Genomic DNA, 144179 nt, shown 5'->3' with positions numbered 1-144179 from the left:
ATTAAAGGTGTTTAGTAGACAAGAAGTAAATCCAAGCCTAAGTTTACAATTATTTTTTTCCCCTTCATAATAACAGCCCATTTAGCTGAAAGAGCTATAACTTCCACTTCGTGGAAGTGTACCCCTGTAATTAGTAGTAGGCAAATATGATACTTAAGGGCAATTGGCAAGATAAAGAGGTTCAGGTGATGGGAATCAACTGAGAAGACATAAGTAGGATGAAATCCTCAGATGGAAAAGCTAGTCCTACTGAGATAGACTGAAGTATCTGATGGTCTGTTTTTTTTTTTTTTTTCTCTTTCATTGCTATTAGTTGAATATAGTGGCCCATTCTGTTGTGTTGAGTGACAACAAAGTTATTTTGGAATTTTAGACTAGTGTAATAAGAAGTACATGGAAAACAAGACCAGAAATGTTCTCCTTCTCTATGAGAAGAACATACACATTAAATTGACCTGGAAAAATGCCAGCTCAAAAGTATTTACTAACTGCATAGTTTCCGAGACACAAACAATGTTGAAATTAGTAAAAATTATAGCCTTAAATCTCATGTACTCTACTGTCTTAAAAATGAAAAAAAAAAAAAAAAATTCTCTTTTTTTCTTTTTTTGCAAATGAAAGCTGGGGCTCTTAAACCATCCTGTGTTGAGCAATGGGAAGCCGAATATTTTTAAAAATCATGGAATTTTTGAAAAATTACGGGGAGAGAAACAAAATCTAGACATTTAACTAAATCATAGGAGACACACGCATGTATTATTTACCCTTTCTCAGGAATAAACCAATAAAATACAACATTAGTGTTTTGTTTGCAAGAACAAATACTTAGTGGAATGAGACTGGAAGAATACATAGATTTACTTACTGTGAAACTTCACTAATATGTTTTGCAACCAGGTTTTCAAACATTATTTGCTTATGTGAAATGGAACCAGAAACAAATGTCAACTACTGATAGCAAAATTCGGTGCCCAACTCTGTTCCCTATCTTGTAAAAGAGGGTTCTTTCATACTTTTGAAGTTCATGTTAGATATTGGATGGACCATCTCTTCCCAGACTACTTTATGCCCATATTCCTATAATAGCAGGACAAAGAGTCTTTTGAAGAATCAAGTAAAACTATGAAAATTTCTCCCAGAGAAAAATATGCAACTGATAAGCAAATTGCTTCCAGGAGTGCTGCTACATTCACTGCTCATTTTTTCATTTGAACTTATCCATAATCATAGAATAACTCATCCCCCCTTCCATACTTCTACATCAGTGATAAAAAGAAAGAAAGAAAAAAGCTAGAGTGCCAAAACTAGCAAAAAAAAGAAAGCAAGCTGATGTTGAATTTAGTCACAAAACAATCCTCAGGTATTACAGTGATAGTCACTATTAGAGGATTCTCTCTCAGATTTTTTTTTTACCTTGTGCTTCTTTAATTGAATTCTTATCTATGTTCCAATTCTGGAGACATACACACCTGACCCTCAAAAATATTGTGTCTAGATAGTAAAATAATTTGAATAAATAACTTTGGTGCAGTGACAGAAACATCAGCAATATACACTGATCACTCACTGGATTAACTTCTTAAGAAGCTATTTGTAAAGCATGTCGAAATTTTTGGAGGAACTACTGGAGAAATACAAAGTATTATTATTAAAAGATGTTACAACAGATGTCCCCCAACAATTTGCCACAAAAACAAACACTTAAATTATTTTATGAAGTTCCTTTGGTGTTTCAAGAGTCTTTGAAGTATAGAATAACATTTTCTAAGAGCTGTGATTTATAGGCATACTGTTCTATTTGGATTTTTTTGTAAATCACGTGGGGTTTTTTTCTGCTCTTGTAATGTGACAGCTTAACTCCTCTCATGTCAGAACAAACTGAAAAAAATCCATAAACAAAGGAAACTCTCTTAGGACTTGTAATTCACAAAGTATACATTGGCATAATGCATATCAGAAAAAAATGTAGGTAATTTCACACTTGCTTTCTGTTGCAAAGCCTGGTGACTGGAATTTTGTGACTTCATTGGAAGTAAGGCTCTTACACCTACTTTACACTAAGCTTACACTAAACAATGCAATGCAATTAGTCTAGATATCTCTAACTGAACACGATACATCTACAGTACACAAAGAATTGTCCTAGAAATCATCAGCCAGTCCTGCACTAGCCAGGGTATTTCCTGGACAATTAACTAAAATTTTCAGTGGGTTAGTAAGTGTGGGGAGCCAGTCCTCCTGACACTTCTGAGTCCAAAGTTTTCTAAAATGAACACAGGTATCTCTGTAACATGCTGCACCATTCACTCTGGACGTGGTTATAGCTCCTGAAACAAATTCATTTTTCTTGATTATTTCCCCTATTTGTGAACCCTAATAAGCAATAACAGTTAGCAATAGAACTAGATGAGTTTTTTAGCAGCATAGAGTTTCTGATGCCAACACGAAAAATCATTTGTCTCATACAGGAAATAAAGAAAAAGTGCTTCGAAAAGTTCATCTCTTCTTAATTTTTTTAAGTAAATGCTTTGATTTTTTTTTCAAGTTAAAATGGCTTTAACTGTTGAAAATCCCCATGATTTTTTTTTTTTTTCCCAAAAATGCTGACCAATTCTTAGATTTAAACTTCTGTGTCAACTTAGGTTTAGGCTTATTGTTTCTCAAAATGATCATATTTTGTCCTCAAATATGACATTTATTCACAGAGCTCTAGTTAACAAGGTCTGAGTTAAACAGATGCAGGGAATTATATAATAAATACACCATTTACTGTAATTACTAAGATCTGTGGTAAATCTAATGACTTTTTCATCCCCAGTTCCCCTAATTTGTAAAAGAGCAAAATACAGATAACTGAGCAAAAATTTGTTTTCATCAGTGAAGTAAAACAGCTTATTTATATCTTTAAAGACTTCCTTGAGCATATTCTTAACCTTTTTGTGGACACTCTTTACAGTATTTTTCCTAAAATGTCTGAATATGGTACCATTTCTTGTCTTGAACAGGTCCCTGTATTGCTCCTGGAAGTGTGGAGCAGCAATTTGCACTGCAAAATTACCAGAGTGTTTTGCATTTTCATTCTTTTTGTCAAGCAAAAGTCCTGGGGCCTGACAAGCAATGATAAATCAAAACTTTGGTCTGCTGCTCTGTAAACCCAAGAAAGAGCACAAAACATTTAATGACTTACTGGTAAGTCAGTTGAGGTCACAATATTAATAACTGTCAGTAGCTAATTAAATGAAGAGGAATACAGAAAAGCCTGAAGATCTATATTTGCAGAAAGGTTCACATAGCTGTACAAACCTAATCTTATTTAGGCAGGCACCTACAAAACCAGCTAATTATTCAAAAGTTGGGAGGTTGTGAGAGGGAAAAAGTCTCTAAGTGCATTTCATGCTCATGCAACTGTTCTGAATTCAGAATAGACTAATCTGGAAAAAATGTCTAGAAACCCAAATGGCTGGCTACTCACTCATGTGTGTCTGTCTCTGTGAAAGTTCATTGACATTATGGAGGAATATAAGACGACCAGAACGTGCTTAGATGCTATATTGTTCAGCATCTAGTGTAAGTTTTAAGGGTGCACCAATACAGGTTTAAGAAGAGTTGACTTAACTCTTTCAAGATGTATAAAGTACATTGGACAAAACTGTACACTGAGGGATCCTTCAAACCCTGGAAACTGAAACGCTGAAATGGTTTTGGTGATTTTTATGAGTCATGATAAAACCATTCTTGTGTATTATTTCTGTAATTCTACTTTTTTTTACAGATATTTAAAGAATATACATGGATGGAAAGCACCGCTAATAGAGATCATCCCCCATGTCAGTCTAAAATGTATTCTAAATTGTATTCTTTCCCTTTTGGGGGCTAGTTACCCTCTAAAATGCATTTTTCTAACAATTCTGTATGTGTTTTAAATAAGTCAAGTATATTTGCATGTTCCAATTTGATCTGTACATCTGGGATCTCTGCAATCAGTCATTTTCTTATTAGGCTGTGTGGAGAAATAGTAGTTTTGTTTATACAACTTTGCATTAAAAAGAATGCATAAGTTTGCTTCATGAAGGGAATAAAAAGAGTCTAGGGATGTTGGAGTTAACTGCATCGGCTGGTTACTTGAGGTTTAACAATTCTTGCTATTCATGGCTGTGAGTGTTGCATGTAAGTGTTATATTCCCCATTGTCTCCCAAGTCTTCGTACTTTTTGTAAGATTAATACTGCTCAAAGAATTATGTAAGACATGCAGCTGGTAATCAACAATCTATGATTAAAGCAGTTTTAAAATGTGCTGGATATTCTAATCCCTTTAATTCTTCATTTGCATAACAATTTGTCTTCATATTTTCCCTACGGAGCTTAAAACTGTAATCTAAGAAAAGAAGAGATAGAGTTTCATTTCCTCATTAAAAGTTTCCATTCACTTTAATAGTAAATCTGAGCCTGGAACAATTTGTCCGAGTATTAGCTGGTGCATAGGGAGTGAGGAAACTGCCCAAATAACTCTCCAACAACTGCTGCTTCAAAATATGGTCTGGGCTGGAAGAATTTTTGCTATTTCCTACCCCTGAACACCAGCATCATATGCTACCAGTCTATTTCCAAAGACCCAACAGGAAAAAGAAAGACAGAAGGACCTGCATGTGAAGGAGAGATCAGGGCATATCGCAGACTTGAGCACTTTTTCTCAGAATATCAGTTTGAGGACAAAAGGGAAACAACAGAAATTTCAGCCAGCCTTCATCAGCTGGCTTCCTCCTCCAAATTGTTAGACTTCATCCTGGGATGGATGGGTGGGTGGATGGATTTTTTAACAGCAATCTATAACAGAAAGATCAAAAAGCTAGCTAAGCTCTAACTCCACGGTAAGCCAAGATGAGAAGTGACAGCAGCTTGATTGAACTTACTCTGTTGTCTGACCTGAAATTCTGATAATGAGTTTGAATTGTAGGATAACAAGTTTTGGAACAATATACTCTTTTCCAGAGTCCCATATTATGTTCTAGAAGAACAATGGTTTTGCTTTAAAAAAAAAAAAAAATTTTTTACCCATGTAATGGGAAAGATCATTGCATGTTTTACATCAGATTCATGTTTTGAATGCTGTATCTGCCAATGTTTGCAGAGTCTGAAAAGACAGTCTGAAAAATGTGACTTTTCCCATTTGGGTATTAAGTCATTCACAGAACTCAGGAAAGAAACCCCTTGTAGCAAAATAATTGCATATTTTTATATTTTCTTCTAAAACTAACAAGAAGAAATAGGAGGAAAAATTGTGTAACTTTTCCTTTAACCACTGTGCAAAAATGTCAAATGCTTTTCATTTAGCATGTGACATTTCCAGCTTTTTCCACTGTTAAACAAATTACCTAAGAAAAAAAGATTTCCTATGAGTAACATCTCATTAAAGTGAGATGTCCTTGAGAAGTTCTGCTGACTTTTATAAATGAGCAAAAAAAAAAAGAAAGAAAAAAGAACAAGCAAATTACCAGAGCTGAACATGATCCCAAGCCGGCAGAGCCAGACCCTAGCAGACCAGCAAGAGATTTGAGCTCTGAAAGTCAACACGTCAACAAGGACTCACAAAAATGTTCATGCAGAGCAGTCAGAGCGCACCGTTGGAAATGGGTCTTACATCACTTGTGCAAGAGCCATATTAATTCGACAGCATTTGCACTGAGGCTGGAACATTAGGAATGTCACTTTATTCCTTTGTTCCTTCGGTCTCTGCTCTAACATCACTGATGCCCCAACTATATTAATAAGTACAATATTGTTTATGTAAGACAGTTTTTCTAAGAAGCATTCCAATGTAAGTAGAGTAGCACTTTATACCATGAAGGGCTGTTGAAGGGCGTATTTTGTGTTCATTTACTCCTATAAACACAAAAATTGGAGTCAGCTGTCAATTTAGTTGAAATTAAAAGGATGAATATCATTTAATGTTGCAATTGAAACCAGATTACCTTTAAAGAAAGAAAGAAGCAGCAAGTTATGCCTTGAAGAGTTTGTAGAAGATTTATTGCAAATGCACAAACCAAAATCATTTAATGCAACGACAGCTAAGATGCAGTATATATTGTTTTATTTTTTCATACAGCTAATTCTGGCAGATACTAATTATCCCACCCCAAACAAGCAAATGTATTTAATTATCGCTTTGTCTCTAAAGCTGATATTATATCCAGTAATATAACACAGTCTAAAAATATTTAAATATACTTCATTAGTGTTGGGAATTATACATTTTTCTTCATTTTGTGTTTAAAAAATAATTTTACTCTTCTTACTGATTATTCTGAGATTTCCTTGCTTGTCTTGATTTTTCGCCTCAAGAAAAGCCCAGCTTAGTAATGTTTTGTGACACCAGCTGCACTTTTAAAATGAAAACACAGTAGAAAGCAAAGCTCATTGAAGTCAATGAAAACAAAATTAGACATAACAAATGCAGTTTGTTTCAGCTGCCTTTGGCTAGGATGCTGCCTCCTTTGCACGTAGCTACATCATCAAGAAAATATTTGCGAGTAAAATCTGGTAATAATAGCAGAGTATGCACCAATACTAGCTGCATACTAGCAATGAGGTAATCTTTTCAAAACACTTATCTTCAGGCTGTCAGCGAGGCCATGCCTGCAGCAGCGTCTCGTTACTTGGCTTTGTAAAGGCTCTCTAGCCAGTTAAGCTGAAGAGTTTTCACACGTACCTACTGTAATGACCCCAAACAATCCTACTCTCACCATATAACTTGTCTTTCTCCCGGTAACTTCCAGCAGTGTAGCATTGCGTACTTAGCAGGTATGGTGTTTCTCTCGGTGGCAATATGAGAGCATGCCAGTGCCGTAGAAGAGCTCTGGCCAAGTAAGGCAGTGGGGCTGCTGCCTGCTGCAGGGACAGAGCTTCCCTTGCTCCGCGGTACCTGAATCCCTGCTGCTGACTCAGGGGTATGCGGTGCAGTGGTCCTGAGCCACCGGTCTGCAGTGCTCCCTGGAGGTGGTCTCTTCAGGGCTTCTGGGATATTTCAGAGAACCATCTGTGCAAGAGAGATGAAATAAACACAATACTCAGTGGTCTACAAAACTCTCAGTGATTTTATGGCCAGTTTGCAGGAGAGAGTCTGCTCACTTCCCAAATTGTAGGAGCATGCTATAATTCTGGTGAGTATCAGGAGCTGGGGATCTTTGTTTCCTCTCTCTGACGACCTAGGACAAGCTTTTAGCCTTTAGTACAAAGGGTCTGCTGGACACCTGCCTCCTCTCCTACTCCATCTTCACCAGTTACAGAGTCAGGTTGCGTTTCCCATTGCTATCCTATGAAATTTGTCCTCTGTATTTCCTACAGCATCACTGGGACAAAAACCCTCTCTGACTCTTCTAACGCATGTCTTCAGTGGTCTGAGACTCTCACCTGCCAGTAACTAATGGAAAGCTATTACTTCAGAGTCCAACCTGTCTCTCATTTGTCCCAGCCACCCTTCCAGCAGAGCTAGGAAGCATTTCCTTTGTCAGTCTATAATAATGAAAAGGGGGAAGGAATGGACATGGGTGTACTTTCTAATGGGGAGATGGGTTAAGGGCTCTGTTGTGACTTAGTCCAGTTCCTTGAGACAATGAAGCTAGCCAGTGTATCTACAGACATCTATTTGCTTGGTGTGAGACATGGACAAAAATGTGCGGGAAATACACCTTCCATCTTTCAAAATGTTTCCTCCTGTGCTGAAAAGAGGGATTAGCAACGTCCTTTGATTTTACATCTTGGTGCTATTCATCAGCTGATTGTTTCTGGAAACATCACTTCACATGAACTGTACGGCTGTAAGGATTTCCAAATTTGACCATTATCCTCTCACCTAGGTCATATCTAAGCTTGTCTCTGAAGTAGACAGTGTATTTGGAACATATGTTTTATCCTGACCTCTAAGAAATCCTGATTTTGATTCTGAATCTTAACATTGAAGTGTGCCCTCCTTCTCTTGATGGCTGCCAGAGCCTCTCACTTGCTAAGAACCAGGTTGTCTGCCTCTTCTCTCATGGTTACTGGCCTCCTGCTCCCCATCTCTTTGGCTTTCCCACATCACCATAGCAAATTTCCATAGCTCTGGAAAAGCTCTTGCTTTTAGTGACTTTGTTAAAAATCTTCTTGGCCAGCTGCTCTGAGACTCCTGATCTCCCTGGGTTCTGGCTTTTGACTGTTTCTCTCTCTGGCATGGGATGGGAGGAATGACATTCTCTCCTCAGCTTTATATAAAATTTTGAAAGGGAAAATATGAAAGAAGCATCCTTAAACAAAGGTTTTTTCATTGTCTGAAGCCAGACTTTTTTTTCCCCCTGTTGACTTTCTTATGTCCTTGACATTGAAAAAGAGAGAGGAAAGAAAGGGATTTTTTAACTTTCCTCTGGCTCTTTTTTATTTCCTTAAGTACATTTATACATACCTGTGCAAGCAAGAAGGAAACAAACGTGATCAGTGTGAAATAAAACTTCATCTTTCTTGTTATTTAGTGGTGCATCATTGCATACCATAATTATTGTCAGCTGCTTAGAGCAGCCAAATCCCCCTGCTCTGGCCTAAGTTGAGAGGACAGGTTTATCTATCTAGTATATATAATATGTGTCCTCTCTGGACTCACCCTGAGTTACTAGTATGAACAAACTGCAGGTTTTGGCAAAAGTCGAGAGGGCAGAAAGTGAGGAAAAAGCTCAGCTTCAGCTTTCTGTAGACAGCTCTCAGTGTCAGGCTGCCAAGAATAAACTCAGCACTTTAAAGAGAAAGGCAATCTTTTTCCTTTTACCTCTGTGTTGGGGTTTTGACTTTTGAAATGGAATTGAGATTAAGTAAATGAGGATGTAAAATTATATAAAAGCTGTTTCCTTCATCCATCATTTACCACGCATGTAATCTTTTTTTTTTTAATAAAAAAAAAAGAGTATAGTAGTCTCACTAGCTAGAACTAAGGTAGTTGGACTGTAGATGAATCAAAGATCTTAAGATTGACAGACCTGACCCAAAAAAGGAAATATTATTGGTTCGGTACCATATACTTATCCAGTAACCAGCATGAGCTCCATCTACCTTCTGTTCCAAGTTTGGTTTGTTTCCATAGAGGAGAGATCAAGGTACAATGCAGGACCACACAATGTAATATAGTAGGATCACAACCCTGGACTTCAGGAGAGCAGACTTTGGCCTCTTCAGGGCCTGCTTGGAGAAATCCCATGTGATACTGTCCTGGAGAGAAGAGCAGTCCAGGTGAGCTGGTTGATTTTCAAGGATCACCTCTTCCAAGCTCAAGAATGGATCATTCTCATGTGCAGGAAATCAAGTAAAGGCAGTTTGGAGGAGTCCTGCATGGACGAACAAGAAGGTCCTGACAAAACTCAAACATAAAAGGAAATCATACAGCAGGTGGAAGCAAGAACAGGTGACCCAGGAGGAATACAAAAACAGTCTGAGCATGCAGGGATGGGAAAGACAAATCCATCTGGAGTTAAATCTGGTGAGGTAGATGAAGAGAAATGAGAAAGGCTTCTATAGATTTATCAGTAGGAAAACAAAGATAGGACAAGGAGAAATGTAGGCCCACTTCTGAATGGAATAGGGGTCCTGGTGACAAAGGACCTGGGGAAGGGCAAGGTGCTCAATGCCTTCTTTGCCTGATCTTCACTGGTAAACCCACCCTTCAGGAATCCCAGGCTCCTGAGGCCTATGGGAAAGTCTGGAGCAAGGAAGACTTACCCATGGAAGAGGATTACGTTAGGCAACATTTAAACAAATGGGGCGTACGCAAGTCCATGGGATGTGATGGGATGTGCCAATGGATGAAACTGGGGGAGGTTCCTGAGGACCAGAAGAAAGTACATGTCACTCCAGCAAGAAAGAGTATCTGGGGAATTACAGGCTGTTCAGTCTCACCTCAATTACTGGGACCGTGATGGAGCAAACAATCCTGAAAACTGTTGCCAAATGTGTTAAGGACATAAACGTAATGGGGAGAATCATAGAATCGTTTAGGTTGGAAAAGACCTTTAAGATTATCGAGTCCAACCATCAACCCAACACCACCATGCCCACTAAACCATGTCCTGAAGTGCCACGTCTACAAGTTTTTTGAACACCTCCAGGGATGGTGACGCCACCACTTTCCTGGGCAGCCTGTTCCAATGCCTGATGACCCTTTCAGCAAAGAAATTTTTTCTAATATCCAATCTAAACCTCCACTGGCACAACTTCAGGCCATTTCCTCTCATCCTAAGAAGTCAACATGGATTTATGAAGTGGAAATCACGCTTGACCAAAATGATAGCTTTCTACAATGAGTGGTTTTATGAATGAGGGGAGAGCAGTCGATGTTGTTTATCTTGACTTCAGTAAGGGTGGCAAACCTGTTGAACATGAGTCAGTAACGTGCCTTTGCAGCCATGGAGGCCAAGAGCATCCTGATCTACCTCAGGAAAAGAATCAACAGCAGATTGAAGGAGGTGATCCTGTCCCTCTACCCAGCACTTGTGAGACACGTCCAGAGCACTGCTCTCCCCAGCAAAGGAACAAATGAACATACTGGTGTGAGTCCAGTGAAAGGCCATGAATATGTCTAAGGGACTGGAGCATCTATACTATATAAGATTAATCTTACCATGCCAGCTCTCATTTGGTTATAATATTAAGTGGAAGCCAAAGTTAGAACTGAGAATGGATCTTCTCCTTGAGTCTAATCTGAACGGAGATTTAAAAATATATTAAATATCCTATTGTTAACAGTAAAACAGGTTACCTTCCAAACAATATTCAGCTCAGTTCAGCCTTTCAGACAGGTTTTCTTTTCCTTATAGACTAGACTAGAATAGAATAGACTATTTCAGTTGGAAGGGACCTACAACAATCATCTAGTCCAATTGTCCATTTTTTTGAAACATAATCAAATCTATGTACTGTTCTGATCATTTTTTCAATTAAAGAATATACATCAGGGAACAATTCAGTCACAGTCTCCATGAAATAGGTATTATCAGTGTAGGATACATAGGAAAAAACCAACTCCCATCCAGAGAAGGATATACACCTGCATCCAGAGGTGGAAATAAAAAAATATTTCAGCTGTGCAATATTGCCCAATGAAAATTTCCTAGAGCTTTCTGTAGGACTCTAAAAAAATAAATCACAAAGAGTATTGAAAAAATATCCTCATGTGAAATAACACCTCCTTTCAGGATTGCATTCTTTCTTTAGAAAGAAAGGGACACAGTTTAGTGTAGATGTGGTGCTTAGGGACACAGTTTAACGGTGAACTTGGCAGTGTTAGGTTTACAGTTGGACTCTTACGATCTTAAAGGTCTTTTCCAGCCTAAATGATTCTATGATTCTACGACTTATGTTTTCTCATACCTGTGTATTGTCAGGTATTTATCATCACTGTTTTGTAGAAGTGTTTGCATACCCAATTTTACATTGTTCATCTAAGAAAGGCAATATCATTTAGAAACAAGGCTCGACATCTAACGTATTAAGACTTGATTCATTTAGGTAAGTGCAGAGATGCACTTGTAAATGTGGTTTGTGAGGAGTGGATGTTTTGTTTGTTAGTTTGATGCTTCGGCTGTGCTGGTAAGTTTGGAAATCAACAGTTTAGATATCAGGAAGCCACAGTTTATGAAAGATATTTTTTTCTTCTTCTTCCAGTGTGAAGTATTTCACATTTCATAAAGAATGACGTAGCTTCATCTGTCACCTGAAGTTGCAGTAAAGGGTCCTTCTCCCCACCCTGCAGCAATGCTGCTGCATGAACTGCGGCACTGTTTTTCTTCCATTGCCTGGCAAGTGGAGGTATGTGAAAAGCGTAAGAAGAGCCACGACCTTTTCACATCACCCGTACGAAGCAAACACCGGGACGGTAAGGGATGAAAAGGCCTCCGTGACTCCGTGATACCCGCCGACAGCGGGATAGCCCGGCGTACGGCGGCGAGGCTCCCGCGGCGGCAGCAGCGGCCGGGGCGGCCGGGAGAGCGGGGGCGGCAGGGGGGGCCGGGGCGGCCGGGAGAGCGGGGGCGGCAGGGGGGGCCGGGAGAGCGGGGGCGGCAGGGGAGGCCGGGGCGGCCGGGAGAGCGGGGGCGGCAGGGGGGGCCGGGAGAGCGGGGGGCGGCAGGGGAGGCCGGGGCGGCCGGGAGAGCGGGGGCGGCAGGGGCGGCCGGGAGAGCGGGGGCGGCAGGGGGGGCCGGGAGAGCGGGGGCGGCAGGGGAGGCCGGGGCGGCCGGGAGAGCGGGGGCGGCAGGGGCGGCCGGGAGAGCGGGGGCGGCAGGGGGGGCCGGGAGAGCGGGGGCGGCAGGGGAGGCCGGGGCGGCCGGGAGAGCGGGGGCGGCAGGGGAGGCCGGGACGGCCGGAGCCCCCCGCGGCAGCCGGGGCAGCGCCCTCCACCGCGGCCTCGGGGCGGCACTCGCGCTCCGCCGCCGGGCGCGCCGCGGGCAGCAAGAGCTCTCCCCAGCTGTGCAGCTCGTTTATTCACTGCCCCGCAGGGCCAGTTCCCACCAGAAGCGAATCCTGTCTTCAACACTGCACGTTGCTCAGAAGTATCCCTAGAAAACTAAAGGAAAACAGAAGATCTGCGCGGTGGCTGTGCAGTAACTCTTCGGCTTGGCTCTGGCCGAGGTGGAAGTGCCAAGAGAGCTGCTTCCCATAGTAACTCGGCATTTCTAATTCTGCGTGAGAATATTAAAACAAACATACGCATACGGACACACATCACTGTTCTGATTTTGTTCGGAGATAAACCTGAAAGGTCAGGCTCCCTTTTATTAAAAATGCTCTTACTCTAATCCCCAGCAAAAAAAATGTGTAACACATGAATATGCATTTTGGTTTCTTGGACAGTTCCTTGGATAAAATTCCTTAGGCAAGGTTTCTTGGATATTTTTTGTCAATTTTTTTTTTTTTTTTAATAAAAATGCTATTCAGGCAATAAATCAAAATCTGTTAAGATTTCTTTGAGAACTTTTCTAGGCTTAGTGGAACTGACTTTTCCTTCCTAGTTCTGTATCAGAGTGGTTTTGGAAATGAGACACTGTTTGGTTACTAAAAGCTATGAGAGCAAAATCTCTCATCTTTATTCAAGCTGCACACCATTTTTCTTCAATCACATAGTACCTGATTAGCCAGGTAACATTTAATATGAGGGAAGTAGAAACTGTCCTTTATTTTGTGCATAAACTCAATCCAAATTAGGAAAAGAATCTAAAGTCTAAGCCACATTTGGCATATGTAGCTGCTGTCTTTACAGTATCTTTTATGATGTGAAGAACAAGGAAAAAAGTGTTCTGTACTTGTTATCACTTGCATATGAAGGGCCCTTTCTGATCTGAATTTAGGCAGAATGAAGTACTTTAAATTCTTTATTAATAGATAAATTTTCATTAAAAAATCAAACAATCTTGCTGTCTCTAGAGGATGCCTTGTACCCACAAATCTTCATTTGATTACTTTCAAAGGAAGCAGTGGTCAATTTTGATCAACTGCCTTATTTTCAAAAAGTGTTTATTTTGGTTCTTGTTCCTTTGAGAAGATCTTTTGAAGATTTGTGTGATGTGGGTTCTTTGTGAAATCTAATCTGTTAATCTTCTTCTGATGCAAATCTGTTAAGCTGTTAGCAAGAAGTCATACATGAACATAACAGTTGTTAGATAATAATGTTCTATTAGACCCTGCAGAACAGTGACAGACTGTTTAGAGATTACAGACGGGATGAAGACAATAAAGTAATTGACTCCTCTTGACTAAGCCTGAAAGACTAGTAGGAGTCTTCCTCCACCGTGCTGATAGTCCTGATTTATTCCTGTGGAAGATAACAGCAAATCAGCACAGTGGGGCTGGAGGGCCGCTGATCCAGAAAAGTGTATGATGAAAGGGTATTTAGAAAAGCAGGTCAGTTAACTGGAAATGAACAGGACAGGACTATACCTAATAACACCGTGTTTCAAGAGCAACTCAGAGCTGGCATCAGAGCCCAAAGTCTGCGTGGCGTGGACACAAGCCACAGACCAGAAGCTTTAGGCAACCTTGGTGATATTCCAGGAAAAGGAAGGTTGGTAAGCTTTGTTCCTCAGCAAGCACCCACAAGCGCATGAATCACAATGTGCAGAAGACAGTTTATCGCTGCATCTTCCATCTATGCATGAATAAAATCATGTGGCAGGTAGATAAGAGGAGGGGCCCTGTCCAAAATGTCCCTCACTAGGAGGTAACAGCAACCAAGTTGACTAGTCATATATGCTAACATGCACAGTGTCTGAGATCCTGATGGTGTTCACAGTTAGGTGTGGGCCATAAAATTGCCTGGCATTATTTTGCCCCCTTGCCGAATGTACAGTGTTGGCAAAACCTAAGTTTACTGTTATGATGACCATAAATATCAGCACAGCATAGTACCTGCTCTGTAATACCCAGATTATGAAGCTTTCCACTGGAAATTTAGGCAAGGCAGTGGAACATTTTCTCCTTTTGTGCAATGGCTAGAAAAACAGCGGAGCTATTAATGGGTAGATGATAATATCTTATTAAAAGATAATATGTTTCTAATTAAGAGCCTTGTATGATAGATGGATACAGCAGTATTTTTCATAGGGCTTGAGATTAAGGAAGAAGAAATCCCAGGCAATCAGAAACACTGAGTGTTTTTTATTCCTACCTAAGCAGAGATGGCTGTGCATAAGGAACACACTGTATGGAAATCTGCTTGCTCAAAATGGAAAATAATAGTAAAATACTAAACTTTTCAAACAACTCTTTCAGCAATGGAATACTATTGCATTAATACAAAACTGGCAGGCAACATCCTACCCTTGAAATGAAAGACTGATAATTAAACAAAGTTATGGTAAAAATTAAGATCAGAGGAACTGAGGCATAGCCAGATGAAGGGGTGTTCAGAAAATCCTAGGAGGTGATGTGCTCAAAGCAGTCCCCTTCTCTATCTCTCTGAAGGCAATAGAGGAGAATGTTGCGGCAAGGACTGTTATTAAAAATGAATCATTTTCCACATTTCTTGGAGGTGGTATTTGACATTTGTAACAGAAGGGCCTCCAGCACAGCTCTTTGCTGTTGTACCATCTGCATCATGCCCCTCTCCAGTCACATGCTCCACTGAAGTCCCTGGACAGTCAGTGGCCTTCTGCAGGGATGGAGCTTCTGTTCCCTTTTCAGTTTTCTTTGAAGACTTGTCAGGCTCTCTCCGGGTGACAGTTCCCTTCTTCGTATGGGCTGTAGTTCTGCAATTGCTAAGGGAAAAGATAAAAAGCCCAAGAACGTGTTGGGCTGCTCTTAGTTTTCATGCTAACAAGGATAAAAATGTTTCTGCTCAGAGTTTTGGAATGCTGTTGCCCTCCTTCTCCTCTGGGGTGGCTTTTCTTTCAAGGGTCTTGTCCAGAAAGGCCTGGACAAACCAGAAAGAAATGAAGTGCTGCTATTCACTTGGCAACATTTAGTACAGGCATGGAGGGTAAACAACAGTCAGTCGAGCCCTCTAAGCGTTGCTTTGACTTCCAATTTACACAACAAAACAAAACATCTTCTTTGGCTTCTCTTCAGTTTTATGATACACAGAAATCTGCATAAAGTTTAATGCAAATTTTAGCATTTCCATTGCAGAACTCTGTTCAACAAAATACTCCATATGACCTCAAAGCTTTATACAATTTGAGCCATCTCTGTGGCTTGATTTAAATATTTACCTCTTGAAGGTTCAGCTTTATTTAACATTAAATTTATTAATGCATCTTTGAGCTAATACATCTTTCCTATTGTTTTAGTTACATTCTTGGTATCTTCCACTATTATAAACAGTTTTGTTGTGCAACGCCTGAGTATTTCCACTTGCTTTGTGCAGAGAGCTTCAATTAAAGGACAGCATGGGGTAGGAGGATTTTATGAGCAGACAGCAAGTCAGGGAAAATGCATCAAGGCAACAAACATGAGCTGTGACTGAGGATTTCATGCAGAACCTGAAGATTTTGAAAATTTTAAATTCTTCAGACTTGGCAGCTGCTTGGCTATGTGGCATTAATTCTAAGGCAGGATCTCAGCTTTACTAAGTATTATAGCAGGCAGCTGATATGCAAAAGACGGTAATCTTGGTGTCTCCTGTGCAGAAGTGAACAGAACAGAGGATTCCCTCCGCAGCACTTCCAGAGCAGCTGAACTCCTCCTTTACAGTGTGCACAGCGCTGGTGCCTGAGCAGCAGTCTGCTCAAATGTACCTGGTTGCTTTGGTAAGTCTCATCCTGTCCAGATCTCCAGATCTCATGGAGGAGAGAGGTGGAGATTCAGTGATGAAAAGTACTGTCTAGGACATTTTGATGACCATCCACTTCCTCTTCACAGACATGCAAGGATGCACTCCACTTTATCGTTGTGTGGGCAGAGAGCAGCGTGACCAGAGGTCTTGCTTTGGCTTTTTCTCCTGAAGGTATTTCTGCCAGTGATCCTTTCATTTGTTTTAGCACTGGGGAAAATTTTGTCTCTGCCCTCTCTCCTTGCAAGTGCATGACAAGAAAGTGTCATGCAGATATGGGCATTCTCTGACAGTTCTCCAGCTAGAGTTGAACATGAGTCTCTCCCTCAAAGGCACTAAGAACAGGATCTCTGAAGCGTTCCCAACAGAAGTAGCAGAAGCCAAGAGAATGGCTGCACCACTCATTGTGTGACGTTACTATTTCTTAACATCAAGAAGAGAAACTCCTGGCGTTTAACTAGTTTTTAATCAGAATGATGACATCTAGTCAAAGTGATCCACACACAGAGGTCAAGCGAGCATTTGGAAAAGTGCTAGAGAACAATGCTTGGGACGCAGCCACATGAATCTTTAGGCCCCAGTTTTTTGCAAAATCTCACCCACAGAGCTGAGGAAGAAAGCCAGTCATGAAAAACTTCTTGATGGGAGAACCACTTTCCCTCATGCAATTCCCTCTAATGACACACCTCTCTCTAACTGCTTTCTAATGTAGACTGTTAAATAAAATGCCAGCTCTGTGCAAACCGGTTTCCTTGCTGAATACTGTGGCCTCAGTGCTCACCCAAGTGACTTATCCTGGAGAAGAGGATTAACACTGCAGTACCCACAGCTGTGACAAGTTACGGTAATTCCTACTTGTTGAGCCAGCAAAACCTGCAGTGTCAGCTCGTCTGTTCAAGTGACTGCTCACGGACTGCAGAAGCACTGATTTGAACTGGCTCTGCTGTTGCGTATGCCTCAAGTACGGCATGTTCAGCCAAGGCCCCCTGAAAAACCCAGGCTTATAGGTTAAATGGATTTGAATTGACTCTTACCTAAGAGGCAGAAGGGTAACATCAGAGATCCTGTAACACAGGAGCATTTGAGAACACCAATTTTTGTGAAGTGAAGCATCTGTTTCTATTCTAGGTCTCCACTACTGTCTGCAAAAAATATTACTGGCTACCACTTGACACAAAGTATGAGAAAATGAAATGGAACCAGTAAATGAGTTCCTTATTAAAAGCACTTTAATTTTTTTTTTTTTTTAAAGTACTGCTGTTCCATTTCCAATCACAGATTGCAACTCATTGGTTTCTGCAGCACTCTTGCCAAATGCATCATTTTAGACAGTAAATTACCTGGAAATATTTGCACACAACCTCTGATACAATTTCAAGGAAGCAAAGAACCAAAATAAATGTTAAGCTGCCAACAAATCCAACACAGTTCATTTCTTTTACTGCTTTCTTATAAAGGTAGCTTTATGGGTTTTTTCAGATTGTCTTGTCTGAAGTTCTAATCTGTCCAGGATCTTTTTATTACTTCTCTAACCTGAATGTTGTTAGCAATTCCCTCAGCTTGGCACTATTTCTTATGCCAGACATCTGAGGTTATGGAGACTTTTTAAACTAAAACTGCAGTTCTGCTAAATTCCTTTGAAATATGTCTAAAACATTCTGCCATGATTCTCTCTGTAGCATCACAGCATTAGCTCAACCTGCTTTTTTTCTCCTGCTACCGCCTTTTTGATATATATTTCTGTTTCTTTGATCCTAAGCAAGAGACCACGCACCTTAGGACCAGTTCTGAAAGCTCTCCCAGGCTGGCACAACACCACAAGCCAGAGATTTATAAATCACTTTTCATCTGATGGGCACTAATTTTTCAAATACACTGCCTTCAGCATTTCCCACAAGCACTCAGCAAATTTGAAAAATAGTTTTTAGGAATATTGCAAACCAAAGACATACATAAAGAAGAATTTTGCATATGAAATTGGGACCTCAGCACTATCAGTTCTACCAGTCTACTTCAACCTGCACTGTTGTGAGCAATGCAGTCTAGATTCGGAGAATTTTGCTGGAGTGCCAACAAACACAAACCTCTGCTTACCAACTTTGGTATTGAGAAGAACACACATATTAAAAAAAAAACCAAAACCAACTTCACATAAACCCCTATCCTCCTCCATCTTCAGTCTCTATTTTCCTTCTTTCTGCCATGGATTACACTAAATCCATCAAAACCCATCCAGTGAGATGGTGAGCCACAGTCCTTCAGGCATGTCCCTGCCCTGGCATCAGTTACCCACAGCTGCAGTCCCTCAGAGGGGTACCTGCGCCAGCGTGCGTCACCCACAGGCCCATCAAGGTGTCTATACCCACTTCAACATGGACCGTCTCCTGCTCCAAGTGTGCATCTCCAGACCCCAGCAGTTGCCGTTGTCCTTCTAAATTATTTTTGAGCAGCAGCACTGGGCATGTCTGGGTTGAGCTGACATTTTGATCAGGCATGGGTTTTCCTGCTGTTGACAACACTTGTTTCAGAGCCAGCTGGAAGCAGCTGTGACCATCACAGAGTAGTTCATGGTCTCCCCACACTGGTCACCACTGCCTCCCCCTGTGACTTAAAATCATAACTTATGCACACTTATACCTATATGCCAAATATAAGTTTGGAAAAAATTAGTGTGTGCTGAAAAATAAAATGGCCGCATTTGACAAGGTATTGTGAAAATAGCACTGAATTTCTAATACCTCAGATATTTATGTTATACTCTTAGGTTTCACACTACCAAATATTTCTCATCAAAAGAATCCTCTGAACTTGTAATTTGTATATAAAGTAGATGTTTAAGTTTCATTCTTTTATTTAAAAAGTAGTTTTGCCAATGGACAGATAATAATCGTACCCCAATTCTGGTTAGCAATTTATAATCACCTTCCTTTGACTCATTTACTGAAATAAAAAACTTGTGGTAGAAATAATATTTTCTCCTTTTTTCTCAAAAAAAAGAGCAAAAATTAAAGGCCTGGCATTTTCTTTAAAAAGCTAAGTAAAAATTATTAAGCTTACAGTCTTCTAAATAGCAATTTGCATAACTGGCATTGAACTGGCATTGAAAATGCAAGACATTGGGTCCAAGCCAATGGCTTCCCATGCTGTTGAGAAGTTGGTATTTGCACACATGCTTTCTATCTCTCCCATGATCCAGAGATACCAGGATTGGTTAAAATAATACTCTTGGAAGAAATGAGGGCATTTTCAGAAGCTTGAGGGCTTATTAAGCTTATACTAGATTTTCAGTTGTTGCTGTCCCCCACTGATGAAAAACTGCCTTTGCAATTATACTTTTTCATGAAGACCAGAAAAAGGATTTATTCCCCCAGAAGGCAATAGGTTACCTACACACACTGAATGGGAAGAGGTAAAGAATATCTCATCTACAAGGCCAGCTTTTAAAAATTAAATAGGATTTTTGTGTTCCCATTTACAAGGAAAATATTGCCCAGATTCATCCATGTGTCAGATCTTCAACTACTTATCTAAATGTGTCATACGGTACCCCATATGGCACATAGTTTGAACAACTGTACAGATAACAGCTGGTCATAGCCTGTGAGATGGCGTCCCTTCCTCTTAAGATCTCAGTGTCCTGTGCAACTGCCATTTTTTTAGTTCAATATGTATACAATATCATGTCTGTCTTTATTACTGCTACTATTAAACAGTTATTAAAGATGTAAGTACAATACACATTTTAGACATACTTTGCTTTGAAGGTCTGAAGCTGAATAGTATCTGTCTATCCATGGATAGACTTCACTGACAAATAGCATTAGTGAGCCTGTGCTTCTGATCACATCTGATCTTAACTTCTGAAAAGTTTAAGGGTAGGATTCTTGCTAGCTTAAGATTATACTGTTCTTCATCTTGGGCAGAAAATTTTTCGAATGTGTTTGGTTTTGTCTTTATCTGCATCTGACTGAATACCGATATGAATTTTCTCAAAAAAATGGGATGACATTTTAGACACCAGCCAAGTCTGTATTTTTACAGATTTGTGCCTGCTTAAACTCATGGTGGTTCACTGAAGTCTCTATGGGCCTTCTGGGAGCTCACAAACAAGATGAACACAGTGGTGTCCGATAGCTTCACCTCAGCAAATTCTACAGATTCAGCTTCAAGATCTAACGAGGCTCCTGCACCTAGATGTCTGTCTCAGCTCCACTCTGAAGATTAATGCAACATAGCAGTATGTTACACAGTGGAATGCTTGTTTCTGGGCTGCCGTAATTTATAAACTCCTAAACACAGATACATTTCCATCTATTTCAATGTAGGTGAATATGCATGGCTCTCAACAGGCATAGCTGAGGAGAAAGGCTGGTGATGATGACCCCTGGCAGTCTGTGGAGAAGACGGGTGGGAACTCTAAAGTGTCTGGCTGCCAGCAGTTGAGTTAAGGAAGGCTTGTGAGTCAGTCCTCAGCAGTACCACCTCAACTGTACAGGCACATTTATACAAGAATTAAAAATTAGTTACTGGCTGTGCACTGCCCTTCTTTCTGGCCATATGCACATCTAGTCCTTCAGAACAATAAATACAAGCAGAGGTATCATGTATTCCTTTCAGGTAGCTATGCTCCCTTACAAATGGCTTAGCTCATACTTAGCTGGATTTCTATGTCCAACGGATGGAGAAAGTGTTGTTAATAGGCTAGGCCAGGCTAAGCCAAGCTCTAACAAGTTAAGATTGTATATGTACTGAGGTGGATTTTCTATTAAGACTCACTTGGACATGTATTCTTCATTTCCTACAGAAGCATCTGTATAATTTTGAGAGTTTTAAAACTACAATTTGCTGATCCAGGTGTATTTGCACAGCACATGCCTTGTGGAAAATGTGTGGGTGTCATGTTCGAAACAGTTTGGTCCTGTGTGAGATCTTTCATCAACAAAACTTTCAGTGCAACACTTTTCTTCAGTGAATATTTAGAAAAAGCATTTTTACAGACAATAGCAAAAATCAGCATAAGAGGACTTTAGGATTAGTGTGACAGAAGGGAACTAGAATAGCACATAGCCAACAGAGCAGGGGATACATGTGCTTAGCATTGACTATAACTTGTAAGTGAGAAAGAAATTCATTAAAACTAACACCACCACAGTCAAATTTAGAATGTCACTTATACAGGTTTCTCCAGACATTTCAATCTGCCTAATCAACCCACCCTTGCCGAGTTCCCAAGAAGGCACAAAGTACACACAGTACTGTGTACACAAAAGACCTCATTGCTGTTGATCAGCCTCAGGACTGCTGCACTCTGGATCATGATCTACTCTCAAAACCTTTAAATTATTTATAAAGGACAGGGGTGGCATAAAATTTTCTACAGGAAAGGAAAGTGACTTCTGTTTGGCAAGTGTAGCATTCAAAATGGGCTAAGCTGGTGGACAATTTTGCTGCTGGAATAATTAGGCAGGTGAAAACAGGCTGAAGGAAGGCACTCCCACCAGAAACTTGATGTGGAGAGAATGAATCGCTTGCTCTTTTTAAGACTAACTTAGATGGAAGAAAACACACATTTTAGGAATTATGTTCTATAACCTGCTATATTCCACAGAAGGAATTCTGCTTAGGAATCAAAATTGTGCTGCTCTAGGTTTCAAGTCTTACTCCAGATCTTAAGAAATATATGCTGGGTTTCAAGACTGGTCTTGAATAATGCCTTGGTGATACAATAGTCCATGCTGAAACGCACACCACATCTTCATTGTTAACAAAGGGTCCATCAGCCTTAAATGACCTGTATTTGCTCAAGAAGCGTTCATCTATATACCTGTTAATTAGCCATTTTAATAGGGAAAAGTTTTATGGGTTTATGATAAGGTTATTTGTGGCAGGAAGTTCTGTTGTACAGCCAAGTTCTCCATCCCCTCTGTGTATTCAGCACAGTAATGCTAGCATTCTGCTTAAAAACACACCAATGCTCTTCAGTGCCAGTATGGTGAAAGATCTCACTTTTCTAAGAAATGGATTTGGAGGCTTTCCATATAATACATCTGCCTTTTCTTCTTACATCACACCTCAAAAAATTAAGGTGACCAGAGAAATCATAAGAATTAATATATTTCTCCAGAACGCATGTGCTACCTACTTTCTCTCTCTGAATAGCATCTGGATTTTCTTCAGAGTGGCTGGTTGTGTAACTCGGAAATACATGCCAAAACATCTGCAAGTCAGCTACATACTGCAAAGCATCTGCAGCTTAAAGCTCATGGGAATTCCTTGAATTATGGTATAGGGAGCACCAGGGAGCAGGAGGGAAGGGGAAGAAAGACCAGGCAAAACCCCCAAATCCTTGTGCTGCACTGTTTGCATGAAGGAAAAATAATAACAAAATAAGAGTAAGGATGAAGAATGATTGCCTCATTCAACTAATCATCATTGCAGAACTGCAGCTCATTTATAATCAGAAGAAATACAATTTTGGTCATCTCAGTACAGATTTTTAAAATACTATTATTCAGCATTCATGCATCATTATCATAACTGCACACAAAATACAGACTGAAAATGTCTCTTCCACATTCATCCTTATTGTTGCAAATCGTCTATGAACTATCACCTTGTCATAAACTGGAAATTTCTTCATGGTTTTAGTTCAAAGTCAAATATACCTTTAGGTTTTAAGAACCTTGTACCTTCCCTGCCAAAGACACCCACTGTATTTATCAACTGTCCCAACAGAGTTGATCAAAGGCACTGATTTTGAACAATCCCATTGAACTGGCATTGAACTGATTTGAGTTTACAAATTCATGATGGATCCATGATGAAGGGGGGGGGGGAAGGCAGAAAAACTGTTATCTAAACTGTCTTAGTAGAGCAACAGACACTATATGTTCTCATATAAAAAGAGGCTGTAACAAGTCAAACCAATAGTTCAATATTCTGCCTCCAGCAGGGGCAATTGGCAATACTGTGTAAGGTGAGCACGTGAGCCATTATCTGCAGTCCATTCATGTCATACTTCCTCAGCATCTGCAATCATTGGATCAGGGATGGACATTATACTTACCTATTCCTGGTTTAGATTATGGATGTGAAAGGATACATACTTGCCTATTCCTCTCATCGTCTGTTTACAGACTTTTAGCCCATGAATTTCTCTTTAACTCTCTAGAGAGAAAATACCTGATCACAAAATTAATTACTAGGATCAGCCTTAGAGTTTGAATCCACATGCCCTAACCAAGAGAATAAGCAGACAAATAGAAGACATTTGTGGTAGAAGGGCTGTTCACTGCTCCTGCTGAAGACAGGCCACAGCATAACAAGAAACACGAGGCCAAAAGGAGAGTACCAAACTGACAGAGAAATCCTGTTGCTGCACTCCACATCCCTGAGATTTTTTTGTGTTATGTATCACTAGACAGCAACTAAATAAAAGACTAAAACAATTCCAGAGCAAAGATCAGGAGCTCCCCTGAAGTTGAGGGCCTTAGCTTCTGTACATGGCAACCCATACCTCCAAGTCCACCCAGAAAGAGAAAGCAAACATAACCTCTCACCAAAGTTTCTGATAAAAAGAGGACTTCAGGGGAAAAAAAAAACCCACAACTCTTGTCTTTCCCATAAAGCCCCCTTAAAGTCTGACAGGGAAGCTAAGGCATAGTTGCAAGCCATGATATATTCTCTATCTGCCACTGTTTGCTCTCTTGAGCTGAATTTCTGTTTTGAAAAGTGACTGGCGAAAAAAGAAACAGTCTCATTTTCAGTGTTTATTCATTTGTGGTCTATGAACTGTTAGTTTCATTGGTATTGCCCAATTAAAATTAACAAGATTACATGAGCGTTACTGAAGACACAATTTGAAAACAAGGAGGCTGGGTAGCTCTTTCACAGCGGGCTTGACCACAGACACACTACTGGCCAGTTTAAGTAAGAGTCCAGCTTCACTGAGCTTGAGGACATATGTTCATTAGACATAAACAGAGCTAGTATGCATTAAAAAATATCAGTTGAAGTCTAGAAGAGTTAGACAATGGGCTAAAGGCTGGGCTCACTTAGGATGCTCTTTCTAGTCATACTTTCCTTATAGCATTTTTCACTCCTGAGAGGAACTACACTTCAAACAGTGGCCTGCCCTTCTCTCAGGCATCCTGTACATCAGGCTGCTCTAATACTTCCTGAAGTTAATGCCCTTTCCTCACTCCTGGAGAGAGGCTTCTCATGAAAGAAATGATGCCAGGTTCAGTGCAGAGCTTTCGGTAAAGAACTAAACAAAAAGCTGACAGTGGTTTGTGAGTTACACTTTCAGAAGGGTACATTTTGTTCTTGCTGGTGTCAGTCCAAAATAACATCAGTCTAAAGTTTACTGGAATTTATGCTGGCTTATACCATCGGAAGTGAAAGTGAACTAGTGTCAGGAGACAAGTATATTTTGCTGGTGAAGGGAAAGAGATGTGCAGTTTGAATTCAAAAGTCTCTCATTCCCTCTGGTAGGTGGTAGCATCAGTCTTCAGTAGCATCACCCACTTAAAAAAGCATGGCATTTGTGCTGGTAGTATCCAGTTATTTTTATTCTATATTCTAGTTCATCAGCATAACACAGTTGAAGCACTAACTTTGATCTTAATCTGTCTGGAAAAGTCTTCTCAATTTATAAACTTTCAATCAAGATTTTACCAATATTTCTTTTTTTCATTAAAAAAAAAGAAAAAATAAAGTTAACATGGCATTTAATAGATTTTTGCTTTATTTTTAGCTAACTCAAATGAAAATCTGCTTCATATATTTTTCTGCTCTGCAATTTTCTGTAATAAAAACTCATACTGATAAAGGGAGACACATCATATAAGTTCTACAAGTGTTCACTTTTCTTTCATAGATATCTTTATGTTAGGCATATAGGCGTAAGAGGAGAACAATTTCCTAATACTGACATTTGTAATATGGAAGGTTTGCATTGCCATAATGTGGAATGCAACATTTCCCCCCCCCCCGCCCCAGGAATAAGAAGAGAGACATGTAACAATAATTGCTCACTAGCAAGAACAGCTGAGATGCAGTAAAGACCAGTCACCCACAAAATAATTGCTTTAAACTTTCACCTGGGTTTTTTAGGGTTTGGGTTTGCTTTTTTTTTTAATTTAAAGACAGATGCTAGGAGGTCAGGATAAGGTAAGGCACACTGGGGATAGAGAGATCCTAAATGCAGAGTGGGGCTATGCACTTGTCTCTTCTGGGACAGGTGAATAAGATATAAAGGAATGTATGCTTTCAAAAAAGAACTTTTTGCAGATCATAGCAATGTAACACTTCTTTTTACCGATGATTACAGCATGGAAAGTTCTTTATCGTACTATCTTGAATCTTTCCTAGTTTTAAACAAATTTCCAATAGCTAGTCATTAAACTTGGGGTATAAAAACCTTGTGAACACAGAAGCTCCACTGCTCTGAATTATTCCACTCTTTGAAGAGTCAAAAAGTAATGACAGCTCTGAAAGGGGAAAAAGGTGGCATTTGTACCTGGTCAGTTGCTTACCAGAAAAGAAGACCTTTACAAGCCTGCTTCTGATCAAATTTAATGGAAATCAGAGGCATAGTGGGCACAGGCTGTTTTCATGATATCCAGCTTTGACAACCTGATCTTCTTCACTTTACCAAGAAACAGTATCTGTTTGAACATCTTGATGCAGTAGCATAAACCAGTCCTCTCCCAGAGCTGTCCTCAGTTCTCAAAGCATCCCAGCAGAAGTATGAAAGCCACTGTTGTGAGGATCATCTCTGGAATCCCGAAACAGAGTAGTCCAGGAGAGGTTGGACGTCCTCTACTCAGCACTCAGGAGGCCACCACTGGGGTACTGTGCCTGGTTTGGGGTACTCTGTATGAGAGAGGAATGAAGTAAGTCCACTGGAGGGTCACTAAAATAGGGGGCTGGAGCACAAAACATCCAAAGAGAGGCCAAAGACACTGTGGGTGTTTCACCTGGAGAAGAGGAGGCTAAAGGGAAATCTAGCAGCAGCCTTCAGCTACCTGATCAGGGCTTACAGAGAAGACTGAGCTCAACTCTTCTCAGAGGTGCACAGCAAAAAGACAAGGGTCAGTGTACACAAATCACAGCAACAAAAATTCCCTGTGAAGGTCATCAAACATGGCAACACAGACTAGAGAGGCTGTGAAATCCTCCACCTCAGGCAGATTTGATATAACTTCAAGGTTACCCCTGTTTCAAGCAGAGAGTGGGACTAGATGATCTCTCAAGGTCGTAGAATCATAGAATGTCTCAAGCTGGAAGGGACCCATAAGGATCATCAAGTTCAACTCCCTGCTCCTCACAGGACTATATAAAACTAAGCCATATGACTAAGAGCATTATCCAGATGCTCCTTGAACTCTTGACAGGCTTGGTGCTGTGACGATTTCCCTGGGCAGCCTGTTCAGTGACTGACCACCCTCTCAGTGAAGAACCTTTTCCTAATGTCCAAGGAACGGTCCCTTCTAACCTCAGGAGAAGTATGATCCTACAAAAACCCCAGTGCTACGAATACATTGATAGGATCCACCATCCAAAGGCAAGATAAAAACAGATGTCTAGGACAAAGAAGAAACTACACGAGGCCACTTGCTACTTAGAGATTACTTTCTTGCATCTATGCTCTCAAGGAAACTCTGAATATGAAGGTGACTGGGACAAGAGAAATCAATGTATATCTAACGTACAAAGCCTTTTCAAACATGTTGTTAAGTGTCAACAAAATAGCTGTTTGGAAAACCCTCAAATTTTCCACTCCAATGGAAGAAAATCTGCATCCACACACTGGAAAACCCTCAAATTTTCCACTCCAATGGAAGAAAATCTGCATCCACACACCTTCTCCAATTCTTCTATGTGTATGCCATTCCAAAGGAATACACTCTTTGAATTAAAAGGACCAAAAATATTTTACTCAGAAGCTTGTGACATCATTTTATTGTATTTTGTAGCATTCTTTCCATGACATGCCTAATACAATATTTGTAACCACTACTAGAAGGATTGTATAAGGGCTTTCACTGCACTTACAGCCAAATTTGATAACCAGTAAGCAAACAGGCAGCTACAGTTTTTATTGTCTTTTATTTTTTTTAAGTGAGCATTTAATGTCCAAAATAGCAGCCCAGGATCAGAACAATCTTACTGTCCTTAACTTTATTATGTTCTAGGTAAATATGAACATATTCTAAATGAAAGATGGTGAAAACATCATGGTTAACTGGAAGTCCACAAGCGGTTTCATGGAACATTCATATGTGCCTAACTACCGCACATTTTTGTAGCAACACTTGTCCTAGCTAAATATGTATATATTTGTGCTTACAGATGTTTTTTTTCCCCTAGTTTATTTGTAAAGCATATAACCCATAAAGCTAAAACTGAGATTTGTGGGATTTTTCTAAAGTATATGTCAAAAAGAGTTCTGCATGGGTCTGGGGTCTGTTTTACCTTTTCCTTGCTTTGGGTAGGTCATATGCAATTTTTAGTCCTAGATCTGGAATAACTTCTCTAAGTGACAGCATAAATGACAGCCATTTTAGCATGGGCTTTTCCCAGCAGATATTAAAAAAATCTCCTTGAATGCAAGCCCAATAATGCTGGATTACCAAATTAAACATCCTGAGCCATTTTAACTTCCTACACAGAAAATTCTCTCCACCCCTCCCCAAAAAACACCCAAACCAAACACCAGATGCAGATTAAATTTGCTAAACTTCCACAAATAACTGGCAATACCGGGACACTGGTGTTTGCTATACTTTTGAATGACTGAACTCACATAGCTTTTTCTTTTATTTCTCCCCTATTCAGGTATTTGTTTGCTGTATCTGACTGGACCAGGACTAACAGAAATAAAACATTATGGATTATATTTGAAAAAAACTACACATACAATCTTAGATACCAAGAACTTCCCACGTCATTTCTCTCCTGACACTCAAAAAATCTATCATTGTGCCACTTCTTAAAAAAGTTACACTTCTTTTTTCTGAGACAAATACACTGGGGCTGAGATAGTAGTACAGAATAGCAGAAAAGATTTGTGGTTTACTACTCTGGCAAGTATACTTCAGAGCTGACACTCCATTGCGAGCGTCAGTACAAGGTAGTTTAGCCATGTGAATGTACTTTACAAATGAGAAAAAAAATCCAGTTTGTAACTATTGAGAAATATGAGAAGATACTTAAAACATAGTAAAAAGTAAACATTTACTGGATTACTTTAAAGTATATTACTAGAACCAACAGGACATAACTTTAAACATGTATAAAGTATTATACATAAAAATGCATAGATGTACAGTAAATATGTTCATTTATATGTAGACAGATTAATATGTACACATAGGGTCTGTTGTGCTTCTGTAAGTCTAAGCAGTAATTCCTGTGGTATATTATCTTTAAAGCAGTTTTATTACACAACTGTTTCAATGTAGCAGGTGCTGAGAACAATGTACATTAACGCTATGTAGGTAAGTCATATCCATTTACTCTTGAAATGTACAAATAAGGAAACAAAGGCCATAAATGCAATAGTACCTACACCTCCAAGACTTCCTTTTTTTTTATTTAAATATGCACAAGTCCGCCTAATGGTGATACATAGGTTTCTTTCCTGCTTCCCTTCCGTGTCAACATGGTGACCAGGCACTCAGGACGAATCTTTGACATACTTCAGCACCACTTTCACTGATTCAACTCAGTGCACTCCTGACCTTGAAGTCTTCAGGTCAAAAATGAGAGGAAAAAAATAAAATAAAAAATATATAAATAAAACAAACAAGCTTGTGGGCTTTTTTTTTTTCACAAGTTATTTGCCACCAATACTGTCAAAGCAGCTGAATCGTAGTGCATCCATGGGCAGGAGCATATAGCAGCTTTTGTGCACTTCGCAAAAAATATATTAAAGAAAATCAAGTCTTTACTGGCTTGTTTTATCTGTCGCTAAAAAGATGCTGTGCTGCTTCTGAGCCCTTTCCATCAAATTCTTCTTCTTCTTTTTCTTGTCCTTTGTTTTTGTTGGCCTTCTCCCTAAAAAAAAGGAAAAACAAATAATATCAATGAGTCACCTAAGTAAAGAATACAGAAGTGATATTAGACTGTAGCTGAAAAACTCAGTGGCACAGAAATTATCGATGGGGACTGCAAAGGTAATGCTGGTTAGTGAGCTTCGATCATCAGTGAGAACAGAAGTTCTCAATGCGATACAGGAGGAAGCAGGATCCCTGACTGTCATCACTTGTCCACAGGCACAATTTTGCTGGTGTGAGTAACCATGTTGATGTAGGTCTCACTTTCGGCAGGGTAACTCACACAAGCAACGTTATGCAAGTGCCTGGGGCCCTGAGCCAAACAAGTACGTAGACTCCTAACTCACTGAAAGCTGGATACATGCCTTGGACCCTTACGTAAATTTGCTTGAATGAGTAATCCTATTTATGTCAAGTCCAATACATCCGTGATTTCAATGAGAAATCAGGCATTACAGCCCAAGTATTTGGTTGGATGTCGTCCTACATGCTTTGGCAGAAACAGTGTCGCCTCTGCGAAGAACTGTTGTTATTGCTTATTAGCACACTGTGCTTAATTCTCACAGCATATTACTGTGCAGAAACAAAAATTTCATTACACGCTTCTTACTATTGGAAGTTCACTGAAAAATAACCAAAATTGGGAAATCAGGATCAATGCAGGAAAAAAAATTCTCAGGCTCCAGGGATGGGAAAGTTTTTTCCTGTTCAGCTCTAATAATAAATCAGTGCCCTCTGATTATCTCAGCAAAGATACCATGGCCTGAAAAAATTCTAGATACAAAGGCCCTCATTCAGTAATGTATTACCTTTTAAGTATATGCTTAAACCCTATCAAGTCTAGTAGGATTTAAGGAGATGACTGAATGCTGTCTGGAGTGAGAACAGTCTGGGTTTTCTTGGCAGTATCATATATTGAAATATGTGATCAATGGTCATAAATTAAGGTTATTAATCTCTAGAGGTGCCAACTTCGTAAACTTTCAGGAGAACTAAATGAACTTAAGAAGACAGTAAAAGGAAATTCAAGTAGCAGACAACATAAAAATGTGAAAATGCATTTCTCATCTACATTGTCAGTACATTATTAGTTGGGAGAAATGTTTGCCAGTCTGGCTGTGCCTTACTTCCATATTGTTTCTTAGTTAAAAAGGCCCAAACCAGTATGAAGCATTTTTCCCTATTTGATAATAACACTGAACAAATCTGATTCTAAAATTATAAAAATTTATGATTCATTAAAACTATAGGGTTATATACTTCAGATTACATATTTTTAATATGCTGTCTAGGCTACTATTCTCTAGGAATTACTGGAATACTTGTTTATAAAATAGGACAGGACATTAAGGTAATGAGCACATGAGTTTAGTCCATATTAAAATCAGAAGGGTCCTTGGAGTTTACTTCTGCTTCTCATTAACGTCTGGCATTAATGCAAAAATGGCATTTTGCCATTTTTAAATCTAGTTAATCCTACACAGTAAAACCTCAGTCCAACCAATCATTAATCAAAGCAGCTTTTAAGTTAAAACTCTTTAGTAACACTGTATCTAATGACTTGGCACACCTAATGAGGTCAGACAGAAGGAATACTTGACACAAAGTGACATTACAAGATGGTTTGAATTACAGAAATTTCCATATCAAAATTTTATTATGTGATTCTACTAGTTGGTATATAGTAAGGCATCAGAACCGGGATGAATGTATAGCTCAACACTGTGTTCTGACTTGCACCTTAAATATTCTAACTTTTTTAACCCAAATCTTCAAAATATTTTTTAAGGAAGGAGTAGATGAGGGGAAACAATTTGAAACGAGTGACCAATGCTGCTGGTCAACTGATTCTCAGAACACCAGCAGAATCAATTAGAGCTTTATTGGAGTTTTGCTATCCTGTTTGCTCAGTGATCTTACTTTCTGAGGTTTTTCACTGCACATACCAATTAGTAAAAGTAATATAAACTCTAGTCAGTGACTCATCTAGTTTTCTCTATGACCTCCTCCAGAGAACTAGAGTAAATGTTTACTGTAAGTTTAAGGTAGTGAAAGATCCTATTATTTTTCCTCTGAAAACTCTGAGATGCACAGGTAAAATGACACACAACCCACTTGGTATCTTAGTCTAAGCCTTACATAATAGCTCCTGTAACACAAGCATCAAATCAAATTGCCAGCACGCTCCCCATACAATATCCTTAAAATAGAAAGGAACTGGAGTAGATTTCAGTGATTTGACATGTCATTGTGCAACAAACACATTACAGTGCTTCTGCTGCTCTGCAGCAATCATCCCCGTACTTGCTTTTGCCCCAAGGCACACCAAAAGCAAATTACCTTCTTTTACATGTGCCATGGAATAGCAACTCATGTGGAGGCAGTACCACTGAGGTGTTGATACCTGATAATTTGTTCTCCTGTTAGTGAACTCTTTGGCTGCTCACTATATTTCCACGTGCCCTGTTGTACAGAATAAGTTTCATTATTTTCAGGACAATATTAAACCACACAGATTAAAACCAGATGGCTGGTGATGCTAAGAGTCCCAAATTCCAACTGTCATTTTAACCAGAAAACTGAATATAAAAGGTATTTCTTAGCTAACCATCGGTTCCCATATTGTTACTAGAATGCAACAGAGATTAGCAAGAAAAAAGTGACTATAAAGACTAGAGAGTTCAAACAAAGTATGCTGCTGAAGTCCCCACGCGTGAGAACTTTTATTAAATTCAGATTTAAATTACAGCGCTTATTTTGTCAGCAGAAGCACAGTGAACAGAAGTAACTTCTGAATATCTCGCTACAGATGTCTTTTGAAGAACATCATGTTTATGATACAGAAAGTAAATCCTCAAAGAGGATCTGGGAGCCAAACTCCCAGTTCCCCAACTGGAGGGCAGTGGGGCAAGGGCAGCCCACGGAGGATGCTCCCCCAGGGCTGGGACGGCAGCGGCTCCCTCCGCCCTGTGCCATGGGCCGGGTGTGGAGAACCTCGTCCGCGGGGAGCCTTGCATGGCCCCCCCCCCCCCGTGCCTTGCCATGCTCGCTGCTCCTGAGAGCAAGAGCCCGGACCCCCACCCACCTCTCCATAGGAAGCAGCAGGGCTCTGCCATGCTTGGCTTTGCTGGGGCAGTTGAAAAGGAATGGGTTTTTAGCCACGGTATATTATAGTCCAGAACTTGCTGTTGCACACAGAAGGCAATTCCTGGCTGAAGCAAATAAGGAGGGAAAGCAAAAGGACTCTGCCTCTCTAGAGGGGTTTTACCGCTATCAGTATCAGGTTATAGTATTACTGCACAGGGCAGAAAGTGACAATATCTGAGATATTAAGTCTGATCCACCTAGCCTATAAACACCTCCTGCTCAGAAACAGCACCCAAGTGAGCAAATCGTCCAGCGCAGCCACCTGGGATCCGCAGCCAGCACCACTCTTTAAGTGACCTTACATCCTTCCGAGTGACAACTCGCCTGCTTGTCATCTGGCAGATAGCCAGGCGCCTTGCTTCTCCTTTCCAAGCCACAGGCCTCCACCTCAGGTCTCATCTTCAGTCTTTATTTTAGGCCTGCAGACAATCTGTTTTTGAAAGCCTTTGGTGTTAACAGCAATGGGAGCAAATATAAATAGTCCATGCAAAGAGCAGGATATCTGAGCACTGTTCAGGTTACTGTATTCCTGTTTTTATTTTGATTGCATTTTCCCAAGCACACTAACTAACTAACTAACTTTTCTTTGAAACACACTTTTTATCTCTGACTGTCTAAAAAAGGGCTCCTCAATTTTTATTATCAGAGTCAGGTCTGAAGATAATTTACAGAATTTGTTTAATACTCTATAAAGTCGTATGTATACAGTGAAATGTATAGCACCTAAGAAAGATCTGAAACTTAGCTAGATCCAGTGTTCAATTATCTAGCAAATAAAAGCCTTAAAAGCTTATCTATCATTCTGTATCTCATATTTCTCCACAAGTTATTTTACAGAAGCAAGATTGCCAAAGCCATTCATTCAAACCCTTTATTGTAATGTTATAAAATTCAGTTTTGCTATTTGCTTTATAAATTAGCAATGAGTAAGTCCTAATTTTCTAAGTAACTTATCCCAACGGTTGGTATCTTTACAGTATTATTCATTAAACTTTTGTTTGGACCACTTGGTTCTGGTAGATAGATGGGCAACTAATATGCTATGCAATGAAACATTATTGTTGGCTAAGAATGTACCACAACTTCTAATGGTATGATAACATATAGGTAATGGTACAATAACTTATAGGTAATAATGCAATTCCAACATGAATTCCTGAAAAAAACCATTAATTATGCTAATATACACAGCAATTGTCTGTACACCAGCAAGTTACAGCTACAAAAAGAATTATTTAACTTAGCTCCTGCTGGATTATTTTTCTTCCTTTTTTGTATCATTTTACCAGTGTTGCTCCTACGGCTGCTGCATGCTCGTATATTAGAGACTTGTGCTCAGTACTCTGGTTTGTCTCATACCTTGAGCTGAAAGGTGTTTGGAAATACTGCATGTTCCTTCTGGATGGACCCACCTGGTCAATTCAGGATACACACTAGCTGGTTCAGAACGAGACTTCACCACCTTCTATCAGCTGCAAAGGCAGCTTTCTCCACACAGAGTTTGGGCAGCAGATTCCTAACAGTCAGGGCACTCCTGGTTCTCCAGAACTAAAATGCAGCAAATGTATTCAGAGAGACTCTGAGCCACATTGCTCAAGATCCTTGGCTCCGACAGACAGCATCAGTTCAGTATCTGAACTGTCCTTCATCTGCTGTATAAATACTGTTGTATGTACTGCTCTTCTAACAAAATCTGTCCATTGCTAGTTTCAACAGATGGAGGACACACAGTACATATCCACACGAGGGCAGCAAGGATTTAAATTTAAAACATTTAATAAAAGAAAAAAAAAGCAACAACTATCTGAAGCTTTATTTCATAGTGTAATTCCCTCACAAATTTTCAGCGTTCTCACATACAAATTATTATTTTAGAGATATCAGAATGTTTAATACTCCCTTCTTTATTTAAAACATTTTTCTCTTCTATTGATGATTACTGAGTAATGGGACTTAGAGGTGTCTGCCTGCTTCCCTGGATTTTCATACACAGAACTTTCACTGCTAGCAGCAAAGGCACAATGGTGTCCTGGGATACCAGCAGACCTTGCTAAATACACCTTTTAATCTTTTCTTCCCTTTCACTTGTCCTTTTAGGAGGTAAATGTTGCACACTTGTACATCATTCTACTGCTGCAGTTCCATCATAGACCCCACGTGTGGCAGCATCTCATCTGCGTGATAAGCTAGAAAAGTTATTACACTCAAGTCGTGTCACTGAAGGATGGCAGGCACCAGGGAACTAATGGCAGCAATGGAAAGCTGATAGAGGTACTCGATGATTAACCAGTCAGATCAACGCAAGAGAAAGATGACAGATGTAAGCTTCTGGAGGAGCCCTCTCTGGCAGGACAACTTCTGTCCTACACAGATCAGCAGATGCCTCATCATTTACTCCCCATTTGCACCACACATCAAACTACACATAAACAGTGACTGCAAAAATCCAACCACCAAGCAAACAAAGGATTCGGTCCAGAAATTATTCCCCAGAGGTAATTTATTTCCTGGGGCTTTCAGTCGGGTTAAAAATTTTGGATACTGAAACTGCCAGAGAAACGCACAAATTGTTAAGAAGTCTTATAAACACACACTCAATGAAAGAAAAAATTTCCCCACTGCTACAAAGTCAACCCCTTCCCAAAGCACGATTTACAAACCAATGCTGACAAGTGGCCCACAGTAAAAGGATGCAAAGAGCTTTAATAACTTAGCAAACCGCACATCGCGGGCATCTCTACCAATGTCACCTGCTACTGAATTCATGACAGGTTTCCTAAGCCAGTTTGCTGTTGGTTTTTTTCAACATCATCAAATTCAGGCTGAAATTGGCTGTGCTCAATATGTGCTACAGGAGAAATATGACTTGGGGGAAATCAGCCAAAGTAAAATAGCCTTTTTGGACAGAGAGTGAAAGACATTGGGACTTGGATGGTGACACTGGAAAAGAAGTAAGAAGGTTGAGGAGATGGGACAGAAAGGGTCAAGTGTCAGAAACCAGTTCCTTGTTTTCCTCGGTGAATTTCTAATATCATTTGAAGAAGTCCTGCAAACACATATTTGCCTCTGAAGACAACAGAAGGGATGGTATGATCACATAGAGTACATCAGCTGTCCACAACACCATTTCAAATCCAAAAATACCAGAATTTGTAAAGGTGGGTTAATTAGTGTTTCCAAAGCACTGAAACATAGTAACAAGGGACACCATAGAAACGTAATGAAGGATTTTATCATTCTTTCTTCATTTGAAAGGGTTGAATAATGTTGAGCAAATGAGGTCTTAGAACAATTACTGAATAGAAATAGAAAAAGACCATACCATAATCATAGACTTTATCACAACTGATACAAAGAAGGAGCAAATGAAGGCACTTCATCAGCTTTGAAGTGCTTGAGTTTGCAAGCTTACTGGTCTTCTTTTGTACTTTTTGGTGCAATACTAATAGCTAATGGTATAAATTATATGTATTCCTGGCCTACTGAAATTAATAATAGACTAAGAAAATTAGGTCCTTTATGTAAATGCACAGTTTGATGTTTTTCACACTTTCTTGTCTATTTGATGTCAGCTTTCCTGGTGAAAATCAGGTAAATTTCTGTCTTGAGTAAACCTTGTAATTTCTACACGAATCATTACAAAAGCACTGGTAGTCCAGAGCTAACTTGCATGATATCTTATTCAGTCCCTGAGAGACAGAATCCTGATATTTTATTTTCAACTTAATAATTTCACAACTTTGGGTAAATTATTACATCCTAACCAACACTTAACATTGCATATACTTGATGTTTGTATACACCAGGCATCAGCTACTAGATGAAAGCTAATTTAAAAGAATAAAAGAATAATTCCTCAACTAAAAGAAATCTTAGTTTATCTTATCCCAAGTTTCTGTATCTTAATCCCACTAGCTTTTTTTGTTTTGACACATCCACTAAGAAATGAGAAGTTTTACTATTTAGGGCAAGAATAAGCCAAGTGAAGTACTCTTTTTCTCCCAAAGTACGTATCTACTTTTCATCTGGCCTGAACACAAACTAACTAAGCAATACTAAAATCTGATGTTCTTTCCTTGTGGACAATAGTGAGTATCATCAGACATTGTAATCTGTTTAAGAAATACTAATTCCTCCACAAATAATGGAATTTACGTGTCACAGCCTATTGAGCGTTCAGTGGATTTTTTCCTCAACTTTAGGGCAAATTCACTGGGAAAAGAGTCATCTTACATTGCTGATACGCAATGCATTTCCCACAGTGCAGTTTTCCAATGTATACAGTAGATGGCAGTGAGATATTAACTGAAAACTGGCTTGCACATCCATCATTTCAAAGAATATTAATTTTTCTTTGTAGAAGTACCCATTACTCTGTCTAGAACATAAGCCATTCTATTCATTAATGTATATAAAAAGTGCAAAAAAAAATTCACACATACACACTCAGAGAAGAAAGCAAAGGAAAGCATACTAGAGGAAGAGGAAAACTAGCACATTCAAGGTGACATGGAAACTCTCAGAAAACTCTGATAGAAGACCTATGTTTAACTGAATAGTACAGATATTTAAATGTTTGGTCCTGTTGTCCTTTCAGTCACAGTTGTGTGAAAACAGGTGGGTCTCCATTGCAGCCAAAATGTTTATCTGATGTAGATTTAGCTCAGAATTCAAATGATATGAGTATCAGTTGCATGCAGGGTACTCACTATTCTTATCTTAGTCAACACCATGTCAGATCAGATGTTTTGCAACCAGAGCCAAGCAAAATATTTCCAATGAAAGGTTTGGGTTTGTTTCTTTTCCTTCCTTTCACAGTGCAATATAAAGCAAATTTCAAAATAATAAAAATAATATTTATACACAGTCAAGAGTATGCATACACATGTAAATATATTTTAACTCTAAAGGCAACGACACTAATCTGACTTAAAACTCCCTCTGTCCAGTATTTCAAAACAGATTCTTTATTTTTCTTCCATTTCTCCTTTTTCTAGCCAATTTAATTAATTTGATTTTTATCTCACCATATAGGAAATAGAAAATAAATTCTATTGAGACAACATTTATTTGTGGCACCTGTGAGGTTTAACTTCATACTGGAAATTGCATTTTGTTCAATTAAGGGTTTCTTAAAGATAGAGAGAGATTATACTGGGCAGTTGATATTTTTTTAGAGTTTTTTTTCTTCTGTGAAATCCTATTTACTTGTGAAGGGTTTGGGTTTTTTAATTCTTTTTAGGGATTCTGGTCAAGAACTGAGGAACAATTTTGTTTCAGGACCTTTTTCTTTTTGTTAACTGAAACAGCTCAAAAGACAGTTTTAATTATCACTTCTGCCTCTCTTAAGTAATGCACAGGTAATCCTATTGAAGTTCAGTAAGAAAAGAGAGTAAATTGAACACCTGACAACACAATAAAGTACGATCCAGCAGGAAGACTCCTACTGAATAACAACTGAAAGTGAAGATGAATGTATTATTTCTAATAATATGATGTAAAATTATTACCTCAGTCTGCTCATCAGGAATGGCGTACCAGATTAACTGCTGCACCTGCATTGCTTGCAGGTATTCATTTAGTTTGTACTTGAGAAGGTGCTGAAACAGAAGGTATTCATACTGCCTACCTAAATTTGGTCAGGTTAGTCTCTGTTTAGCTGTAACTACATTGGTGTATACTGTGTACACTTTTCCCTTCTCCTCAGACATTTTTCTGGTGCAGTGAGATGAAGCACACGCACTTGTTTTCTTCACCAAACCCACACTCAGAACTTTTACTATCTGTGCTATGGTCACGATGGAGTCACTTTCTTGCTTTTCCAGTTAGGATATTATCTTTTCTGATATTTGCCCTCTGCTGATAGAGTGTGACGTACTCTTTATTCCTAGTGATCTAAATGCAGCTTTCGGGACCTTCTTTTACCTGTACATCCCACACGCTATGGTCACGGGCTTCTCCACAGTAATGCTACACCTGCATTACTAAATCAAACAGTGTTAGAGAATACCCCCAAGTACTGTACCTCAATCGTCTGTCAGGTTTTGACCTGCCGCAGCCCCTGCCCTTCCCAGGGAGACAGCAGAGGCCAGGGCTGCCCCCTCGGGCATGTCCCTGCCTTGGGAGCTCTAAGCAGAGCAATACAGATGTGGACCAACCCGTGCCACTCAATGCAGTGCCAGATAACACCCCAGCACGTTTAGGTAACTACTATACAGTCACTATCTTTGAGCTGTAGCCAGTCAGGATTTAAAAGATGTCCTGAGTTACCTGGCTTTGTCCCTAAATGTATTACAGCAGCTTTCTTCCTGGCTTAAAGAGAAGCACTTTCCCAAGACTGCCTACGAGCACCTAATACTCATATGTATGCCAGGCTGACTTATGCTGTAACCAGTTAATTCCACATCATATAGCTACAGGAAGTTTATTCACTATCAGAAGCAGGAGAAAGGACACTTTTCACCTTAAATCTTACTTGTTTCCCAGTAGTCACACACCAGCTTTTCATGGATATTAAAATCAATACTGCACAGCCATTTATAAAAAATGGATACATATAGTATCTGATATGGCATTTTAGCTTGCTAAAGCTTTTGTTTGTGTACTAGTATCATCAAACCACTGTCAGAACTTTAGAAGCAGCTTTTATGGCCCATGGAACTTTTTTGGAAGTCTGCTGCTTATATAGAGTCTACTTTACAATGAAGTTAGGAACATAAAATCACCTGACTGGGTTCTGTTAACTATGATCTGGACCAGCTTTCAAAGTTCTGCTATTGTTTTTTGAAAAGAAGTGCATGAGGAGCTCTGCAAGGAAGCAAAAAGGCACCAGGGTGACGGTCCCTCCGTAACACAGTCATGCTGCACCTGAGCCCCTCCGCTGCCTCTGTGGGAAGTGGCAGCACAGCTCTCCTAGGATGTGGATCCTATTTTTTTCCCACTTCAAACACATTATGGAGAGAGCTGTGGAAAGGAACAGCTGGACTAAACAGTGAGTTTCAGCACTCCAGGGAAAAACATGGCTCCCTCCATACCCCAAAACTAGTATTCAGACAGGTACACAACTACCGTACATTCATCAGCGCATACACAGTGTGTAACTTCTTTGGTTTTAAAGGAGACTTATTCAGACTAAAATATCAGACACTGACTGTTTCATGCTGCCTGACAGACTTGGCCTGGAACATGAAAGAAAGAGAAGTTGTATGACCATCAGCTATTTGTGTTATTGTCTATTTTATTTTATAAAGTACCATTAACCCTACTTTCATTTTCACGCACCATGCACCTAGAGCTTTGCTGTACCCCTGGCTCCTAGCCTGGCCGTGTTTCTGGCACACAGACAGTGTCTGGAGGGGGGCATCTCAAACTCTGAACCATGAAACTGTAAAATCATTCATCGTTAATTTAAAACTACTGAACGAATTTTTTTCAAACTTCCTCCTGGACTTTTTTTCTGAGTGTTTGAGCAATGTTTGGTTCAACTCTCTGCATAATTCTTGCCACAGGAAAAATTTTGCACCCCAACCCCCACAAAAACCCCACGCAAGCGGCTCTTTAGATGTCCCCGCATTGCTGTGAAATGTTAACTAAACTTTTTTGACCAACTAGCACTTGAGGCTTGAACATGAGCTGGTTGAGGACAGGAGGAAATATCAGTAAATCAGGATCAAGGACCTAAGATAAACTGAGCTTAAAAGTATCTCTTTTTGGCTTTCCCAAAGTAATGCATAAACAGACCATGGGACCACCACCACTAAACTGGTGTATACCACTCATTAATTTCTTGTTCCCTGGAAAAATAATTTTGCTCAAGGTATCATGAGCCTTTAAAAAATATCATAGTTAGTGGGTTTCAGTGAATGGGTTGCAAAATATTTAAATTTTTTTGGATTGCTGATATTGAGTTATTGATAAGCATTTTTTTCCTTTTTTTTTAAAATGTTAATCAGAATACAGTGTAAAACAGCCAAAAGCAGAAAATTCAATCATCTGATATGCTTGGAGGTTTCCATACTGAAAGAGTCACATTTGAAGGAAATAAATGAGGTGGTTTCAAAGTTATGGTTATCTAAAATGAAAATTCACATAGAAACAAACAATTTACGCTGTACTTTCTTTAAATTTTCTTTAAATTATGCTCTACAACTTTTCCAAATAAATTCAAGTCTGCATGTAATAGCAGCATTAAATATAATGTGTCCTATATTTTACTGCAGATGCACATGGGAGCGTAGTAAGGACAAACCACAAGCCAAATAACCTGTGATTTCTCAAAGTTTGTTATTAGACTTAACAACTTAAAGTGTCTTGTTTGCCTTGAAGCCAGGTGAACCAGTTCTTATCTGAAGTTCACTGCATCAAGATTGTCTCAAACCTGCATACCTTTTCAAGGTCTGTAAATTAAATAATAAATACCTAGATAGGAAAACTAGATAATGCATGTCTCTCTAAGAATGCTTACACTTTATATTAATATAATTGAAAACATGTTTTATTCCTTAAAACTTAAGATGATGCAGTGATTGCAAGTGAGAAGTGCGGTCAAGAGAACTTCTAGCGAGATCTCTTGCATAAACATGAGAAATCAAACATTATTCTCATATGCTGTTGAGGTTAATAACTTGTTGGAGAAATGCATCCGATCTAGATCTGAAGACAAGAGGAGACAGAGGATCCACCACTTCCTCTGGTAATTGTCCCAGCAGTTAATCATTCCACTGCCAGAAATATTTGCCCAATTCCTAACTTAAATTTTAATATCCAGCTATTATTTCTCATTATGCCTTTCTGTCCTAGATCAGACTTTTCTCTTTATGCGTTATAGATAAATCTCTGCTCATCACCTTTCTGAGAAGTTAAACATATGGCAGTCTTTGTGCACCTTTCTTTAAAGCTTATTTTGTAGCCCTCACATAAAGTTTTTGACTCTGCACAGTTTCCAGCTGAACTAGCTGTTCAGCTTTCCAATACCTTCTATAAAATCCAGGTCTCAGACTGGATGTCAGAGTTCTGCTCGTACATAGGATAAAATTGACTTATTATGCTTTTTCCTTATTACGGAAGTTAAACAGCCAAGAATTATATTTGAAATTTTTCTCTCTACTTTGTAGTGGACTCAAGTGATTTCTTCTGAGAATCACTGTTTTTTAGATGCCATTTCTCATCCTGCAGGTATGCATTCCTTGTCTGTAACTCTTTGATCTGCCAAGATAACTTTACATTTAACTAAATGAAAATTAATTGTGTTTGAATGGGACCACTTTACAAAGCAACCTGGATTTTTCTTTAGGTTTACTCCAGAGTATTGTTTACCATTATCCTCAGATTATTGCTTTTTAAAAAAAATGTTTATATAATTGACTGAAACAAATAGCAATGTTTACAGAACCATATTAAGGCCATCATCACTTTTTCCTGGATATCCAGCCAGCACATGCTTTAACATTACTTTGTGGTAAAGATAAGAAAACTTTATAGATCTATAAAAGTCCCAAGTCTGAACATTTTTGAGTATGGTAGTTAGTCCTGCCCATGACTTCTGTGACGCTTCTGTTAGCTTCATTTTACAGCTGCAATTATTAATCCAAAAGGAACTGACTTTCCAGAAGCTTTCCACATATGAATGCACACGCTTAGTCCTCACACAAAGAAATTTCACTTTGAAAAGAATTCTGTTTGGATAAACTTATCTGCCGATGGTATGACAAAACCAAAAAAACCTCAAACCCCAACGTTGGCTGTACTTAACCGTATGCCTCTAATAAATTTTACATCAGATGCTGCAATAAGCAAATAACAAAACGTGATCTGTCAGGGGAGTGCCGTACAGCCTAGACTTGTTACTCACCTTCACCATAAAAACTTGTCTAGGAAGAGCCATGAGAAGCCTGAATAGAGTATATTTCCAGAACGAAATCAGTGTTACTGCAGTTATGGGGAATGCCCCTTTTCTGGATGCAGCTGGAGCGGCCGACATTTTTGCCCCAGCTATTCCTCGGTGCCCACCACCTGGCAATTACCAGCCACAGCTCTACAGGCAGAAGAGGCCGTATTAACGGCTGCTAATCCACCAAAGTACAAAATCGTGCCTGCAGGAAGGCTCAGAGTGCCTCCCTTGGTGCTGAAGGCCACCCTGCAGACTGGGTGAGGGCTGCAGGGCTGGGTGAGGAGCACGCGCGTGTTCCTTCCGCCGGCACACCTGCGGGAACACCTACAGTGGGCTTCACGTGTAGCAACCTTGCAGACTGAACAAAGGCTTACTTGAAAATTATTTCACTAAACTGAAGTAAGCCCTTGACAAAAATTTTATCCACATGAGCTGTTTCACATGCTTAAACAGACTAAATAATGAGTATGTATTTCAAACCGAAGTGCATCAGTGTTTAAACACGTATTTAAAACCATGTATTTTTTATATTTAGCACTGACCTGAAGAACAACAACAAAAATACTTTTTTCCCTTCCCAGAGGTAAGAGACATTGATTTGCTAGGGGAGTGAATGGTCTGCAGCATCTCTCTTCTGCCAGTCTATCGCTGCAGATGCTCTCAGCACCACAGGGGGATGTCTTCCCCCCTCATATATGCAGCAGCTGGATACAGCCTTGGCATCGCTTGATTATAAGAAGTGGTATAACACGGCGTCTAATAATACATGTGGAGTGGACACATTAGCTTCTCTTCTCATTCTGATACACATCTGCAAGAAAGACGGCACTCCAATCTCCACCATCAGTTTAAACAACCGGTCTAAACTAAATTGAAAATTGAAGTTTTTTCCTGCATAGAATGTTCTAAAGTATATATTCACTGATAAAGTTGAAGAAAAATGTGTGAATGCTTTCTTAAGAAGAAAAGGAAAAAGAATATATGAAATAAACACAGCATGTAGCTTAAAGACTACTTGCCATAAAAGGCTTTTCCTGACTGGAAGTTACAGATGTACTTAAAAAACAGATGTACATCAAAGACTGTTGATTAGAAGCACAGAGAGAAGTAATTATCAGTAATTTTTTTCAAAAAAGAAATTCTTTATTCTAATACCAATAAAACCTTAGTATGTACAGAATGATTCTATGGGTTTAATTAACCATATGAAAAATATAAATGTATATGCTATTCCTGTTCCACATCATCACATTCTTATGGCAACTTTGGGTGAGCTTCTGATGGATATGAGATCTTGGCTTCATTATTTTGTGACAGTATTAGCTTAAAGACTTTGCATAACTGAAATTGTTCAAGATCTATTGATTTTTTGCCTAGAAGTGCCTGAGGCTAATAATTCTTTGTGGGCCAGAGGGTATTTCCACCAGTAGATATTGAGACCGGCAGTCATAGAGAACCCATCCTGCAGTACGGTACAGTGGGTACAGTAGCACAAACCACAATCCTTGCTAAACTGGTGGCCAGCTGCAAGACCTACATCTTATGAATAAAATAAAAAGAGACAGAGCACAGGTTTGAACATTGCTCTAAAACACGAGCAGGTTTCTGGCATGTTTCTGACCAGTGCCAACTAGTACTTCTCCCAAGAATGGTACATTCCTACCTGTACATTCTTTGCAGAAGATCAAGAGATGATGAAAGAAACATTTACCTGAACCCTTTAGACTTCATTAATTTCAAATTAGCAGCTGTTTTTCAAGCTGAACATTTTTTACAGTTCTGATTTTAGATGCGTACGTGATAAGCCCCCAGACCGGAATACATGAACCTAAAAAGCAGACATGCAAGTGCGTAACTTTGGCTACGTACTTGGGCTGGCTGATACTGCTTTGAATGCTGAAAGGAAGTATTTATTTGAACCAAGCTCAGCTAAGTGATTATCAGCTTCTCACATTGAAGTACAGCTGATCTCTACTGAATGTTAATTATTTCATCATGTTAGCAAATACTCATTTCTTGGTCAGTGCCTTCATCACAATCTCTTCCATGTGTTGAATTAACTGTCCTGTAAGATTAATAGTCAGTGACAACTGGATCACTTAGAGTGTGACATACTTATCAAATTAGTTACAAGTATCCACTCAACTGTTTATTTCCTCTACTGAGACAATTAATCCACTAGTATAGCCACCTTCCTTCTCTCTAATTCAGACTGGGAGGTAGTATTTTCTTCCTCTCATTTGCTGACTTCAGGGGATTCCTTTCAAAATCCTGTTTGAATTTATTCTCCTTCCAGGTATGCTTAACATCTTTCAGTTTCCTTCTGTGTAGCTGAATAATTACTTACCTCCCTAATGTTACCCAGTTATTCTTTAAACTTCTTTTCACACATACAGGCTTCGAACATGCGATTTCTGTCATTGTTAATGTCTCTGTAAATAAACTTTAGATAATAGCTCTTTCCCCAGACCTGATTTCAACAGGAAACATAAAGTACTAATATGCAGTCAAAAAGAAATGTTTGTAATACAGAATAAGTATTTCTCCCTGGTTTGGCTGTCTATGCAGACAATTAAAATCTGCACAATTATATGGATTATTAGTTAGAAATTGCCAGTGTTATAGTTTGTTTCTATCAGAACTATGGAAACATCCTAGTTAAGAGTCACAAAGCAGACTGACTCTCGTATGTCCATGATGAACTTTCATAACGTGCATTAATAGTTATTTACATGTAATTAACTAAATGGAATAATCCTGCCACCTATAAAATAAGCGTGACATATAGAAAAATAAGTTTTAAAATGCACATTAGGATGTAATATCAATATCATACTGTAAGTTAAAGAGTTATTTATACAGTTAAATTTTCATTCATACACAGTTAGCTTTTCAAAGAAAAATACCTTAGCCATTTGAGTATTTCTAGAATACTGAAAATAATTTGACCATTTTAAACTACTTACCAGTTTCTGCATGGATCTACTCAACAGTCAAAACACACAGAAACATTTAAGAGTGATTTGTGAGGTAAGAGCAAGAAAGTAATCATTCATTGTCAGGAAATGTGTCTATTTAGATTAAGTGATCAGAATTGTATTTGTTTCCAACAAATACAATTCTATGATCCTCAAACAATACATTATTTTGAAATCCTTCTGACTTAATAAATTAGATGACTGATTTATTTTTGAAAATCTGGATAAATATACAAGCGAAATCTTTGTGAATCAAGACTTTCCATGCCAAGTCTCAACTGTGAGGGATTTTTTTATAAGTAGGAATTCCTGGAAAACATGGTTTATCATAGAAAAACTGGCAAAACTTTCACAGTATTCGCTCTAACAGGCGCCACTGTAATGGGCTGCAGATCTATGAATAGGCCAAGAACAGAAGCTAACACTGAACAATACAATATGTTACAAAGTGGGACGATAGTTTTTTTTTCTTTTGTATATTACAATAGCTGGGATTGATTTCAATCCATAATTTACATAATGAAGAACTTAACTGGCCTGATCTCATAATTTCTCAAAAACATTGTTTTGATAAGTGATTCTGTTCTGAAATTTCATCTGGCAATGAAAATACAGTCATCGTGGAAGAACTGATTTATTCTCTTCTTACATGCAAGAATTACTGCTTGGGAATATAACTGAGCTTTCAAACAACAGATGAGATATAACTTACTATTGCTAGCAAAATTTTGTTCATTCCATGCTGCCGATAAGTCTTGAACAATGCACTGACCCTCAAATTTCACAAATCCTTAAAAGCTTATGTGCGTAATGTTACACGCTGAGATAGTCAGCTGGTAGCATCAGAATACAAAAAAATGAAAGTGCCTGCTCTGGGTCAACCAAGGATCCACCCAAACCACTATTGTAACAGTAGCCCAAAACTAACATGGTGGTAACAGTATAAGAGTAAGACAAAAATACATACTCTCTTTCACAGGAAACTTCACTACCATGCATGGCCATACAGAGGCACTTACTATGGTAGGGCTTGCAAACAGGTTTTTACTGGGGAATGTATTTTCTGGTAGAACCCTTGCAAGTGAAAGCCCCACTGTCTGCCCTTCTGCCACTCAGTAACTTCTTTGCCACTTCATGATCCTAATCCTGCAAAGCTAGTTAGGATCATGCTACTATGACATTTTGGCTCATAATTTCTCAACTGAAAATAGATCAGGCCAAGCTTCTTTTGCACAGAAGGGACAGCAGAATCTGCATGACACTGAAAATGCACGAAATCTAGGCTTATCGAGGGAAAAAGCATGAGACATGCATTGAACCTGCAAGTCTCACATGTACTGCCTGAGACATGAGAAACCAGAAATGATAAAGGAAAATCTGAACTGCTGTATGAGATTAAACTAACAGAGAGTAGAAAAAAGAGTGGAGTTACAGCTGACCATGACAGTGCTTTCATGCTAAAATCAGGATATCTGTTTATCTTATGGCCCTGCACATCAGGTCCATTCCTGACATGATAGGACACAAATCTACTTCTTTTGCAATGCCAACCTACAGCATCATGGAGTTGCTACATCATCAGAGGTTGCCACTGAAAAACTTGTAGCTCCACAGTAAATCATCCAAAAACGTGTGCATCGCTCCACCCCTAATTTAAAAGCCTTACAAATCAGGCACCATAATGCCTGCATTTCAGTTATCCTATATTTATTACTATAGAAAGTGATTACATATATTTACATATGGCTTCCAATTACTCACAGTTTTGAAAGACTGGCCCAGAATGGTAGTTGCAGAAGATGAAAGCATGTGGAGACACTAATTTCTCATAAAATGACTGGTTAAGATTCCCTCTCTTATAAGCTGACTACATCAGACAATACTCTGAAGTAAGAGCTCTATCATCTCTGGGAAAGGAAACAGAAAATTATTTTCCCTGTACTTAAATGGGGTCAGAAGAGAGAAAGGCATCTGTTAATATTCTGTGTTGAGACAAGCTTATTCAGCCAACTATTGTGCTAATGCAAATGATAACAGTTTGTTGCAGATGTGCAGCTGAATATAATGTAGCCAAATCATCTGGGCTTTTTGCAGTAAGAAACTACACGCAGAAGATGATGGTGGGTTCAATAAGCATTTTAAAAGAGAATTGTAAGCACAGTGCCTTCCTGTCGATGCCCCTCTCCTCAACCACCAAAACTGCAAACTTTCAGTTGTAAATGTTATTTTGAGAAGATTAAGAAGGAGGGTGGCTCAGAAATCAAAGTACAAGTGGCTAATGGATTTCAGACTTTAATATTGACATTTCAAGGCAGAAGGAATCTTTTTAGGTTCTACAGTCACTTATCATATTGATTATTATTATTGTTGTAGCAGAGAGACATAGATTGATAAGAATGACTATAAAATAGACAAAGTATTTTAGATAGTAAAAAAGAGACAAAAATGGTCCTAGTGTCTCAGTTGTAAGAAAAGAGCATCCACAGTGTAACAAAGAATGATATTCTACCTTCAGATAGATCAAATAAGCTGCAGATATTTTGCTGGCATTGCTATATCTTAGGTCAGTTCTCACTAGAAGTTTTTTTTCCATAGTGCTCCACAGGTTTCAGAAATTTTATCCACAATCACCCTCAATGTTTCAGTGAGGTGTACAGCTTCCCATCACTCATCTAGTCATATAAATTGCCCCTGCCCAGTACGGCAATGCCCACACCTGGACTAAAACATCAGGTGCTCTAAACTACATAGCACCAAGGCACATATTGCATCACTTGTTTTTCTCTTATTAATGGAGAACCATTTAATTAATAAAAAACAATGAACTTTCTGCCTCTGGCAACATTCTTGCTTTTAAAGATAGTATAACAACTTATGGTTAGGTTACCATCACTTCAACTTGTATTTTGAAATCAAACTATGCCTATCAGAGAATGGTTGAAGTTGGAAGGAAGCTCCGAAGGTCGTCTGGTCTAACCCCTCCTCCTCAAGCAGGACCACACGTAGCTGTTTGTCCATGGCTATGTCCAGGTGGCTTTTGACTATCTCCAAGGTGGGAGACTCCACAACCAACCTGGGCAACCTGTGCCAGTGCTCCGTCACCCTCACTGTAAAAAAATGTTTCCTGATGTTCAGAGGGAACCTCCTGTGTTGCAGTTTGTGCCCATTGCCTCTTGTCCTGCCACCGGCACCACTGAAAAGAGCCTGGCTTGATCCTCTTTACACCCCCCCTTCAGGTATTTACACACATTAGTAAGATCCCCCTGAGCCTTCTCTTCTCTAGGCTGAACGGTCCCAGCTGCCTCAACTTTTCTTCATAGGAGAGACGCTCCAGTCCCTTTAACCATCTTTGTGGCCCTCTGCTGAACTCTCTACAGTATGGCCGTGTCTCCCTTGTACAGAGGAGCCCAGAGATGGACGCAGTGCTCCAGGTGTGGCCTCACCAGTGCTGAGCAGAGGGGCAGGATCACCTCCCTCAACCTGCTGGCAACACTCCTCCTAATGCATCCTAGGACACCGTCGGCCACCTTTGCTGTAATGGCATATTGCTGGCTCAAGTACGTAAATATATTGAGATTTCTTATTTAAAGGTTGTACAAATATATCCCATTTACTTAGATTACCTATTAAATACAAAATGGTATAATTACTAAACACCAAAATTATCCGGTAGGCTGACAAAAAGGATATTATCAGTCTAAATTATTTACATCAATGAATTTATTTCACACTGAATGAAAGATAGCTTGCAAAATTGAAAGAGTGAATTACAGTGTTAATGAGTAAATAGAAGAGGCATACAGACTGGAAACCCCTGCTTATTAAAAAAAAAAATATCAAATACAAGCACAGGAAGCAGAAAGAAACCAGGGAAGGGGGGAGGAATACAGTTAAACAGGGAAAACTATGTCAAAGACAGAAGGAAGAAGAAAGCATGCAGGGGAACTGGAGATGTCCGGAAATAGTTTTGAAATGTGCTAGGAGCCTGGTAGTCATTAGGCATAAACAAAGGCAGAGGGAATGACATGTAGATATTCTGGTGAATTTACGTTAAGTGATGCTTTTTGTAATCACCCTCAAAATGAATTACTTATTTAATAAATTAGTTTTAAAATAAAGTATTGTAATTCTTTTATGGGAGGGCAGAAAACCGATAGCGTTATACATTTCAGCTAAGCTCAGCAACTTCAAAAATTCAGTTTTTGGTAAAGCTACTACAGTCTGATGTATACCTGGAGTTGTGATTTTCAATATGCGCTACGCAAACACCTGAACAAGAGCAGATCTGTCTGTGTATGAGCACCCTGAGTGCAGAGTTGCTCCATCAAACAAGAATATCAAATCTTGTCACAATACAGGACTGACGAACTATGAATAAGATTTGAACAGAATATTATGAAATACTATCAGACATTTTTTTTCCCCTCAAGTGACTTAAAAAAACATATCAAATTTTTTGTGGCTATGTTAGAGAGCTAAGTAAAAGAAAGAAAAAAAAAAAAGTAAAAGAAATGTCCCAACAAAAATGCACAGCGTGCACATCAGCTATGTCTCCTCTCCAAACTGCATTATTCCATTGAAACTCCTTTATTATAGTAACCATGAAATGGAGTTTTAAGGTTATTTACTAGCCACATCTTGACATTTAGAAAAATAGCTGTATATCAAGTAACACAATTATACACAGTACAATAACAATATAATCATACAAAACAAAACACAATCCGTTAATCACAATTTGAATATTTTCATATGCTTCTACAATTCCTACTTTTAGCCAGTACTGGAAGCTCCAAAAGACTGGAAGAAAGATTGTTCTTATGGCATGATTTCAAGGAGAGATTTTACATCCCTTTTTAAGGGTAAGATAAATTCAATGATGGTCAAGAATTTTTGCAATGATATAGAAAGCTAAATACTCTTGAGGTCATAGTTAGGATTCTAGGGATGTGGGTTAATATCCAGAGAGTATTCAAAGACATACTGCGCTATCATTATTCCAAACTAATAAGTAATTCACAGGTACCTACAATAAAGAAATCTCTGTCCCTTACTCTTCCTTTCATTATTCCACCCCTTGATTTAGCTCTTGTAAAAATAAGGTTTTAAATACTTGAAAATAAATTAAGTATATTTTCACTGATGTCAAGCAATTCCAAGAATAGTGCAAGAATTTCATTGCCAAATTGTTTCAAACTCCATTTCTAAATCAAAGTCATGGAGGGCTCCTTGAGGAGTGTTCAAGCACATGTGAATGCTAGATTATTTTGTCCCATTTGGGCTAATAAGTGTAACTGCAACATCATCAGGAATATTACATAAATTACGTCACTGCTTCTGAATAAAAAAGGAAACATGATTCTATGGGACTATTTGTAATCTAGCATTTTACAATCTTGAATTTTAGTATGGAGAAATATAAGACTGCAAATATCTCACAGCATGCTCTACAACACCATTACTTTGGGCAGAAAAAGACTAACTTTATGATGGACATTTTCACAAACCCCCAGGGATTCAAAACAGCAAGTCCAACTAGAAGTCAGTAAGGCATTTTGAAAAAAGCCAGAGAAATCTCTTAAAACACACTCATCCTTCTGAAAGAATACTCTTCAGTAGCAAATGTTCAAAAGTGCTCAGCACTCAGTAGGGCCTACTAATAACAAAATTGTTATTGAACAAATTTTTGAAAGCCTGAACAACAACAGCTGTGTATTAAAAGAAGTACCAATAGCTAAAGATTCAAATTATTCTAGCTGCAAGTGCCTTCTGGATTTAGGAAATACTAGCAAGCCTGGAAGCATACAAACACTTCTATTTCTACGCATATACACATACATGTTAGTATTCATATTATATATAAACAAACTATTGTCCCAGCCTCTCTAATGTGGAGCATTAGTTTTTGGGGGTAACATGGTGAGTTTTAGGTATAAGTGAAAAACATAAGAGATGTCAAACCTATTTAGAAATAAATTAAGCACACACAAAATCTAAGTTTCCATATCTTAGGCAAATGTATTGAGAGTTATAAAAATCAAAGCAGAATAATAAATGTTGGCTCTTGAGCTATAGTAACTACCTATAGTAACTCAAACAAAAATGTTTCCAAATTTTAACATTATATACACAATTAAATACTCAATTTCCTGTTACTTTTCCATCAAAATAAAGCTAGACTGTAATAAACACTGTATGAAGGTTCAAGCAAGGAAGATCTAGATCTGATTATTTTTTTTTTAAATTTGCCAGAAAAACACTCCAAAACTTCCAAACTAGACAAAGTACCTCTTGCACTTATCTTCAGAAGTATAAGATCACCATAAGTACATTTTAGCTCCTTTTAAATGGGAAAATATATTTGCTAGCAAAAATGAGATTATGGAGCTTGTTTAGTATTAACTTCTGCCATGCATAAACAATATTTCTCCAAGTTACTACTAAGTCACATGGCTAACGGCAGTAACTATTATCACTTCATTTTCTGTAAAATGGCTTAGGCTTGAAACCTCCCAGACTTCCCCCTTGTGACTACTCTGGACTGTTAAACAATCAGAAAGCGCTTGCTTTCAAAATCTAATACGTGTGGTAGCATGGTGGCATCACTACCATTCAATGGCCTTTTAAAATGTGCTTTCTTGATTTTAAATTTGGCTCAGCTGAACACCATATTCACACGAACACCAATGTAATAGGATAACTTCAATCAACTCAACTTTGAAGACCACAAGTAACACATTTTTAAAAGAAAGCTACTTTTTACTAGCAGAATGTAAATATAACTAAAGACTGAATTATTTTTATCTGTAGCAGGAAATTGCTGTGCTTAATAAAGGATTTGGAAAGTCTGACTATATCATAAGCAGGTTTAGTGCAATCTCTTTGAGGACACACAATTATACCTATTCAACACAAATGAAACTGCTGACAGGAACCAAGGAAGTAAATTACCAGCTATTATTTTGCTCAGTCACAATGCATTGCATTAGCTCATTTTTCAGAGCCTAAACTAGAAAATGAATTTATAATCTCCTCAAATTAGCATGCTAGATCATTGCATTGAATTGTTCCTTCACTAATAACACTTGATTTTTTTGCTGCTGACTAGGTTTTACGCAAATACCATGAAAGCAAGCTCTTTGGAACTATGCCAAATCTATAGTCCTACAGGACAACATTCTCTTCTTCACAAATTATATGCCAATATTTTCATATGGAAATACGTCAGTTTTCACATGAATACCTAAATGAGACACAGCATTTTAGCAAACATTGAAAACTCTAAACCAGCACCTTTAATTATGTTCCTTTTGGGGCTGGATGTCAGGTACAAGCTTCACATCCACATTGAGTCAAAAATCATGAGCCAGTCATAAGTAAAATTTAAAACCACTAGATTTTAAAGAAATAATTAAATTTCAGTGCTTTTAATTTAATTTCTGGTGTTGAAACATTCAGGGTGTCTGTGTTTTCAGACTTTTGCCTGCAGCTACAAAGATTGGAAAAACAGCTAAAACACGAAAACTGTTATTATGCGGTGGTTCCCGCAGCTGAGCTTTAAGAAATCAGGAAACTGGTCACAAAAATAACACAAGAAGGCATACGGGGAACTCCCATTAATGTCCTCATTACTACTTTATTCCCTTCACTTAATCATCTTAGGATGTAATAAGGTAAAGCCTTTTTATAACAATTCCTGCAAGCGATGCATGGTAATTTCCACAGTTCAAAGAGTTCTGCTGAAGGAAGTACCTGAGCCTTCTCCAAGCGTCCATGGGGGACAAATACTCTGACAGATTTCAGGGCATTTGTACCTTTCCTTTGGTAGCTGAAGCATTGCCATGCTGATAGTATGAGAGTTTCACTTCCTGAAAAAGTGTCTTTCCAAAAATCAGTCATTTTTGACTAAGGGAAAAGCCCCAAGTTTCAACATCACACTGTTCTCAGTAAAAAGGCCTTCTCCTGTTCTCTTGTTTATTATCGTCTTAGAACAAAACCATTAGAAAAATTAGTATAAGTGGTATAAAAGGTAGACAAAACAATTCAATTGCTGGTGAGCTGATATGATGTATTTACCACATACTGAACAGTTCTAGAGAGTTTACACAGTTAATTGTACAATTAGATGAAATTTTGGTTCACATAGAAAAATAAAACACACCCCTATCAATAGATCCACACCCTGTTCTAATAGCCCTGAAAGATGATGCGGAGATGCTGACTTGGATGACTGTCTAAAAATAAAAATAAATTTTAAGTGGTTCTTTTGCAACATGCTGCTCCCAGCTTTGAAGTGCATATGCTGATCCAGCCAGTTATAACTCCAAGTCCAGCAATGCTATTTAAATTCTTATACTATACTCAATTGGTTGGGGAAAGTGTATCTTTTTTTTTTTTTTTTTTTTTTTTTTTTTTAAATAATTTTTTCTAGGACAACCTTCCCTGATTTGAAGAGAGGTTCCAAAATTGCTCAATGAAGTGAGAAGGACTGTAGTTATATTCTGGCTCCTATTTTAAGTTCACTTTTAAGTTCTGAGATCCTGTTACTTTGTGGAACAGGTACTGATCACAAAACTGCCAGATTTGCTTCTCATTTAAACCAATCAAGCAATGAAACTTTGCTGGCTTTGATGGAACTTCTAACTTTTGGCAATAACCATCAAGAAGCTCATGCTCATCAGTGCTATGAGAGATCAATAGGACATCTATAGAACAACACTGACCTGTTCCAGACAAGCATCTCACCCAAAGAACTAGGATGTGAACGCTTTATAAGCTTGAGTCAGTTTGAAATCCTGTAAACCTATGACACTGTAATAAAAGGCGGGGGATGTTCCCCTCCAAAGAAATGGAATTTCTTTTATCTCCCTGAAAAAATAATTCAGAGGGTTGGAAGAAAAGTAAGAGAAAAGTAATATATTGTTCTTTCACAACATACTCCACCCGAAAAACATTATTCTAGAAAAGACATATGAATCAACTTTTTTTAGTGCTTGAAATTTTAAGGACAATTACTTATTTAATAAAAAACTTCAGTTGAAAGAAATATTCAGCATGTTATAAAACTTCTTACGAAACACTTTGCTGGTTTTTGGGCCATCTCTATTATTGAGTTCTGCAGAAATGGTAAAACCCTCTTCTCCTTTCCCTTGCCACAGCTGCAAGAAAAAATGAACCTTGTCTCCCAGGATTTTTCCATTTGTATGTCTAGGACTCATGATCCACCGGCTTCTCCTGCTCTCAAAAGCGGTATTACTGCAACCTATGCTCAAGCTGGCATTGGATTGCAGAGCTGCTTATGAAAGTCTGGTGGCAGAATAATCATGTACTGAGTGCTACGAATTACAGCTGATAGCATCTAAGTCCTGCAGAGAACATATATTTTAAAACCTTCAATGCTTATGAAAAATTGATTCTGATAATTACATCAGAATGTCAGTATTTTGTATTATCAAACTGACACAGTCTGTAATGATCTTGAAACCAGCTTCCTCTTGCTTCAAGACTTATCTCCCTGTATTCTGCCATGGTACTTTCTTTTAGCTAGAAACCTTCTACCAGCTATATCTAACTATCTAACCAGAGCAATGATTTGAAGCCTGACACAGGACTTGCTCAGTAGATATTTTTTATTTGTAGAGTTTTTATGGCCCAGAAGTTTCTTCAGCCATCAGTTATCAAATACAATCTCTTTCCTTCTGTTGTAAATACACTCAAATAGTCCTACTCGTCTATCACTCCTAGTGCTATATGGCAGAGTTGTGAACTGATTTGTAGTGCGCCTCTCCTGCACAATCTTTTGCAATGCTTAAAATTTATTCTCTATATTGGCCAAATTATGGGTTTTCTTTGCTAGGCCTCAAAAAAGTTGTTTCTTCTAGTTTAGATGTTATAAGGAACAGATGGTAAATCAGGAGTTAACAAAGTAATCTGGTACATAAATTTACAGCAAAAATACAAAGCTGGAATTTAACCATCTTTGTGGTAGTTTTTAACTAGCTTTGTTTTAGAAACCCTATAGGCATTCATCATTTCAAGTAGCAGATAAATGTAGCACTTTTGTCAGTATTGAAGATAACTATAGTATTAAAGCTAAATGCAATCTAGCTTTGAGAAAGTTATGCTCAATCTTATCAAAGCTGCTTGGCAGTTGCATCTAGTCAACAGCTAAGGTTTCTTTGTGCAACTTTAAAAGCGGTGAATTAAGCAAAAAAGTTTGACAGTTTTTACAGTACTCTCCCTACTGTGCTGAACTATTTGTATCAGTATGGTTGGCAACCCATTCAAGATGTTCACATTTGTATCTGACAGAAAAGCAGAATAATTTAAGAGCTGGCTGTCATTTTCATCAGGAGTTCACTACAATGTGTGCCATAGTGTTATCATGGGATATTAATGTCATTGGAAATACCTGTGATCTTTATGCTACATGATAGTGCTTGAAAGTCATGCCGCTTGTTTGAACTTCTTAAACAAAGTTCTTAATAAATCTGATGTGTTGTAAAGCACCTACTCTTATTGGCGTCCTACTGCTGCTGCTCTTTGCAGCTAGATACCTGCACACTTCCCTGCTCTCCAGCAGAGTCTCCAGCATTGGTACGAGGTTCGCATAAGTCATCAGACTTAACATGTCTGATCAGCTAAGAATGCCAAGGAATGCTCATAGGAAACCAATAAATTATAATTTGAGTAAAAAGGCTTAAAATGGACAAATATATGAACACCCAGGCTAATCAGGTTCTACAAGAAGAAAGGTCTCAAAGGAATAGTCTTAAAAGATGAGCTAACAGTTTGCTACTGTCTGCAATATTTATATGCAGTAAAGATTAAAGTGTTAAACTTGGAGATGATATGTAAGGCTGTATAAACTCAGCCTTCATTTGAATTCCAATAGTCTTCTTCCTGATTCACACTGTATAAAGAAACAAACTGATAAACACATTAAATGGCAAAGATGAGGTAAGATTGTAATTTGGTGGAGGACAGTTTACATTAGACTTTTGGGGCCTCTTCAGAATCTAAGCTGTGTCAGTTAGACACTGTGCTCATTTTGGGTGGGATAGAGTTAATTTTCCTCACAGTACCTAGTATGGGACTGTGTTTTGGATTTGTGCTGAAAACAGTGTTGATAACACAGGGATGTTTTAGCTATTGCTGAGCAGTGCTTGCACAGAACCAAGGCCTTTTCTGCTCCTCACCCCACCCCACCAGCGAGTAGGCTGGGGGGGCACAAGGAGTTGGGAGGGGGGACAGCTGGGACAGCTGACCCCAACTGACCAAAGGGATATTCCAGACCATAGGACGTCATGCTCAGCATATAAAGCTGGGGAAAGAAGGAGGAAAGGGGGATGTTTGGAGTGATGGCGTTTGTCTTCCCAAGTAACTGTTATGCATGATGGAGCCCTGCTTTCCTGGAGCTGGCTGAACACCTGCCTGCCCATGGGAAGTGGTGAATGAATTCCTTGTTTTGCCTTGCTTGCTTGTGCAGCTTTTGCTTTACCTGTTAAACTGTCTTTGTCTTGGCCATCCCTGAGTTTTCTCACCTTTACCCTTCTGATTCTCTCCCCCATTCCACTGTGAGGGAGGTGAGCGAGCAGCTGCGTGGTGCTTAGTTGCCAGCTGGGGTTCAAAATAAATATGTTTAAGAAAGAGGACTTACTGCACAAAGGCATAAAGAAGCCCCTTTGGGAACCAAACATATTGGTGCAGTATTGTGTCCATCATAATTAATACTGCTTCTATGCTTGTTCATTTGGTGCAGAATGTTATACTGACACAGGTACAATACTGAGTTACCTCTGTGGTATTGCATTGCTATTTTATATGTTACTACTCATTTTAGGCCAATTCATTCTTAAGACTGTGCCCAGAAAGTTATTTAAATCTACCCATTTTTAATGTGAGGCTATAATGCCATGTAAAATAATGGAGAGTAGGGATGCCCTGTTCATCATGAGCAGTTCTTGCTTTCTATTGCTCTTTTTCTCTGCTCATGTTCCCATTCCTTTTCCAAACATTATCTGCAGTCATGTTTGTAGTTCTTCAGAATGAACCTAGAATTCAAACTGTTCAAGAGTAAGTTCTTTTCATTCACCTCTGAGGTGCAAAGCAAAAAGCACTACAGGAATCAGCGGTGTCCAAGCTTTCCAGTCGGAGGTAAAAGTATCTCAAATTATCTGAGAATGCTACAAAAAAACCTCAAAACAACAAAACCAAAAAAACACCCAAGCAAAACCAAGCAACAATAAAAAAAGCAGCAGATTTTTTCCTCCATTCCCCTCCTTCTGTGATGCTCATGAGAGGTAAAGATGCAGACATATGTAGAAGCTCTCTATAAGGGATTTCCACAGCACATCCTCAAAAACCAGTGCAGTTGACTCCAGCCTAGTTCTAACACTGGCAGAGACTTGATCAAGTGAGAGCAGCTGGGGAGATTGCTCTTCCACCTATTCCCTGTTGGCATTTCCCCTTGACTCCTGTAGACAGCTGATACAAGTTAATTTAATTAAATCTGGCCTACAGCAGAGTGCTGGAAGCTGTTGCATTTACAAATTGAGCAGTGTCCCTTTCCAGAATTTTTGTGAGCCCTTCTGTGATAATTGTTTGACAGGAATAAACTCCACAAAAGAATGGGTCCCCCAAGTTAGCACATGCAAGCTATGCACCCATACAGCAAATCACAGTTCCTTATCACAAACATAGTACGTCATGGCCTTAAAACATTATATCTGCACAGCTTTGGAAACCAGCCTGTGAAGCAGCATGCATGGATAGGCGTTACCTTTTGCACTCAGCTAGCAAAGCCATTAATTAGGACTCAAATGTCCCTACATGATTTTTTTCTGTCTAAAGAGCCAAAGAACAGGAAGAAGCCATAACTGTCTATTTCTCTGATTCTTTCCTCCTCTTTGCTGGATTCTTTATTCTCCAGATTTACCCTGTCTGGTTATGGGATAGGAGCAAACAATTTCTGCTGAATTCGGCCTGAATCCATGAGGCTACCCTCCTAGGCTACCTTAGGTTGCCACTAGCTATCAAGCAAGCAGGCTGCAGAGCATTCAAAATGATTGTCCAGAAGAAGAAAGTTATTGTAAAGGGTACAGGCAGGCCATCACAATCAAGCAAGTTACAGCAGTGTAATGACTCCCTAGCTTAACAGCCGAGCAGCTGTAATTAGCTGCATGTACACTGCTAACCTACTGCAATCAGAGGGTGATGTATACTTAGGTAATTTACTTTGCATTGGTACTGTGCAAGGAGTATGCACCCAGTTATGTCTCAGCTGAAAAGGTTTGACTACTTAAACTGATAATTTAACTGTTGGTAGTCACCTGTGCATCCAAAGAATCTCATTTCTGTCACAGTCAGTTAGAGAGCACCAAGCAAGTCCTGCAGAGTAAGGCCCAACATTCAAAGTCATACATGTGTTTTCTTATAGCATCCTTAAGGATGATGAGGCAGATAGAATCTAAATATTGCATACAAATACTGCATATTTTCTAAATATTATAGTATGGTGAAGTCTTTCTACTTCAGTCACAGTTGCCATTATTTATGTAATAACTTCCAATATCCAAACGCTGCCATCGTTAGTACATGTTCTGCTGGAGAGATGAACTGTACAAAAGATGAGGCGTATCAGAAACACCCAACCAGAAATCCTGCCAGGATTGTGTTAGGATGTGGCCCTTGTATCCAAGTTGTGAAAACAAAAAATATCTGTGTAGCCTAATAGGTTTATTACTTAAGAAGAGACTTCTGTGCAAGGAAAGCCTTAGTGAATCCTTAAAAATGAGCGAGGCTGATTGCTCTCTAGTCATGCCACGCTGAAGCAGCTGGCTCTCCAGACCTGTCATACCCAGGCCTGTGGTTTGGGAGAGGGTACGCATAAAACTGTGCCTTACTGTTTGATCCTCAGAGAGGAAAATATAATCTCAGGTAGGTGAGCATTTGCTGGTTTCTCTGCTGTGACTGAAATGGCTGACACTAAAATGTACTAAAATAGCTCTCTGGTTGAGAATCAGAAATAAGTAAGTGTATGGCTTTTCCTCCTACAGGTGGACTGTAGTTTCAGAATGAGCAAAAGACAAAAAACAACAGGAGTTACTTCATAAAGGCATGCACAATAAAATTTGTCAAGTACCTTTTATGGACAAATTCAATCTGTTTGCTTGGACCAACTACAGCTCTTTTCAGTATTTGTATTTCCATGTGGATTAGCAGCTGGCTCTCCTTCAGCATTTTTAAACAACCCTGAACTGTATAATTGCCATGGGACAGTTCTACCTCACACTCTGGTCATTTACGAGGATTTTCACTCTGGTACACTCAGTTATTCATTAAAAACAGATAACTCCCATAGGAGATACTGCATCACATGATATTCGTGCTACTTCTGAAATACAATATAGTTAAGGAAACACACATGTTGAAAGTACTTATCTGGCCTAAGCTATGCAAAAGTCTTCCCAAGAAAATACTTCCTATTACTTTAACTAAAAAGTAGGATTGAAGGATAATTTATATTCAGAAGGGAAAAATGCGCTTGAGTTGGCTCTTCTGCACTGCCAGTAATTCCCTGACAGTCCTTTGAAAAAAGTTGAAAATGTATCATGCTGCAATATGATACAACAATACATAAAATTCCACAGGCTGAATTATCCTGATAAGGTACGCAGAGCTAAAACGTTGCACTCGGGTACGTATAGTCCATTACAAGATATGCTTTGGACAGTGGTACTGAAGAAGGAAAACTAAACCTGAAATCAGATAACAACACTTTTCCACAAAAAGTGTTTTGCTAATGTTGTGAAAGGTACCATCTAAAGGTCACTTCAGACAGATTTTATTTCTAGTCTGAAGAACAATGCATTTTTAAATTCTGCTTAAGTCAAAGAGAACTAAGCATCTTAAAACCTTTAAAAACCTGACCCATCAGTTAAATAAGCAAACAAACCAACACCACACTTCACTACAATAGCACTCCAAGGAAATTTAGGCTACTTATGTCTATCTAAGCTAAGTTACAGGTTTCAGTATAAGTAATGTATTATTTCACCATATTCACACAAACGCACAGATTTTGATAATTGCAATTGTAACCCAATAGTAATATTTATCTGGACTAAAGCAGCAAAAAAGTTTTGTAGGAGCAATGTGACTTAATATCAAGCTGCCTCAACCCCCATGCAAGATCCACCATACCAGTTTCAAGGAAACTACCAACCCAAATACTGAACAGTTACTTAAATTACCTAAATCTTGGAAGGGTTATTTTCAGTAAGTGTTGATATTTTTCAGAGCACTTAATTGCTTAGCCGCTTAATTTAACTGATCTTATTTCAAACACCTGGAAAATGGAGGAGGATGAGTCAACAGCCGTATCTTGTTCACAGAGCTTTGAGAGCCATCTAGACCATCAAGCACCGTGATGTAATATAACAACAGTGAAGAGGAGTCATTCCTATAAAATCCGCAAAGGAAACCTGGATGCTGGTCCTTGCCAGATAGTACTTGGGTTTAGAATTTAACAGAACTGCTACTCAAACTGATGTTCAAGTTTATGTGGCTTATAAAAACTATTTCTAACTACTTCTCAGATACAAGTCTAATCGGATTGCATTTTCCCTTTAGAAAATAACTAAAAAATGGATTGCTTCCAACAACGTAATAGAAAAATAACAGCAATTTTTTAAAAGTCACACTAAGTTTATACTTGAACTTGTTTTAATGAATATGAATCAAATGCATGCATAATACAGTTATTTAATCTCTTAGCTCACACATGTTTAGGCATTTTCTTTTCTGCATGTATTCAGGGGTTTTGTTTTAAAAAAACAACCCTCCACCTGAGCAACAAGTGCTGCAACACAAGTTCAGCTGAAACATTTTGAGTGAAATAGATTCATTCAATCACATATTTCCTCATTCATATGACCCAAATAACACACAAATTATACTGTAAAAATAACACTTATATTAATCTTTCTGTATCTCTGTCCTATAGCTGTGATCATTAACATGTCATACTGGGTTGTCAGGAGCCGACAGATTTGTTATTCATCAGCCTTAAGGAAAGATTTTATCTGTTCAAGTTTCATCATTAGCACACCTTAATTTTCTTTACTGCTTTGATATGAAAGTATGGAGAAGAACACTCCTCCATCAACAGATTCCTAATTTCCCTATCCCTGCTGCAGAAGGGAAAAAGAAGACAAACACAAAAGAAATAGCAGTATAGGTTTTTTGTTTCTAAGAAAAAAATAATATAAAATACTATATTTTAATGCAGAAAAGAAAAATCAGTTTCTTGCTATATCTCAGTTACTTTATAGTATCGTGTTGGCTGAGAGGTACACTGCCTAACATTTATCTGCAAATCTAAGCGGCATCAGGCATAGCAGTGTTCCAATACAGGTACATACATGCACGCACAGCTAAGTCTTGAAAATGTAATTACAAATTTGCTGTGCATTTCTGCATTTTTCACTTTGAAACAAATAAAAACAACACCATTTTTCCTATAATTTATAAATCATCATCTCACAAATAAGCATATGAAGAGGAACAGAGTTATGACCAAAAAAGGGAAAATATTTAATCTCTGAGGATTGTCAGAGCAATAGCTTATCCTGGTTTTCTCACAGTTGACCTGATTTAAGCAGGAGGCTGGACCAGATGACCTTCTGCGGTCCTTTCCAACCTGAACTACTTATGATTCAATTTTGATTTTTTTTTATTATTACCAAACAGAGATGACAACCTTTGTGCTCTTTTTAGAAGCTGGCACAAACTTATTGACTATTGATTATATAACTATACCTCTTGCCTATGTACCTTAATTCAAAATACTTAAAGTCTAGTTGCAGGCATTCTCACTGAAATGAGCAGTATTATGGGTTTCATTTTCCTTAGTGTTTAGATATCCTTTACTATTAGTTTTTACTTGCAGCAGTCGCTTCTCAATGTGGTCAGCTAAAGGGTAGGAAAAAAAAATAATTTTAATACTCTCAGCACAACATTCGCTGTATGAACCAGATGTTGACAATCCAGACGAGCAGATTCTGCAGCTGACAAAAGCTTGTTTCCTCAACAAACATACTAACAAGCATGCCAGGCTCCGAGGGTTAAGCCACACTATAAAACAGTTATTGTTTTCTGGAAAGCCTCCAAACTATGTTCATCTTGTCCCTTCTTGCTCCCACTTGCTAGCTCCTTCACAAAATGTGCAGAATGGCCATCAACTAAAATACTCACAAAAATATTTGCTCATTAGTACTATTTTCCCAACCCGCACCATGCAAATAAGTGTCTTTGGTGGAGTTTACTTCTTGTAAGCTCTCTGCTGATGCTGAAATGGTTTTTCCTTTTTTCCTTCAGAAGCTTTGAGTCACGCTTTGTAACTGAAAATTATGGGTTGTATTTTCAGACAAGCTAAGACCAAGCCTTCTTGGTCAGAGTGTAATAGGTGCTCAAAAAATACATCAAGGAGGCAAGCCTGCTTGGTGATACCAATATTCTAGCAGAGCCAGTACTCAGTGGAGCTACACTTAATGCAGTTTCTACCTTTTTGCTGAGGGCAAAAAAGGGCAGATTTGATCCAATGCTACCTTAAAATTAACAGAGCTGCAGTAGGCAATGACAGTATATTGTTGTAAATTCTATATACTACAGTCTCATTTAAAATGCTGATGAGACTTGTAAACCCTAGTTTTTAGTATTATGGTAATAATATTCTAATGTCTTCAAGATTCATGCAATACTAACCAAAGCAGTAAGATCTTACTGTTTGTAAATCTTGTCATCTTTCCCAAACCCACAATGCTTTCTGTTTGTTACCATCCCTCTTCAGATCATGCCTCAACTTATAAGACAATGTTTTCTAAGTAGGATCATTTTCTTTTATCTATAACTTGCCACATCATACATTTATGTCATGACTTAACTAACAATGGAATTAAATTCTCAAACTACTAAAAATGTCAACAAGTTAGACTGGACTTTTCTTTAAGATTTGAAAAGTCAAAGGAACTCTAAAACTCAAATACAGTTCTGTATCTGCATCTCTATAGTTCCTCTGCTGGTCTTTCAATATTTTCTTAGACTGCTATAGTCCATTAACTTAAAATAAAGTTACATTATGCTATATATCTTTTAGATCCGACGTAAGATTTTGAAATTACAAGTGAGCAGCATTCAAAGACGATTAAGTGAACAGGTCAAATAATAATAAAGTAAATTAAGAAATCAGCACTTCCAACTAAGCTTTCATCCTGATTAAAGCTAAACTTGGAAATGCATGAAACAACAGCTAGCATTATATTCAAAACATTAGACATACTCTGCATATTATTTCAACATCAATAAAATAGGCCAAATGAAGAGATCTCAGCACTATAACAAACATGGTAAATACTTGTTTTTTTCTTTTTCCCTATGACCCAGTTTCTCTCTAATTGGGAGTAGAAGATACCAGAAATTTTGCAAAGCCCAAACAGGAAGAACAGTGTTCTTTCAGCCTAAACGCACAGCACATTCTGTCATTCACAGCCACAGAATCATCCAGGTTGGTCCCCAGAGCGACTTCCTGCTCTCAGTAGGATCAGGACCATTCAAGACCAGATTGTCCAGGGCTTTGTTGAGTCAGGTCTTAGACACTTTCAAGGATGGTGATTGCACAGTCTACTGGACCAATCTAGCCAAGTGCTTGACTGTCCTCATGGAGGAGGCAACAGTTTTTGCTGTTCCTGGACCAGTCTTTGCCCCTCAGGCTGTTCTTGTGGCAACATAACATGACCAACAGGAGACAGAAAATATGGTGGTACGTTTACTGAGAACCACTTAGAGAAAGACCTAGCATTGACTCTCAAAGGGCAGATGGTGTTTGTAGGTATTGTGCACTGAGACTAACTACAAGTGCATTGTATAAATGAAGGTCTCAAAAGCATCGTGGCTTACAAACTTTTCAACAGATGTAGATGTAGTCAAAAAGCTCAAAAGACCATAATCATCTATCGGATCAAAAAGATCACTCACTGAGTTCTGGTGCTACATTTATTTTGAGGTTTGGGTTTTTGGGGTGGTTTTTTTTTCCACACTTATTAAGAGATTCATTGTAGCTGAAAGGAACATTATGAAATTCAAGAAAGGCAAGTGCAAAGTCCTGCATCTGGGAAGGAAGTACTCCCTGAAAACATATGGGCTGGGCACTGACTGGCTGGGGAGCAGCTCTGCTGGGAAGGACCTGAGGGGTCCTGATGAAACTTGAGCTAAATGTGACCCTGCTGTGTGCCCTGGCAGCAATGATCACTTCCCTCAATCTTCTGACCTGTTAATACAGCCTGACAGCAGATTAAGGGAAGCGATCATCTCCCTTTATTTGACATTCATCAGACCACATCTGGAACACCATATGCAGCTTTGGGTCCCCCAGCTCAAGAAAGATACTGATAGACTTTAGCACAGAGCCACCAACACGGTTGGGAGCTGGAGCGCTTGCCCTGTGAAGAGAGACTGAAGGAACTGGGTTTGTTGAGCCTGGAGAACAGAAGGCTTTGGTGAGCTTTCCAGTACTTATGAGGAGGTCATCAAGAACACAGAGTCGGGCTCTGCATGATGGTGCATGGGAGGAGGATGAGAAACATCAGACAAATTGAAACAAGAGTAGTTCAGATTGGATATAAAGAAAAACTTTCTCACCATGAGGACCGTAAAGCACTGCAACACATTGGTGTAGAAAGATTGTGCAGGCTCCACACTTGGGGATTTTCAACACCGCCTTGCCTGACCCTGCTTTGAGCAGGAGGTTGGATAATGTAACCTCCTTAAGTCCCTTCCAACCTGTATTATTCAATAGTTCTATGATTTTGGTTTTCGCACAACTAAAAAATTCCTCAGCCTCTTCTAAATAAATCTTTGTTTATATTTAGAGAGAAATCCAGATTTCCTTTGACAGGCTTCAAAAGAAAATAAAAGAAAACTTTTGGGAGGAGTCGGGGGATGACATAAGAACATTTTTGACCCTTTTTACTGGAGGTCATCAAGTTAAAGCCAGAAATTTTAAAACATTCACTCTCAGACAAAATATGTCATTTTAAAGAAGGGAAAAATACTTACCTACTAGAGATATCTATACCTGTAATGTGGCTTCTATTGGAAATTATGCTAATTTAGTATACTCTAAGTGTATAGGTAGTATCTTCACCAAAGTTTATGTACAGTTTTACTCTAAATATTGTCTATCCTACCTTAAATATTTTTTGCAAAGCAGGATCATTAACTCCCTGTTTGCCATATACCTAGTAGCTTATCAGACTAAAAAAAAAAAAAAAAAAACAACACACTACTTAGTTAACATGCATTTTGCAGCTTTGCATATTTATTAGCTTTCTGTATTTAAGTATATATTCTTTTATTTTTTAGTCTTTTCAGTCATAATTTCTGAGTATTAATAATGAAACGTAACTGCAGTATAACGACAGAAAGTCTGATTGGGTCATTCTACTGTTGCTCTTCCAGAAGTCTTAAATTCTATTGCAGCAATAGAAAGAAGAAAGCTTACTGCATAAAAAGCCCCTCAAATCCAGTCAACCAGCACGAAGTCCATCCAAGCACATGCCCATGTCAAGGCAAGAACTCCCTCCCACTGTAGCCTCATGACCTGTCCTGCTGCCTTCCCCCTTTTGAGCTCAGGAAATTAATGCAGACATACGTCCCATCTTCATCTCTCTTTCTTCATGTCTGAAATAAGCATTCATAAATGGCATCGTGATTTGTACTAGAAATAACAGACTTTGGCATAGAGTAATATTCATGTATCAGACAGCTTAAAGAACTCAGTCTGATGGAAGACTAAAAGAAGCAGAGAGCTGCTTTCCAAGCCTGTGTAATACTTAATATGAAACATGACAGCAATCTTCAAATTCCTCAAGGGTACAAACAAAAGAGGAGTAATTACTGAGATGAACATGGGGAACATGTAAAAATAAGAGGTAAAAAGAAAATATTTATTATAAGTATATGGGAAAACTTCAAGACAGCAAGATTTATCAGTCCATGGAACATTTCTGCCTGCTAATTTCCCCATTGGTTGTAATGCAATCACTCTTTTTAAAAATTCCTTTTTTTATTTTTGAACTAAAAAGAGACTAACACGGGTAGGAGGTGTCCTGAATGATCCAAGTCATCTTTTTCTAAGTCTAACCTCTCATAGTATGAGTCATGTTACACCCAAGCCACAGGGTAACATACATAACATGAACAGATACACAAATGTGACATTCCTATCTGGTAATCACAGTTCAATCAAGTAGTACTGACAATAAGAAAATATCACTGAGTAACATATTTGAAATCAAGTAGAGTATCCTCTCATGCTACTGGCTTCAGTTGGAAAGAGGTGAAATCATCTTTCACTTGCATTCCAGCTTGTATCTCTACAACTCTGCAAATACTGGGAAAGTGATGAAGAATTCTTCATCAACTAGATTTGTACCACAGCCATATGGCCAGATGGGTAACATCTCAACCCCTGATAAATATGAAACTGAAGTACTTAGCAGGAAAACTGAATCTAAATCCACTTCTCCAAACACGTAAAAATCTGTTTTGGAAGCTTTTCTGTAGTGTGGACCATAAATAGTAACTGTAAAATGTACAGAAGTAGAAAGCGTGTGTCAAAAGCACTATATTTGACCCCGTTCTACCAAAAATATCCTTACTTCCTCTGCTCAGTTTAATCCATCACAATCTACAACCATCTTAGCTATATAATCCAATACTTATCCTACACATTTGCTTGAGTTTATGTACTGAGAACATTAAGAAGAAAGGATTTATTAACAGCCTCTCAACTGACATTTACAGTGATTACGGTTCTTCAGTCCCCCACTAGTGCTAACCTTAAATTTTTCTCTTATTTCCTCAGTTTAAAAGTTCAGTTACAAAATTTCTAATAGGAAAACACCATATTTTTAAAAACACAGACTCTCTTCCTTAGCAGCCAGGACCTGCTTGATTTGAGCTTCCCTGTAACCAGAGTCTCTGCCTCCCACTACTTCACAGTGAATAAATAAGCAACAGAACATTATGAGTGTCTAATGGGGCAACCTGCTAACTAAATTAAATATGATAAAAGATATGGGATCTTAGACCAGCCATTTATATAAACATAATTAAAACAAACTACGAAGCAGGAGTTTCGAACAGGACAATCTCAGTGGCTTCCTTGCCTGTAGAGATAACCAGGCCTGGGGAAGGCTTACCCAGGCACTTAAACATCACTAACACATCACTAACACACTCCCTCCCAGGAGTTTCTTAGGAGAGAAAAAGGAGTTTATACACTGGCTGGTGTTTTATATGATGGCACAGAAACAGTATTAAGCCTCAGCATTCAGTGTGAAGAGTTCAAACCTGCAGTTTTGTACATATTTATTTTTGTCTCTGAAAACACAAGCAGGGAATTCCACACCATGGGACGACAGGAGAGGATTGTCATCTTTAGGATTTACTGGAGCCCATGGTTATGAAAGAGTACTACAAGCCTTTCACACTGAATTTGTATTTGCAGCAAGAACTTTCCTGATATGTAGTGAAAAAAATGCAGAGATTTGATCAAAGATCTTGATGTAGACTAGGCAATAAACTTCCTAACTCTTAGGAAAGCCCATCACTGTGCCTTTGAAAAGATAAAATTTGCGAGGTAATTCTTTAATCAGTGATCTGAATTACTGGACAAGAAAATTTGAAACAACCTAAGACAATCTGCTACAAAAAGGTATGAACGTTCAACAGCTCCAGATTACCACAGTTACATAAGCATCCTACAGCTTTCAAAAATATTGTGGTCCACTCAAGCACACTTCCCAAACTATTTACAACAATTTGAATAATTTATATCCTAACTAAATTATCAAGACTAAACCCACACCTGTAAATTTCTACTTGCCAGGAGTTTATATAGAAGCTGGACATTTCATCCACAACATACCTCCCCCTCTATGCACATTGGGTACATAAATGACTAAATCTCTACCACATGGAGTTGAATTGAAAATATTCTGCAGTTTTCTCAAATTTTCTACTACAAGCTAAACTTCATGCATCTCAACAGCAAAAAAAGAAAATATTGATTGGAGATTTTGTAGGACTTCACACAAGCTCTTTTTTCTTCCTTCCATTTTAGCAGTAAAACATTTCCGCAGTTGATCTAATCACTAACCCCATGTAGGCTTCAGAGTTTGTTAGAAGTAACTGGAACAACTCACCCACCAGCAGGCTGCAAGCACTAGTAAGTCTAGCTATTCTGAGGTAGATGCAGCTGACTCGCATTCAAAGATACCATGAGACATACACCATGGCAGCCCAAATCAGCCTTGATTTTTACCTTTTCATCTTCCTTCCTATAGAGATGTTCATTTTGTAGGTTCCACTCTTCAGTGACTTTGAGAAGGTTATTTAGGTTGCAGATTAGCTGTCCTGTACAATGCACCCTAGTTCCACTATGACTATGCACTGTGTGTGCATGCACATGTGTATGAGTATAGGGAGTGGGACAGGGAGGAAGAGTGCATAACAGCTTCAGTTAACCTGGATAACAGAGAATCAACTTTATATTCTCTTCCAGATTGTGTCAGGGTGCTAGAGACAAAAATGAAGCTTGCACAGATTTAATCCGTAAGCTAAAACTTTATGTATAATTGTCACACATACTGCTGGGCAGTATGTTCAAGCCAAGAGAGTCATATTCAACAATCCCAGAACACAAAGCAAACTTATTTATGTACCTATTCTAAGATTATTTCAGTTTTAGCTTATTCATCAGGTTATGGCTTTTCTCAGGACTCTGCAACCCTTTATTCCTTTTTGTTTGTCTGATCTCATGGTTGACCCAGCTTGCAGTAGAAGGTTGGACGAGAGAACTCCTGAAGTCCCTTAAAGCCTGAATCTTTCTTTAATCCTATGATTCCAAAAGGAGTGGCATCTTTATCACCTGTTGATCACCCACCTCTCCTACAAATTCTGAAAACTCAGTAAGTGTTCAGTCTGCACAAGTGAAAGATTAATCACTTCAATTTAAAAGATAACAAAATCTCCTCTCTACCAGTGACATGTCTCCACTTCGGGGTCTACAAAACTGAACACAAATTTGAAACTCCATTTGCTTTTTCAAATCAGCATCACTACTTAAGTCTTAGAACACTATGATAAAGACATTTAATCATTTATTTTATCTACTTGTGGTAATTGCCATAAACTGGTCTCATGCTGAAAAGCTTGATATCTATCACTATTCTGCTTGTATCACATCTATCATAGTCTGGCCTTGATCTGCAATATTCAGAACAAGTAACACATTCCAGCTAATAGTTCCAGCTAACAATGCCATGTGTAACCAACTTCATTTAATTTAAACACCCATCACACCAGCACTGGGTGTGCCGCCTGCAGCAAGGTTTAGAATCATAATCTTTCCTGCCATGCACAGAGCAATTAGTTATTCCACCATCACTATCATTTTCATGCTGAAGCTCAAATGCAACCTGTTATGGTTCTTTCACGAGGCACCTCTTTGAAAAAGCCTCAGCACCACACCAGGAAAAACACAGTTTCACAGTCTACTGAGAGACTGATCACTCCCACACTGAGCCTTTCCCTGGAGTCTTGCTGCACAAATTAGGACTGAAAATGCTTTTCAGCCATGGCTGGCAGAGCAGAGACAGGACTTCCCCTTCAGCTAGGATGAAATAGCTCTTTTTTCAAGTTAGAAACAGGATTTCAGTTAAGGAAAGCTCATAAAGATTCTTGTGTCATGGACTACGCTTACCTCCTGGACAATGCCTCATGGCCATTTTACAGCGTCTGGATTCTGCAATGGTTGGGCATGGTATTGTGTCTTTTGCTGGCTTCTTCACAATTTGTCTTGTCCTCGTTTCCAGGCCCCACTTAAATCCACAGGTTTTGTTATTTCTGCTGCAAGTTCCCCACTCACTCCACTGACCCACTTCACAGCCTTCTGATAAAGCAAAAGAAAACATGAGTAAGCAATTCTTCTGGGTTTTGCTTTTCCTTGTTTTCATTTTTTTAAAAATTAGAATACACTATTAGAAAGCACCACTTGAAAGTTTTACTGTTAACAGGCAAAAATTTAGAAACAAAATTAAAATCTCTTACAGAACCTGAAAGAATCCTTTTAGCCAACTTCAACCTGAGCACAAAACCATCAGACTATCAATCTGTATGTATAGACATCTTGTCAGTCCCAAATATTCAAAAACCCTCCTAAAATCATGCGACTGATTTAAATTGTTCTCTTTTTAATAAATAAATTCTATTTGGTTGTCACCTGGATTTGCAAAGCTCAAGAGTTCACATTTCCAGGTCCTATCCACCAGGAAATGCAAGGAATACTCTTGAAAGAAAGAGTCTGTTCTGACACAATTCCCAGGCTTCAGGATAAAACACCAAACTGTGAGACTCGACAAATATTGTGAGAACAGCCAACACTGGCTCAGAGGTAGAAAGTAAATTCCTATGAAAAACACTTACTTGGTGGTTTATATCTGTTACTTGCTAATGGAAAAGTGGGGAGCTGCAGGGAAACTAAAAGTGAATTTGAAGCCCAGATGTTACAGGAATTCAGTCTGTCCTGCCTCTGGGTTATGGCCTTGGTAAAAGGCAAAATGAGCAGGTAGTTTTACAAGGGCAAGAATCCGACAAGTACATCACTGACTTAAAGTTCTAATGCAAAAACTGGCCTTCCTGAAATCTTACAAATTCTGAGTTATAAATCCTCATACAAGGTGATTTACAGTTAAGAGGACAGAACCTTCTGACGCAGAACAGAGTGGCATTCCCAATAATGCAATATTTCAAAGTTTGGAAAAAACTAGTAGTAGTAGTAGTAGTAGTAGTAGTAGTAGTAGTAGTAGTAGTAAAGAAATCCAGAGACAATTCATTAGTGAATATTTCTTGATAGGAAATGCTAAGCATCAGCTTAAAAATAGCGCCATATTTGAACCTTGCCACCTCATAAAAGAGCTGCTTCAGCAGCATTGCTGTGCTAGAAGACTCACCCACACATTCCATAAGCTCTTCCAAGGCTGCAAATCCAGGGGGGCATCCTCGGAAGCAGCGGCCTCTGTGCGAGTAAAAGCCAGTTTTGCATTTGGTACAAAAGTCTCTGCTAAAGCAGGAGTCGCAGTTTTCTATTCTGCATCCTGAATCAAAAGGATCGTAAGAAACAATGAGACAACTAAGTTAGGGTAAGACTAAAAATGAAAGGAAAGCAATAAAATAGCAAACCCCGAAGTGCTATGATGAGGAATACTGTCATCCTTAAATCTATCTGCTCTATAAGAGAAATTACAGTTAAATGTAATTATTATTTACCACATTTACTCCTACATCCTTTAAATCCTACTTTTTTAATCAAAACTGTAGATAAAACCTCTAGTTGAGTGATGTGTGAGTTAATTACATCTTTTGGGAGGAAAAACATTCAATGTAAACTATTATCGTGTTTAATTAATTTTGAGGAAACTAAGATGCAACAAATTATTTTGGGAAGTATGCATGTATTATATGTACTGTCTTCAGTTTTTTATTTGTCATTAAAAGCAGGATATGTTTTTTTTTTTCCATGAGTTGACCCTATAAATAGCTGAATGAATGCTTTCATCTATTATATCTGATGTCCGTATCCACACATATGCATGTGCTACCATGCAAAAGGCCCCAATTTTTCTGGATATAACTCCTCTCTATTATTAAGGTAGTTAATCCATAAAAAATAACCATTATTAAATGACTAAAAGACATAAAGCTATAATCAATAGCAAAAAAAGCCCAAACAAACTATTGCCTTTTGAAATACTGGATTTCTCTGAAAATTTAAGAGAAATGTTGTCCACAATAGATTACAGACTCAGAAGCAGACTGTTCAGATACATCCTATTCCATACTAAAACACTGCAACTCGGAAAGGAACTAGATACCAACAATCACACGCACACCTGAAAAGCAGAAATACTTACATGGGGGCTTACAAAAGTCAGTCATACATACCTACAAAAAAATGCCAGGGAAAAATGTTCCAAAGATTAAAAAGTAAAAGCCTTTATATTTGGAACAGTAATGAACACCTTAAAATTAATTTTAAAAAATCTAATCCTTCAGCTAACATACTTAATTTATATAAACTACATTAACTGTATCCTTTCTTCAGCTATCTGAAGTCACAGCAGGAAGCATTTGTTATTCATGTCATACAACAATATACTAATCTTTTTGGTCACTTATGTCATTCATTTATTCTTTATTCTTTTCTAAAAAAAATTAAAAAAAATTATAAACCATAAGGACTTCTGAAAGAGATATTGGTAAATATCCCCTAACAACACTTCAAATTTAGCTAATCTTTATAAAACAGATTTTAGTATTTAGTCTTGAAGTTCAACAGGCAGTTTATTTTCAATTTCCTCCTATGAGGTTAAATTACTCCAAACATGAAATGCCTATTATTTAATCTGTATCATATGCAATTTAGGGGAAAATACTGAAAGAATATTAGGAATACTTTAAGAATTCTGAAATTAAAATATTAATTCACCGGAGTGATATTCAGCACAATGGTTGGGGTTACTGGGTGCTAATTGTAATGCTAATTTAACTCGGTAATAGACCACACTATAGCTGAAGATCAACTGGGAGTGACAACAACTCCTTTTTGATGTCCTCCATATGCTCACTCTCAAATCATGAAGCTAAGCCTTGCATGGATTTTTTTATAAAATTTAAAATAAACTAAACTAAAAAGCTAAAGAAGAGCAGTACTCCAAAAGTTAGAAAAGCTAACTTTCTCGAAGTCTATTTTCAACCACAAACTGTCACAGCAGTGGTTAGAAAATAAAGAAAATTTTACAGAGTTTATTACTTTTGGTGCCCAGCTTCATCTTATTACACAGTTTAAATGCTTTCAGGGCAAATTTTCTTTTCTTTTCTTTTTTAAATAAAAGTGCTATTAATTAATTCTTTTAATGGTGACTGAGGTTAGTAAATTAGAATAAATGAATTCTTTAAATTCTTTTGCTTTTAAAGATAAATATACCAATGTGGAGAGATAATGAAAGCGTACACATCTTTAGTCAGACTCCTAAAGAAAGTTCATACTCCATTATTACTCCATTAAGATACCTTGGTTTGGAAATAAATATAACTGTGTCGAATTTTGTATTTCTTTTTGTTAATCAGCATCATTATCTATGTAAACTTTATTAACTGTAGGTCTTAATGGAAGTATATTGCAGATTCCTAAAATGTTTTGCATTCTATTATTTAAATAATAAATTTGATAATAAAGGAATAATCTAGTATGAAATCTACAGAAGAGCTGTTTGATGTAATATTCAATAATTAAGAAAACCAGCATTTTAAAAAATTGTTTTATCCTTTACACAAAATAATATAATAAAAACCAAGGAAAAAATATTTAAAGTTAATGACCTGAACTGCTTTCTTCTGATTGCCATGGTTTTCAAACCCTTTGAATTTTCTGATCTCAGCATCTTATGCCTAACTCTGGAGAAGGAAAGCAAAATCTTTCCTACTTTTAAAAATTCCTATCTAAATCCTTTTAAATTCCCTTTAAATTAACTAGTTAGCTTACTGATATAATTATAATAAACTGGAACAAGACAGAGATTCTTTTTTCATCTGGAGAAGGTTCTTGTCAAAAGCAATTTTATTACTTCAGTTTATTGGCCATGCATCCAATTGCTTTTCTCACCAGTTCAGTGATTTCATTTTCTGTACAATTTCAGTAGCTAAACCATGCGACCAGTGTATTCCTTTTACTCCACTTAAAAGACTACCTAGAAGTTTACACCAAAAAAAACCCCAAAGGAAACAAGACCAAAAAACTTGAGCTAAACATAGCTAAGATTTTAGACCCATGGAGCTCTTTAGAGGAAAGAAGTAGAAATGCATAACCAACAGTATTCTTCAGAAATGCTTTTTTTTTTTTTTCCTTTAGAAATAAACAGAAAATAGTGCCCACTGGAGGTTTCCAGATAGACAAGGGTAACTACCTGGAAAATTTTAGAAGCAGTAAGGAGGAGGAGCCTGGAAGTGGAAGCTCTGGGGGCACAGGAAAAGATAAGACTGGTGTTGAGGGGAGAAAGAGTTGATAAATTCAGTCCTGCAGAAGAACCCCAAAGAGCAGTCACCTACCTTTGGCAGGCCTACCATACTTGCAGGGTGACAATGACAGAGTTGGAAACCTAATCTTCAGAACCTGAGAGTGAAGCAGTAAAGGGTGCCTCATTGCTGCTGTTCCCATTTAGCTGGCAACAAGAGGTCTGTAGGTCAGGGGCAGACACTTGAGTCCCTACCTCTTCCTTCCCTTGTATTCAATTTGCAGTGTCTCATCAAGGGCATGCTTCCTACCAGACCTCAAATCCTTTTTATTCCTGCTCAGCACCACGTCTCCTTATATCCCCCTGGCCCTACTACCCTCTACTCATAGCCAGGACCTCTCAGACTTCATAACACTCTTACTGCAACTCTTCTAGCACAGTATCATATCTTCTTTCCAGTGATTCTATCTTGGGAAAGTCAGAAAGTCAAATATTTGCTTCCAGCCTTCCCCTTGAAAGGTATAAAACACCCCAGAAAGCCACACCCATATGAAGACCACACATCTTCCTCTGGTACCATCCTCACATAAGTGGACTTCAAAAAGCACTCAGGGAGGCCCAGAGAAATCTGCTGGTATGCCCGATTAGCACAGCCCATTTCTAAACAGTTGACACTTTTTAAAATGTTACACCATACTTCCCACAAGAGTTGTATGTAAATGGTAAAAGAACACCATTCTGACCTCACTGAAATCCATGGCAGAGGTCCTAATTGCTTCAGCAAGGGCAGTCTTAAACTAGTAACTTTCTTACCCCATCAGATTGACCACAGCCCACTGCAATGACTTTAATGGGCAAAATTAATATTAAAAACCCTAAAGAGAGACAATCTTTCATGATAAATACATATTTATGAAGTGAAAAGTGAGAACTGAAGAAGAGCGTACTCCAAAAGTTAGAAAAGCTAACTTTCTAGAAGTCTATTTTCAATCACAAGCTGTCACAGGAGTGGTTATAAATTCAGAGCTCCATGACTTCACCTCCCAAGGGAATGGGTGGAAGAGAAATCACTACTTTGTCTGGTGAAGCTAAGCTGGACTGAAATTAGACAGAAGTGCTTTTGCTCAAGTATCTTCAGCGTTCAAACAAAAAAGAGAAACAAAAACTCATCCCTTTGACAGAGCTCTGAAATGTTGATTTATGGGACAAGATATATAACTTCTCCAATGGGAAGTCTATTGATAATGTGCAATCTCTTAATTTAGGCTGACAAGAGAGTAAGAACTTGAATGACTGACATTTCAGTAGAGCATGAGGGTAGATTATAGTATGTAAAAGTGCATCCGTGCTTGAGAGCAGTTACAGAATATGCTCAAGAAAGAAACATAACTCCATTAACTAATACTGTGCCACTCCTCAGTCAATGGCCAGGAAACCTACCCAACTGAAGGACCAAATTCTTTGGTTCTTCAGTGGAGAAAAAGAAAAAGGATCATAATATCTCCCTTTAAAAAGGCCATTGTCAGAAAAGAATCCAGAGACAGAAATTTAAAACATCTTCGACTTTGCTTACTGAAACAGAGTGGCAAAAGATAAGTTATATATAGGACTTTGCAGCCAAAGTCCCTTTTCCCTTAATTTTCAGTGAGCTCTAGCACCCTGTGGCACTTCAGAAATAATTTTCTTCTGAAGCGTTTTTGCACATACACCAGATTTTCAAAAAAAGTAATAGCTATGAGCCACGTTTCAGTCAAGGTCAGGGCAACCAATCTGATCTCTAAGTATTGCATTTAGCTAGCCAGCAATAAAACATTTGCATTTAGGCTTTATAATCTCATTTATATTGACCCAAACATTCCTCTGCTATTTACATGACTATCACAAAAAACCGAATCTGATTGACATGGATGAAATTTACAATATTTATAGAAAACTACATAAACGGTGCATTAAAGAACTCTGGAAGGAGAAAGCCCGGATTACAAATCATGCCCAAATTAGAGATACACTTTAAGCAGATGAACCACAGTGATATTAAAAGATTTTTGTGACCTGCTTTGGCTTCCTGACAGTCATGATAAGCCACTCCTACTCATTCTCCTTTTAAAGTAAGTATTAAAGAATTGACAGACTTACATTTTAGAGAAGGAATCAAAAACCCAGGAGTTCAAACAAATTCAGATATTGAATTAAATGTAAATAAACATTGAAATAATGTTTATTGCATAAACATGCACTCAGGTGCATGTGCCTGTTATTGTAAATAAAGAGTATGTGCTCCTTTAAACAGCTTCTTTCTGTACTATAATTACAGAGAGCATAACATTACCAAAACAAATACTACCCTTCCATAGTAAATTTATCACCAGCTTATAAGGTGATGCTGAATAAGCTAAACTGTAGGGAAATATAATGCCTTTGAAGCTCAAAATAAAGCATAAAATGCTCCATATTGAGATGCATGTGCTTCATACCTTAACAAAAAGAAGGTTTACTATATTAGTTTCTCATACTAAGTGCAATATGATGAATTTTAAGGTCAAAAGATGTCTACCTCAACTGTAAAAAGTAGTTACTCATTTGTAAAGTATTTTTACTGATATGCATAATCTTGAAAATTTTACACGAGCCTTATTTTGCCTTTGTGAAAGATTCATATTCTGTAGCATTTCCATTGTCACATTGTCCTTTTCTAAACATAATCAATGTGATTGACTATCCATCCATAACTCCCTTCATAACAAAGCTATCTTGTAGTGCACGTAGTGGAAGAGACAGCTGGTCAATTCCTAGTAATGTTAATAACAATGACGATTCACAGTTAAGTTCTGCTCCACATGAAACACAGACACCAGTGAAGAGCAGTTGAGCATGAGGAAGGAAAGTGAGAACACGTGAGGGGATCTGCGTGAGTGGAAACCAGCAACCACCAGCGTAAGAAAGAGAACTGTACTGAACACCTTCGAGACGGAGAGCTAATGATCATATTTTGCAAAGGGATGCTGCAGACTCAAGCTGGGGAAGGAAACGTGGCATTCCTAAATTGAAGGGCTTGGTAATATTTGCACTGAAATCAGGTCCTTGCTTGAGGCATCCCCTTGTGTTTAAGAAGTCAGAGATGAGATGATTCACTACAGTTAGTGTTTTCCTTTTGAAGGTCAAAACCAGTCTTTCCATTGAGGCATCATTCCAGAGGAGCCTCTGGGCCTGTAACTTGTGAGGTTAGTTATCCTGGGGAGTGACAATGGTTGCTTGGTCCAAAGCACCTAATACTTTGGTCTTTCACACTGAGCTCTGACTCATAGCACCCTACTCTTCTTGCCTCAGATCTCTCTGCCTCTTCTACCCCAGAACCTCCTAACTTCACCTATGCCCAGACTGTCCCCATGCCCATCACACTCACTCCTTCCACCTCGCGCTCCCATCCCTCTGCTGCTCAGTAAAACAGCATTGGTGCTACAGACTTAACTTCACGTTGCCATCCTGATGTGTCTGCTGGCATTGTGCACCAATCTGTCATCAACCAGCACCACCTCCTGTGCTAATCCTCTCCAGAATTTCCCAGGATGGGAGAGACCTCAGAAATCCAGGCAGCTTACACCTTGAGGACACAAGGGCACATAAGGGACAAAGACTGTGCTAGTGCCAAGAAGAGCACGAGACAGAGGCAAGATGCTGGAGAAAGCTATGATGTAAGCAGTTCTTACAGTGGATGGAGTATCAGTTGAAAAACCAATGGAAAGAGAAGAGAGGTCAAAACTTTCAGGAAAGTCACTGAGGAGACAGTAAGGAGAGGAGGAAAATCATAAGCAAAAGAGCTTTAGCCTACAAGGGAATATCTATAATAGCTAGCTATTTAATCTCCTAAACAGATGTGGCTTTGGTAGTTGCAGGTTATTATTATTATTATTATTATTATTACAAATAAAGATTTTTAAGCTACAACTTTGGCAGGGGCTGAACATGAGCACGAGAGAATGATACACACAGTCATTTGACCGTAACAGGTCCTGAAGTTTACCACAGGTCTACCATTTCATGGCAAGCAATGTTTGAAATACAACATCCTAATTATAAAATACCATAGTTAGGATATTTTTTTAAAATAAATTCACTTAATAAACACTTAGCAATACATTTCCAGTATGTTCTAATCTTGATTCATTATTAGTTGAGATCTTTTAAATAAATGCCAAACCACAGTGTTTTCAATTAGTACTTTACAAATATACAATTGCCCTATTAAATCTAAATTGACTACAGATTTAATAAATCTTAATTCAAAGTACTAAGATTATTTTTGTTGCCAGACAGATGGAACAAAACTCTTCCGTCAAAATACAAAGTAAGGCCAAAAATAAAAAAATTCCAAATTAAAAAAAATCCAAATCCATTTGAAGGAGGAAAAGAGAGTGGAAGAGATAAGGAAAAAAAAAAAATGCATATAAAATAATGATAGGCAGATCTCAATTTCTGGCCATCCAACTTCATTTTCAAAATCCCGAATGCAATATTAAGCTTGTTTTTAAAAGATAAAGCCATATTTGAAGGAAAAAACACAAAAGTAATGAAAACTATTTCTAAAAAGTCAGAAAAATTATTTTATTTAAAGCAAATAGTGCTGTCCCTGTGGTAATTGAATCCCCTGACAGACTGTTACAATCGTACTGACTACAACAGTTTCAGAAGGTCATATGCTCTGCTATACTATGTAAGAAAGAGTCAAGCCATGATATATTAATGATGTATTGCTATTTTGAAAAAAGTTTAAAAAAAAATTACCTTTCTTAATACAGTGAATTAACTACACGTGTTTAATAAATGCTCAATTTGTTTAAAAGATTCTCTTTATCTTGTCTTTACTGAAGGTGCATGGAAGGGGAAATTACAATTTTAGCAATGTCGGGCCCTCTTGTCAGAAAGAAGGTGAACCTAAACAACTGGAGTAGCCAACCAAAGCTGAAGGGAGCTGTAATTTCTAAACTCTGAGTGCTTCCTCCCCCTAATATTGTAGAGGTTACTATGGATACAGACTAAGTTGAAAGGTTCAAGATAGGCTTGATCCATTAATCAGAACAATGTTAAACCAACCACCCACGTGACAGATTACATCTTATTCTTTAATTCAGTTTTGGGTTTTTTCTCATGAGATTATTTCTTGTTGGAGCTGTTCAGTTCAAACTCATTATTAAAATTTCTTGGAAAATTAACAAAGTGTAACTCTTCTCTTGGGCATTCTTCTACAGAAGAGACTCAGCACTTTCCAATTTCGTGTCCAAATGTACTGCACTCTCATACTGCAGTGTTCAAGATGAAAATCATCTCCAGCAGGAAACTCTACATCGATTTCTAGAGACAAGCAGTCTCAAAATTACATTATTCACTGTTACTAGAAAAACAGCCTAGAACCACTTAGCAAATTCAAGACACACATACTGCTTACATGTAGAAAAGAAAATTAGTCTTGAAATTCAAAATTTCCATCATTTTAGAGCTGCTGCACTTGGCTGTGGTATTTATTGTGTTACATTTGGCACTAACTATGTTTGGCTTTTAAAATCATGTCAACATTTTCCATAAAAATATGTTCTATAGCTTCTCTAACAAAAATGGGCAAGTGTTCCAGTAATAAAATGTTAAACAGCTTTTGTGCCTATAAAGACATTAATAGGGCAGAAATCATTTCAACTTATGTAATTCAAGCACTTTAACTCCCAGAAGGATTTTAACACAGCCAGAATTTTTATTATTTTTAGCTGAGATAATACTATCTATCTGAGCAATGGAGTCTGTCACTAAGCATACCTAAAAGTATCTAACATCAAGTAGGAAGAAACCTATTCTATTTTTTAAGAATATTTATTTTAACTCAACTTCAATCCACAAAACGTCTGTGTGTCCACAATGCGACATACATGCCATGCAAGACCACCAAACCAAGAAAAAAAAAATGAAGATGTGATTTATAAATACACCAGTTGGCAGTTACACTAAAATAAAAATATACAATACAAAAATCATTGGAGGAGAACCAGGACTGGTCGGTAAATGCAACTGCATCATTATTCTCACAGGGGGAGACTGTCAAATGCATGAGGGTGAGTTAAATATCCAGCTCTCAACACATGCCAATACAGGTTGGACACAACTCAGATTTATGCTTTTCAAAACCAATCCTGTAATTCAGGGGAAAAGGCCACTTTCTGTAAGTGGTAAAGATGAAAAAAAGTCATACTGAATTCACCATCCACCTTCTGCAAATAGCTTTTTTTTTCTTTTTAAGAAAGTAAACCAACACTGCCAGTACGGACTACTTTTCCTATCTCACAAGCACAGTACAGGCTAATATAGATAAATTCATCTATTTCCCAAAGCTGTAACTATATTAAAAAACATTTTTACGTGGGCAAGTTTTTACAGCCCAGTTTTGAAAGGTTTAAAGTGGACAAGTTGCTGAATTCACAAACATGTTACAAAAATTAAGGCCAAAATCCTAAATTACTTTACAAAAGGGATACATAAACCATATACTGGTCTTGTTTAATTTTTCATCAAAACCTAGCCACCTGGTATAGATTAGGCAGCACTCAGCAATATTACACAGCAGTTGGAAACACAACGTGGAGAACACCATATCCACAGAGCCCGCGCAGGGAACGGGGGACAGAGGTGGGACGTCACTGCGTGGGCTGGGACGGGTCCAAGCACAGCCGTGAGTGCTCCTCCTCCAGCCTGGACTGCCACAGAGTGACCTCACGTGGGTCTCAAGATTTTAGGTGATGTGAAAGCCAGCACCCGCCTTCTCACAACGCGCCGCGTCCCAGTGACATGCCACAGTACTGCGGGGAGAGTGCTGTACATTTAACAGACACCTGATTATTCCAGGAAGCAAAGAAAAGCTATTTCTCACTTCAGGTTCTTAGGTTCAGTGACCTAATTCTGGTTAGACTATGACACACACACAACCCCCCACGTAAATATGAATTAGAGGTAATAGCAATGATTAATAATCCATATGGGCAATACTCCACATATGAGCTTATGGAAAAATCAATACTAAGCGACACAACTGCCAGACAGTGGTGAAATAATGTGTAGAGATACCAGAGCACTCGTTGATTTTAACAGTTGTGCTTCTAGGCACAAACATGCAAACAGGGAATCTTGTTGAACATTAGCAGGTTGTAAATTTCCAAATAAAATGCAGTACTAAAAGTGAAAGGTTGTTTGTTTGTTTTTAATAGTACATCTGTTTTATTAAAATAGCAACACTGACATATTAAAGCATGTCTGGTGTGAGGTGTCTGGTCAGCTGAAATTTGTGTGGGAACAACAAGCATGACAAGAAGCCCACCCATATATTAGTGCATATACTGACTAGTACCTACATGAGGCACTGTTAAATTAATACTTAATCCTTTTTGTTTTCATATACTGGGAATTTGTTTGTTAAAACTATGAGGATCTGCTTAAAGCATCATTCTTTCCTACATTTCCCTTCTAACTAAAGCAATAATAACAATAAAAATTACAACAACAACAAAAACTAGGTTAATGCATCAACTATTTAATCTGCTGAATGTTACATATCTTGGAATGAGTTAGGATGTTCTTTAGCAAAGAAGTTTTATGATGATCTTGAGACATCTGTGAAAATATCACCATGTTCCACAACATACCATCTTAAGAACTGAGCATGAATTATGGCCTTCCTACAAAACTGAATGTAAAGGTTCAAAAAAAACTCACTTGAACATCTGTTCATATCTGGCGTTCGGAGTCCATAGTACCCCGATGGGCAGGAATGCAAGCATTCACCATATTGTCTCATTCCTTCTCTTCGTAGGAAGAAGAATAACTTGTGTTGGCATCTGATGCACCCATTATCCTTTGAACAAGATAAACAGCCTTTGCAAATTGGATTTGGTCCATAGCTAGCTGCAAAATAAGAAGATAAATTACACTTTAAGATAATTTGGAAATTATTTAGGCTGGAGGTCCTCTTCCCTCTAAAGTGTTACTTATCTACTGCATTATTACAAGTAGTTTTGAAAGGAAGGTTCTGAAAGTACACTCGCTCTCATACATCTGCACCGGCAAGTGAAAGAAACGCAATCTCTATAACTGTATGTAGGGCAATTTAATGAATTGACACACATTTAAAATAAAGGTACAGGCAAGCAGAGACCAAGCTATATAAAGTTTACCAGTACAACATAAGTAAAACCCAGGTGCTGAATTCTAGTTTGAAGCTGGGGACATAACCACACAACAGCAACAAATATAAGAACATCAGCACCCTGATATATGCAGCTGGAATATGTCCATGGAACTCCAGCAACCACACTAATGCAATTTCTGACTTCTGAAGAGAGCAATATTAAGAGTAGAGAGCTCTCTGCAGAACAGGTACAGCACTAGCAACACATGCTGTCCCATAGCTCTCAGGGTTCTAGAACAGCTGTCTTCTTGCAGTCTTTTCTTGGTCTTTCTAATGAGAATGTCAAGACAACTATTTGGAAAAGAAGAGTAGCAGTTCTTATAAGAGCCTTTTTCTGCAAGTTTCTACCCAAAATAGGCTGAAAATCATATGCACAGACATTACAAAAGGAGGGCATTTAGTGCAGATTACCATTTTAGGCTACCAGCTGCTGTGCCTTCAATTCTATTCTCTGGTTTTGTTTTGTGTTTTCTTTTTTTCTTTTAAATTACTTGGCTGATAACTGCAACGCAAACTTTAGCGGCATCACTTTTTGCCCCTGTGAGTTTTTATTATCCTGCATTTCTGCAGAGTTGCAGAACACTCCCTTGTCCCCATGGGCTGTCAACTCCTTCTCAGGCGCTGAGTCAGCACAGCAGGTTAGCAGAGGGAGGATGTCTCAAGACATTCCTGAAACCAGCATAATTTAACAGGTCTGCTTTAAATATTAACTTGGCTGCAGGACTTCACAGAAATTTGCCAGTTCAAACCTGGTTTACTGGAAACAAAAGAAAAATATTATGCAATAGAAGAAAAGTGTCTTTGGGGTCTCAAGCTTTTAATAGAGGCCACCCTGTGAGCAGCTGGCCAAAAGGACAAGGACTATGTTTAATTGTTCTATTTTAAAGCATTTAAAGTATTCACACCCTAACATAGTACTCTGGTACTTTTATCTTGTATGGATGGATAATTGAGGTTGTTCAATGGATGACTTCACCAGCGGAGCCAGGAAAAGAAAAAAGGAAAAGCCCACCACCCGCCGGAACCAGTAGCTGATAAGCTTTACTCTCACCTTCACACATCTGCACACCACATTCCCACTCCCTCTCTGCTCCCGTTCCCCACACATGCCTCATCAAGTTCAGCACGACAGCATTCAACTCCGATCTTGTACAAAATAATCCTAGTGGGTGGCAGGCAGGATGAGAAGCCAAGTGATCCGGTGTGAAACAGCTCAGCCAGTGGGAGACTTTCTGAGTGTTGGAGTCCTCTGGCACCAGGCTCACCTGCTGAGACCCTCTTAATGGGAATAGCATCCTTACCCTCTACAGTATATGTACAATTCTTTGGCTCTCTGTTAACCCTTTTGTAATGACACACCCTACCAGACCAACTGCCTTATACTCCTACACAAGTTCCCATCTCCTGTTGCCCACAAGACCTCAGATATAACTTTTCCTATGGTTCATCTTGCAACTCTTCTCATTGACAATCCACATCTTCAAAGACATACAAGAAGAGAAACAAACAGATGATGAGCTAGGCTTGGATGCATCCCTCATCTCACTGTCGGCAGGGATTGCCTATCTGTAACCACATCAAATAATACGTGACCACGTACTCCAAAACAATTGTTGCTTAACACATGGTGGGCAATCCTGTAGACTTCTGAATCCCTTTTTAGTCTCCCCACATCTCACTCTCAGTAAATCTGTACCTCCAGCTTGTTCAAGGTTCCTCACAGAAGCCTGTACTATAAGAAAAGAATTAAAAGGAGCAAAGCAAAAGTAAAGATGTGAGATGCCTGTATTTATTCACCACTCAAAATGTTTTTTGGAGTTTGAATCAGCTGAAGTCAGGGTCTCATAGGCAGTATGTATATGATTGTTACATAGGGCCAGGCCAATTGCTGAACAGCATGGATATAGCTAAAGGCGACTATTCTCAATAGCGTGGCTTGGGGAGGAGGGATTAGGCTCTGGAGCAGATACATTTGTAGTATCCAGGTAAGTCTCATGTCCGCCTTCCCTCACTGACCTCCATTAAAATTCAGACTTCTTGGCTGCAAAATGTGTCTCAGTTTGACTCTACTGTCCAACTTTCCTTTATCTATGACTGCCCACATGTTACTCTCCTCAGGTACCTCTTTTTTCTTTTTCTGGCAAGATATCTTTGTTGATAACCCTTTGTTCTGCAGGCAAATTTAATTATGCTGACCATAGCTCTGTCCCAACATACTCTCACATGAAAAGGAGCTAACAGCATAAAATGATCCTCCATTACCCTGTCTATCCTTTGTTTAGGAGGTAGACAGCACATCTTTCACAGCTTAAGGTCAACAAAAGATATATGAAAGAGTTCAATAATATAGCAATTTTGTAAGTTGTGTATATTTATCCCAAAATTTTAACTTGTGTGTAGGTTACCCAAACCATGACACCTAGACTCTCCTTCATTATCTCCTGAGCAGCCTTAACAAATAATTCGTAATTTCTGTGACCATATTTTTTCCCCTCTTATAAGAATGCTGTGAGATTCAGCTCATCAGAACTTGTAAACTGCTCTGAAATCCTCAGATATGAGGTATTATAGATGTGACACATGTATTGTTACTTAAATGAATTGTTATTAAACTCACACATTGAATTTGGATAACAGAGTTCAAGATGGTCACATAGTTAATGGTCACATAGTGATGACTTTCCCTGTTGCCCTCCTAGTTACTAACAAAAACCTAAAAATGCATCAGATATTTTTCTTTTCTTTCTTTACCACACTAAGCAAAAAAAATAAAAGAAAAATCACTAAAGAATTATACAATGGTAAGGTGAGATAATATGTTCTGTATGCTGTAATACAGAGAGTAAACTTTATTAAAGAATCTGAAAACTTCCCATTGTGCTGCTTAGTCACCAAGCTGAATAATTTCCAGGTATTTTGCACACGGTAAGTTATTCTGAAGTGTGTTTCACAGAATTGGTGTTCTTCCACATTGTTGTTGCTTATATTCTTTTCAGAGCTTCATGGGAAACATACTGACTTCTGTGACCTTTCTGTCAGTTCAACTTGTCCCAAAGCAGGGAAAATTGTGATATGCTCTACTGTTAAATTACTTGGACACTGAACATATACTTTCACAAATCAAATACTGTAGCACTGTTTTTGGTGTCACATAGGCATGTCATCTTGAAGATACCAACTTAACTTTCTCTTTTTGTCCCTACGTACACAGGCTATAATTAAATTCTACAAAATCCTCCCTGCCCCAAAGTCTTCCCTTTCCATCTCGGTTTCTTAACATAGAAAATACAATGTATTCTTATCACATACAGCTTTTTCAATTCTCATATAATTGCTCTTTGAAAGAGGAAGTGAACGCCTCTGCATTCAACAGAAATATCTATACATTTCCTTTTGAATTTCTTCATAACCTCTTCTTTTTCCTTCTGTATTAGACTGCAAGAAAAAATAACAGGCTTACAAAACATGGTCAATCACATTCCAAGTTACCAGTTGCATCATACGCAATGTAAAACATCACGCTACTCATCTCTATTTCAACCCTGCCTGGAACACCCTCCTCAACAATGTGTGCCAGGCAAGGCAGGTTTCCTCCAGCCAAATCCCTCATGGAAACTCGCTCCTTCCACAAGGCCCACAAATGTTAACCAGTGTCAGAGCGCTGCTGTCGTCACATCATAAAACCGAAAATGCACACATGCTCTAAGTTAGCACCATCCTCTGGGTCTCAAAGCGCATGACTGCGCTGGCTGTCTGTTAAGATTGTAAGGTCCTTGCAGCACAAGTAATGTTTTGTACAGCCACAGAAGTATGTACGCGGGTGTGAACACCGCACATAAACACAAACACACACCTTTATACAGATAATGCATTTTTTTATTCCTTCTGGTTGCTGCTTCTACAGCTATACTCTAGGGCATCTCTATATTTAAAGAAAAAGCTTTTACAGACTTGATTCCCTACGTTGAGCTTTTATTTTAAATCTGGGATTAAATTTGCCAAGTTTGAAAATGTTACTTGAGAACACAGACTAGTACCCAAACACTGAACGAAACATGTCTGAACTCTAAGGGTGTTCAAAGTTTCATGGTTTGGGTTCATATCAAGTAAAATCAAATGTCAGCTAATTACTTTAACTCTTGTCTGGATCAAATGTATTTAAGCCATATTGCTGAAGCAGTTTTAAGTGAATTGTTATGACTATTTGAAATCACAAGAGAATCAACAGTACAAAATGAGTCCAGCCTGTTCCCCACAAGAATACAAGTTGTTCTGTAAGCAACAGAACTAAGAGCATTTGATTTTCAGTGATCTTACTGTTTTGCAGCCCATACCACAACAACTACTACTACTTTGTGTCTTTCTTGGTACACCCACTTGTTAGGTGTCAGAAAGCTCTTTTGAACCTGGTGCTTCAGCTCACCACAAGAACCTGGAATTTTTACACTTCTGTAAAAACCAGGCTGAAATGGACAAATGAATCCAAAACCAATTGGAGGAAGAGGAGGGCTGGCAGAGAAACAAGCAGTAGAAAAAGTCATTACCTAAATATAATTTCTTTAGAGGGCCAGGCTAACATGCTCATTATGTTCTTAGTATCACTTGCTGCCTGGTCATTGTATCTCTATTTGGCAGTCTTTGGTCTTTTGAACTCTCTGAAGTCAGAAACTGGGCTTAACAGTACAATGGCCAGCTTAATGGCACTCTTGCCCTAACTGGGATTGTGGCCACATAAGTGCTGGTAATTGGATTTTAGTTCAGATTTAGCAGGAATGTCTCCAAGACACTTATCACTATAAACATGAGGTGTGCAGATGGGGCTCAGAGGAGGGGAGCAACTAGAAGACCACTACAAGCTGTACTTATTGCAGAAAGAGCAGATTTCATAATCCTGAATTCAACTAATGCTATAAAGATATCCCACACATATCTCAAGAAAACCAACTAAAATACACTCATGTTTGGCATATGTCTTCAGGGTACCAAAGAATGGAACAAAGAATACAGCCTTACAGATACACCAATATTACATAGTATACCAATGTACTAACACTGTAAGACTGCAAGGTTATTATAGTTAAAAACCATCTGATGGGCTATGAACAGAAGTTGGCCAAGAAAAATACCTATTTTTCATTAGAGCTTTGTGAAAGCAAAAGTAAGTTTTGGACAGAAAACTTCAATAACAAAAAAAAAAGGGTGGGGGGGAATGACTAGCTTGATTCTAGTCATTGTCTTTAAGAGAGTTAAAAGATTCAAGGTCAAAGGGGATTTTTATGAACAATTAACCCAGTGCCCTGTACAAAAAAGCCACAGAACTTGTGCTTTACTAAAACATATGATTTAAGAAACCATTCGATCTTGATTTTTAAATTGTCAGCGGTAAGGAAACCACCACAACCTTTGTTAAGATATCATAGGGGCTAATCATTCTCACTGTTGAAAATCTGCAGTGGAATTTTGAACTTCAAATAGCAACCACTGAACCTTTTTATATTTTTGCCTGCCAGACTGTTAACAGTTTTTCAATGTTTTTTTCCCCAATGCAGACACTCTGATCAGGTCAAGCCTTAGCCTTCTCATGGGTAAGATAAACAGAGCAAGATTCCAGAATGTCTCACCGCAAGGCAAAGTATCCAGTCCTTTGATCAATCCCTTACCATTTTATCAACATGCTTAGGGACACCAAAAAAAGAGCTCAGCAATGGGAAAGCAATTGTACCAGTGCCAAACACGGAAGTGATATAACCTCTCTACTTTTCCTAGATATTACTCTCCCAAAACATTCATGTGTTATGTAAGGTTTTTTGACCACAAAGACATTGTTTCCCAAGTACCACGCTGCTCTGGGCAGGAAGTAGCCCTTTTTTGGAGTTACGCAGGAGATCCCCCCAGTGCTATCTTTCTCAGGACACTGGGTCTTAACCACTTGGGATCATTTTCTCTGAAGTTGTCCACAACTCAGAAAACCCACATGTTCCCCACACTTCCTCTGAAGACAGACTAACTGCAGGGTGACATTTCACTTCAGTGAGTTTGGTATAAATCTCACCAAATTTATGCTCGTAAGTGAACAATTTTGCCTGCTTATTATGAAACCATTTCTTCACTTCCTTTGGAGGTCTTAATTATATTTTCAATATCACAGTTTTATGCTTAAGCTACTCTCATTTGTCAGCTCATTTCATTCTCTCATTGTTATAATGTCCTTCTGATTATTCTAGTCTAGGCCTCAGAAGACTTGTCTTCATTCCATCTATATTCAAAAGACAGTGGACTTTTAGTCCACTTCGAAATCAAAACATTTTACTTTTGCTACATGGCTATCCAGCTGAATACTTTCAGAATTTTCTGTACTCTTTTCCCCACCACAATGGTAGGGAGAATCACTGTGAGTATCAGCAGGGTCTCCTTCAGCACCCTGGCAAGTCTCAAGAAATCACCCACATATTGAGATATTTTGCAATATTTATTGACTATAGGCATTATCAGCATTGCATACTGACTACCAAATTCAGAAGCCTGCTTTATCAATAAAATGACATGTATGTTTCAGGATGCCTTGGTTGCTTGGATATTTTGAGAACACTACTGACTTTCTTACCTCTGTGACTGGCAGTTCAGCCCACCTCGAATCTCAGCCATCTTTCTTCAATCAACCATCTAGAGCTTTTAAAGGCATCTCTCATAGTTTACTTTCTGGATACCTGCTATCGACTGGAAACATTTAACTCCCCTTGTCTTCTTCTGTCTGCTGTTCACAGCCTACCAGTCCTCACTTGCATTCAACAATACTGAATGCTGCTTCCTCCTCCTACTTCTGATGTGAATCCTCCTCCACAATTTCTCTGTTCAGTTTCATGGGGGACATTTCCTCTCTCCCTGAAAATCGAGCATTAATGCTTCCTCAGTCTGGTTGCTCAGACCTCTTCCATTTCCCCAGTGTTTCCTAGTGATGGTACTTGTCCTTCCAATCGAGAAATCCAGCACTGTCAACAATTTACATTTTATGCACAGGAAGTCCCTTCTGGCTACTGGATGGGGGAAAAAAAAAAAAAAAAAAAAAAGAAAGAACATCTGTTGCAGGTCACAAACACCATTCCATCACCTGCCATCCTAAAAATCAAGTACAGAAATAGACAGAGAGAGGAAAATGTCCCAATCCTGTTCAAATGTCCTAGGAAATACTAGCTTTTATTGATTTGCTGTTCACAGATTCACCAGTTTTATCCTAGGTCTTCCTGCTGAGTAATTCAACACTCACACCTGAAACCCAGGGGATAAAAGGTCCAAGCATCACAGCCACAAAGTGCATGCGGAGACAAAAAAAAGGTAAAATAAAATAAAATAAAAAAAGCCCTCTTCCCTTATGTTCATGCATACAGGCCAGCTACATAGCCTGTTCAGAAAAAAAAAACAACAACCCAAGCCTTACCATTGAACTGGTTCACAAATACCCCTCACAGGTCATCTGTTTTGAAGCCTAACCCCCCCCAAATACTTACATTTGGTGTTCAAAAGTCCTACATGATGCACATTCATGTGCATGTTTCCAGTCCCACTTCTGAGTTTTAATTTATAGGCCAATCCATTTCAGCTATAGTAAGAAATTACATTACACCAACAAATGGACCAGCCATTTCCTTTAAACCACTCAAGTTGGTGATTTGTAAAGTGGCTCCTTCAGTTGTTATCATGCTGAAAAGAATACCTCCAAGATGACCTCTGTTTCATCTGCTTACGAGTTGCTAGAATGATGCTTTTTTAGGAACCCTGTAGTCTAGCAGTACCGAAACATGGCCAATACATGCCCATCGCTATACTGTTTGCACAGCTGTGGGCAGTTTTATCTACTCGAAATCTCAAAATACTTTATCTTACTTGGCATCTTCAGTCTCTGTAAAAATATCCATGATATAAACTTTAAACAAACTTCCATCAGGCAGTTTTATGATTTAGGATACTTTATAAGCCCCAGATAATTTGGTTAAATGCTGGTAGCTTCATGTGTACTAACCTCAAGAAATTCCAACCATAAAACCCAAGAGGATATTTAACATGCAATGCTTTTGAAGGATAATTTGTCTTCCAATTTCTCTTATTTAGATTTTACATTAATTACACTTTCAGCTTTTTACAAGTCTATAGAGTAAAATATAGAAATCCCCCAAAGCCACTACTTCAAAAGAAGAAAATCGCATCTGAAATTCTGGGTTGTTCCCCAAACCCCAGCAATGCAGACACAGAGGCAAAGCTCCACAAGTCATTACCTTTGGCAACAGCACAGATTAATTACGTCTGATGAAAACTGCGTAAATCAATTGATGGGACGGAGACCAGACCCCCACTCTGCTCTACCCCTAGGATCTACCCCAATGTCTGGCTCCCTCCAGCATGCCCGTCATGCAGTGGCAGGGCTCTTTTGTCTTAGTGGCACAGCAGGCTGGTTTCAACAAAGGGACATCTACAGCTCCCTCCCACCAGGTCACCACTCTATCCCTCACCAGCCACAGCTCTCCTGCAGCCAGTGAAGTACAAAAGAGCGTGAGTACTGAGCAGCCTAGCTCTGCGGGGAGCTCTGCGCCTGCACAGAGCCGACCTTAAACCATCTACAGCAGGAATCGGGAATTTTCAAAACCAGTTGCTGTATTCTCCCAAACAGGATTTTGAAAATCACATTCCTCAGCTAAGGCTTTATCTCTTTTTCACTTATATCTCCTATATCTCACCTACGTATGAGGCGCAGGAGCTCCTTCGAGGCTTTATATGTAGGAAGAGGGAAGCAGGGAAGACAGTACGTGACAACCCCCATGTCCCCCAGCTTATTTCAAGTGGGAAGTTTATTTGCCTTCCATTGAAAATAAATCGCACTAAGATGCATGAGCAGACACTCAAACAGAGGCTGGTAGTTCCACTTCTAATACAGAAGAAATAGTTGTGCTCCTTCCAGAGACTTACTATACCTTGGACCAACTCTTTATATATGGTGTTAATTGGGAAGCTGTGAAGAGAAACAAAAATAAAAAACAAACACTCCTTTACTTTCCTCATAACTCCACACTGGTGGGGAGGCCTGGTCAGTGGAGTCCACACGGCAGTGTATTTCTACACCTCAGGTGATTAGAAGTCACTTGGACACCAGTCTCAGACCTTTCCATTTCAGGTTCCCATGCTATAGTCATCCAGAAATGCACAAGTTGTCACAGCCAATTACAAAATTGCACAGAAATGCACAGGAATGCATTTTCTCCATGTACATATTCTGCGTGCCACTATCTGATGGCACATTCAACAGCAAACTTCATCCAGCACATTGCTGCTGCAAATCAACATCTGGGACACAAATCCTATTGGAACAAAGTCCCAGGCATTTAAACAAATTCATTTTTTTCCAAGCCTTTTAATATCTAGAATATTTCAGCTAGCTGCTGTGAATAAGATTCATCTCTAGCATGCAGGTGAATAAACAGAGATTTAATTTTTTTGCCTTTGATGGCATGTTTGCTTTGTCTTCTATTGTAAGTTATAACTTTTCCAAGCACCAAAAACTGCAGGGATCCAACGTAGAAGCATTCCAACAAAAACACAGTTCCAAACCCAGATCCACCCAAACTGCTGAAGACAAAACATTATTGGAAGCACTAAAGCTAAAGAGGTGAAGATCCAGAACACTCTGATTAAGACACAAAGTACAACAAGATACAAGAAGACCTTATATACGATGCATATTTCACTTTGCCTTTTCATACTTTTACTGAACAATTCCTAAAAAGGTAGAAAAGATTGAGGAACAGAAAAAAAGTAGTTAGAGAAGGAGCTCAAGTCTTTCTTTTCACTTCCTGGAAGATTAAATTCAACATATTTTAAAAGTGATAGATATCAACTCTGGACTCTGAAGCTAGATAATCCATACAGCAATTCCAACAGAAATAAACAGAGACAAATACTTTATAGTTATTTTCATTGTTATATTAGGCACCACTAAACTAATGACTACATGCTTAACTATTGTTTACTATCACATTTTATTGCACAACAGGAACTGGCATGTAAAGGAAATGCCAAACAAATAAATATTTGACTGTGATTGTAAATCTGTAACAGTGAAGAGAACATGCCTTATTTCTCCAATTTACAAAGCAGTGAACTCACTGGTTAGTGTTTCAAAAATACCAAACTTCTGAAATGTTGAACAGCATGTAAATGGAGCTTTTTTCCTTTTTTTTTTTTTTTTAAAGAATATTATTAAACTGAAAGGTACAGAAAGTGATACCCTCTAAGAAAGAAAAAATGTAAGGTTTAGATAGCTGGGAATAGTCTGGAAGATTTAATGGCCTCAGACATAAGGAGCTGAGTAGGAAACTTTAAAATGCATGTAAGGTTATATACACTGTAACGTAAGCTTTGCAGGAGAAACGTTGTACAGGTCCTTACATTGAGCAAAAGCCAGTTCTGAGCAAAGCTTCAGTTGGGGTCTTTACAAGCAGATTTGCCAGATGTCCAAGCCTGATGGAAGCAACCTGGGTTTCAGGTTAGGCATTAGGTTGAGAATGAAGCTTGGACCACACAGAAGTAAAATTGCTCCCCACGGTACTGCAGAGGACCAGGCTGGTAGTCTCCAGGTAGATATGACAAGAAACTCATTAGTGTATTGTGTAGACACAGCACTGCATTTCCATAGCTACAGCAGCTGACAGAGTAGTTACTGATTATGTTTGCACTAGAAAACCCATAGCACTTACAAGGTCCCAGGTGGGGTACTTGGGCTGAATCCATTTCAACTCTATTGAAGCACTAGGCAGAGAGGAGATACTGTTTCCTCCTGGCCCAGGAAAGAAATTCAAAGCTAGATGGATGCTGTGGTTACTCCAACAGCTACCCAGTTTCAGTAAGTCCAGGACTCCAAGTGGCATCACAGCTCTTCTAAACAGGTCAAGGAAGGCACAGCCATTTCAAGCCCCAACGGAATAAAGCCCCAGCTAACCTGATCTGGCCTCACAGCTGACCCTGCTTTGAGCAGGAGATCAGTAAGGGAGGTCTAACCGCCTGCTTGGGAGGTCTCTTACAGACCAACTTTTCCTGTGGTCCTATGACCTGCATCTGAAGTATCAGATTGCATTTCTTGCTTGAAGAAGGAGGCAGCTTGAGCTACATGACGTGCAACACACTTCTGATGGAGGAGGAACAGGTAACAAAGCACACGGGGATATGGAAAGTTTTCTGGATGTCCAGATATACTCCTTTTCACAGGAGATCCCATAGAGAGAGGCAACAAGTATCAATGAATGAAATGGAGACAAAGCATTTTGGAGATGTGCTGTAATTGCAAATAAGGGAACCTAAAGGATATCTTCACAGCTGGAAGTATCCTTTCCCTCACAAAGTCAGCCATCTTAAGAGAAAAAAAGCTCACCAGAGGAAAAGACCTATAGGTAGCTATGCAGCTCAGCTCAAATTAGAGTAAATGCAGGAAAGCACAAGACAATATCCACCATTGGCCAAAAAACCCCAAAAGTTCTCCCCAGAGATACCTTTCTTTTGAAAAGCACAGATGTTCCAGAAGGACAGGTGGCATCTTCCTGCGTCCTGCGAGCAGAGGACCTCCCCACAAGGAGAAGCCACCCTGCCCTACTCTGACACTAGAACAGAGGTTTCATTATGGCACTGCTAAACCAAGAATTTGGATACAGATACCCACTTTGTATTACCAAGACTGAGGAGAAAAGGCTGTATGTTCAAATGCTGAAAATCCCACCCACGCCCCCTCATTTCAGGAGGTGAGACTCTGATAAGCAGTGATGGGGACAGTATTCTCCATCAGACAATTACCCTTTAGTGTCATACACACAGAAGTACAGCAACTCCGTGCACTATAAAGCTTACTCACAAGACTAAAACTGGTGGACTTCCAGCCCTCCCAAGACACCAGGATAAATTATTCCTTAGCCGTCAGCTATCAGAAGAGAAAAATGGCATCCCAGGAAACTTTGGCGTTGGAGAAATCTGATATGAGGTATGTCTGATATGAGCATTAAAGAACATTATCTAGAGTTTCTTTAAGAAGCTGGGGTCTTTTTGTATTTATAAAAAGCATGATGCTAGTGTGCTTATTATGGGGCAATTCAAAGTTAGATTAACTATTAAAACAAAAAACAGGTAAGTGCTGGTCAAAAATTAGCAGTTGACATTGTACCTGTGAGGTTTGGACTGGCTACGTTTCTACTGTACAAGCAGTACATAGCATAAGCCAGAAATGCGATTATTGGAAACCTTGCAAGGGCCAGATTTACCAAGCTTAAATTACTTGTTGGCATAATTGACTGGAAACAAAAAATAGAAGTTGGAAAGAGTTAAAATTGGTTATTGTTTAAGGATATTCTACTGGATGAATAACAAGCCATAGTACCACAAATACCAAAACAAAAAAAATGTATGGCAAAAAAGACCATTCTGACTAAAAAAAAAAAAAAAAAAACCAAAAAAAACCCCCAAAATAAAATATGGAAGTGGTATTAAGGCACAGCTTCAAAGGATGGAAAAACAAGGTGTAAACAGCAAACAATCTGTTAGAAAATAGAGATAACTGACAAATAACCTAAAGGGATCAAATAAAACCCAACCAAAAAAACCAACCCCACCCCTCTAAACCCTCACATCCCAAAACTCAACAGTGAATGGAGACCAGAATAACAAACCATATTTCTAACACTTAAAATAACAGACAGAGAAAGCAAAAGAGCCTAACAGTTACATCTCATGTTTAGAATAAAGCAGGATGTATCCACCCAATGTGATAACACAGCTGTAATCAAAAGTTTACCATCCATACAAAAGGAAGCTATGCAAGACCATTTGCCAAAGAGAAACAAAATGTAAGCAACTATCACTGCCAGTCAATTGCTAAATGCATTACCTTAATGCTTCCCTCTAATTTTTTTTTTTTTTGGTAATAAATGCTTGAAGACTGAGGAAAGCCCACCAGCTCGGAGGACAGCCTACGTACCAAACAGGGAGCTACAAACTGATTCACCTGACATCAATTTCAGGGAAAAAAAAATGGAGTCTTTAAGAAGTGTCGCATCACTGAGAAGTAGAGACTAAATATACATACATACATATGTAATAGGTAGATAGAATAAGCAAGGGTTTGGACCAAAATAAACTGTTACCCTCTATGAGCATGGGAGAAAAGAAAACTGTTGGTGAGTTATACTTTGATTTCTACAAGTCATCTGACTTAGTACAACACGGCATTTTGATTTTAAAACCCAGCTCACCAACTAATCTCTAAAGGTCCACTGTATTAAGAAAGAATTAATGCTTACCAAAGAAGCTCCAAACAATATACAAAATCTTTGCTAACACAGTCTCCAGATGACAAAAGTTGATGGGGTAACAAGTCACCAGAAGGAACCATTACTGGCATAGAGTCACCTCAAGTCTTGACTAAACATTTACAACCTAAAAAATGCAGTTGAACAAAGTACCAACCACCCAGGGGAAGGGAGGGAGGGGGTCCATCTTGCTGATGCTGACTGGAACCTGAAGTTAGGCTTGAACTAAAACAGGGTGTGTCCTCCACGTAACTAAACACTGGAACATGCTACCTGTAAGACGGAGGCAGGGGAAGAAGGGAATGGGAAGAGGTCTGGACTGGCTTGAGGCCCTTGTTAGGGAGACCACCTCTTTCTTCAGAAGTCATATGCTTTCATGGCACTTCTGGGATAAAGTACGTAGTTTTTGCCCCTGGAAATATCATGCAAGCACTCCATAATACATGAATTGTGAGTGTCTGTCACAGTTTGGATCGTCAGTGTGCTTTTATATCAGGAATCCATGTCATCACCTATAGACTGAGCTTTGCTCTACATGCCAGAGCAGCCCTGGAGCTGCATTTCCTCCAAATTAACCTGAACTGGAAAATATGCTCCAAGTGTACACCTGACATTCTTCAACAAGTAGCATGCAGCCAGTTCACAGGACCAGATTAGAGCTAGCCTGAAGTAAAACCCTGAAACCTGTAAAGCATGGACACAAGGTCCCCAGAACCAGTTGTTTAGTTCTACAAATGTACCCCACTGGACCTCATTTCTTGCTATTGTAGACATGGCCAGTGAGTCTCTCCTGATCCCAGGTAGGGATGCCCAGATTGCCCTCAGTACTCTCATGCCTGTTAAGACATTAGTTATAAATCACATATAGTCTCACACTCCAGGGCCCAGCCACTAACCTGAAAAGGCTACCAATTTTAATATGCAACTGGCAGATGTAGTCACCCAAGAATGAGGGAAAACTATTTTTCTTCCTCTGAATGATCAGAGACTGGCCATAACTTGGGGCAAGTAACTTGCTCGATCAAAACTCATGTCTAGTTTGTATATATCACCCATACTTAGAGTCAAGCTAGTTAAGAGATTACATTCAGAAAGGAATTTTCTTCCATCACATCAGCATAGACTTGCAGCATGTGGCACCGTTTACCTGCTGGGACTGCCTGGGCAATTTTTGTTTAGTTAATGCCTCACCCTTCCACGGACCTGAAGTGTTTTGCAGCTGCTTGGTCACTGCCGCGGTCTGTGACACATAGTTTAGTAACCTGTGAATTGAAGTGCTTTGTGCCAGTTTGAGTGAGTCTTTAGACTACACACATCTGAGTAAAAGGTAATAATACTTGGCAATATATTATAATAACAGTCCTTCCTGATCTTAAAAAACAAATGAGGATATGCTAAATAAATCAGTTTATTTTTTATTCCCTTTTATTATAAAGGCTGTACCTCTGAGAGGAGGAATAAACTACTCAAGTGAGCCCTCAGCTTAGGATAAGACACACCTAGGTTCAGAGAGTAATTCAGCCACAGTTGTTTTCATGACTTGGGCAAGTAACTTAGCTTTTCTTACCCTGAATTCCTCATTCTTACAATTGAGATAATAGCACTTCACTATCTCAGAATAAAAGGAGTGTCAATGCCTTAAAGTAAGAAGTTACGTGGGCCTATATCTCACTGAGAGAAGAAAAAAAAAAAAAGGGATCAGTTCCATTAAAAAAAATGGAAAAACTTCATTTCTGGAGTATTTCATAGAAGAGAAATCATTTCTCCAAAGTTCTCCCCTCAGCTCTCTAAACACTTCATCTTAGAGACCACCAGAGGTAAAAACTGCATAAGCCACTGAAAAAACAGGTAGTGAAAAATGCAGACCAGTATTTTCAAATGAGGCACTTGAAACCCGGCAGCTAAATCATCCTAGAATTGTCATAGAATGGTTTGGGTTGGAAAGAACCTTTTAAGATCATCTAGTTCCAACCCCCCTGCCATGGGCAGGGACACCTTCCACTAGACCAGGTTGCTCAAAGCCCCATCCAGCCTGGCCTTGGGCACTTCCCAGGATGGGGCATCCACAGCCTCTCTGGGCAACCTGTTCCAGCGCCTCACCACCCTCACAATGGAAGGACTTCTTCCTTATATCTAATCAAAATCTACCCTCTTTCAGTTTAAAGCCACTACCCCTCATCGTATCGCTACACTCCCTGATAAAGAGTCCCTCCCCATCTTCCCCGTAGGCCCCCTTTAGGTACGGGAAGGCTGCTATAAGGTCTCCCTGGAGCCTTCTCTTCTCCAGGCTGAACAACCCCAACTCTCTCAGCCCTTCTTCATAGGAGAGGTGCTGGTTGTGACATGGGGAGCAGATTGGGCTGCCTTACTCAGCTCCAGCATCTCTTCTGGTGTGACAGGTCCTTCCCCTTCAGTCTGCAGAGCGGTGAAGTGGTTCTGAAAGGGCACCTCAGGCTTCAGGGTGTATTGGGAAGTCTCCTCCTCCTGCTGGTCCTTGCCCTTGCAAGCTTCCATTCTTGTGCATTATTGTTGCCTCTTTTGCATGTGCCGGTGGGGGAGGTTTTGGCTGTTTGACCTTGGGTCCACTGCAGACTGCGCTTGGAACCAGCTATCTAACTCCTCCTCATCCTCCCTGATGTTACGCAGCCTTCTCACCACCTTCTGCAGCTCAGCCACCTGCTGCGGGGGTCCTCCGCCTGGGCACAGCTTTTACAGGCAGGTCTGATATGCAAACAGGTTTTTATTTTCAACATTGCTGTGCATTAACAGACTCCAATCTTTTCAAATAAGTCAGCAGGAGACAGGACTGCTCCAGTTATGGGTCTCCTGGTACAGTTTTCTGAATGGTAAATATTTGTTGATAGCTTCCAGAAAGGAAGGACTGTGTAGTACAGCCTTGGTGCAACTATGGTCTTTAACTCACCCTGCCAATTCATATCATGATTACAACTCCCATTACTAGTTTTTTTGACTCGAAGTAATTAACTGGAAGAAAACATATCTTCCCATTGGAAGGAGATGATACAAATTCTCTGTAAAGACAGGCAAAAGCTCTTTAAGAATTGGACTATTGGGAAAGCCCACGGAGAGCCCAAAAAACATCATATGAGTAAAGAAAATCCTAGCCATACTGTCATTTAACAAGAGTTGCCTAAAAATTAGCAGTACTAAACATGGTCTCATAGTTACTTGTCCAAAGTCACATACTAGGACCTAAAAAAAAAAAAAATTTAAAAAAAAAATCTTCATTCACATAACTATCTGTAAAAAGAAGCATTGGTGTGGACAGGTCTGGGCTCTAAAATGAGAATTGAAAATGACAGAACAAATTCACTTTATTGCATATACTAATGCAAGCTCATGCACTGAGAAGGAGAGTGCACTCAAATGATCCCCTAATACACCTGTTTTCTTCACACAGTTATTTCACTGGAAGAAAGCAAAATATTTAAATGCATCTCTCACTTTGTATCTCAGATTTACTTGAGTTTGTAATTCCTTAAGATTTTTAGGAGGCATTTGTGATACACAGAGCTGCAGCTGAAAATCATAAGCACATTTTCATCTCTACCACCAGTGACAAATTTTTAGGAAGTTATGACACTTACTCTTGCCTCTGAAAAAAACATCATTAAACACATTGATATCTAAATTTATAATTAAACACTTAACTACTTAAACTGAAACCTCAAGTTACATAATCTCTATCATGTTGGGGTTTTGTTTGTTTGTTTTTATTATTTTCTGACATTGTGAAGCATGCAGAAAACAGGCTATCCTAACTTGAAGTACATTTTTTTAAAAAGGAATAAATGATGCAGTTAGAATATTATTCAAAGTACAGCTCCTCTCCAAAACATGACTGCAAAACAAACATTGTGGTGTTCCACACTTGTGCCTCAAGGAATTCCAGAACAAAGTTTGCTCAAGTTGAGTTGCACACATGTAAATGTCTACATGCACACACACACACGCGCGTACATATTCCCTGCCAAAACCAGCCCTAGAAAACAACTAATTAAATCATGTCATGAAAGGTGCTTGTATCTCCCTGAAAGGTTTTGTACTCACTATGCTTTCTATTAAACCACTTAAAAAGCATGGCCTTCATAATTAAAAGGAGTTGTAAATAAAGGCAGAATTTAGGTTGCCAGTGCAATTTTATTTCATTACTCTTTAAATAAGCAAGCTGGAATCTAAAGCATGTTTTGTCACAATGCTGGCTTTGCAAAGCCAACAGGACAAACAAGCACCTTTTAACTCTATGAAGCAAGAATGATAGAGAATGCATGGAAGACAATCCCAGAAAAAAGACTTTCTCTTATGAAATATTTTTTATATTTTCAAGATCTTTTTTTTTTAATTCAAAATATAATCACCGTGTTTCAATGTAGTACTATTAACTGTTGCCTAAACAGTCATTTTCAGCAGCTAATACTACAATCATCCAGATATAGCATGATCCTGAACATGAGGCAGATCCTAATTTTAGTGTCCTCACATGCTTAGTAAGTAACATCACGGTCTCCTTACATTCGGGGTCATGGGACAAGACACAATGGTCCAATTCACTAAGACCAAGGACCTGACATCCCCTCCACGGAGGGAGAAGGATGGAGTACCATGCCCTGTACATACAGCGACTGTCAGTGCTTCCATGTGGAGCTGTAAACTCCTGGCTTACCACGACTGCCTCCACGGTGGTCATCACAGGCAGACAGCGACGGTAAGCTTGTGGTTGCAGTCAACCCTTTACAGTAGACCTGCCTCCAGCTACTCCCTCTTTCCACCTGAGCAGGAGCACTGGCCCATGTGACTCTGATCCTGAACTCGGGACACACCAAAATACAAGGTGATATTAACTTTGTGGCTGTTCTCCTTTAAAAAAAAAACTTGTCTTGTGTCTGCCTGAACATAAAATGAAACAGATAAGTATCTGATCAAGATAAAAGATAAAGCTGATGATTTAGAATCACCACGGAAAATGCAGGAGAGATAATCACACATGATTATCAGACTTACATATTTCATTGCAGCCAGAGGAGAAGACTGGATCTTGGAAACAGCTTCCCCTCTCTGCAAGCTTTCTGTAGGGATTGTTTGATGATGCAGTGCCATCAGGTCAGACTAGGATTCTGGCAAAAAGATATAAAATATCCTGCAAAGAGGGAATGAAAGGGGAGGGGGAAGTGGGAGAGAGAGAGAGATATACGTAACGGCACCTTCCTATGCCCATTCTCTCCTCCTACACTCCTCATATATCACCATTCCCCGTGGAGCTATTAAACTCAGCGTATAGCCCCTTACAATTACTATAACCATCTGATTTTTATAACTTCCCACTCCAGGCTTTCATTAACCCCAGACTCACTTGATGCCAAGTCTTCCTTCCTGGAGCACCAAGGCTATGTGTGGAGTCCAGCTGGCGAGTCAGGGAGACGTCGTAAATTGGAAGAGTGTGCTGGAGCTACTTAAAATTGTGGTGAACCAGAGGAAAAGGACCAATTGCACAAAAGATTTAGGAAACGGATGATAGGTGTTCAAATATCCATTGAGAGCATAATTTGTGAAATAACATCCAGAGCACAACAAAACCTTACACGAAAGACACCTACACAAACCAAAATCATCCATCCAGACCTGATTCTGTACAGAACGGCCCATAAAAGCAGACCCCAAACAGCCACCATTCACCTATCATCGTATATTTCCTGACTTCTAGGAGTGCAGCACAGTCAGAAAGCAGCAGATTTCCCAGTCTTGTTGATGTGCCTCTAATTTCAAAGCTGCCAGACTTTAATTGCTTTTCAGCAACGACCTTACATGGCATGCTTTGGCTGGGAACATATTTTTATAGACAGTTATAGCTCCTTCTCTCCAAATGGAAACAGTGACAGGTTTCTAACTCCAGAAATATTAGCAGGAACCATAACAACACAAGTCTGGTATAAAACATAACCTGTGACCTGGAAAGTAATTTTTAACACTTCATGTTTTAACATTTTGTATGCCTTTTTAGGATTGGTTAAATGTAAAAATTAGAAACCGAAAAAGAATCCCAGGTGCCAAAAATGCACATATTTACCTCACTCTCCATTATGGTCCTTGTTGAACAGCTGCCGCCTTCGTCTCCAAAGATGGAGAGAAAAACATAGTTGTGCCATATACCTGCACAAAAACATTGTGCTATGCTTAGCTCTGCTTTGTTGCAAGCACTGTAAAACACACTCATCTTAATTTAACTTTAAAAAATGACTCAATTCGTATCTGGAGAAACAGACAGAAGGATGCATGAACACATTCATAGAATCATCGAATTGTTTGGGTTGGAAGGGACCTTTAAAGGTCATCTAGTCCAACCCCCCTTGCAATGAGCAGGGACATGTTCAACTAGATCAGGTTGCTCAGAGCCCCGTCCAACCTGACCTTGAATGTTTCCAGGGACGGGGCGTCTACCACCTCTCTGGGCAACCAGTTCCAGTGTTTCACCACCCTCATTGTAAAAAACTTCCTTGTATCTAGTCTGATTCCCACTTCTTTTAGTTTAAAACCATTACCCCTTGTCCTATCACAACAGGCCCTACTAAAAAGTCTGTCCCCATCTTATAAGCCCCCTTTAAGTATTAAAGGGCGGCAATAAGGTCTCCCCAGAGCCTTCTCTTCTCCAGGCTGAACAATCCCAACTTTCTCAGCCTTTTTTCATAAGAGAGGTGTTCCATCCCTCTGATCATTTTTGTGGCCCTCCTCTGGACCCGCTCCAACAGGTCCATGTCTTTCCTGTGCTGAGGACCCCAGAGCTGGACGCAGTACTACAGGTGGGGTCTCACCAGAGCGGAGCAGAGGGGCAGAATCACCTCCCTCGTCCTGCTGGTCACGCTCCTTTTGATGCAGCCCGGGATACAGTTGGCCTTCTGGGCTGTGAGTGCACATTGTCAGCTCATGTCCAGCTTTTCATCCACCAGTACCCCCAAGTCCTTCTCCGCGGGGCTGCTCTCAATTCCTTCATTTCCCAGCCAGTATTGATACTGGGGGCTACCCTGACCCAGGTGCAGGACCTTGCACCTGGCCTTGTTGAACCTCATGAGGTTCCCATGGGCCCACTTTTCAAGCTTGTTCAAGTCCCTCTGGATAGCATCCCATCCCTCAGGCATGTCAATGGCACCACTCAGCTTGGTGTGGTCTGCAAACTTGCTGAGGGTGCACTCAATCCCACTGTCTGTGTCACTGATGAAGATATTAAAGAGTACTGGTCCCAATATGGACCCCTGAGGGACACCACTTGTCACTGATCTCCATCTGGACACTAAGAAGTTGACCACAGGTCCTCTTCACAGCACTGCAGCAACCAATTTATCTGCAGACAGTTCTAAGAGGGGACAACCAGTTTCTGATGAAGATGACTCAAAGACAAACTCACTCACATGCAAAATGATCTGGTTACACAAACTCACTCAAAATGATCTGGTTATATGCTAGAGCCATGAACTCTGCCTCATCAACAGTCAAATAAAATCACCACAAATGCTTGACTCTTCAAACAACTAATCTGTCAATTTGGTAACAATTCTGAAAAAGGGAGTTGATTAGAAGAGTGATATAAAGTAGAAGGGAATTTTATATGTCATGCTATTCTTCCACACTACTAGTTGTGTGACGACTTTCTAAATACAGGTTTTTAAAGTATTCTGTTCCGTAACTACATAACTCTTTATCTGAATCTACTGAATAATTCAAAATCCCGTGGTACAAAAATGGTCCTTCTCATTTGCAAAGATGTACAGAAAATACAATCCCACTTCACAGAAGATCTTCCTGTTTCAAAATCAGTCTTCATTCCAGTGCAGAATAAAGTAGGAATAACTATGTCAAAGATAAGCCAAGTTCTGGTTCTGCCCACCTGACAAGAGTATTTCATTGCACCAGGAGCAGAAACACAGGCACTTGGGAACCGGTATCCCCAGGGCTTCCCAGGCACTCATGCCCTTTCATAGTACTTAGTGGGCTAAAGGGAAGCCCCCAGTGACGAGCACCGAGACCCACCAGTCTGCTCTCCCCACAGTGCCTGGAAGCTACCGGGGCAGCCAAAGTCCTGACAGCACTGGAACATCGCAGTAAAGCGAAAGCCCCAGAACTCAGGAGCTGCAGCAAACACCACTCCCAGCTTCAGCCTCCACAGCATCTTTCCTGGCTACAAAATACTGCCCCAGGGAAACCCACCAGACTAAGAGGGATTTATATGCCAGTGGTTTCTGCAGTGATTCCAAGATGGTCTAGACTAGGTTGCATGTAATGACCTGCTGACTGGCAATACTTACGTGCACCCACATTTATTTTATGACTAACAATCTTCCCGCTATTGTATTCAGTAGTAACAGAGTCTCCCTGGCTCACTGGCAGCAGACAGGCTACAAGAGAGTGCATGCAAATACCTACACAGTGCAGTATTTTAGAACCAGCTTACTTTTTAACCATAGCCATTAAATTTACTTTGTTCTACACCTCTCTTTCTCAGCAAAAGATATAAGATACAGAGTTGAAGAATCCTGATTTACAGTCAGAAGAAACAATAACTATTACTAGATAAATCGTCTTAGAGCTGAAACAGCACAGTGGGAAACACGAATTAAGAAGTTACTTAGGATATACTTTACTGCTTAACTTACTGGTTGAAGATTGGCGAACATGCATTTATCAATACACAGAAGTTCAATGGGAAAAATAACTACCATCTCCTTTTAAAAGCTGTCTGAACTCTTTGTTTCCTCAAGGAAGCACAGTCTTGCCAGCCTTAATTATAGTTTCCTCCAACTGCAACATTCATAGCTCTTAAATCCTTAGTTTTATTGCCAGTAATTAGAGAGTGTATGGTTTCTGTCCAAAATATGGAAATGTTTCAAAATATTAAGAACTTTGTCAAGAAAATTATGTACTTTGGTATTGCCAAACGACCATTTCACTCTCCCTCATCTATCCCCCCCTCCCCACTCTATTTTGCTAAATTAATTTTGGAACATAATACATATCGTGCTTGGATTTGCCCCAGACAAATGAACTTGAAATCATTATTTATCATTTACGATGCCTTTTCTAAACACATTTGGCAACTGAATCCCAGCCAGATCCCTTTTTACTAAAAGGTTTGTTTGAGCAAGCATGGCTTTAGACACCAGGAAAACAATTTGTACCAAGAGTCAGAGCTCTAAACCTGAACTTTCAGTCTTAAATATATTCTGCAAAAGTAAGTGCACTTTCAGTATGTAAGTGATAAAATATATGACTAAAACATGTGGGCAGTATTTTAATCATTGCAGGCTAGAAACAACATATAGATTAAACAGCCTTGTTAAGTAGTGGAGTGGGCACACATACCACAAAACATATGCCTTAGCAATCTTCTGTTATATTAGCCATCTAATGACACATGCTTTGCATCCAAGTATCATTAAGGGAACATGAACAAACAGCACACAGCAAAGCAATGCTGTAAAACTGGACGCAGACGCTGCAATGTTATATCACTTATAAAACAAAATCTTTGAACTAGAAACTGCGCTACAGCCACTGCTGCCTCGGGAAGCTGCGGTTTGCTGCTTGGAACACTTCATTCATGTACTATATTTAGTAACATGGACATCTAAATAAAATTTTGTAGGCACACAAGGTTATCTAAGGGTAAAAGTTTATCATATTCAAAAACACAAGAGAAAAGGAATACAGAACAATACACGTTTACTGGGGCAGCCTTTTTGGAGAATGTGGTGGAGAGAAAGACAGGCTTGTCATAACTCTTTCAGTCCAAGTTGTGCTCTTAGAAATCTGCATCACCCTGAGGCCCAGAAGGGATCTCGGATAAAGAGATGGTAGTTTTGACACCCCTTCTTTTCAAGAATGGATTTCTTCCCCATAAACAGCTGGCGGAGAAGCAAGAAGTGCCTTGATTGGTAATGAGTAAGCTGAAGTGTTTTTCTGGGTTCATCCAGCTGATTGTGATTAAGCTGGTGTCTCCCTTTCCCTTTCTATTTAAACATGAACATGGTCTTTCTCACAGCTTTGTTCCTACTGATGGCGCAGGTACCACTAGAGTTTGCTGCAGGGACAGAGACCTCTAAGGCCTTCAACTGGTCCATCAGAAAACTCTGTTGTACAATCATCAGCTTATACTTTTCCTTTCCTCATCAAGGAAAGTTCCAGCCAAATGCTGTCTTACTAGGTCCTCCTGCAGCCCCTGTACAACGCCCTAGCATGGCATGGACCCCTGTGGAAAGGCCTACATCCTCTAATTAGGTGCAGAGAGGATTAGGAACACCTCAGTTAGGAACTAAGATGCTCAAATATTTACATGTCCAGGTATCTAATTAAATGTGTTCTGTAGCAGAGAAGCAGGTCACATCAACTTTTTACCCCAGAGGGCCACAAGCTAGGCTGGTCTGAGGGCATATAGGAACATTAAGGGGATACAGGGGGAATTTCAACAAGTTTACAAGGAGATTAGTGTGCAACACAGTTTTACAGGGTGAGAATACATATGGGGGAAGTATAGACAAGAAAATGTTCAAAAAGGAAAATTAGTCCACCACATTCACACCATTTTTATGCTATTCCACCTCTTTTATCAGAGCAAAAAGTACTGCAAGCAACCTTACTCCAGGCCAGGATGCATTTGACTTGAGCTCTTTACTTCAATTCTTTACTGTACAAGACACATATTAACAACAAGAAGCAGAGATACTGTAACAAGGAAGCCCAGGTAACATTTCAACAGAGAAATTCCATATGCTGCAGCTAGGTTCCCCATCTTTATTTCTAGGTGACAGTAAAATGACAATTAATTTTAAGTCGTAAGATGCTTAAAACCATTCCTACTATCTTCTTTCACTACCCATCCCCCTGTTCTTTTTGCTTGCCTCCACAGTCCAAGCTCGGTTGTCAGAAAGGCTGTAGGTTATGCATTTAGACTCTGTACTGAAGCAGTGGAACATTTCCCAGCATTCACCCGATTTAATCATTTAAATTATAGGAATTTTATATACTTTGGGAATTGCCTTTCTGCTGTTTGCATTTTAGCAACTGTGCTGTTCCCACCCCCATCAATCCCGCTGTGTACAGGAAGTCACACTCCTTTTCTAACGATGGGATGTTACGCTTGTGTGTGTCTGTGTGCGTGCGTCTGTATCCAATGTTAAACCACTTCCTCAGGCTTCAAGGAAAGGTTCTTGGAGAAGGTGGTGTGCAGGGGAATGGATGTAGAACAAAGCTCTCGTGGGAAAGGGAAGAGAAAATAAACACCAAGGTAAAGCCCAGCAAAGGAGTTTGTTAATACTCTGTTTCACAGTGCTTGCTGATTTCAAGTCCTTCCTATCCCAGTTGCAGATGCAGAATTGACAACTGATTATTGGATGAGTTCTGCATACTATGAAAGTCCACCGTCAATACCTTAAGAGATGCTTCAAATTTCTTCTGTTCTCTAACAGTTTGCAGTTCCAGGCTTACCTCCTAGATGTCAGCTGCCAGTTCTGCATGCTGCTTGGACAGACTAGCTAGTAAGATCCAGCTGGAACTTAACAAGCTGAATCTGGCCCAGTGCCTCTTCCCTGGAAGAGGCAAACCAGCCAGCACAGCCCAGCCAGCTGCCTCTCGCACAGCTGGCCTGGGAGCATCTGCCACCCCGCAACGTCACAGCCTTGAAGAAACCTGAGAACTGCAGTTTTCTTCAAGTGTGGAAGAAAGAAGAGTCAGCAGAACTGCAAGCTGCTGTTTATCAGAGAGGGAAAGGAGACAGGAGCGGAAGAGGTCAGCCTCCAACACAGCTCAAGGTTGCCCTGAGCTGCTGCTGCTGTCTCCCAAGAAGAGACCCAAAACTGACATCTAGTTCACATGCCCAGTGTTTAAGACCGGACCACCTTAGGCTAAATAAAAACTTAACCATCAGATCACCTGTGGTATGTAACCTGTAAAGTCCTCAAAATAGAAGACCAAAAAAAAAAAGCTTTTTGCAAGATTGCAGATCAGAAAGGCTGATACTATTAACTGCAAATGTGCTAATCCCAAACCTTTCCTCTTGCTTAACAGTATGAATTGTCAGTTTGATGTACACGCAGGGACAGATCACACTTAGCAGGGCTCGGAGAAGTCTCGGACATTTTTTGTTCCTCTGGAAAAGATTCACACGGTGGCACTTAGCTGGAAAGGCAGGGAGTTTCCAGGCTCTTCCAGGCACAGAAAGTGTTACTGGAGTCTTACTGGGCAGCTGTAACATCTCTGCCCATTCATCAGATTTTCCTCAAAGGTTCCTGCGGCTCAGGAAATCTCCCTCCAAATGCCCTTTTCTGCATACGCTGTCCAGCCAACAGAAATTAACGGGATATGCTGAAGTGGGATTTAGAACAGGAAAAACAAAGTTAGATATTCTGAAAACCTCTGAAAAGGTCACCTTTCATAAAGAGGAGTGATCATCCAGTCAATTTGCCTTTTTTAATCATTCTCCACCTGCTGGTAGGAACATTTCGACACTGCAATACAAGAGAGTGTAAGGAAAAGCACCTGTCCTTAGAAAAAAAAAAAATTAATATAAATTTCAGAAAACAGTGCCCAGAAAGGAAAGCTATACACACACAGACTCAATCTCTGTAGCTGAACAGCTCCACCATTTGCTATCAGAGAAGTACTCTTCTAGGAAGAGACCATGACTCAGTATGACTAAAGAAAAAAAAAAAAAAGCCAGACATCAGCCCAGACTGACATCAACTCCTACTGCAATCCACCAAATCACTTCTTTCTCAGATTTCCCCTCTCTCAAACAGGGATGATGATTAAATAAAAATGCATTTATTAAAATAGGGAGAGAGTTAAATATATGATTTTAGTAACAAAGCAGTTTGGACATTCTAAAAGCAGTTACTAGATCACTTCAGTCTTTGAACTGTTTAAACTAAGGATTAGTCTCATCTCCTTCTGGCTGCTACTTTTGCAGACACATGCAATCTCAAAATATCACATGTCAAAACAAACAAATAAAAATGCATCCGAAAGTAAAAAAGCTCATCCAAATGCATCTAAGTCTCTTTGGCAACACTAGGCACAAATACATGAGAGAACAGACCAGTTTTTACTAAATTGGTACATCAACTTCTGACCGTATCCAGAAAGTGCGCAAATGTAAGATTCTGGCATACAGCTGGAGGAAAAAATATAAGTTAATCTTTATAAACCACAGAATAACATCTGCTTACAAATGTGGTGCAGTTTCAAGTATGTTCTTGTGAGATCTCCCATCTTTACATACTTATTGTGCAGAGCATTTTCACAGACTAAGAACAGAACCTTTCTGAAGAAGACACCATCATGGAGAGATGAGCCTGAATTCTGCTCAGCTCCACTCGTAGTGATAGGAGTCTATTACCAGCTTAATCCACCTCGCTAAGCAATTGTATGAAAACAGTTCCACCATAATAAAAATGGAAAGTATATTGACACTCTTTACTTCCAGCAGTCTTGAAACCAGCCTCATTTGACTAGATACTTAAATTTAAATTTGTACAGATGTAACTGATTTTGTTTGGAAATGTGAGTATGGAAAGTAACTTTCAAAGGGAATTAATAAGGAAGTCTAGACAATATATGGTACCAAACAAGCACACGTGGGACAATAAATCAATCAATCAAGCTGTGTCCCAGAGATCAAGTACTATTCTTTCACTTGACATCAAATAGCAAGTACCTGTTCTCTCCTTGCCAACTGAAGTAGCACACCAAAATACACTAACCCTTCCCTAGCTGCACTGAGTCTGGTCTAACAGTAATAATAGGTGTTTGTGGAACTGGAATAAAAAGACTTGGAAGGGAAAAAAAAAAAAAAAAAAAAAAAAAAAAAAGAAAAAAAGGAAAAGCACAAATGAAATAATTAATCTAATGAGATGTTAGAAGTAAAAATCTTACCTTAACGTACAGGTTCATACAAGTATTTTCACCTGCACATGGCCAGTAACTTTACCATGAGAAAAATTACACATTCAGCTATAAGGAATCAGAGAATAAAATGGGAATTCTCTATTTGCTATTTAAATAAGACATAAGTACCTTAGGAAAACCCTATTTTTTGTAGTAGGTAGGGAAAAAAAAAATCTAACCACTCAAGAAACTGAATTCAAATTCCGCATAGAAAAAAAATTAATTTGCTGAATATATTTTCAATAAATCCTTCGAACACATGAAACATGAGTCAGACCAACTCTTAAAGCACTTTTTAAAAGCACTTTACAAACTCCCTTTGATCGACACCGGAGACATAAAACCTACCTACAAGGTCAGCTGTAGAGAACATCAAGAAAAGCAGGGGCCACACAGAAGCACTTGCCAACACAGACAAAACAAATACAATACATATAAGATTTCAACACATTTTCAAGTCCTTTTTGAGTTGGCAGAAAGTGCATGTTCCCTTGAGTCCCATTGAAACTATAAACTTTACCCAGGTCTCAGCTTTGAGAGTCTGTTGAAACAACTGTGTTTTCCACAATGTATTTTGTGTTGACTACAAATGTTGGAAAAAAATACATACACTTTTCCTTTTTATTTTTTTTTCTTTTTCCTCTTTGCTCTCCAAGTCAGTAAGTGAACATATGCAACAATACAAAGAACAAGTTATAGCACACTGTGGAAACTCTAAAACAAACATATCACCACAAATATAAGTATTAGAGATAAGGATCAGTACCACAATGCAAAGAAAAAAAAGTATTTAGGAATTAAACAGAAGGCACAAGCCACTCAAGCACCAGTGCCAAAAAGCAAAACAATTACAGAGCCAAACCACCGCTCCACTCCCCCCACCAAAAAGAAGCCCAGGATGGTAGCTATGCAAAGCCAGACAGGAACCAGAGAAAAACAATACTCTATTTATGCATACAGAATACTATGGAGAGGTTAATATTGCTGTGCAAGTGAACATACCAAGATTAGGAGCTTCGCAGAACATTTTAACATGCTTTCTAGGTAATCCTGGAATTCAACCTACCACGGCAAGACTCTCCACGAACACTACTGCTGAAAAAGTTTCGACTTTTAAGCTGCTTTAACAGAAATGGAGACAAGCAGATTTCTTTATTTGGTAAGTATTTCCATCAACTCATTGACAGGTGTGACAACAGGGGTGTCATCCACAGGAACTGTGTTAGCTTTGTGCACACGAAGGATATATTGACTCGAACCTACTTTTGTGAAGCCAAGGTTTTGAAGTACAGGAATAAAGAAAGGGAAGAGACCTGTGCAGGTTGTACAATGTAAAATACTTACCATAATCCTTTTAAGTTCCATCTTAAAAGTGCTTGTCTACCATAATCCCTTCTGTTAATGGAACAAAGTTTCAAAAAAAAAAAAAAAATTCACTGACATTTCAGTCTTCAGAGTCTACCAGAACTTCCCAGACCAGAGCCCACCTGGGTGGATTCTGAGTCTTGACAAAGGTATTTCTTTTCACAAATTCACCACTTAAAATGCTGTTTTGCTCAACTACATTAAAACAAATGCTCTGCTTTACTAAAGTTCGTAACAAACATGATCTAATTTCCACCACAGACATCCCGGATCATTCTCAAGTCATAAACAAGTACACCCTAGTAACAAGCTACAATATTTAGCAAGCTAGGGATAGCATTCACCTCACCTAACTTCACCAGCTAAAACCTTAAGGATTCACTCTTAGGTCAGCCCCTTGGCATAAGATAAATTGCCCTCTGGAGGTGCTCGTCCTCTTCCACTGACTACAGAAGAACTTAAAAGCTAAGTGGGCTGAGCATCCCTGCTGAGATGCCAATTTCATTTCACTGACTAACGGGTAGGTCAGACTGAATCTAACCTTCAGATGGCTAAAACTAAGTGAAATGGGTCGCTCTCTAAACTTTAATCTATGACATTCTTGTACTCTGTTTTCTGTAACAACCTCTGTAATGCAAGGGTGCTACGCTTCTGGTGTAGGCAGACAGATACTTGCCAGTAGTATCTGTTCACTAGGCAGCAGCTCCAAAAATATATCATTTACACAAATATCTAACAAAGAATTAAGAAGCTGCAGTAAAAAGAGGGTTACTTTGCCTATTATTTCACAAGGGGGTTGAAAATATCTTTTTGCTGTACATTTGGCTGGAAATGATCATTCAATGCACATGAATTCATACCAACTCCTTGAGGTTGCCTCTAAAGATCGCTTTTATCACAGTTTATTTATTACATTTAAAACTCCTTAACCACATAAGAAAATTACTTTGGGCTTAAATTTCAGTACAATTACCTTTCAGTGGTTGAATTTCCAGCTTTAAGATTTAAGGGGATTTTCTGGGGTTTAATGCTTTTTTGTACATATGTGCATTTAGCATTAATGTACTGTTATGCTATAGGAAATGAGGCACTCATACTTGGAGAACACCAGCTTCTTGTTAAATTCAATCAGCAGACAAACAACTGTGTCTTTGTCACAGAAGCCCAAGTTCAAATGCATAAGGATCAGATAATGAAGAAAAAAAAAATCTTGTATGACACAATATGCTTTCACTTTATTTAAGAAGTGAATGCACAAGTATCTAAATCAGATGCTCTGGAACCGAAGCAGTTTAAATGAGTGCACTTTAAAGCCTAAAATATGTTTAAGCAGTTGGATGTTATAACAGCATACACCACATTAAAATTAAGTTAAAATCAGACTTTATTCTGGCAGCTTTAAAAGTAAAAAAGAAAAAAAAAAAACCACACTACACACAAATAAATGGCCCTAAGGTCCAGAAATATTTTTAAAATTTGACGAAAGAGGGGTTAAATGAAAAAGAATCAGAATTCATTTTCAGAAACAAATTACCATCTCAACATCCTCGTCTTTTATGTTCTGAATATGTAACAGGAAGTGGGAATTGTCAGAGGTATGTAGAACTATGCCTAAATTATAGCTATAAAGCCAGCTAGCCTAATTCTTAGAGAACTTCTAGTTAGAACCTACTCAGATTACATGCAGATAATAAAAAGAATTAAGCTAGGAAGCTGAAGGGGTTTTTTGCCCACACGTTATTTAAACATGAATCCAATTACTGAAGTTTCATGGAGCAGCTGTCTCACTCCATTCAGTTTCCCCTAAAACAAAGATGATATAGCTGTATTGCGGTGTTGAACAATCCTCAATTAATGTGGGCAAATGAAATCCCTTCTACAACGTTATTCTGCTGTGGGAGGGGGTGTGGAGGAATCCCTTTTAGCATAATAAAAATGATGGTGATATAATGAGTAATTATTATGGGATTTTATAGCTGGAAGGCATGGTAGTTATTTCAAAGCTATTTGTAACCAACAGCCTTATAAAAAGCTAGAATGTATTACATATGTGCAGAAGGTAACTGCGAGCATGTATTAAATCCCAACATCTGAAATAACGAACGGATGTTTGTTTCCACAGTAACTACCTCTTTATCAAATGTGGGCTGACAAGCAACTAAATTAATTAATTATCAGCCTTTTAAGAAAACAGAAGTGAGGACTTAAAAATAAGCTGCCATGAGATGAGAGCTCTCCTCTCCTTCTCTGACAGCTGTATCATTCCCTTTCTTCCAGCAGCAATCTGGTTTTCTGGTGAAATGCATGGGTGGACAAGCCCTGGTAGATTAATTAGTCCCAGTTGCCATTTAAAAAAGGGCTGATGCCAAAGAGCAGAGCCCCCAAAATGTGGTATTGCCAACACCTAAGATGTGGGAGAATGGGATCACAAATACCCAGGTCCTGGATTCCTGTGATAAATAAAAGAGCAAACAATGGGATTTCTTTCTTTTCTTCTTAAGAAAAAAAAAAAAATCTGAAAAGGAAAAATAGAACCAGTAGCATCTCTCTAAGTTTACAGTCAGTCTGTACAACAGCCTTGAAATATATGAACTACTTTACAGACCACTGAGAACTTTTAATTTTTGGCTTTATCTCCCTTGTTTTATAGAAATATCAGAGATGAAGCGTGAATATCCATGTGGACTATGGAAGTGGGAGATGCACCTGAACATGGGTCTGTTGCTTCGAACAGAAGAACTAACTGCTCTGAATACCACTTTGAGGGGGTGACCTCAAAGGGGATTGTAAAACAGCTCCTTTCAAAGTCAGTCTACTTTTTTAAGCAAATCTAAACAGTTCAAGGAATTAATAATTCAATATGAAAAAAATTAAATGAAAGTAATAGAAAGGTTGAAATTTACTAGTTTTTCCAAAAAAGTCTTAGAAAAGACCATTTTTATATGCTTTTTTAAAAAATTTTGATTTGTGACACCTAGACAAAACTTAGTAAGAACTCCAGTGGCATGGGTTAATTCCCCTATATGCTCTCACACACTTAAACACACATTTACACACACTGTTCTAAACCACACAAGTCATTTTAAGACATATAATGAAAATCTAGAAGATTAGATTCCTGCCTATGCCCTTTTAATAGATCCATGGCCTTTGTTTTCTACAAAAACATGCTTGTCCCTTTAGGGTACACTTATGCAAACATCCAGAATTCCCATCTCAAGGTCCGTGAATAGTTTCTGTCCCTCCTCTTGCAGATGTCTCAGTGCCGCTCTGTGGTTTTGATCCATGCAGCGGCAGACCTGGCTAGGTCTGAACGGGGAAGCAGCACATCCTCTGACATGATGTGGGTACCCACATTCCTCACCAGCCTATGCATAAGGGGTGGAAGCCAAGGAGGGATTGCTACAGATTCTTTAACATGCTCCCCCCCCAGGAATGTTGATACAGAATCCAGTGATCTAACTACAAAAGGATTGGCTAGGCCAGACAGCACACATGTAGAGTCAGTGGGTTCAGAAATACCCCCAAGTGTAAGTGCTGTTTTGGGAGGGGGCGGGGGGGGGGAAGAGGAGCAGGCAATCAGACCACTTACATCATGTGGCCCCGGGCTAGCTACCCATTAGTACCTAAGAACTTGGCAATAAAACAACTTTTAAGAACTGGTTATTAACATTTCAGTATAAAAAATTGTCACTGATGCAGGAAGACTGCATCCTATATCCACATTTTCCTATATACATCTACTTTTTGTAATCTCTATTCTGGAAGAGGATAAACTTAAGATACACGTTGAAACAACTGTTTTAAAAATGCAAGTGATATACTTGAAAAGCTGCTTGTTGTTCAAAATGAGTTTTTCCTCAAGAGCAGGGATATTACATTTCAGTTTTCAGGAATTTAAAGGGACAATGCAACCAACACTGATGCCTGCTTATTGTAACAATATAAACCATAATACTGTTGGCTTGAATCCATTAATGAATTAATCTTTGTCAGAAGAGTGTCTATAAAGAAGGTTCTTAAAAGACCCCAAAGACATTATAGCACTGACGGTTTACCATTATGTGGTATAGCAAAGTTTTACTCAACCAGTTCTAAAAGCAGACATATGGAGTCCATTAAACCCCTCTCTTTTTTGTGGTGTAATTCTGAATGGCTGTATTATGCTACTTATTTAAAATATGGATTGTAACTTCCACCACCAATTAATAAGAGTTCTACACACTGCATGCAATTTATAAGATGCACAAACTTTGTCATCAGCACCTAAAACTGAGACAATGTCAAGAACTGTATTTCAGCTAACTGTAACAAATAGAAGATTAATATGATGAGAGCTGAATAACTTTGACACTAATTAAGTCAGGAACACACAATTTAGCTGCTGTTAAAGGCAATGAAGAGGTGCTTCTCCTGTAAATCTCCTGATATTTTGAATGGTTTGTCTTTTTTTTTTTTTTAATGTATACATTGCTATCCTCTGTCACACATGCATAACCAGACTCAACCACAATATTCACAAGGTATTTACATTTAATTCTATAAACAAATATTTTTAAAAATAATCCCACACATGAAACTAATCAATTCAGCTGATCTCCCTTCCATAATAAAAACTGCCTTCTTCACTACTCCTTCCTCTTGGTGCCACTTTCTGCCCTCTTCCACTAGCTTCCTTTCTTTATTTATGCTCTTTTGGACTTCCTGAAAAGCAGTTCAGCCTCAGTCTTACACGTGGTTCCTGAATTCAGTGGAGTTCATTATGAGCCTACAAAATCCCTTGCATATACCTTACTTCAAGATCAGGGCTATGATAAAAAATCCCAAGAGGCAAGGACCAGGGTGCATGCTCAAGGTTCAAGTGACTATCTTCTTGCAAAGCATCCTACCCAAATAACAAACAGCAAGGAAGTAAAACTTGAGAGATTTAGAAAAATATAGCTGCTTTGCACTTGCACATGTACTTATGCATATATGGACTGTCAGTCAAAAACTTTACAGCAGAGACTAACTAAAAGCAAGCAACCTAGGAAAGCTCATTTACCTTTACTCACCCCTCTGTCTCTGGGAAATGCAATTAAAATGCAAAAAACACCAGGTTTAGTAAACTTCTCAAGTAGTTAAGAAGAAAGATTTTCAAAAACACAAATGGGAGTAAAGGAACTAACTTCCTTCTCTTACTGAAAACTTCAAATTTCCAAGTCCATGTGACCACCACATCCAATTTAACATAATAAAAACTAGTACCAAGAAGTGTAAGCTTTTGCCATGAGTTCTAAGGGAATCTGAGAGTCCACAAATACAATCTCTCACACACATGCTGGCCGTTAGAAGTAGAAACATTGAAGAAAATGGGAGGGAAGAAAGGACCATCCATTTAAGACTGTTTGTTCTCCTCACATGCCAGCCTTCAGCCTGTGAAGTGTTACAAGACCACAAAGATGAGAATGTGCAAGGTTCTTTGTGAGTGGACCTGTGTCTCACTGAGCCCATCACCAGCTTGGTTCAGCTCAGGAGGAGACCAAGAGGAGGTGATCACATCCTAGAAGATATTGGCAGTTCATATTTACCAGCACCTGTTAAATATTACAAACAAAGCTGAAGGTGAATGTAAGGTTCCCAGGTGAATGCTTAATCAAGCGGATACCATCACCCGCAACTTTACAGCAACACTATCACAGCTTTTTCCTTCCTATTTTGGCCTCATTGGCTTTATTCTGAATGGGAAAGAGAAAGAGCATCTCCACGTGAATCCAAGAAAAGACCTTCCTTTGAAAACCAGCTCTTACATTTTATCTCCCTTTTGTAGTTATAAAAACTTGAGTACTTCATACAGCAATCATATAACCAAGAACTTACAATCAAATATAACACACAGCAAATGTTCTCAGATGAGTCACCGTACTCTTCATATTCTTGATTTGTTGGCTTCTTTGCAGAGCAATCATCAGCTAATTACTGGGCTAACTATAGAACATCACAATCGTTACATCTGCTCAGACATGGCCATTGAGGAAAAAAAGATTTTTCATTTCATATTTGAGTTAAAATTAAAGTGTACATAATGATAGTTTTCAAGGGATCTCATTACAAGTGTGTTTCAGCTATTCACAATTTTTCACATAAATATGTCCTTTATGTTTTTAAGAGAACTGCACAGCTATATGATCTACTACCACAACCCTACTTTCAGGGTGCTCTCCTAGGTCTTGTAATACATTTGAGCAGATTTGGGTTTCTCAGTTCAATATCTGGAAAATTCCAATAGATCGGGTAACATTACAAAAACAGAAACAATCTTTCTGCAGAACATAGGGTGCAATTTTTTTTATTGCTTTTGCATCCCACACACAGAAAGTGAGCAAGGAGTAATATCAAATGCTACTGCAAAAGGGTTTCCTGGTCTTTTAACCAATATGAAAGCCAACACAGTGGACAAGACAGTTGCCCACTGTACAACGCCTTGGGATTCACAAAGCACAGTTCATAGCAAGGACCTCTGTATACAGGAATGTTTCTGGAGCATCCTCCACTGCATCAGCGACCTGTTAAAATCATCATTGTATCAACACAGAAATGCATGTCTCCCTACTGACAGTTGTTCAAATGGCAAAGTACTTGCCAAAAAAGGGACTGGCTTTTGTTCAAAGAAAACAATGCAACATGGACAACAGGCAGCCAAACTGTAACAGCAGCTTTTAAAAGTAGCAGTAAAATATTAAAAAAAAAAAAAAGAAAAATTAAAGAAAACTAAACAACTTTTTCTGAAGGATCTAGTCTTTTTAAGGAACTGTAAGAGGAATGTCTACTACTGTTACAGATACAGGTACCACTGCTGGTAGATATTAAGTTTCCAATTATTTGTTATAACACAGCTGAGAGTGATTAGACAGTTTACATATGACTGCTAGGAGCCCGGTGCACATTATGTGGACCATCAGGTCCTGCAGCCTAAACACAATTCTTGATTTAATGGATAAATGAATTTTGCTAAACCACTTCAAATACAGGAATGTTTTCTGAATCTGTGCACAGGCTGTTAGTGTATTTCCATGAAGTCTCATTCCAAAGAGATCACAACACACTTTGTCAGACCCAATAAAAACTGCACCCCAAAATCCCACACCAATGAATTCGGTACTATTTTCTGTGGCTGCTTGTAAGCTCCTACACTGACTGATGTCTTGTTTGGCAATTATTTTTCATTTTACTAAATAATACTTTCTATGAAAGTTGTCTGCTTTTCATGAAAAAGGTTTTTTCCTATTTCTCTGCCTAACCTTCCCCACCAATGGAAAACACTTCTTTGTTTTTCTCCACCAAATACACTGGTTCCTTTGCTCTTTTTTCCACATTAGCATCTCTGTGCTGTGGAAGCATAGTGATCTCAGTCCTAAAGGAAAGGTCTGAGGCATAAGAAAGGAGGAGCACAGGAAGGCTACAAGTTCTCTTTCACTCTATCTTTTACTGCTCTGTTGCCAGTGCCATGCAACTTGTTCTTACAAATGCCATTACTGAATATCTGAAATTTCTGCTGTGCTGTCTTGTAAGAAGAGGAAGTAAATATGGCAGCGCACTAATGCAATACCAGAATTTTGCAGCATTATTAAATAAGTAATTAATTAAGCATTAATTAGGTGGTCTCAAAAGAATGTGTCCTCCTTCATTTATAAAGGGACTGTCCTTTCACTTACGCAAATGTATTGAAAGTCTGTCTAACTTGGAAGCCAATGCACTGAAATATCTTCAGGACAAATTCCATGGGGAAGAAAGGGAAACTTTTTAAAAAAAACATTATGGCTTTCAATATAAACAATACGAAACTCTGCAGTACACAATGGGTCCATTTCTGGAATTACAGACTTCAAAAACTTTTGAAACATCCCATATAATGAAGACCCTTGATCAATGTTCTGCCCTGCACAAATTTCAAGCAGAAGTCTAGCACGTTGACAATCAAAGAGAAAAACGTTGCATGGAAAAATTAAAATTGTATTCAAAGGCCTTCAGGCTTCCTTTCCACACACATGCTCCCCACGGATGAGCTACAAGTAAGATACACAGGCTATTCACTAGAGTGTACTTTCCAGTTTGAAGCCCAGTGTTTGGAGGTCCATTTTGCCCACTGAGTAACACCAACTAAATTACTGAACGTATGGCCACTGAGACCATTATGATCATTGCTTCTAAGATTATTGTAGCACGTGCTATGGTAACAATAGAAATTCATTCTTTCCTACTTCTTAAGTGATCCGAGTAATGCTCAGATTAAGTTTGGGAAGGAAAACCAGTCCCAAATTAAAAGATCATGGTAAAATAGAAGAGCTTGGATTTATTGCTTCACTAACTAGAATTATTTTATTATTAACCCCAATGTAAAAATTTAACCTTTCTCATAACTGAGGAGTCTTTTTCTTCTGTAAGACTTACTGAAGAACTCTTCACATTCTTTAAGTTGCCTTGTTTCTGGATTCAATGAAGAATACTGAGCTGAAAATAATAAAGCCACTGGCCCTATCTATTTAAGCTATGTCCAGCAAGATGTGATAGGCATCAACATATAATGTCAAACAGTTGAAATTTCTTAAGGCTTTTTGCTCTTAACCCCAAAATAAACCAAGAGCAGATGAGCCTTGTCAACAATTTGCTAGTTGTTTCGTACAATCCGACTACCATGTTCTAGAATACACATTATATATCTGGTTGGTATTAAAGTGCATAATGAAGAACATATTTACATCCTGTATTTTTCCAATCTTATTCACTATATTACAGGATTAATGGGCCTACACTTAATGTCAGAAGCCAAATTGTTCTAATAAAATATGAAGCATTTATCTACTGAGAGGCTGGAAAGGGCACAGTTTGTTTATTGCCAAGTCTGAAACAATGCTAACAAGAGCGTATGTTACTTAATCTCATTCATGCCCACAGGATTTTACATGCTAAGACTATGCCAAGTAAATAAAACTCAGAAACCTAAAGGAAATCCTATTCTCTTATTTTTATTAAGCATTAGTAACAAGCTTGGCTCTGTACTGGAAACAGCCTGTTTTCCAGCTCACCTCAGCTACTTCTAAGGTACCTCAGGCCTCATTATAAGCTACATAAGACACAGAAAGTACTGGGCAAATAAACAAAGGAACACAGTCCTACCAGAACCCAGGAAAATCACTGGATAAGCAGTTTGTTCACAGACATATCCAACTGTCACAGCATTTCACCCAACACTTGTGAACCAATGATGATATTCTCATTACACTCAAGTCAATGGAAGATGAGCCATTCATTTCAAAGGGCCAGAATTCTCCCTATATCTTTGCCCTAAAGAACTTACAGAGCAGTTTACACAGCGAAGTACACTGGTCCAAAGCCCAAGCATGAGGTTTTGACCATCATGTTGCCGTTTATGGAGAAAGCTTCCAAAGAACATGTTGGATAAAGGCACTAAAAGCAGAAAATACTGAATGCTAAGGAACAGGTCTTCCAAGTTATAAACATCAGAACAAAAAATGGTACGTAGGAGAATGCAAGCAGAAACAGAGAACTAGATAACAGAATTTAATTTATTTCTTCTAAGAGATGTGCAAAGTCTTCACCATTGTAGCAGTGTTACAAGTCTATGCCAGGAGCAAATGTGTAGTCCCATTTTCCAGATGAAGAAAGGTGGAGACAGGAGGTGGACTGAACATCTTCAACAAGGTCACACAGGTTGAGAGTCACTAGTGAAAACAGGTCTTCTGTACCCTGAGACAGCTTCTTATCATTGCAGTCATCCTGTTCTAAATCTCCAGTAAAACTGAACATAATCATTGCAAAACCATAATTCATAGAGCTCTTTAAAAAACTCAAATAACTAAATTTTAAAAGACTTCAAAACTTCCTACAAAGTTTTCTTCCAAAACAAAAATGAACCAATAAAACCATTTCCAATAAAGACAGGGTTTTTTGGAGGTTGGGGGACAGGAAGAAGGTGACACTTCCAATAAATATGGAAGCTTCAGCAATAAGCTCAGACAGAAAATGAAGGATTTGCAGGCAAGACAAAAGAGCTTATAGACACTTGGAAAAACTATAAAGGAAGAATAAATGCTAAAAATTATGCCAAAGCCGCGCATGACAGAGGAGGAACAGCGAAGCAATCTAATTAGAAATGGGGAAGGTAGAAGAGCAGAATAGGTGTCTTTAGACATAGTGGAGAAGCACCAGATTGGAAAATTATAACTCTGGAAACATGCATATATTACCACATATGAATGTATCCGAGTTACAGAAAGTTGTATGGAAAAGACAACTCAAACTCTCACTGTTTCCACACTACACAAATATACACTTAGGTGCAGGATGTCACTTTAATTCAATCCAACAGCACCATGCTTTACATCCTGCATGTACTTAGCACATTCAAAACATCCACCAAATCTTCTGTCATCCTCCCTGTTGTCAGCCTAAGGCACCAGCGTTTGACACATCAGACAATGATGATGGACCAGACTTAGAAATCATGAACTAGAACAGATGGAGCATATTTGCTGTTCAGATATGTATAGCTTTATCTCCTCATCTTGCAGGAATACCATGAAAAATGTAATTAAATGAAGTAGCTTCTGTATTTCAGATCCACTTAAATGACAGCAGGCTGGGTCTCATCCTGACACTTAATGGCTATAGGGCTTTTTTTAATCCAAATCAGAATTCCCTCATAAAGATAAAACATAAAAATGTATTAAATTTACCTGTGCTCTCTGGGTGCTTAGCATTCTGCACATTTCAAGAAGAAATTAAAATTAGTATTTGGCAAGGGGCTACTGCTTTGGTTTTTTCTTTATTCTGTGGCAATGCATATACAGTCTTAAAAACAGACAAGGCATATGTTTATAAAAAAACAAAAGTTCACATTACATAGATTAGGTTTGTGATGTGAGTAATAAGCGACTCTAGAATTAAAGGAAAGATACTGGCAGCTCTGAGGAGGTAAAGACAAATATGCCATATACTTTTTTTTATATTCTTAATGTAAGAAATATAAATTTATTAATTTGGAGAATGCCTTAAATTTTTAAAGCTACATTTCCATTTTCAGATAAGTTAAAAGTCAGTAAGGTGTTCAGCTAAGCACCTCTAAAGGCAGACCTCTTTGAAACATCTTAATTTCACAGCTCAAGTCTGAGGTGCCTCAAGCCTTTTGTCATTTTCAAAATCTGATAATATAATGATCTAATTTTGGTATGAAATAAAACATAATTTGTTTTATGAATATATAAATTGTTCTTAGAGCAATTAAGTCAGCCTACTCCAAATACCTACTTGCATATGAAGAGCTCCATCCTTTGTATCTGAAAGTTAATAAAATATGTCAGGATAAAACCCCATTTAAATACTTTTTCAGACACATGTCTTGTAACGAAAAAAAGGCAGTAATTTCTGCACACTACAGAGCAGTGATGGAGAGTCACACAGGTTTTGCTGTCATCTCTGACAGACATGAGAACGCAGAAGACTTCACATCAAATAGAGCCAGCATGTTCTAAATCTCTTAGATCATTGCCATGGATGCAATGTTCTACATGCAGGTATGTGCTCAGTCAACAAACTTGGAGGCAGGAAAGTGATTTATCTGCTTATTATCCTTCATAATAACCATATACATGCCTAGAGATTAACACTCTAGGACCTCTTAGCCATGCAAATCACTGCTATAATTTAAACTGCACAGGGATAAAACTCTACCCTCTGCACCAGAGGAACTGAGGTACAGAAGTGAAAGAAAGACTTCCAGTGCCTGCTTAAGCTGCAAGTGCTCAACATTTATTTAAGAAAAAAAGAGAGGAAAAAACCTTCTTTGCAGACACACATGCAAAAATCCATTATGGGGGTGGGGGGGTTGAAGAATCTCATTTTAAACATACTGACCAGCTCTGTTGGTAAGAGAACCAGGCACCTTGGATTCAAATTTCATGCTCTCACCACTAAACCACAATCCCTGCAGAGCATTTAAGTAAAGCTGTAAAATGGAACATCAAACAGCAAATGCAAAGCTCTAGGATGTACCCGAATACTATCAAGAGCATTCAGCTAATCGGATTTCTCCTTGGCTAAACATACATAAACAAAAGAGAAATTATTCCATACAGTAGAATATCATGGGGATCTCTACATCGTTACTACAAGGAGAGAGGAGATAGTGTTTCTGTAACAAACTAAGCATGAATGAAAAAAAAATCAAGAAACACATTAACATGGTAACAAGCAGTGATGAAAACCAAGTCAACTATGTTTGTGGCTAAACAAAATGGTTAATGCTTAGTCACAATTTCATGAGTTAGCGGTGTGAGATGTAAATGCAAAAGAAGGATAACACTAAATAGTTCTGACATTAAATCATTTCAATATAAGTCTCTTGAGAGACATGCTATTCCTCCACTGCACTGCATTTCATTGTGTGCTTTTTCTCATTACGTATCTGCCAGGCTTAACTGTGACTTGAGGTATTTTTAAGAAGAAAGATCAAGTCCAGAAAGGCACATGCTATGCTGAACCTCACAAAAGCCTAGAATTGATTACCATTTTCTGTAGAAACAGAAACTTTGTAACGAAAATTTTACAGGGAAATCAATATACTGAGCAAAAGCATTGCTCACTCCAGCAGCAGTCAATAATGCTTTAGAGAAAGGCATAAGAAACCTCTTGGTGGTAAAGGAAAATTCATCTCCACGTTAAAAGTATTCCCAGTCTGTGATACTCAAGTCTAAACCTAGAAGCATGAGATGAAGTAGTTCCTCTGAAAAACTGTAATCGTAATAAGCATGATTTTTTTTTTTTAATTTCCACATAAAAGTATTTCGTACTTCACCCTGCAATGATCAAACCTCCTATTTAGCAGGAATGGCTAAAGCAGCCTGCTGTGGTGCACATCCACCTAGTTCCATGGCGTGGGCACAACACATCAACCCATCATTTCATTTTCTTCTACCCCATGCCAATTCTATAGCAGGGTTGAGTAAGAAAAAAAACCAAACCACTTGTGACTTGTTTTTTCAGAGATCCTAAGCATCCCCAATCCTCATTCTCTTTTACCTCATGGAGGAACTCAGGCCTTTATAACCCCACGACTCAATTTCTACACCTATAAGAGATAGATCTCTCACTTCAGAGAGGTGCACAGGAAAGTGTTCTGAGCACTCCAAAACACAATCACAAAACAGAAGAATAAATGATTTTCAAAGACACCATCACAGTAGGCATGTTATTAAGAATATGAGGCCACTACATTTGCTAACCCCACGTGATCAGAAAACAAAGACCATGGTGGATGAAGTACCATTACTACTAACGACTCCACTGGGTCTTCTCCTGGATTTTGAAGTGTCAATGCATGTATTTTTTTGAAGCTGTCCACATCTAAGGATATGAACTACACGTGTAGCTGTTTATCAGCTAAAGTGCATACACTGAGCTCCCAGCAAGGATAAAAGCAACAGAATGTAGATGAAAAAAATGTTAAGACTTTAGTAATTAGAAAAAGCCAGCTGCAGCTAATAAGGAGAAGGAATGTTAAACTGGGATTTTTTTTTTTTTTTTTTTTTTTTTTATAAACTTCACTGCAGCTGAGACACAGAAGCTAAGTAAATCACTGGACTCTTTCACTATATGACTGCTGGTAGAAAACTCTGCATGGAAAAACTACTGCAGCTGATCTGGTAGGAACACAAGCCCTAAATGGAGGTCTTCGTTCAGGTCAAGCTTTGGCAAATTCTAATCCTTCTCAGGTGACATTACTTGTATCCGACCACATCCAGTTGATCTCTTCAAATATTTTCCTTCCTCTCCTCTTTAAGCCTTCCAGAGTGTGTTTAAGTAGCACAGACTAATGTTATTTTACCCAATGAGCCTCATATTACACGAGGCTCAATATGCAGTAGTTTCACTTAGCAGCTACTTGGAAAGCTATTAAGAGAAAACAATATGAAACCAAGTCTGTCTTCAGATTCAGGTTTAATGGAGTCACATTTCAACCCTTTTCCAAAAGCTGAAAAAACCTACATATTGATGCCACTGCTAATGTTACAATAACTTAAATAAAAGTTGGAAGCAAAGACTTTTTCCAGGAGTCTGATGGAAAGAACTAAAAGTAATGAAAAAGAGTTCTCAAATACAGCATTAGCAAAGTGAACTACAGCTCTTAAAAAAGTGCCTGACTCTCAGTCCTTCCGTAGGATCTGAAAGTAATATTGCATGAGACAACAATATACCAAAGCAAGCACCACTTCAGAAATATACACTATACCTGAGACAGATTGAAACTACCCCCAAATTTACAACAAAATAAGTGAGACCAGAGTTAGATCTAGTATCTTAATCATTACATTCACAGTGCACTTTTTGGTATTTGTAAATATTTGGAAAAAAAAATGGGGAAGCAAGGAACTCATATGATGCAAAATCAGCATGATATAGAGCCTTATTTTTATGGTAACTTTAAATGGCTCAGATCACCCCGACAAACTTAGTTTTTCATCTTCCCTTTGATCTCACCTCTTACGTTTCACTTCCGCTGTGCATCATCAGCTTTTTTTGCATGGAAGTGTGAATAGGAGGGAGAAGGGAAGTAAGAGGTGGAACAGGTGCTATATCAAGACTTCTGCTAGAGTGGGAGTGTTGTTGAGGGGAAGTGACAGAGCTGGGAAGTCCTGTGTCACTGCTAAATACAGGAAGCTCCTCTGGGTTGGTCTCAGTACTCCAACAAAGTTAAGGTGATTGCAACTGCACATGACTCAGTCACGTATCCCAAGGATTCCTAAAGGGAACAGACTCTCTCTGTTTCCTCTCCGCAGCTGACTATTACTAAAAACCAAGCACAAACTAAAGGCACAAGCTAGGTACCCGATACATTTCCAAACCACCTTTCACAGAATGGTTGAGGTTAGAAGGGACCTCTGGAGATCACCTAGTCCAATCACCCTGTTCAAGCAGGGTCACCTAGATGCAGTCGCCCAGGACCATGTCTGGATGGCTTCTGAGCATCTCCAAGGATGGAGACTCCACAACCTCTCTGGGCAACCTGTGCCACTGCTCAGTCACGCTCACTGTAAAAAACTGTTTCCTGATTTTGAGAGGGAACCTCCTTTGTTGCAGTTTGTGCCCATTGCCTCTGGTCCTGTCAACTGGGCACCACTGAAAAGAGCCTGGCCCTGTCTTCTTTGCACCCTCCCTTCAGCTACATTGAGGAGATGCCCATTGAGCCTTCTCCAGGCTGAACAGTCCCAGCTCTCTCAGCATTTCCTCACAAGAAAGATGTTCCAGTCCCTTAATCATCTTTACAACCCTTCGCTGAACTCTCTCCAGTATGTCCATGTCTCTCTTGTGCTGAGGAGCCCAGAGATAGACACTGGCCTCACCAGTGCCAAGCAGAGGGGAAGGATAACCTGCTGGCAACACTACTCCTAATGCAGCCCCGAACACCATTAGCTTTCCTTGCAGCAAAGGCACATTGCTGGTTCATGTTCAAGATATTGTCCAACATGACCCCCAGGGCCTTTTCTGCCACGCTGCTTTCCAGCTGGGTGGCCCCCAGCATCTATTGATGCATGGGGTTGTTCTTTTCCAGGTGCAGGACTTTGCACTTCTTGTTGAACTTCACGAGGTTCCTTTTAATTTCTCCAGCCTGTTGAGGTCCCCCTGGGATGGGGGGATAATTTCCAGAATACTGCTGACAAGATGCAAATAACAAGACATTTTTAGCAGAACAGACAATATCCTCCTTTTCTTGTACCCAAATCAAGCAAAACTAGATTCCCTTTGACAAAATATAGAAATCTCTGTATTGGGTTGCAGAGCTCTGCAAAAGAGATGGATAGAGCATGTGCAGCACAAATACAGGAAGATAACAGGAAAATTATTGACTTTCTTGCTGAGAGATACAGATGAGGCTGAACTCTGCTATCTGAAATGGAGGAAATACTTTTTTTTTGTGCTAGTACATGCCCTCAATGCAGAGGAGCTACATAATCCAGTGAACATGGAAAAGTCTGAGAATCAAAATGGGAGATCACATACCCAGCTTTGTCCCAAACTGTTAATCATAGGTTATTCAGCGCCTCCCTTTCCTCTCCTACCCTGTGTCAGTTTTGCTTACTTGAACCCTTCAGAAGAAGTATATATTTTTACTACTACACATCTGTACAGCAGTAGAGGTATGCACTGTGTAGCACTAGGTGGCATACAGGTTCTGTTCACCTAAATATGAGATTGTGCAGAAGACTTGCTTCTCAATTTCACAGCACACATATTGCATTGAAGCATTTCATAGTTTTCTGTTTCTACAACAATCTATATTAAAACCCCACAAACAAAGCACAATAAACTTGAATCAAAGTAAGTTTTATAGCAAAAATAGTTACTTTAAACGCTACAAAAATGTTGGGGATTTTTCTCATTTTACTTCCCAACTACAGCTACAAATGTTTCCTAAAACTCAGCTCCCAAAAAAACCTCTGAAGGCCAAGGACAACAAGTGAAGTTCAGCAAAATCTGAGACCAAATAAAACAGTTATGATAAGCGCTTGTAATTTTGCAGTTTCATTAGCTAAAAAGAGAAGCCATGACCCACTGTCATCTCAGCATCAGTGAAGTTGCTGCGCTCCAGCATACTGCAGTAGTGCTGTGAGGAATATAGTTGGAAGCCAAAGCACCATTTCCATTGCATGCTTCCATTATTAACTCCCATAATGCCATAATATTAACATTTCACACTGGAATGCTGCTTAGCATTTACATAAGAGGGACTTATTCTCTATTACCATTGCCATTGATGCGTACATGTATTAACAAAAAGTTTTATGTGTGGAAAGACTAACAATGAAAGCAATCCCTCTGACTTCCTGAAGGTACCCTCCTACCAGCAAGGCAGACTTCCCAGCACCAAACCCTTTCAGGTAGACAACAGAGACACAAAACAGGCAATCTGCCCATGTGCAATCAGTATTTGCCAAACATCTTAAAAATCACCAAGAAAGACGCATGCAGGCCACGTATATTTTTGATGGCCCAGGCAAGAAGCCTAAGTTGAAGAACTGTCCTGTCATTAGCTGTTGCCACAAGAGTAGATCACAACAGCAAAGGCACACAACTACCCTACTCCAAAAGGTGCCTTCCTTTGCATGTCCCTCGGAAAGTCAACTTTCCTCACAGGTGACCATTCAACAAAGCAGGGGAGAGAAAATTGACCATTTTGGAGAGGACAGGAGACCAAATTTAGAGGTAAAACTACCTTCTGAGAATGCTCCTGATGAAAGTATTAAAACTCATGTAATTTGATGAGGACAGATAATTAAGCAAACCCTCTATAAAATGTGCTTCGGGTTTAGGTCCCTTGCAAGAGTGAAGCATCTCAGATCAGAGGCTATTTGTAAGTATTCTGCAATAATTGGCAATAGCTTTAAGCAAACTAAAACCAAGTAGCTGCTGTGTTGCTGTGCTGTGAACACAACCTAATGCACCTTGGGTGCGTTGCAGAGATTCTGCTGAGTTACAGTTACTCTTCCTGAGTCAAAACTGAATCCATGTCCATCACGTTATTAGCATGCACTGTGTAAAATGAGACCTAAACCACGCCTGAACTAGCTGTAATGAAAGGCCAAAGAACACTTCTGCTAGTGGAAGGAAATCCGGGACAGAGTCTGCTCTGGCGACCTTAATTCAGAGGTTATTGTCTAAGCACTGCAGGGCCCCATGTCAGTTGGGATCCTTAAGTACCATCTCAATATAGATAAAGTGAAAGATGACACAACTTTAATTCCCATTCAAAAGAGTCGCAGCTACATACATGCTTGTCAGTGGAATCACTAGGTAAGTCGGTAGGTTTATAATGAAAACATAACATATCTACCAAAATTTTTTTTGAGTAATACAAGAAAGAAGCAAGAGCAAATCAGTAACACCTATCTTTGCTAAGCATAGTTGCTGTTTCAGTGGTTTCCAACTTGCCCAGCAAGTTTTAGTATGGACGCACTGGGTGTTGTCAGCACTGCTATACATGTGCAGATTAATCTGTGCATGCACAACAGCCATTTGTCTGATGTGGCTAGTTTGGGGGTTTTTTGGTATTTCAAAGGTGGCAACCATACGGCTGAAAAGACCATACATTACTGCAGAGTATATATTTGTGTGTAACATATTTCAGCCAGCATTTCGACTCAAAAAAGAAAATAACGTGTCTGGATCAGGAAGTTTATATTTTGTCATACCATGGCAATTCTAACACAAATACTTTTGTCCCTTTGCAGTGTAAAGCAGTACAATTTTATCCCAGTATATAAAAAGGTACAGACATTGTCTTCATTGCTGCACATGGTCTGCTTAGGAGTTAGTGTTCATGCATCTGCCCAGTGATTAAAAAGAAGCACCAATTTAGGCAGTACCTAAAAAGCTAACATCACAAACACTATTTATCTTCTAGGTCTCTTCCTCCATCTCGCTATGTCTATGTTTGGGTCTGTTTTTCATCAAGATGGAGAAAATCTTGACAATTCTCAAGAAAAATAGACAGAAGTTTCTATGAGGTAAATTTGAGACTCATAATCCCTAAACTATACACTCTGGATTATTTCTAGATTCACATGTTTTAAATCCTAGCGAGCAAAATTTATTTTTTAAAAACAGAAAATCATACTAGAAGGATTTTCATAATGTTTTGGATCCATGTTAAACATACATGAGATTTGCTATGACCCTCTTCAAATAACATTCATAATTCAATTGAAAGTGTTTGTTTTGAAACGTAATTACAGAACTGCATGCCTCTTCGAAATATTACCTGTAATTACTTACACTTTGCTTGTTACAGTCATACAAACATCCCATAAAAACAACAAAAAAAAGGAATGAGAGCAGATAGCATAAATTCTATTCCCTCATAAAAAGACAAAGTCTTACAGATACAACAAGTACTTGGCTCTACTAAAATTGGTATTTCAAAAAGAAATACATAACTGATTAATCACTGGATGCCAAAATTTGCAAACTGCGTGCTATCAAAAGATATTTCTCCTATTACAGTGAAGCAAAGAGCATGAACATTTTTTGCACTACTCACCAGATCCTAACAAATGCGATCTTAAAAACCTCCCCTTGATCACATAATCAAGGTACCTAAAATACTAGTTGCTTCTCTGCTTTCCCCTAAAAAACCAACAAAAAACCACCATCTCTTTCTGCCCCATACTACAATTTTACTCCTTTTTTAATGTCCTTTTGCTCTTCACAGTTTGTACTTTCAAGTCCACAAACAAGAGGAAAGGTCAGGAAATAAAATCACCAATCTTTTGTATGCTACCACCTAAAAAGAAATTTGAAGTGACAACTTTGCATTTAAGCAACAAGCACTTGCATCAAAGTAGAGTAAGACTAAAGCAAAGCTATATAAATTCATTGGAGTGTTGCATTCAAGAGTATTTAGGTACAAACACAAGGATGAGGCAACATGACCTGTACACATCCAGAAAATGCTAGCACCTGCTCCATGGACCACAGTTTGATAAATAAAGGTCAGAGATGTGCACTACTTCAAAATCAAGGTGCTAAGATGGAGCAATCCCAAAGTAAAGACCTACAATTAAGGCCTCAAACCCTTGTAGTCTCAGAGGAAGATCTACAAAGGAAAGTATTGTGCTACTCCGTCATTTTAGATGAGTTAAGTTGTCATCTCCATTCCATGCTCAGAACATCAACTTGCACGCCAATTAAATATTTTGAAATAGGATTATGCACAACAACACCAATTTTTTGCAATTCTTCCTTCCCACCCCCCATCTCCACTATAGGAACTGCACTGGAAAGGTGACATTAATTAGTGTGTCTGTCAGACTCATTGTTTCACTCTTGCCTCTCCCGTGTTTGATACTGTGTTGCACCATTATCTGCCTTTTTGGGGCACACACTGGAGAGACCACCACCCTGATCCATTTCAACTTCATTTCTCCTCTGAGTTTTAAAAAACTATTAGTGCAAATGGACAGGATGGTGCTCAGATGCAAGATCCACTTGACACTTCACTTCCTAAGATGTATTAGTCAGAATCCAAGTATCAAAAACTCATACCACAAGCCTATTCCATGCTCTACACCGAAAATTACTTGGGAACAGGCTTTAAACACAACATTACTGTCCCCAAAAGTGATAAATTTAGTCTGCATGCACAAAGTGACTTTGCAGCACCCAACTGACACTTTCCAAAGCATTGCATCTGCGAAACAAGTACTACAAAGACAGTGGGTATACAAACTATGGCAGCACCCAATTTTGGTGTCTAAAGCAGCCCGTGATGAAAGGATCAAGCTGTTACGTTTGTGCATTATCGACAGCCAACGTGTATGAAGTCATGCTTTTCACTAAGAAAAGGATTAGCAAATACTTGGAGCCTAGACAAATACAGAAGGTTCTCCAACTGTGCCTGAACAAAACTTTGAGGTGAAAAGAGAGGGCATGCTTGAGGAATTTAATTTAGTATTAAAAAATACCTGAAACTAAATAAATTTCTAATACAAGAGAAAGTATAACTTTCAGGGACCTTATCTGTTAAAGTTAAGAGCTGCACCAACACATAATTTTAATATAGGTGAGAAGATTGGTTGTGATGGACCTCTACTCATTTGAGGCTGATTTCAGCTTACTTCAGGGGCTAACAATGAAGACATGTACAAGTGAACTACACTTCAATTGTAGATAGAGGTAATCAAGCCATCTTATTTTACTGAGTTGGGGGTATGCTTTATCTGATCAAAGGCAGACACCTACCGTAGGATTAGTTAAATTGTACCAACAGCTCCATGGACTGTACCAAATAGCACTACACCAATTATAAGAGAAAATGTAGACATTCATGTTGCAGATAAGTACATGTAGTCACGTGAATCCCACCCCTGGAGTTTATAATCAAGGATGCATTTTTGGAAAGGGATGTTATGGTCAGCTATAAGCTTCTGAATTTGATGTACTGTACACTGCAAAAAGTTCGCAGCCTGTGATGGTCCACAGGTTTGACTAGACAGTTCCCTCTCATCTATGGTTAGCTAAGGTTTTGGGGTACTGAAAAATAGCTAGATGAACAGAAATGAAATGCAGACCTCCATGGGATAGTCAGTCTCTTGGCAGAAATAGCAAGAGAAAGAAACAGCTTACAGAAAGACCATTGTTTATTTCTTTCTGCCTTGAATTTTGATAGTGAACACCTCTTCCACTTTCTAGCTTTTAAATAATGTCATATTTTTCATTAAAAGCAGCTTATGTAAACACCACCATACTAACATACTTTATCATAGTAATTACACTGGCCTGTATACCGTAAATGACACAGTGAAGTGAGAGAAACTGCATTCTTGCTGTTATCTTAGCTTCCCTGTATTAGTACACAAACTCACTTTTGGTATTTGTCATGCATTTTATGCTGCTCTAGTGACAGATTTCAGCCAAGCCTTGGAAAACATAGATCCCCACCCTTCCCCCAAAAAAGGGAAAACATAAAATTAAGCCAAGTTTATCAAGCAGATAAATGTAAGGTCTTCATCACAGTGTAAATCTTCCCACAGGTTTTGCTACAAAAGCACATAAGCATAGACTTCAAGGTCTGACCAGACACACCCATCTAGCCCAGTATCCTAACCCCCAGTGACCGGTAACGGAAGCTAAGGGGATGGGTACAGGCAAGGGAAAGCATACATACAGCAACACTGTGCCAGCACATGCTCCCCATTTTCAGTTTCCACCATAACGGACCTTGAGGCCCCTAAGGGTGTCAGATGCCTATGACTTGCTCCAGGGTATCCTGCCTGGCCTCCGGTTGCTCAAGAAGGTCACGTGCTGCCAGGGCCAGAAGGATATATTTTAAATATCACAAGCAGCACTGGAAACCTACGTTGGGAAACTGCATCAAGCACCTAAACTTAGGTGTCGGTTTTCATGGTGAATCCCGCTCTTGGCGTTTTGAGCATCTCTTCTGCAAATCTTCACAATCCACTTGAGCATCGACTACCCTCAGTAACACTGCATCATTAGCTAGTTCAGTATTCAGTCATTCACACAGAAGTTTTGACTTCTGCTGACATTTTAGTTTAAGAAACTTCCTCAGACTTACCAGGTAATAGGGCATAAGTAGCCAAAAGTTTAAAAGTTTCGACTTTTCAATGGTTACAGTGTTAGGATATTCTTACTGCTGTAATAATGATGCGTATATAAAGAATGCTTAATAACTAACTATCCTAAGTGGTAAGGGGCTGAGGAAGAAAAGCTACCCTCCAAAGCCTTACTACTGATCACAAGTATCTGGGAAATTACTCCAGAAACTGTTAACATGTCTCAATTCTTTTACAAATTCTGTTACAAGCATTTAATGTAACGCCTGAGGAAAACACGTATCTCAAAGTACAGCTTCCTCTTAAGATTTTAAGCCTTAATCCACAGAAAAAAAAGTTAACTGTCCTCCAAATGTAAAACATGTTTCAAGTTCAAAGAGAGGAGTATAGAATAAGTAAAATATTCGGTATTTACTTCAATCAAGTATTTCCAACAACACACGTTCCTTTTTTCCTAATGCTCAAATCATCAATCTTTCCCAAAGCCTGCCCGCACAATCCAACTGAGACAGGTTCCAAGATTATCCCTGTCTCAGGTAAGTATCTAGTTAGGAAAGCTAAATCACAATTCCCAATATCTGAACAGGATTTTTCTTCTAGTTGAAAATCCATGTGACAGCTTCCTATATTAATAACCAGTTTGCGGTCAAGATTCCCATCTTACATTAAGGTGACACAGATTCAATTGACACAATTTTGATTCCAGCTACTGTGTTCCTCCGTGTATGCATATACCCCTATAAACACCATACACAGAGCTATATTGAGCTCTGAGAAACACCTGGGGAAATTTCCTTCCCCAGGCACTCCTCCGATTTCTACCTGTGGATATTTTGCCATCACCACAGTCACTTACTATTTACTCATTGCCACAGGTATTACCCCTTTGTTTATGTACCTATAACAGAGTGGGAGCATCCAGGAGATGAGTATGCGCCTTAGCCCTTATGACACTCCTTGAATATGAACCAAATAGAAAGACAAGTATTCCACACCCACAGATTTCCTTTGAGTTCTTGGATATAGGTAACTTCCAGTTTCCCAGTGTGAACATGCCCCATTCACATCTCTCATTATTCCAACATTGGTCTCACCAACTCCAGGGAGCCTCTCCGTACTACTATCAAGTCTTCCCATCAATGCACGCACTACAGTCACATTTATTTTTTTTTCCCCTCATGGAATTTTGTTAGCATCTAATTTTTGACAGCTGTTTACAATGAACCCTATATTCTTTTCTGTCAATGCTTTGGCAGAATACCATCACTCCTCCTGGTAAGCCGGTCCAACAGTCTTCATTTCTACGAACTCCCACTTTGATTTGTGGTACTCTTTGGGAAAGTTGTTTTTATCATGTCTCAAAGACAAGGGAAAAACCACTGGTCTTTCATGCACCCCATGAAATGCTGAGACGTGAAGCTGCTCATCTTATAGTGACTGCTAAAGAGACATCTGAAGAAAAGGTAAAAATTTTCATTGAAATGAAAAAGCGAGTAGGTATCCAAGAGAAATGAAAAATCAAGTTATACCATTAAACAAGAAAGGGAAAGGAGGTGCTCTGATATTAGGCTAAGCCAGCTGCGAGATTACACCACTGACCTTTAAGCTCAGTAACCCTTAAATATGTTTTAGAATAGCTTCTGCAGGAAAGGAAAATAATCATAATTACCTGCTCAGGACGGAGGCTTCCAGAAGGAGAATTTGCTGGGTTGTTTCAAGGGAAGTAAGGTTCTGCTCTGAGCCAACTAGGCAAAGCAATATTCTAATGAGCTGCAAAAGCAACTAAGACCCACAGTGGAGTTAGCAGAATCTGTTGATTATGATGTATTTACCAAATAATTTTTAATGAAGTGACATTGACTAACGAAACACAAATCAATACCAGGTAGGAACCACATTCCAAACCTTAGTTTTTCATTCCACTTCTACTGCAATGTTGCACATCTTGGTTTGGGAAAGGGTTGAAAGCAGAGGGGGAATGAAGAAATCGGGGAACGTCCCCCCAGATTTACTAAACTCTTGCTTACTAGAGTATTCTACATCAGCTACAAATCCACACAAACTGCAATAGAGGCATCTATACTTAAAGTTTACTGTTCATGTAGCTGCTTAAAAAAGAAAAAAAACCAATCAGCTACACATTATATTTGCCCATAATTCCAGACTAAATGCAATTGATTTCTACCGCACAGGAGACTTAATCTATGCCAAAAAATTTATTTCATTAAGAAAATGATATTATGGAGCATCTGAGATCATGTAACAGACAAAACAGAATGCCAGAGAAATTTTAACTGCCAGTACCCCACAGTGAATGCCTGATTATTTGCAGATGGGATATGGAAAAATTGTGAAATTATTGGAATTTTGGGTCCTGTACGAAAGCATTACTTCAGACTGCATGTGTCATGGCAAATGTCTATTATAATTTGAATACATTCTTAGATTTTGCTTTCAGTGCTTAGTACTGGCTACGCTTACTTCTTTAGACTTATTAACTGAAAAAGACTGCATTCTTCAAAGCGCAAAACAAAACCCTTAGGTGATAGCACAAAACAGTGCTAGTAAGTCAACAGTCAATACTGACGGTATTTATCCAATAACTAAACTAAAAACTAATTTAAATCAATCTCCTTTGGAAAAGCCAACTGTTCAACAAGCACAACAATTGGTCTAAGATCAATCAGCGAACATGAGATCAATTAAAACCAGCTTAAGTTTTTGTAGGAGGACAATTCACACAACTCAAGTTAGATGTCTATTCATTTCAATACTCCCACAATGCAATCCTTAAGCTCTGTTGTAAAGCAGAAATACCACTATCACCCTCCGCTGTCTAGCCAGCACTCTAAGTAGTTCCACATTTAATTAAAGACACAGTATACCCTTTGTTAGCACAGATAGTCTGGTCACTTTAAAGGACTGCTATCGTTTTAGCCACACACACAAAAATTAAATTCTGGAAACCATCTGTTGAAAAACCATCGAAACTAAATTGCTTTACAATTTTATTTGTGCCTACTCTGAAGGTGACATATGGATGAGTGCAAACTATTTTCCTTTCACAGGTTTATTACTATTTGTACCGGCTTAACACTGGAGACGTGAGCTCCCTCTCCTTCCAAACAATTGCACTGAAAGCGCAATTTTTTCAGAAATATGAGTTTGTCAGCGACTGAGGCACCTGATTTTCAGCTAACTTCAGAAACGGGAAGGGGAGACATGGCCGAGAAAACAAGAGGAAAAGGGATAGCAAAATAATTCAGAACATGCGGATAAGAAAAACATTTTACACTGAAGGTGTACCTCCCTCCCCACCTCCCCCCCCAAAAAAAAGAAAAAGAAAAACCGCCACAGCCAACCCTGACAGCTGGGGAAGAGCTGCAGTAACCTTTTCGTCCACATGGGTGCTGTACTGGCACATTTCACCGCTCCGAGACCCGAACTCCGGTAATCCCGGCACCAGCACTTCGGGGAAACAGATTAAACCCTAACGCACCGTTTCTCTCGTTTTCCCTCGCAGGGACGGATCCGCACGCGCTTCGAGCAAAAGCCGGCGGCACGGCCATCCCCCCCCCCGACCCCCGGCGCTGGGAGCGGCGCGGTTCGCTCCCCCGCCGGCTGAGCCGCCCCAGCCCCGCGGCAGCGGCACGGCGGGGCCGGGGGTGCCCGCCGCCCGCGGGGTGGAAGGGGAGAAGCCGCCTCCCCGCCTCGGAACGACGGTCACTCCAAGGATGCTCCACGGAAGGCAGGCTCCAGGTCCGCCCCACGGACACGCCAGCCTTAACAGCGGGGGCTAACGGCGAACCTCCGGCTGCCGCAAGCTGTTAGACGGCGTGCGGCGGCGAGACCGGCGACTCCCGCCGCTCGCTGCGGCCGAGGGGCCGGCGGCGGCCGCCGGCAGCGCCCTTCCCGCGGCGGGCAGCTCCCAGCGAGACCCCCGGCTCCGCCGGCCCCGCGGGGGACGACGACACGGGGGCCGCGGGGGGCTCGCACCTACCGCTCGACGTCCCCGGCGGCCCCACGCGGGTCGCGGAGCGGCCGCGCCGCTCCGGCCGGTCCCTTCCCATCGGCGCTCACGCCCGCGCCGCTCCTCCCGCTCCCGGCCCGGCCTCCCCAGCAGGAGGGCGGCGGGCAGCCCCGCGGAGGGGGTCGCCGCGCCGGCACGGCCCCGCGCGCCCAGGCTCGCCGCCGCCCCCCGCTCCGTGTGCCGGCCCCGAGCCCGCGGGCGGGAGCCGGGGCAGCCGTGGCGCGCCCCGCCGCGGGGGCGGCTCACCTGCCGGCGAGCTCCCCTTCCTGGGCGGGGAGGGGACGGGCACGGGCACGCAGCCCCCCGGCAGCCCCCCGCCTGCTCCGCAAGCGGTGCCGCTGGCCGCCCCGGGCGGGCGTCCCGGGTGAGCAGACGGCGCTGCTCACCTCTCTTGCTGCGTCTCCAGCGGCCGGCTTGGCAGTGGCCGTCATCCACGCAGTTCAGGATGATCAAGGCAAAGGAGAAGAGGCGAAACTGCATCCTGCGCCGCTGGGGTGGGCAGCCTCCTCCAGCGGCAGCGAGGGGCGGCGGAGGCCGGCGGCGTGCGGGGCTGCGAGCAGCCGCGGGCGAGCAGGGGGCCGGCGGAGCGCCGCGGGGCAGCGGCTGCCGCGGGGACCGGCAGGAGCTCACACGCCTCCCGCTTCCCCTCTCGGGCGCTGCGAACTCGGAGCCGCCTCCAGCATCTCCCCCGCGCTGCAGGGAGAGAGAGAGAGAGAGAGAGGGGGGAAAAAGCTCGGCTCCTGACTTTCCCGGTCGCCCCCTTCGCCGGCGCTCCCCGAGAAACGAAAAAGAGGAAACCCAAAACCCGGGGCCGGGGCAGGCGCGGGGCCGCAGAGCGGAGTCACCGAGCGCCCCAACTTCTCCCCGCAAGCGGCGGGCGGGCGGGCGAGCGCTGCCGCTCGGCACCCCCCTGCGCCCCGGGGACGGGCTGTCAGCCGAGGGAAAGCGCTATTTATCCCGGCGCAGGGGCGCACCCCGCCCACACGCGCTCAGGTCGCGGGCACGGCGGGGCGAAGCCGCCCCCCCTACCTTCCGCGGCGCGGCCCCGCCGCCATCCCGCCCCGCCGCCGGGTCCGGAGAGCGGCTCCGCGCCGCGGGGCAGCCCCCCGCGGGCAGGCGCGGGCCGGCGGCCGGGGCCGGGGCGCGGGCTCGGCGGGGCGGGCGGCGGGGGCTGCCGGCCACATGCGGGCGGCGTCCGCGCCGGGCTCCCCCCCGCCGCCCAGCCTCCGCCCGCTCCTTTTGTGCGGCGGGGCGGGGGCGGTCGGCCGGGGGGCAGCGGCGGCGCCGGCGGCAGCGGGGCCGTGCGGGCTCCGCGGGGATGCGCGGCCGCGCGGGACGTAGGTGGTGCTGCGGGCCGAGCCGTCCCGCCGCCCGGCCCTAGCGCCGCCCGGCGCCGCGCCGCGCCCCCCCCCCCCCCCCCCCCCCCCCCGCCTCCGCCGGGCCCTAACGCCCGCCAGCCGCTGAGGCTCTGCCTGCGGGCTCTTCCGCGGCGGGCTTCTCCCTCGCCCCGCAAAGCCTCCTCGTCGTTTCCCTGCACTGCTTATAGCCTTGGGAAACCTCGTCCTCCTCGCTTCCCTCCCTCTTCTTTCTTTCTTTTTTTTTTTTTGCTTTCTTCCCGCAGCGTTTGCTGATTGACTCTTTCTTTCTTTCTTTCTTTCTTTCTTTCTTTCTTTCTTTCTTTCTTTCTTTCTTTCTCCCCTGGTTTTAAGACCTTGATCCATTTATTTTCCCCTCCTTTTCTTCTGGCTTCCTAAAACCCGACCTCGCACGTTCCAAAGCCTCTTCTCTGAAGCGCCACTTTCGTTGTTCTGGGAAGACGGCTCTTGAAGTCCTAAAGCATAACTTTAGCAAGTGATTTTCAGCTGTTTCTAGCCACATCTTTACTTGGCAAAGGTATTGCAGAGCTGGTAAAGCGGGAACCCCAGTGGTACAGATAAGAGAGGATGAAACAAGGGAGCACCCACGACGTTCCAGGTGAACGCAGCTCTGATGCAGGAGGGTCTGTTAATTCCTCATAGCATCAACTACCCTGACCCCACGGAGCCGTTTGATTTCTCTGCTCCTCACTCACAGCCTGTTCCCCAGCGCTGCAGGTGTCGACAGATGGTGGCTCCTCGGTTGCCGTGCCGGACCTGTTGTGCCTGACCCAACGAGCCCCACAGGGCCTGGGGCACTACGGAGCAGGTGCAAAAGCTGGGGAGGCAGCGTGGGTCTGGCACAGCTTGCACAAAGCCAGGTCTCGTAAACCCAGCTGGATCCGGGCTGGCTCTGTGCTGGGTGTTTCTGCTCCTTTCCGCCCTCGGACATTTCTGGTTGTGGGAACGTGGTGCTGAAATACCTGAGCTGCCTCGGGATGGAGCCAGCTAGGTTCTCACAAAAGCAGATGCACTCTTTCCAGCGCAGAGCTGGCCCTAGAAAGAGCGTAACTGCATTCATGTGGCGCTGTGCCTGAGCTAATAAATCCTGTCAGACCCAGGCTGGCTTTTCATCCGCGGCTCGGACAATCTGACCACAGATAAATGAACTCTGACTGTGTGGTGTTTACCATACCATCCTGAGACCTCAGAACTTTGACTGTATTTATCAGTATAATATTCCTCTGAAGCAGAGGAGCATCAGTATCCTCAGTTTCCAGACAGACGACTGAGTTACAAAGAGGCTAAATAACTTGCCTGAAATCAAAAGAGATGTATGAGACAGTGTCGAAACTTGGTCCTGTGTTTCCCAAGTTCTCAGATAGCGCAGTAACCCCTGGGCTGCCCTTCCTTACACTCATCTGCTGTACAGTAGTAGTACTATACTAGTTTAATTGCTAATATGAAATGTAAAGATTTTTTAAAGTCACATTACAGTATATAAGAATATCTTCTGATGTCAAATCTTTATTATAGCTGTCATTATGCGGTTACAGTGTAGGAGATCCTACTGTGCTATACAGAGCAACTGCACCTTTCAGCATTGTCATAATCCAAGAATTACAGAGGTGTGACCTGTCAACTAATTAACACAAACCTAAGAACTAGGTCAGTCAAGGTCAGTCTAGCTCAGTGTCAGTGGTCTCCGAGTGGATTTGGCACGGATGCTATGGGAAAGAGTGCAAAAAATAAGGCATGTATATATGTGGTTTGTGGTCTTTATTTACCCCAATCTACTTACACAGTGAAACTTTCCAAAGGAGATAGATATACAGATGTATATATATATATAAAAAACTTGTTGCAACAGAGGCCCTAATTTATTTTAGTGGAGGATGTTTACTGGCAACTGGTGTTCTCCAGGATGTGTAGTCCCCGTATCCACTCTAACTTCATGTGACAGGTTGTGCGCCACAGACAGCTGAGACTTTTTGCACCAGCAGTACCTTTAGAGTACATGGTTACAACTTTCTGATGCAGAAATAAAAAGCATACCACCACCCTACAGATCCTCCCAAGCTGCCTTGCAAGTGAGAACAGACTACAAGAGGAAGGGGAAATCAAAGAGAGGTGTTAACTACACGTTTACGAGGACCCCAGGGACTGATCTCCTTTACCGTTTTCAGGTCTACAAACCCATAGTCATGGGGCTTTGAGTCTACAACAGTTACCTGGAGATGAGTCTCGGAGTCCTTTGTGTAAACAGTGGTATCAGGACCTCCCCACTAATACAACTTCATTTCTGGGTGTGTCTGAAATATATAAAAGTAAAAATGGACTTTCAGAAAGGTGCCCTGCTGACACTGAAGATGACTGAGGTCTCTCAAAGTCCAGTACCATGTTTCAGGGGAAACAGGTCTCAGACATTTCCCCATTTCTTAAGGAAGGATAACCTGTCACCCTTCTCCAGCCTGGGCTCCTCTGAAGGTCTCCCAGTCCTGGAAAATAAATATGAGGAAAGTATCTCCAAGTGAAATTCCCAGACTTTGAGAGCAGGAGTAAGACTCAGCTCTGAGTTTTTGCTGTATGCAATGGGGGAGGCAGTAGCCCAGGCGGGAGCCACCTCTGCTGAGGAAGCCTGCAGTCGATGGTTCAGGAGCTGGCTGGGATGTCAACATCCAGTTTAAGCCAGGCAGGCTAGACCTGGCTTAAACACAGGCACACGGAATACCTGGCAGCACTAGCCATGGGCTAGCATCCTATCATGCCATGTAAGTACAGGACAAAGCTACTTCTTTGGAACTGCTTGATGTGATTTACCTCAAGAGACAGCCGACGGGGAACATCTGCAGACAGTGAGACACTGTTGGTCTGTAACAGGCAGGCGGCTGAGCTGGAGTGGCATTTTCAAGACTTTGACAGGAAACACAGCTATGGTGACTTTAAAGGAATATAATTAATTATTTATTTACAGTATTTATCAAGAGCTCTTTCTAAGCGTGATGGGCTCTTAAGGAGACAGTATGAAAGCACTTGTATGAAAGATCCAGAATTTGAGTAATGGAGACCTGCATCCCGGATCAAATGGCACTTGGAGGTAAACTCTCAGTATTGCATGAGGTATGAATGACAGGCAAGAAGCGCTTTCAAAGAGAAGACACAGAGCTTATGCTTCCTATTATGAGGAAGAATCAGTGGAAGTATGTAAGAAAAAGAGCATTACAATCAAAGTTAATGGCCAAGAACACAATGCTAGACAGACAGCAGGCTAAACTGGATATAAATTCACAGAATACAGTGTTGCAAATAGCAAGATATTTGGCAATAAGAATCTGGATCGCAGTTTTGACACTACGATGGATGGAAAATTCGTGTTTTAAAATAAGCTGCATGGACACAATCTTCTTTCTAGATATAGACTAGATATAGTTTGGTTGTCAAATCTGCAGGTAAGTGTCAGATGATGACTAGTCACCACTACAGAAATAAAATCTGAATTTGCGTTTTCAGAGAAGACTACCCAGAGATAGAAGGTAGAAGGAGGAAAGAAGTGATACACTGAAGAGACTAGTCAGCCTCTGTCAGGCAGCTGGGAGGTGGATGAGGATCTCCAGAACATCCCCTTCAGCTGAGCTTCTGAAGGAATTATAACAGGAAACAAAGGCTGAGGAGAACAAGAACCACGGAGCTAACAGAGGACAAGAATTCAAGCACATAGCTAGCTGTTTATGATGATCGATAAATCAAGAATAATGAAGGTAACTTTGAGATATGATTAAGAAAAAGTCATTAATGATTTGGGGAAGAATGATGCCAGCGGCTCAGAAGGCAAACCACAGTCTGCAGAGCCCAGAACGTGTTTACAGTCAGAGGGAAAAGAGTCAGGGGGCTTGAAAGGTTAAAGAGCAGAGGAAGGAAAAGTACTGGGATGGGTTCTGTAGGATGTGGCAGACCTTTGTGTCTGTAGTCCCACTGAAATCAACAGAGAGGAGTTCGCTGTAGGCATGGCACTGTGTGTATACCATAGTGCAGCACTGGGGCACTAATGAACACTGCACACATTCTACGGGGGACTATGTCAAAGTGAGGAACCGGGAAAATTATCTGAGCAATAGTATGTTTGATGAACGTGGTCATAGAAAGAATGCGTAAGTCAAGGCCCAAGAAGATGATGTGGCAGTGATTGAAATACCAGATGATAAGAGTCTGGGCAAAAGCTTTAGCTGTGGGGATAGCTAGGAAGGGGTGTATTTTACATAGGTTATTCAAAAGTGTCAGCAGCCAACTTAATACACTTGAACAGTGCTGAGATGATTGATTACACACTGTTCAGAAATCATATTATTTTATAGAACCAGAGTTTTGTTCATTGAAAATTCAGTTTTATGTGTTGTGCTCCACAGAGGTTTCACTGACTGTAAAAGATCTTACCTTCTACACTTTGGCTGTATTAAAGCCAAAGCACTGCTGCTTTTGCAATATAAGGTAATTGAACCTTTCCATTCTTCAGTAGGCTCCATAAGATGTGATCTGTAAGTATCTTAACTTCATCACATAACAGAGAGAGATCTTAAAATGAAAAATACCAAAGTTTATTTTAAAAGACATTTCTCCATATTTCTATAGCTGGGCGACTCATCTCCTCTACACTGAAGTCATGATCTTTCCTAAGACCAGAGTCTCAGCAACAATACATAAGTCTTCATAGCTTTACACTGCAGTAGAAGGGATACATCTTTGTTTTCAGTGAAAGAAATGAGTGATCCTGACAAGCTTTACATCTAAACTTTAAAACAAAATAAATTTACGTACAACCCAGCTTCCAATTCTTTATTTCCGAGTCAATCTTCACCTCCTTTAAATTCTTAAAATACACTTAATTCATTAATTCTTCAAAAATGTGATCTAAAATAATAAATAACAGTAATGGAATCCTGTGCCTAGTTTTGGGTGTCCCAAAACCAGAGCAAGACCACTGGAGAGCCACCGTGTTCGGGGGCTGGAACACTAGCCCTGTGAGGGAAGGCTGAGGGAGCTGGGCTCATTCACCCTAAAGAAGAGGGGGTTTGGGGGAGACCTAACAGCTCCTTCCCATACCTACAAGGAGGTTACTGAGCAGGTGGAGCCAGGATCCTCATGGAGGTGCCGGGCAGAAGAATGGGAAACAGTGGTCATGTACCGAAACTGGAGATGTTCACGCTGGGTATAAAAGAAAATAATTTTCCCTGTGAGAATGAATAAGCACTGGAAGAGGTTTGCCCAGAGAAGTTGTGGAGTCACCTTCCTTCGACAATGCCTTGAGCAACCTGGTCTGGA

At 39.7% G+C, this 144179-nt stretch overlaps 1 protein-coding gene across 1 annotated transcript; it reads right to left on the bottom strand.

The window, feature by feature from the left end:
* Positions 1-27224: 27224 nt before the first annotated feature.
* On the bottom strand, positions 27225-138581 carry RSPO2 (R-spondin 2). The gene is made up of 6 exons (XM_030012737.2): positions 138538-138581; positions 137895-138201; positions 82234-82422; positions 71425-71568; positions 70176-70364; positions 27225-29336 (listed from the first exon to the last, which is right to left on the bottom strand). The coding sequence occupies exons 2-6, from the start codon at positions 137986-137988 to the stop codon at positions 29227-29229; spliced, it is 726 nt and encodes a 241-aa protein (XP_029868597.1). The 5' UTR covers positions 137989-138201; positions 138538-138581; the 3' UTR covers positions 27225-29226.
* Positions 138582-144179: the final 5598 nt, after the last annotated feature.

The sequence above is a fragment of the Aquila chrysaetos genome, chromosome 4 (assembly GCF_900496995.4).
Source record: "Aquila chrysaetos chrysaetos chromosome 4, bAquChr1.4, whole genome shotgun sequence".
NCBI lineage: Eukaryota > Metazoa > Chordata > Aves > Accipitriformes > Accipitridae > Aquila > Aquila chrysaetos.
This window is presented reverse-complemented; position numbering and strand designations above follow the sequence as displayed.

Excerpts from the sequence above, each read along its gene's own strand:
- RSPO2 (XM_030012737.2), bottom strand. The coding sequence starts at position 137,988 with ATGCAGTTTCGCCTCTTCTCCTTTGCCTTGATCATCCTGAACTGCGTG. Across the intron at positions 70,365-71,424 it reads AGAGCTTATGGAATGTGTGG|AAGGCTGTGAAGTGGGTCAG; the intron begins GTGAGTCTTCTA and ends TTGCTTTATCAG. Across the intron at positions 29,337-70,175 it reads CATGAGGCATTGTCCAGGAG|GGAGAAGGCCAACAAAAACA; the intron begins GTAAGCGTAGTC and ends CCTTTTTTTTAG.